At 40.1% G+C, this 144179-nt stretch overlaps 1 protein-coding gene across 10 annotated transcripts; it reads left to right on the forward strand.

Annotated features, from left to right (window-relative positions):
* The first annotated feature begins 696 nt into the window (after positions 1 to 696).
* Positions 697 to 87315, forward strand: PCNX1 (pecanex 1). 10 transcript variants are annotated; one of them, XM_048305801.1, is made up of 36 exons: positions 703 to 965; positions 8725 to 8933; positions 14919 to 15024; positions 17637 to 17682; positions 18547 to 18636; positions 20266 to 21966; positions 32473 to 32605; positions 37150 to 37334; positions 44526 to 44616; positions 46752 to 46809; positions 48965 to 49167; positions 50230 to 50383; positions 51126 to 51158; positions 52206 to 52377; positions 55746 to 55856; positions 56337 to 56428; positions 57716 to 57825; positions 59498 to 59603; positions 61406 to 61498; positions 63042 to 63192; positions 65020 to 65161; positions 66511 to 66688; positions 67094 to 67202; positions 67803 to 67932; positions 68975 to 69033; positions 69825 to 70040; positions 70426 to 70679; positions 71644 to 71874; positions 73240 to 73340; positions 74544 to 74694; positions 76369 to 76599; positions 76980 to 77254; positions 78924 to 79147; positions 80208 to 80644; positions 82022 to 82162; positions 85728 to 87315. In XM_048305801.1, exons 1-36 carry the CDS (start codon positions 813 to 815, stop codon positions 85866 to 85868), a joined length of 7017 nt encoding a protein of 2338 aa, XP_048161758.1. In that variant the 5' UTR covers positions 703 to 812; the 3' UTR covers positions 85869 to 87315. The 10 variants fall into 10 exon arrangements, with proteins under 10 accessions (XP_048161765.1, XP_048161758.1, XP_048161759.1 ...); XM_048305799.1 differs by having other exon boundaries at positions 704 to 965; positions 48950 to 49167; XM_048305800.1 differs by having other exon boundaries at positions 704 to 965; positions 32476 to 32605; positions 48950 to 49167.
* Positions 87316 to 144179: the final 56864 nt, after the last annotated feature.

A 144179-nucleotide genomic window follows, 5' to 3' on the forward strand; every position in this document is an offset into this window, starting at 1 on the left:
CTGCTGCAAGGAGAGGATGCAGCACTTTGCCAGGAGTCAGGCCCTGCGAGAAGGAAAGAAAGGAGGTTTGAAGGGGAAAGGGGGTTAGCCCAGGCTCCTTAGACGTGAGCCTGAAGATGGCGTGTCTGAGTTAGGGGCAATGCCGATAGCCCAGCTGAAGTGCCGTCTACACCAATGCCTGCAATATTTAGATTTAGGTTGGACATCAGGAAGAATTTCTTCACAGAAGGGGCGATTAGACATTGGAATGAGGTGGAGTCACCCTGCCTGGGGGCCTTCAAGGAAAGACTGGATGTGATAATGCCATGGTATGGTTAATACGGTGGTGTTCGGCCATACCTTGGCCTCGGTTAGCTCAGAACTGTTTTCTAACCGAACTGATTTCGTAACTCTTTGATTGAAAAACCCCTTTCCCAGGGCTGTGTCTCTTCCCACGTTCCACAGTACCCGCAGAAGGCGGGAGCCCCGCGGGCCGCTGGGGGGGGGGGGCGGCACGCGGTACCCACGCTCGGGGCGGGCCCGGGCCACCAGGGGGCGCTGTGCCGGGCGGGGGCGGGGCTGCGGGCAGGCCACGCGCAGGCGCAGCGCTGCCCCTCCGGCGGCGGCGGCGCGCGTCCCCTGCCGCAAGGGCCGCCGGTCCGTCGGCGGCGCGGGGGCGGGCGGGCGGCCCGGGCCCGGACATAAGATGGCGGCGGCGTTGCTGGGGCGGCGGCGGCGGCGGTTGCGGCTGTCGCGGAGCGCGGGCGGTGCGCGGCTCTGCCCGGGCTCGCAGGGCGGATAGAGCGGGGCCGGCGCGGCGGAGCGGGGCCGCCATGGGCTCCCAGGTGCTGCAGATCCTGCGCCAGGGCGTGTGGGCGGCGCTGAGCGGCGGCTGGTACCAGGACCCGCACCAGGGCGCGGGGGTCAACGCGCTGCACCTCTACCTGTGGCTCTTCCTGCTCGGCTTCCCCTTCACCCTGTACATGGTGAGTGCAGACCCGGCCTGTGCCGGGGGTCGGCCGGGCCTTGCGGGGCCCGGGGTGGGGGGGGACGGTCGGGAGGGGCCGCGGGGCCGCCGCGCGCGCGCCCCCTGCCCGCGGCGCGGCCCCGGGAACGGCCCCGGGCCCCCCCCGCCGCTGGGAGCGGGCCCGACAGCCGCGATCGGGGCTGCGGCGTTTCGGGAACACCGACCCCTTACTGGCAATCTGTGGGTGGGCGCTATCGGGGCGCGGCAGGGCTATAGGCGCTGGCACTTTGCCTTCGTTTTTCTGTTTTCTTTCTTTTGAAATTGAAAATATTTCTGTCAGTTTCCGCTGCCGATATACTGACGGTTTAGTAAAAAGCAGTTTCTATAGAATCTGTCAGATTTATCCAGTGTTTTTGACTGGCAGCATTATCACTTTCTGAGTTTTGAGTGTGGTGGAGGGATGTGGTTCCATAACCTGGAAGTTTTATTTGGATGTGGTGTGCTCGCTGACAGTGTATCTGGATTGTATTATCGACAAGAAGTTAGTCTGGCTTTTTTGTTAATGTCCAGATTTCAGTGTACTCGGTTTGTGAGATTTCCTGTCTTATATATCTTTGTAACTGACACTTCAATCAAAGCTGTTAAAATACTAACCTTTAAACCTAGAAACTTTCTTGACGTTTGGACTTGGGAACAAATAGAGAAGGGATATGATCGGTTAGAAGAAAAGGGGGCGGTTTCCTGTTGGCCAGTAGTTTTTTTCCCTGTGTAAGCTGTGTTTAACTTATGAAATGCTAATAGTTTACTTTGGGTTTTTCAATAGAAAAGTGTGATGATAATAGTGTGCTTTGACCAGTTTTGTGTATATGAGGTAGAACATCATTTGCAAGACTGCTAGATGCTGTGACAACCTTAAGTAGAAGCTGCCTTATGAAAATTTAGTTAGTGAATGAAATGTTGGAGATAAAATGGTATGCAAGTGCAGTTGCAGAAATTGAGAGCTCTGAGGTCAGGCATTTGCTCTGTTTAAAAGCAATTTGTAAGTTTGCAGTATGAGACACTTCATACTAAGAAATAGCTAATGTGGAAAAGGAGGTTACAGCTCTGTATGGTTTTTAATTCATATTACAGTGTCTTGGAAAAGGCAACTCTAAGGCTTTTTGTTTGAAAACTTCTAGGCTACTGGCAGGGAAACTAAAGGCTGAGACAAATTACTTTTAAAACTGAAGTTAAGTGAGAACAGCTAGATAAAACTTTTAACTAAGCAGATACTTTGTATGAGAACTGTGAATCTGTATGTATTTAAAGTTCTGCAGAATATGGGCAGAAGAGGTACCTTTTGGTTTTGAATATAGCTTTACAATTTTTTTTTATAATAGTACTGCTCTTCTGTTTCGACAGAACAGTCTATTTAATTAATACTGCCTTGCTGAGAAGGCTCACCATGAACATCTACATCCTGCATGCACAGGAGACTTTTGAAGGGGGCTGATCTATATCGCACATAGGTCTTTTGACAAATGGTAAATCTGGGCCAGCATTTGAGTCTCCTGCTGCTCCTAAAGCAGTAGGTAAGCTTCAGTTACCCGTACAATGGGGTAAACTTCAGTGTTGCTTAAACGCTTTTTCCTGTGCAAAGGGAAAAGACAGACAACAGCAAACTGCTTTGGGTTTTGTTGAGGTCAGAGAAATTCTCTTGCTTCCTAGCTCTGGATAAGTTAAAGATGCAACAAGTGCCAACTTCCCTGAGAATAAGTAGGGAGATTAGTCACAAGTTAAAGGAGATTGAATCATATTTGGCTGTTCTCCCTCTTTCCACCCTCTGCAGTTTAAGTGTTGTCTAGACATAAACTAAACAGGCAGAACTGTGTTGGTCATCTTAGCTCTTTAGCATCTCTTAAGTTCTTTTTTAGAATAAAAAGCAGTAAGTGTTGCATTGCTGTAGGACATGCATAAATAAGCAGAACTTGCTTAAAAAGTCTTAGGTAATTGTAATCTGAATTCTGAGCATGGCTCACTGATGTGTAGGAGGGAGTTTCTAAGCTAGCTTCAAGTGACTTGTTGCTGGCAGACAACCCTGTGTGTTTAAAAAATCAAGGTATATAGAAAGACTTAGACTGCTGACAGGTGTTATATTACTTATAAAACTTCCCCATTTAAAGATTTATGAGATCATAGCATTGCTTTTATGCATTGGATCATCAATAACTGTGGTTATTTCTAAGTTCTTTTGTAGCAAGAAATACAAAAGAATCCCCTAAGAACTTTGCTTGTAGCTGGCTCTCAAGGCTGAATGCATTTAATAGAAAGCTAATCACTTTTTTTTCCAAATGTTATTTAACCCCCAACAAGAATAGAACACTTTAGGATATGGGAATTTAGATGCACTTACTGCTTAAAGACTTGGTTTAGTGCAACCAGCGTTGCTAATCTTTTTTCTGTGCATTTGTTTTGTTGATCTGGTATTTTCAGAATGGAATCTGGTAATGGTTGTGGTCAGCAAGTAATGCCATAAATCTGTGTGTTCCATTGTGTGTGTATGCCAGTGCTGTTAGAGTTGATGGATTTAATGTGTGGTACAAACTTACTGAAAAAATTAGCAGTAGTCAGTAAGCAACCTTTCTTCCTTGGTACTGCATCTGCTTTCTGAGCTTAAGCACGTGCAAGTGAGGGTTTTACCCTGTGTGAAGATGACGGATGTATACATAAATGTATCTATTTTACCAGTCTGGATACTTTTACTTTTTCTCGTGTATTTATATACTTAAACTGAGCTTGTTGGAAGCGTGGCAAAAATAAAAGTGTAGATAATGAAGGAACTGGGGTCTAGAGTAAGAAATGCTGGTATAGGGAAGCTGCTTGAGTCTGTTCTTGGATTTGTGGCTTGGCAGTATGCATATAAAAATTTTGCTTTCTAGGCTAGTTAAATCTATCCTGTTTGTATTCAGTAACAGACTCAACTGTGCTTGTTGATGTGCCTGTCTGTTGTAAGAGCTGATCCCTGCTTTTACTCTAAAGCAAAATTGGAACTGGGAGAAGAAAATGTGCTTTCTATATGGTGAAGCTGTCCAGTCACTTTGTAAAATCTAGTGGTAGAGTTGAAAAAAATACCCTGAATGCAGAGGCTAATGTTATGCATCAGTGTTGCAGGGGGGAGGGGAAAGAGGAGGCTGCCAAAGCACTTCCCCTAGTCGGAATGCTGTTTCAGCCCCACCACGTGCGCATGAGGGGGTGAAGTCTTGGCTCTGGCACTTGTGGAATTTTGCCAGTGACTGAAGAGGAGCCAGGGCTGTACCTTGCTTGGGGTGATGGGCTCATATGTACCTACAGAACTTGTCTGTCAAAGTCAAGCTCGTTTAGACAACAGTTCACTTAATTTCCTGACTTGTGTACATAGTTATAGAAGTAGGTCATATAAATGTAGCTTCACGTGGAGGTTTATCCAGCTGAAGTCCCTGAAATATGTCCTGTTTCTTAATAAGATTTTAAATAATTGAAATTCAGTTTGTGATCGTAATGCCTGGTATGCCATATTGTTCTAAGACACTTCTAGTTTCTTGGCTACTCAAGTTTCGGTTGTATGGCTTGAGGTTTCAGTCAAAACCTACATGACTTGTAACTGAACTCTCTTCCAGATAACAGCAGTTCTTAAGGGCTCTGATTGTCCATAAACAAGAATTGGGGACAAAATTGTATCTGTTGTTTCCTGATCTTTCCTCTTTTCCAGTAAAACTGTTTCTATAAAATACTGGGCTCAAAATGCTTGTACTCTTTAGTCTTTTTACAAGATGGCTGTTACTTCTTAATGTTTAGTTGATATCACCTTTATGTATGGATTTGCAATCTGATTTGATTTTGAAAACTTTGCTATGACTGTTTTCAACAGTTAACAGCTATGCATATTTTTTTTTTCTGAAAATAATCTGGAATTTTCATTGCATCTGTAGGGCCTAGCTAAAGATAGGTAATTTATTAGATTAGGTAGGGTCCATATAGTGTTAGTTTCTTCATAAGGATGTTGTACAGCCTCTGATCAATGAAGTTTCCTCTGGTTCCAGGCACATATGTGCTGGAAACATTCAGTTTAGATGCAGTGACCTTTTGAGGTTAGGAATTATTTTAATGCTGTAACTAGTGGTGGGAGCTTTCTTTTTCTATTTTGACCATTAGAATCTAGAAGTGCTTAAACCTTTTTCTACCTACTTTTTTAGAAGAGGTGTGTTGTGATAGAAGGTGAGCTGACTTAACCACCAGGAGGTTTCAGAAGAGGTAGTCTTCCTTAACTGTGCATTCCTGCATCTTACCTTTGTCCATATGTATATCTTGGATTTGGTAAGTTGACTTGAATGCTTTAAATTTGGAACGTAACTCTTGTGGCAAAGGTGGTAGAAAATCAGTGTCCTTCTCTCTGCCCCCCATATTTGAGTGTACTACTCTAGCTTCCCTTTAAAGAAATAGTTTCAGGTAGGAGTTTATCTAATAGTTGGGTTTGTTCAGTCATTAGATAACTGAAGTTTTCAACAGAACATAATTAAAAACAGTTTTTATATGGTTCTGGGTAGCTCTTTATATTGTACAAGAGCTTCAGTTGTGATGACTGCTGTGGAGTATGTTTTCTTTCGGTGCTAATGCAAGTGATTAGAAATGTGCAGTAAAAAGGGCTGTTCTCTGAAATGTTGTTGCAGCTGTAGACTTGTGGCCAGCTGGTATCTACTAACAAGTGCTAACCTGAGGGTTTTAGTATGCTGTGCTCAATAAAAACGCTTTAGTATTTGAAATTATTTTGATTGTATTGAGATGTAATATAGTGGGAAATTTGCATGACTTAGATTTGTATTCCAGTTTTGAAGGTGGTATCACACAGGATGCTGGTGAGAAATCTGTCTCTCCTCAAATGTGGTAAAATGCTAAGCATGGTTTAAAATGGTAATCTTGCTTTTAGCTTGCTTTGTTTTGTGCGGGAGAAGACCCCAAATGGATGTTGAGTGCTTCTAAGTTTGGCTAAGAAAAACAGAGAAGGTGCAAGTGATTTAGCTTAGGCTGCAGTAAGTTTCCTCTTCAGGCTGTACCGCAGACAAATTGCTGGTACCATGGGTGGCAGTGCTGTGCCCACAGCATGATACTTGATGTCAAGTATGTTCATATGGCAGACTAAGCTAGGTAAAATGCCATCTCCTTCCCAGAGTATGTGCCCTATTCTGAGATGAGCAGCTACTACAAATATGAAGAAGGAAAAGTAGTCAGTTAGCTTAGCTTATTTTTTTATTTTTCTGCAATTCTGTGAAAACAGAATGTGAGGAAAAATCTTGAATTCCTTGTTAGGTTTGCTGCAAGTTACATGAGGTGTTTTGCCTTTTTTCTTGTACTTTTTCTTAAAGCTTTCCTTTGAAAAGCTGGATGTGTAGATTTTGGAAGATAAACTGGATATACTGTGACCTTCCTGCTGACAGAGGAGAGGGGAGAAAGAGCTCTCTAGACAGGAAAGTACAGGCATGTCTTTTATGGAGCAATTCTAGCTTTTGTTACCTAGTGTTAGTCTGACTCTTCTGGTAATGGCTTCTGAATGCTAGGTGTTGTAAAGGAGAGGAAAGTTGAAGCTGTGTGAGATGGGGTAGCAGACTGCCTAGCAGGTACAAGCAACTCATGTGTTTTGTCAAAGTTAACGGGCTGGCCCTTGTCTGCAGGGAACCAACTCTGAAGTTTTTGGAAGTAGAAACACCTCATTTATTGAGGAAACCGTTCTAGCATGGCTTCATGAGTTGTAGGGATGCTATGTGATTGTGGATCCTGTTTGCTTATTGATGCTGGTTTTAAGTAGCTTGGTTTCTTCTTTCTCCTCCTTAGCTGGTGCTTGGTGAGTGAATATCTGTTCATCATGATGTTGTCCAGCTCAGCATGTGAAATGAAACTTAGAAAACTTCAGCTTAGTTTGCCTGGCCTACTTCAAATGTTATATTCAGTGTTGACTTAACTTTTTTTGGAGGGAAAGGTACGTGTTGATGATGGTTGTCAGACTTGACTTGTTTTGGATGATACCATGCTGGGTTACAAAGAGTTGTCGTGGTGATCAAAGTTCCAGGGACATCTTGAAGAGTCAGAAGGGGAAAATGAGTAGAGAAAAAGAAAAGGAGGCTTCTCTATTCAGCACATATGATCAGGCTGAGTAATTTAAAATTGATTGGCTGGCAGCTATGGTTAGGTTATGCTACTTAAAATCCTTCTAAGATTCAGGGAAATAATTTCAGGTAGGAGGTTGCGTTACATTGCGTAATGTTGCGCTATGTTGTCAGCAAGTCAATTTTAAATGACTCAAAATGTTTCTATGTGCTGATTAAAGGCATTACTGTCTTATACTTTGATCGTTTTGTGGTTTTGACTCTGCAAGATGTTCCTGGGACTTTATCAATGATGACTTTTCTCTTCCCATGGCCTCTCTAGGGAGGTATGGAAATGAGCCGGAATTGTCTTTCAGCCATGAGGTCTAAAAAGACAGTTCATTTGTTCTACTCATTTACTATTAATGTTCAAGCTGGATATCAGCTGTTTAATTCTGATTGTCATATGTCTGTATGTGTTTTTATATTTTGGAAGTATATCCCAAACTACACTGTGAGCAGGGTAACGGATAGTGGTGCAGTGAAATACTTCAGAACCTAAACTTTTGTTGCTTTTGTAAGGGAAATGGTCTATTTGTGGATGAATACTGAGACTTAATAGCTCATTTTGTTTAGTCACTGCCTAGGGAAATGGCAAAATTTAAAAACATGAATAAAACATGTTTTAGAAGGATGAAAGTGTTGAAGTGAAATCTGGAGTTTAACCAGTACTTTGAACACTTCTCCTAAATAGCTGTTAGGCTGGACTTCATCGATACCTATTGCTGAAGTGATTGATCTGTAAAAGCCTTACTTACCTCTGCAAAAGTTGCATGACAACTCTTAACTCTGACTGGAATTTCAAATGTTGAATTCAGGACTGAGGGGTTTTTTTTATGTGGCTTCTGGTTGCCTTTCATACAGATGAAAATTTTTCTTCAAAACATGTGTTGGCTACCTTTCCATGGGCATACAATGATCTAGCACAAATCTTTGCTGCCTCTGGTCTTGCAGGTTATTGTGTTCTGGTATGCAGTGTGTGTGTCACACGTGTAAGCAACCTCTTTATGTATGCAAGTAAGAAAGTTTGGCCTTTGTGTGACTGATCAGTATCTTGTCATGCAGCAGTAGCTGTTGGAAGCTGACAAGCAGAGTCAAAACACCAGTGTTTGGTATCTAAGCAGGTTTTTTCCCATCCAACCATGCTGTCAAACTTGCATCAAGTTTTTCCAAAACGGAGTTGGTGCTGTGCACTAGACCTGAAATAAGATCTCATCCCATGCTTGCTTGGTTTAATCTTGCCCTTTTTTTTTTTTTTTTCTCATAACAGTTAATCAAAAATATTGGGTGTCACACATGGCTAGCTCTAAGTTTCCTGGTCTAGGTCTTGCATTGCAAAAGCATGGAAGAAGAGAATAAGAGTTGAGCTTGGTTCTCAGGCTTCAGTGAGACAAATCTATTGAGCATGGTGCTGTGGTGATTTGGTATGTTTGGTAGTCCAGCTGTTTCTTTTTTCTGTGTTGCTAGACTTTTAATGTTTTTCACACAAAGACCGACTGTAGGTGGTGTAACTTTCAGAATGATCGTATTTTCTCCATGAAACAAACTGTTAAAATCTAGATAGTGTTCTTACAGATATTTGACCTTGTATTCATTAACTTTTTCTTACTCTTTTTTTGGAAGGCTCTTCCTTCTTCCATGATGATAGTAGCTGTCTACTGCCCCGTGATTGCAGCTCTCTTTATCGTTTTGAAGATGGTGAATTACCGTTTGCACAGGGCACTGGATGAGGGAGAAATTGTGGAGAGGAATGCCAGTGAGCATATGGACAGAGGTGCAAAAACAGAACAAAGCAATGTTTCAGCCAAGAGGAAAGACAGCAATGGGCCCAGGTAAGTTGTCTGCTGATGTTTGCATACTGCTTCAAATGACTAACAGTCCTGTCTTCATCTGTGTAGCTGGAGTGGTGATTGAGATTAAACACTGAGGAATACAGATACAGACCTGTAGTTCTGAAAGATGGTTTTAAGTCTGGTCTTGAAAAGCAGACTTATTCATGTATTAGGTTTGAAATGATGGTTTCACAATAATTTCCTAGTTCCTCTCCCAAAGGAGCTCAAGAACAATATTAAACATGCTGGAAGCACTGAAACAATAGCATGAAAAATGTGAGCTGATTAGGTCACTAAATACTTAATGAACATAATTAGTACAAGTAATCTTATTTCAGTAGTAGATGTAGTATTAAAAATCTAGCTTCAAAGTCCTCATACTATATGCTAATCCTTTTATCACTAGGAGGAGTGTCTGATGTGGTTTCAATTTTAGTGTTGCAAAAACAGGAGTCAGATACAATGCTTGACTCCAGTCAGTCTTTCTCTAGGAGAACATTTTCCTGTGAATTTGGAAATTCTGGAATTGCTCTGCTCAGTAATGAAGTTAATGATTCTGAAGTACTGTCAATAGGAGGTGATTCCTTTCCAGAGAACTCTGCTGTAGCCAACATAAAAAAACACCAGAGGTTTTCCTCCTCTGACCAGACTGTTTGGAGAAAGTAGAGCAAAAGATGACTCATCAGCAAGGCCAGCTTAACCAGTTTGATCAGACTGTGGATGTTTTACAAGCTCTATTATCAAAGCCTCTGCTTGCCTTTAGATAATTAGGGCCATCTTAAAAGTTAAACTGTATGAAGTAAATCAACCTTGAATTGTTAGCTTTTAAAGATGACCTTTCTTTTGTCTCTGAGTTTCCGGTACTAGTAGTCCTGAGTAGTTTTCAAAATGAGGTGATTTGTATGCTATCCTGACTCTTAAAAGGCTGTGTGTCTTACTAAGGAAATGTAGTTGAAAGAAGCCTCTTGAGTCTGTTTATTGGGATGCTTTTAAAGAAAGGAAGTGTTAAACTGCTGCTCGTTAAAATGCTAAGCCTAGAAGTGAAAGGACTTTCCTGTGTATATATGGGGTAGCTTCTCATGAGATGGGTCCTAGGTTCTTCTCTGTCTTCTCTCAGCTCAGGTATTGTTGGCAAAAACGGTGTCTTAGATTCCTCTAAAGCTGATATACAGTAACTTCTTGTATCAATCTTTTATAAACCTGCCCCTTTTTCCATGATGTGTTTGGCAACTGAAGCTGCTTATTTTAATTGTGACTCCGTTTAGCTTACCCTATACCTTACTAAAACTGTACTGAGGTATTTTGGCATTCTGTTTCCCTAATTGTATCTTAATGCTTACTCTGCTTAATAAAATTCATGGAAATAAACTAGTGGTCTGTTCTTTCTCATGCAACCTTGGTAATGCATGTTTTAGGTGTGACCTTTAGATGTTTTGTCTCTGAGTGGTTTTTGGTGGGTTTTTTTTTGTTTGTTTGTTTTTTTGGTTTTTTGCCATGTAGCTTTTGCTTCCAAAACAGTGGCCCAAACTTGGCAAGGGAATTTCTACTAGTGTTGTGAATTACTTCTGGATGTTTCAGTTCTGTTTTGTCTAGGGAGCAGTTGACATGGGACAAGATACTACATTATAAGCATTGTGAGCTCAGAAGTAGAGGTTAGTTTGATGCTGTGTGTCCTGCTTGCCAACTAAAGTTTCATTAACTTTTATATGATCCTTGTTCCCACTTTCAGGTCTCTTAACTAGAACTGGGAACAAGGTCAATGCAGAAATTACGGAGTTACTTTTTGGTAAGTGGGATGTACAGTATATACTAATCTTTGCCTGGAAGCTTACAAGAACTCTGGGATAACATTCAAACCAGTAGATGGGATGTAGAATGAGTGTTTAATTTTGAGCTGTAACTTTATTAGTAAGTTAAATTGGAACACTAATAAAAACCCAAACCTGTGTGGGAAGAGAATGTGTAGGTAGGGTTTTCTTCTTTTTGAATTCTGCTCCTCTAATATAAGGTGGATATAGGGGAGATTTGAGCAGAGATGCTATCTGAAATATTTGCATAATCATAATATTAGTTTTGATAGCTTAGGCTACAGCATGTGATACTGAATACAGATGTATGTAGTATAGTTTGCAAAGCCATCCTAGAGTTTTTACCCTGCCCATTATATACTCATGGAGATCACTTTAGATACAAATCTTAGTATATTTGTAGGGTTAAGTAGAAGTAATGTTGAGGGTTCTGTTTAGCTTTTAAGAATTGCTTTTCCTTTTTTCTGAAGATGTTTATCCTTAAAGTGGTGCTTTCAGGCATCTTAAATTATGTGCTGTCACTTGTAGGCTTGCTTGAGCTGCTCATTTATCTTCAGTCAACACTGGTTTGTGGATGGGGGTTTTTAATGTTTCCGTGAAACTTCAGTATGTTTAAGCAAAGAACAACTTACTGTTCCTTTAGGGATGCCTTGTTTATTTTTTTGCTGTCCTCTTTCTAAAGCTGAAATTCTCTAGTTAATTTTTTCGCTTTTGAAAGAAGCTAGTCTTAATTTAGAGATAGGAGTGTGAGTTGCTGTTTTCATACTTCATGTAGTTGGTATAGTAATGTTTCTGTGAGGTTTCATGAGAGCAAGTAGAGCAGATATAGGCTGCTGGTCTCGTAGAAATATAGAAGCAGCAATGCAAGCACGATCTTTGTTGGGTATCAGTGGACCCACATAAATAATTTAAAACCCTTAAGTCAATCCTTCTTTTGGATGTATGAGTATGGCTTCTTGTCAGTGACTGCTATGGTTCAAAGTATCATAAAGCGTTCATCTGGTGATGTTGCTGTTTCTGATCTCCATCAGCATGGGGGAACTGTAATAATGATGCTACATAAATTTCAAATGTATTTCTATCAAGTAAAGCTAGTAGCTGGAGAATGTTGCATCTTTGAAATATTTACAGTCTACTTAAATATGAGCAAGAGAAATAAAATTTTAAAAAGGTGATCTCTAAAACTCTTGCCCTGCTTTTGCTTTTTATTCTCCTTCAGTTTTCTGTGGCTGGCAGACCTGTTCTTGAGTTTGGAGTTGGTTTGTATTTTTGACTATAATTAGTGACTCAAGCTGGAAAGAAAATTTGTCTTAATACTTGAAGCTGTTGTGATCTAGCATTTGCTAGATGCAGTGGCTCTTCTGTATTATGAGAGCAGCCTCCTGACTTGTTACCCTGCTATTTTGATTGGAAATTAAGGACAAATGATGATTTTCAAAGGAAAATAATAAAACCTTTCCTCTGCTTTGTCCAGAAATCAAAATAACTTATTCCAGTTACCTCTTGAAGTTCTGGTCTGAATGTCAGATTTGAGTAGTCAATCAGCCTAAGTCAGATTTTAAACTTCTGAATTCATGTAGACTTATGGCCTCTTCAGACTTTTGGTTAGTCTCTGACATGCTAATGTAATATACCTGCTGGTAGTAATTTTAGTTAAAAGAGTTACTAATAATTAGAAAGAATAGTTTTAGTTTGCTTTATGTCATCTTTGAACGCCTCTTTCACAGCAATCTCCACTGCTGGATATAATGTTTTCAGTCTTCTTGATTTGTGTAGTAACTTCACTGCAGTTATTTTGTTTGCAAATTGAAAAGTGTTAACACTTGCTTTAGGGAATGAAGACAGCCAGCTGTAAGAAACAAATTGTGGATTTTCATATCAGAAAGGCCTGGCCACAGCACTAGCATCAAGTAGCTTCTAAAGAACTCTGAATGTTGCTAAAGTCCAGATACTTAAGCATACAGTGGTCAGTCCTAGAAATCTGTATTTCCTGTTTGTTCCTGGAGACTTTGTTGGTGCTTGTTACTAGCTTTTGTTCATCTATTGGTTTGTGTGTGCTATCACAGAATACAGAAGCTGTGAGTATAGTGGCAGTGATGGATTGTGTTGTTATTCATGCTGATATCTGATGATTCAGTTTTAGACAAAATTGCCTCCTTCTTCTACCCTGGCTAACTACCTAGTTCTATGCATGAAAGCATATTTGCAATGACTGATTTTTCTACTTCATAGGATGTACTTTAATCACATGCAGTGTTTCTCAATGAATTATTCAAACAGGAAAGGAAACCCATCTTTTTGTGAAAGGCATTCTTTGTTATATCTTCAGTTTTCATTGTAATGTATGCTGAACTTAAACATTGTGAGATTTTTTCACTTTAGTCTTTAATTTCATGCTATGTCCTTCTGTATTCTTAAAATGCTTACAGAAGCAATATTTTGGCTGAAGCTGGGACTGTATCTTTTAAAATTCATTTTCCTTACCTGCTGTAGCATAATTGATAATACCAGGTCAGAGAGGGCTCTCCATTGCCAAGAGGGTGCCTGTCTGTTTGCTGAGCTGTAACAAAATGGTGGCTTTTCACTACTTTTTTTTTTTTTAATTTGCTGGAGTTGGATCATAGTTGTTCTGTGATCTAATGGCTGGTTGTCTTTTAAGTTAACTTATTTTTACTGAAGCAATATAGAATATATTCCTAACTTCAAAGTGTCCTTTTTTTGGTCACGTCTTTGATGTAGGAAGAATCATGTGCTGCTTATATTACCTAGAGTGATTCCCAAGGTTGTGCCCTTACACCTCTCCAAGATGAGAACATCTTGAAGTGTCATACTGCAGAATGAATCATGTGTCAGGTTCTTTAGTGTACAGACAGTTTGTTTACAATGCCCTCAATTGATGTCCATATATTACAAAAATTATTAGAATAACAGAAGATGCGGAGGTGGAAGAGACCCATCAGGATCATTGATTCCAACTCCTGGCCCTGTGCAGGCCACCCTATTCAGTGTTGGTCTTATTGCATGAGACTTTCCTATAAGACTAGTTGTCAATTAAGTAATCCCTGCAGTGCTTCTGTCCATTTCTGTCCCTTTCTTCAGGGGGATTTTGTCTTTAGTGTCTTTGGTCCAGCTGGAGGAGCGTTGTGCATGCGTACTTTGTTCAGGAAAACGCTGGACTTTGCTTGTTGGGAGGCAGTTGTTTATGCTTGGCAAGAAGCAGAGAGGGTCAGTGTCAAATTACTCTGCAGTTACTTCTGTTTAGAAGTCTTCTGGATCAAGGTGCTTGAAGACAGCTGTAATGGGATAAGAAGAAGAGTGCCTCAACTGCTTCCTCTTTGCAATTAACAATCAGTGCTAGGTTGGATCCTTGTGTTCTAGTCCTCAGCTTATTTCAGATCCTGTTCTCCTAATGGATGGATCCAACTTGCCCTTGTTTCATAAAATATCTGCCTTTGACAAGCTGAATTCTGTTGAATTTGATGGTGTTGCTCTAGGAAATAATTTCAAACCAATAGTTATTAATCCAGAAAGGGTGAAATCACTAGGATGTAATGGTATATATGTTGTACCTCAAAGTATTTCTTGGTAGGAACTGTAAAGTACCTGAAGGAAAGTTATTTTTGGGTAGGAAAATGTGGTTTGCATCCCTGGGAGAGATACCATGGCCCTATATGTCTCTGCCTGTCCAAAAACTTTTACATGTGGCTTTCTTCATTAACCATCCTTGCTTTTGCTCCTAGATTCTGTCTAAGGAAAAAAACAGGAGTCCTTTCCATGCTCTGAGTTCTGTGTAGTACATTTTTCTATTGGTGAATTTCTGGGTGTTATAGTTGCACAGATGATCCAAAAGTTACATGTGTACATGTACAGACAGGGAAAATTTAATATGTCAGCATTTTGGAATGTCTTATAGCACCTAGGTCTTCACAGTTTGTGTTGGCTGGTGACAATGGACTTAAGGTGGCAGCTTCTGTGACAGTGTATAGCGTGCTCCAGCTCAGACTGAGCTTCATGTGTCAAACAGGCAGTGTTCATCCAAGATACTGGAATATATTTGAGCCCCTGATTTTTGAGAAGGGAAAACTTGTTTTGAATCTGCAGTCAACATAGACAGACTTTTGTTTAACTGGTGGGATAATGTGTTTTGTTTTTTTTTTTTTTTTAATGTTTCTCTCAGTGACCCTGGTGGAGGGATTGAGATGTCAGAGTTCATACGAGAAGCAACTCCCCCTGTTGGCTGTAGTTCACGCAATTCTTATGCTGGGATAGATCCAAACAACCAGGTGAGAATTAAAGCTACTGCAGTTGTTGCTTTAGTATTGCTGGCTTTGCAATCTGTAGATAACCTCTTCCTATTATTTTACAGGGTTTTTTTTTGTAATTTGTATTAGATTAAACAATTTATCTTTCTGTATGTAACTGCTTTATTAGTAAGGCATTGCATTCTCCCAGCAGCATAGCTCTCTCATCCCATCGTGTACTTAAATTAGTAATGGCTGGATTTTGTAAGGGAGCCTACTGTCCCATCAGAAAGTGTTCACTTTTGTTCAACTAGCTTTCTTCTGATTTAATAAATCAAAATGGCTCAGAGCATGGTGAGCTAAATACTAAGAACCCACTGTGGTGGGATTCCCTTGTCCCTCTGGGTATTGGTGAGCCATTAGATAGCTCAAGCTGTATCTTCATCCTTATGTTCTAACTTTTTCTTCCTCCCTTACTTTTGTTTGTTCTGCCATTTAAAGCTTAATTGGTAAATTTAAGTGCTGTATTTGAGGAGGCTTCTGTTGTCTTAGAAAGTATCCACTGCTGATTATCTCCTGCAATTGTAAATAGCTTTTTGAAAGTTATTATTCCTGGTAGTTCAAATTTTGCAGTCGAAACAGTTAGTTTGCTTAAGTATAAAGAAAGATAAACTGCTAGAAATGGAAAGACTAAATCTGCTTATTTTTTGGATGTCCTCTGCAAAATATTCACTTTCTTGATTGATCAGCAGGGTTGGGAAGAAAGCAATAAATAGGGACTCCTACGAGATAGAAGTGCTGAAGAACATGGCTTTCTTACATTTTAATGTAACTGCATTATGCTCTAGTTGCCTTGAATTTCACTGTTTCCATATTATGTCTACCAGGTTTGTGTTCAAATTCCATAGCATTGGATGTGCTGTTCCTTCTGTCTGGGTTGTGATGTTTAGCTAGTTGTGGCTACTTTTTTATCAACCCTTCATGAGGACAAGTAGATGGTCTGGCCAGGCTGTACAGTTATGTTGACAATGAGCAATGCAGCATCATAGTAAAGACACAGAACCTGTCTTTGAATGACATGGAAGTCCTTGGTGTGGTATTACAATATCATGTTCTTCTAATTAGCTCTCTGAGCAAGCAGTAGATAACAAAGTGCAGTGGTATGCTAATGTTGGTGTTTTATCTGAATCATGCTCAGTTATGCAGCATAGATACTCTTAAGAGATTTTCCTTCCTTTAAGAGAGAACACCAGCAAATGCCAAAGGAATAGGAAGCGATGGTCTATGTGGGAAGATGGAAACATGATGCCCAGACTAGTTCTTTCACTTGTCTTTGGGAAAAACCTGTTCCAAACATACTTACAACAGTTTTAATATTAAAGCATGTGAAGAAGTTCAAGCTACTGGGACAGAAAGTATCGTGTTTAGAATGTATTTGTCCTAATAAAATTAGTATCCACTGGTCCCCTGTGATTGAATGTGTAGCATCAAAAGGGAATGTGAACAGTAAGCATCTGATTTCTGTTCAGTTTTTTGTGTTAAATAGCTTTCCTATGATGATGCATTTGTATTCAGTGACAGAATTCAGCAAAGCATATTACTGAAGGGAAAAAATGTTGAAACATGACAAAATGAGTAACTAAAAGTATGTGTGACAATGTAGTGAAGAAAATGTATTAAACAAGCTCTTAGCTGCTTTTTCACATTACCCGTAACAGAGCCATTGTTCTTCTGTGGTATGGCTGAATAGAATCTGCACACATCTTCAGGTTACCACAATTGCTGTGCTTACAGAAAAGAATTAGTAGAATTATGCTCTTTTCCTCAAAGTAACTTGAACTAGGAATTTTTTGAAAACAGCATCCCAAATTTTTATGTATTTATGGGTTCAGATTTTGCCTTTGAGTGCTCTTTATCTTATTTCTGAGTAATTTAATTTTCTGACACATGCATTTTTGTATGCTATCTATAGTTAAGAGAGGTTGTATTGAAAATATTATTGAAGGAAAGACTAAGTTCTCTTTACCGTCTCTGTAAAGTAATTTCCTGTGGATTATAAGATATATGTAGAAAGGTAGACTGCAAACCTAAATGGTGACATTTTTTTGTATGAAGAGGTACCGTGCCTGCTGGTTTGCCATTGAATGTGAAATTAACTGGAAAAATATGGGTTTTTTCACATGGGAGCAGTTTTTGGATTTAGCTTGGTGTTCACTGTGTTGAACAGATAAGTTTTATAGTAAGATTGTGTTTTCTTTAAGCATTTTAGACAACCAGGATCACTGCATTAAACGTTCAGCTTTACAATAGCAGTTATTAGTATAACACTGCACTTGTACTTTGTTGCCACATTAAGTAAGGAGAATTCCTAGGTTAGAAACTGTTTTTAAAATCAGCATAGTAAAGTTTCCAGAAACATTGGGTTTTGAATGGAATAGTGGTGTGATATAGTTGGATGCTTAATTACATGACTTGTCATCTCTGCTTGCAGTGGACACATAGTCAGAATTTTACAGCACTGTGCTGCTGGATGCTCTTGTGCCTTCAAAAACTTCTTCTAGGTGTATTGGCAATACATGTGTTGCAGTAATAGGGAATAAGAGTTGTTTATTTCCTGAAAGTGTACAGCTTTTTACATAAATCTCCGTTTTTAGGTTGGATCTGGGTTATCTCGTCTGGGAACAGCAGCAACCATCAAAGGTGAGATTTTTAGCTATTTAAATTATCTTGCAGAAGCACTTCAAATCGCTGTTGTTTATTATGTTGTTTCCAAATACTGTCTACCATACTCATCTTGATTTTTTTTTTTCTTTTTTGAGCAAAATACAGCATTTACTAGTTGGAGGAGGTCTTCTTTGGACATGGAAATTATATGACCAAAACATGAGGAGAGGATATTCTGGGGCTCTTGTTCCTTTTCCCATGTAATGACAGGTTTTCCCTTTGCCTATAAAATGCAGAGCCAAAGGGTTGGTTGGGGTAGACTTTTCTCTACTATTTTGAGTTCAGTGCAACCAGTTACCATTCTGGTATTGTATATCAATGACTTGATTATTCCTGGTTGCTTGGCATCTAGCTAAAGTGTTTTCCAGCCCTTGTGAACTCCTCTAAAATGAAAAGATAACAATTTTGCATATTATGAATAATTTCTTGTGAATTTATCCAGCCACTAATAAGGCAAAAAAAAAATTTGAATATGAATTTTTGTCACCTTGATTTTTTTTTTCCCCTTGCTTTTCTGACCATTACAAGCATTTTCTTAGTCTACCCCTCTTTTTTTTTTTTTTTAATGGGCAACCATGCAAAAGTAAATGTTCCAATAGATACACTTCTGAGGGGGAAAAAAAAAAAATCGTTATTTCCATTGAGGTCTGTGGAAGATAAAAGAAATAGAGTAGACAGTACTTGTATCTAAAAGAAATCTTGTGTTATTGTAATTATGTAATTATTGTTACTTACCTATAAATGAAGAAATACAAGCAGCAGTCTTTCATGACAAGTGAGAATGTAGATGAATGTGTTAATACTTTGAGCACTAGTACTCTCATTTATTAAAATTCACAGGTGATACTGACACTGCCAAGACCTCTGATGATATCAGTTTGAGTCTTGGCCAGAGTTCTAGCCTATGTAAAGAAGGGAGTGAAGAACAAGGTAAGATTTCTTCTTCTCCATATTTAAACATGGTATTTTGTTACCAAAGACCTTTTGCTTAATATGCTAAATAAATTAATGCAGTTTGTTGATACCCTTTCTTAGAGTCTATCTTGAAGTTCCCTGTTTCCTTTCTTAATTACTCAAGCTTCTGAGAAGCATAATTTGAATGCTTTTAACTTTATTCTTTGACTGTGTGTTTCTTGTTCTGGCATCTTCCAGCAGGTAATAAATATTTACTGTAACCTTACTGCTGAAAGATAGCTAACTTAATTTCTTTAGACAGTATCTCAGACTACAGGTGGCCTGGGGTTGTAATTTGCTTTGCTTACAAGTACAGACAAATGGAAATGGCTTTTCTATAAAGTAAATAACCCCATACAGAGCTGTATGTTCTTAGAGCTATAGACTGCTTCCAAGGTGCAAGTTATTAGAGCTTGGTGATTTCTTTTTTTTCCCTAATATTTAAGGAAACTGTTTGCTTGTGTTCTGAAACAAAACTTGACAATTTTTCATTTCACTTCATTACGAGAAAAAGACCTGCTCTGACTAAAACAGCATAAAACCAAAGGGAAATCTTTTGTTTTCTGATTTTTCAAGTACCTGGTGATAAGGAGGAAGTTAACTCTGAGAATATCACCTTTCATTTTTCCAGTCTTATCACTAGTGGGTGATTAGGGCCATTAGATGGATGATTGTCATTAATGTGTGTTTCAGTGCAGAAAGTGTGTTTGAAATAGACCATCACAGGTGGCCATGCTATTGTAATAGGCCAGCAGGGTTCTGCTACTTTCAGCTGAGTAATGTAACTGTGAAGTCTCTTAAGTTGCATGTGTTCACATACACTCTACAGAAATTTAGCAACTGTAGAAACTGAACTTGGCCTCCAGATCTTCTATTTTTAGTGATTAGTACCAAAAGGGAAAGTAGTCTGACTTTTAGTACTGCCTGCAGGTGGACACTTCTACAGGAGACTGCTTGTGATGGGTAAGAGGAACGATTGTTCTAATCAAGAGCTAGCAGTGAATCATCATGGTTTGCTTTAATAGCAGAAACTACTGTGGTTTTTTGGTTTTTTAGGGGTAGTGAAACTCAGTGACTTCATAGGGAGTTTCAATATGGTACAAAAAGACCTGTGACACTGACTGCATCCTTGCTAACTGTGAGCTTACTTGGTATCTGGTCGGAAAAGTGACTTTTGTTGTGGTTTTGGTGACTTCAGAGTTAGTGGGGTTTACTCTGTTTTTATTAATAATCTTAGTTTGTTTACTCCGTGTAGGAACCAAAACAATAGGCAAGGTAGTCTTTTATAAGAAACTTTGGGCTACGTGAAAATATTAAGTCTGAGACACATAAGCAATAGAGGAGGTTGAGGACTTGTCAGAATTGCATTGTCTTATTAGCTGCTGGGGTAAGCTGGTATTGATGGTTTCTTTCATTATTAAAAAAAGCCTGTCATGTTTGCCCAGATGTTATAAAATATTTTTAAATGGTAATGTGATGCATTCACAGTACTTGCAATTGGATTTTTCAGTTAATTTACTTTGTCTGATATAAACAGTTCCAAAGCAAGTTGTATAACTTACATGAGTGTTTTTCATTAATATTTTTAAATATGTACTTCAACAGATTTGGCGACTGATCGGAAGCTTTTTCGTCTGGTGTCGAACGACTCGTTTGTCTCCATCCAACCTTCATTGTCCTCTGGACAGGATTTGCCAAGGGACAACAGTGACAAAGTGTGCCTCTCGAACAACCAGCTTGTGGACCAGTCTAAAAACAGTGCATGTGACACAGAAGTAGCTTCGCTTGTAACTCTGCATTCTCACTCCTATAGGAAGGATCATAGACCACGAGGTGTACCAAGGACTTCTAGCTCTGCTGTTGCTTTTCCAGATGCTTCACTAAATGACTTCCCCCTCTATCAGCAAAAACGAGGACTAGATCCTGTCAGTGAGTTAGAAGCTTCCAAGCCCCCTTCTGGATCCCGAGAGTCTTTGGGTGAGAACTCTTGCATTTCAGGAGTTTTTCAATTAGATGACATTCTGAAAAGTAGCAGCCCTCAACCATTGACTAAGAGTGGGAAGAGCAAATCCTTGAAAGCCGACAAAAGTATGGACAGTCTGAGAAGCCTGAGTACTAGAAGCAGTGGTTCAACAGAAAGCTACTGCAGTGGGACTGATCGTGACACCAACAGTACCATCAGTAGCTATAAAAGTGAACATACTAGCTCAACGCATATAGAAAGTGTATTATCAGAGCACGAGGAGGAGTCTCCTAGAGAAGAGAAAAAGGATGGTAAGAAAAAAGACTGTGGTGTCGACTCAGAGGATGACAGTAGTTCTACTACTGACAAAAGGACTAGTAGCGAAAGGACTGCTGTGGAAGTGAGCCCTCTGGGTGGTGTTCAAGAGGTAAAGGGTTCTAATGCATCTGATGAGATGCTCAGCCAGAAAGGTCTTGGTGCCTCTGCTTCAGAAGAGGCCAATAAGAACCCACATGCCAATGAATTAACTACACAAGCTGACAGGCCGCTTGGGAAGGCTGCTGAACAGAGAGAGGAGCAGAGTGAGAAACTAGCTGTGTTAGTAGATTCAAGAGCTTCTAAAGAAACTAGTGGAAAACAAAAAGAAGGAGATGTTCGACCAAAATCTTCTAGTTTAATACATCGAACAGCCTCTACCCACAAGTCCAGCCGGAGAAGGACAGGAAAAAAGCGGGCTAGTAGTTTTGATTCAAGTCGGCACAGGGAATATGTTTCCTTCCGAGGTGTATCTGGTACTAAACCTCACAGTGCTGTGTTTTGTCATGATGAGGACTCCAGTGATCAAAGTGACTTGAGCAGGACATCAAGCATGCAGTCAGCTCACCAGTTCAGCAGTGATAGCTCTTCCAGCACCACCTCCCATTCATGCCAGTCTCCTGAGGGAAAATACAGTGCTTTAAAGACCAAATACGTTTCTAAAGAACGTGGGGGCACAGACTCTGAAAATGCTCACAAAACCCACGTAAGCTCTGAAGGAATTAGCAAAAAAAGATCTACACGACGGACTTCTAGCACAAACAGTGCCAAGAATCGTGCCAGAGTGTTAAGCCTGGACAGTGGTACTGTAGCTTGTTTAAATGACCCAAATAGTTTAATGGCACCAGGTAACATAAAACAGTTAACCACTTCAAAATCTGATTTGGAAGCCAAAGAAGGAGAGGTGCTAGATGAGCTATCTCTGTTGGGAAGGGCTTCACACTTAGAGTCAGTCACTCGTTCTAGGAATAGCTTACCAAGCCAGGCTACATTTCCTGAAGGGGAAGAGCAAGAGTCAGCAAGTGGAGGTAAGTAAATGACCTACCAGAAGAACCTTGTCGTATTTTGTTAATGAGTCTGGTATCTATGACTTAAGTTAAAACTATACTTTAAGCATCCTCCTGTTTCTTCACTCTTGCCCAGTAAAACTGAAAAAGCATTTCCTTCATAATCTCTTGGAAGATCTACAGAAATGGATGTTGAATTCAAACAGCTTTTTCAAAATCTCTAAGTAGAGGTATTAGGGGTTTGTTACCAGCAGTCTTCGTTAATTAGAGCTGTATCTTAAAATTGTTATTTGTGGTCAAATCAAACCTGCTCCATTGTATTGGGTATTAGAAACTATTGCAGCCTCTCTGGCATGGCTTGAGGTGCTATCAAGAAATAAAGCCAATCCCAAACCCTTACCATGTTGCCTTTAATTGTGAATTCTTACAATGGTCTGGTTACTAAGCTGAATTCTCCTAGGGATTTTATTTTTGCTTAGCCTTGCCATTGCTGGCTAGACAGTGTTGTTTACTTCAGTTTTTTTTGTCTTCATTATGTGAACACAATAACCTTACAGTGCTGGAGAGGAATGTAGTTTCCTCTTACTTTCCTTAACTATTGTTTTGCTTGGTGTAATGTGAATAATGAGTTTACCTGTAGTAGCTGTTACTAATAGATTAGTAGTGGCATTTAAAACAAAGTTTGGAGCTCTTAATAGTTTTTTTGTTTATTGCTTGTTACAATGTTTGTTTCTTTTCTTGGTTATATTGACTGCCTTAATTGGAAGACTTTTTGTGTCAAGGTAGATAAATGTCCTTAAAATACATTTTCAGAACAGTATGAGGTTGTTAATTACCTCAGTCTGACTTCTGGACTTTTCAGAGGCCAGTACCTGCCAGATAATCTGGATCTTTACATCTAGGTGGACAAACTCTTCGTAAAATTGTATTTTAGATCAAGACAGGTATTTTTAACAAGCTATAGCGAATTTGACTGTTCCTATTATATAGACTGCCTAAACAAAATAATGATTTGTTTTAAAAAGAAAGGCTTCCAGCCCACAGTGAGGTAAGATGTATGACCAATAGTGGGGTTTTCTTTTGGTTTTTTTTGGGCATTTTTTATGGAGGTTTTTTTGTGGTGTGTCCCCCAGTATTAACATAAGCACTATAAAAATCAGTACAGTTAATTTCTGGGGAGGGAAAAAAGTGTGCCACACTGAAGTTCAGCTGTGTATTGATTATTGATCAAATTTGACTGGTTTACAATTTAGTTCAGACCTATTTTTATGCCTTCACTGTACCAATGTATGCAGATTTTTTTTTGCTTTCTCGATTATTCCTAGTAACAGATTCTGCAGTAGCTCTAATAAAAGAGTCAAGATTGCTCTTCTAGTACTAACTCTACAAGCTAAATACTTAATGCACATTCTTCCTAAGGCCTTGTTAAAGTGACAGCTGTTCATGTCTACTGAGAGTAATTTGACCAATGAAAGGTCTCCTTTATGTATTTGCCATTTTGACTCTATGCTTTCCTTAGCGCAAAATTTGATTTCTTTTTGTTTTGTGTTATTACTGCTTAAAGCTGTTAAGATTCTCTCTTTATGTGCAAAGGAGGATTAACATACCTTACCTTTCAGAACATGTCAGACTGTATATGTACTTACTACTTGTCAGTAATCTGGAAGAATTAATGTAAGACAGATGCTGTATATTGTGAAATATTTTGATTGCACTTTTGAAGAGTGAAATAGTGAGGCAGACGAACCTTAACACATTTCAAAGCAATCTTAAAGATGCAAATCTATAGCAGCTTAAGCAGAAAAGGCTTGCTGTCATTTTTGCTGGCCTCATCAATTTCCAGTTTAAAATTTTACATGGTCATTTTGAAGTTGTTAGTATTTTTAATAAGTGGCAAGTACCCAAGTAGTACTTCTCTATGGGTTGTAGAATGTCTCTAAGAAACAATGTGGAATCAAGTTCTCCAGATCTGATGACATGATATAGTTAATAACACTTGCTGTATATTGTTTATTCCTACCAAGAGAAAAGGAAGTATTTCCTTTATGACTGTAAGAAATGAATGTTTTGAAAGCAGAACAAAACTATGACTTACTTTTCTTTAGCACTACTTAAATTTATGTAGTCTTGTCTAGCACCAAGGCAGTGATTTCTTTGCATTTATCTGTTCATGATCAATCAAATTCCTTCATACTGTCCTTCTTTACTGGTTTTTCTTGTGTGTGTTTTGTTGGGTTTTTTTCCCCTAAATTTATAGCTTATGTTACAAGTTTTGTAACGTGTATCTTTAGTGGTGGCTTTCTTCTTTAGACTTACCCATGACTAATAGTAATGGGAGAAAATGTTTTAACTCTTTAGCATCTAATTGCTTTATAGCCAATATTTCTTACTACTTTTCTTCACCTTTTGGGAGGTTTTTTAAAGACATACATGTGTAATATAAATACATGTTATATGTATGTAGGTATAGAATTTTTTGGAGAGAATTAAGAAATTATTGTTGCAGGTGAATTACAGAATAAACAGTTTGGATTTTCATAAGATCAAGGGATATTGGTTGGATGTGATTTTTAGAAGTAGTCTGGTCCAACCTCCTGCTGAAAGGATTGTTTTATAATTTTATATAAATATTTTTAAATGTCTGTGATTGGTTATGATAACTTTCTGAAACAAATAATTAACAGGTGCACACTGGATAACTAAAAGACTGATATTAATACCACCTCCTCTTTTCTAGTCAGCAACTTTCAGTTCCTGTTTTTCAAATATGACTTAAATCAGTAATTATAACTTCATTTTATCCTTCAGTCTTTAGGGACTAAACTAAGAAGTACATTCTTGTTTGTGTAACTGCTAAAATGTGTTTCGTAATGGATATGGCCTTTACTAATCTTCCACTAAGCAGGATGCTATACAAACTTGTACATATTTCACTTCTGCAGATACAACTTAGTAGTTTCATTTCTTTATTATTATGCCAGGAAGTGGTGAATGACTCACTTGCTGTAAGATAGTATGTGCATTCGAATAGGATTTGCAATTCATCAAAATACAGAGAAACAGCATCTGAACATTCTGAAGTTAAGTGTATGTGGTGGATGTGTAACAAAAAATGGAAGATGTCTTACAGTAGTTATCCTTGTTTAACTATTCAGACTCCAAAAGTAGCTAGTGAATTGATGAGTCATGGGTTGGTTGAAGTTGTTCAGATGTCTAGTGATATTTTGGAAATACCCCCTTTGCACTGTCCTGTGCCTCATTTGTGTCAGATGTGTGCTGTTTCTGGATTGCTGTTTGTAACTGTTTAAAGAGCCGCCGTAATGCTGTACATAACACAGTGATGTTTTGTGCAACTTGAGCTGGCCTGAAAAGTCAAATCTTCTCTCCAGTTCTATATTAACTGTAAAAGATGTGCCCTTTAAGTTGCTACTCTGTTTTACAGCTTGCTGTAATTTAAGGTTTATTTACTTTGAGTTCTTGAGATACAAATAAAACTGCATGTAGTGTGATGCATTTTTCCTTCTGTACATTGCATAGCAATATTGAAGTAACAGCTGATACCGTTTTCTGTGTTTTGAGGTTTGCAGTACATCTCTACAGGCAGGCAAAATAGGGCTTTGTGAGTTTGGATTAGTCTTGTGTTTCATGTGACACATGGAAACCTGTTCATCTCTTCAGTCTGTGTGTATTTGTACATACAGGCTTAGCATGTCTGCCTGCAATTACTAAAATTCAGTTCTCTGTTATTCAGCCAATGGTCATGTCAGCTGCTAGCAATATATTACTTTTTCCTACTATGCTGATGCTGCATATGGTCTATGTCATGACTCAATTGCCTGTGTTGTAGAGCTGTTCCACGCTTCTGATGGCTTTAGTTTTTGCTATGTTTTCCTGCAGATAGAATTAATATAATTACAGAAGATGGGGCTTCTGATCTTGTTTTCTGTGCATCTACCAGTTCATGCTCAAATGACTAAACCAAACAGTTTTGCATGAGAAATTGGAGTTTAGAAATGGTAGAAACTGAAAAATGTGTGAAGTTCCTGTGATCAGGTTGCATGTGTGTTGGCTATCTCTATTAATGTATCCAGCAGTAACTGGACCCAGGTAAGCAGATCAGCTGTAGAAAGGGCTCTCTTCTGGATGAGATTCTTTATTGGAAGCAAAAGATTGTATTCCATTACTTGAATTTTTTAGATATTAACTAGCAGAGTTGTAATGCACATGACATTTGGTTCAAGCATGACAGAATTTTTATTATTAGCCCTTTCCAATATCTGACTTGGAAAGCATTATACTGTACTGCCACAGCTTTTTTGTGTGAAGGTTGAGTTTTGCAGAGTTCCTTCTGATGTTGGATGGATATCTTGTCATCTCAGTAGAGGTCGGATAGCTACCTTTAGACACTTAAAGATGTAGACAGTGTTGGGAATGATACGAGGCTACTGTGGAATTTCTGCAGCTTTGAAACTTACCAATGAAATAACACTTGGAATGAGTCATGCATCTATTAATTGTTAACCACTTCTAGTAAAGCAAAATTTTAGTTAATTTTGTGGGGACTTGATCCTGTTCTGTCCCTTTTTTGGTATTTATGGGTAATACAGAGGCTTTCATTAGATGACTTTTGCTTGATTTGGGAATAGTGGTTCCATTTTGTTGACATGTGTTGCTCATGTATTTGCTAAGTATTCATCTCAAACAGGAGTTGAATAGGAATTTTTGATACTAGATAAAAATGAAGCTGCATCTTCATGCTACTTTGTAGATGTACCTGGGTTTATTGGTATGCATATAAGCAAGAAAATTCTGAAAGCTCTGAGCTGTGATGGAATTGCTCACATTGCTGCAAAATGTAGCTGTGAGATGAAACTTTGGAATGTATTGAAGTTGGCCACTAATTAACATTTGGTTTTTTAGTTAAGGCCATGTAATGCAGTCATGATGTTGTGTGTATGCTACACTAACATAATATGCCACGTATGCTGGAAATGCTGTGTTCTGAAGATTTACAGCAACTTTTCCTTAAGGTGAATAAACCTAAATACTAAGTCAGAACTAACTTTAATAAAGATTAATGTCAATTACAAACATCTGTCTACTACATGAACATAATACTAGGTATCGATACCCAAATCCCAGGGTATAGGGTCTGTATTGGGCAGGGGATCAGATGAGGTTTAGCTTTAGTTCTTCTGACCTGAAGTCCATCAGCATTATATTCAAGAGGTCTATGTGAGTAGCCTAATGTTTTTAAAAGTGGAATAATTCAAGTGGAAAGTACAATGAAGTAGAATAACTAAGACTCCTAGTTTTATCTTTGGCCTTAGTATAAAAATTTTACTGTCAAGCTGGTCTGTAAAAATACTTGGTTCAGAATTCAAACCAGATGGTTTTATTGTCCTGCTTGTTCCCTCCTTGATGGTGTTTTGCTTTTCAGATTGTTGTAGTGACTGTTTTGTCGTAATTGTAAATATTTCTCCAGGCTAGTTTCAGACTTTTTTTTTTAATAAATGCAACCACAACAGTGAAGTCTTGGGCTTTACTTTCTTTCCTAAATTGTGTGTTGTTTTCTTCTGCACTATTTTCTAGCAAAAGTTTGTAACTTGGAGATCTGTTCTTCATTGTTTTTCCTTTGCTGCCCACATCTCTGTTCTTCAGAAGTAGTCATTAGTGATATTTTTCATTAAATATCCACAGTAAGTTATAATACTCTGAGCCAATATTTTGATTTTTTTTTTAATCAGAGAAGTATAAGTAATCACTGCAACTGTAGGTTTTATTAAGGTGTGTAATAACATGGTGATAAACAGCTGCATACTGAAGATATGGACTGAACAGACTGCTTTTTTCTGCTTGGGTATCTTTCAAGTATGGTTTTTTAATACAGTGTCAGGGCATGTGAAAATAAACTATAAATGCCTCAACAGTGAGGAGAATGATAGTGCTAGTCCGTAAGTGCATGTGAAGTACTTCTTCTCTCAGGTTTTGAACACAAGTGAGATACAGATGCTCAATACAGAAGAACAATATTTCAGCTGTTTAGTTTGGCAAAGTATGTTCTGTGTTAGAAGACAGATTTCATTGCTTATGTGAGTGCATGAGCTAAAAACTATTCATTCCAGCTCTTGCTGAGAATTTGTAGGCTTAGTAATTAGTGACTGAAAATAGTTAGGTCACAATTTCCCATTTGGTAGGCTGAGAAATGGCATGTCCAAGCATCACTCAGGTTGTGTGTGCACCTTTAACCATGCTTAACCTGACTAATGTTCAAAACCATCTAGGCTTTAAGTGATGGGGAGAGGGGTGTAGTGTTTTTTGGTTGGTTGTTTCTTTTTTTTTTTCCTTCTTTCCTGAGAAGAGTAGGAGACTTTCTGCTGTGGTAGGTTTTTTCTTGCTTTCTAGTTAAACTGATGTTTGCAATTTTTATCCTAAGAACTTTATGGTTTTCCACATGGATACTTCACCTTTGTATTACTTTCATACCATATCTTTCCAGGAATCTTCTTATGGAGAATTTGTCTGTATTTCAGAAATTGTGTAAGGCACTGGATTTAGCATTTTTTGGTAGCAAAATGAAATGGTCTTGTCAATGCAATAAAATTTTGGCAGTTGTGCTTTTGCATGTTGTGCTTCTTAAGCTTCTGTGTTCTAAGTTTTGGTTAAAAGCAGTGGTAACTAGCTGCAGGGAGATGTTGCAAAGGTTTTGGTTTGATTTTGTATAAATGTTCCTGTTCAAAAGAAAATATTTGTACTTTGTTTCTTAAAGCTAGGTGTCTTACACAACAGTTGTGTAGTTGTAGTGTAAAACTGAGAGTCTTCAGTTCTGTTTAAAACCTAGAGAAGCTACACAGGTGAATGTAAAAAGGTTTCATGTAGGGGTATCAGTTCAAGTGTCTGATGACAAAATGATATCCGTGTGACTTTTTAAGTGTGTAACTGCTAATTGGCTCTTTTCCAATCAGAAGTGTTAAAAAGATTAATTTTAATGCAACCATCCGTGCAAACATATTCATTAACAGATCCAAGTGTCATTATTTCTTCTTTGAAATTAAATGTATTATATTTGGGAATAGGTGTGTGAGGGGTTAAGTTTGCCACAAGGTTGTCACTAGGTCTCCACCTCTTACATTATTGATCTCTGGGGTGTAGGTTTGTATTTGTAATTTGTGCACCTTGAACTTCAAACATGACTTTTCAGTTCTTCAGAATAGATAATGTTGGGGACTCATATTCATATGACAACATGCAGAGGAAGTGCTTAAATTTCTTGACATTAAGTGTAGTGATTCAACACAAGTGTAGAATAAAAAAACCCCGTAGAGCGCCTTTCAACAAACATTCTGTAAGCTAAAAAGCTTGTCTTCCTCTACTGATTTAACTAAAGTAAGCAGGAACTTTAAGAGCATTACCTGTGTTACCTCTTCCTGTTATATCTAGATTTTGTACATGATTGTAGATGTTGGATCTTACATTTCTGGAGACTAGGATAAGTTATTTTAAGTAGCAGTATTGGAGAAGTGTGTGTGACACATCGTAAATATTAAAGAAAGCTTATTTATATTAAAAGATGAAAAAACTGCTCTCAGATCATCGTAGAGGGTAAGTTAGGAACTTTGTCTTAGCTTCCTGCTGGTGAACTCACAAGCAGTTGCACTGCTCCTCCTCATTAAGGGCAAGTAGAAACACAAATAATACGAATTAACATAAATAGCTCTCGATACTGGTATAAATGTATTTTAAATTGTGTGTCTTTTATGAAATATTAAAAAAAACCCCACCAAAAAGCCTCCCCAAAACTGAGCAAATGAAAAAGACCAATACAACAAAGAAAACAAAACCACAACCCCTTTGGTTTTCCTGTACAACCAAAAGCAAACTTTGCTCAGTTTGGCTTTCCACACTTCGTGCTAATCCTCTTTGCTCAGCTAGCTTTTTTTTTTTTTTAACTTCCTTAGTCATGTTTTCAACATGCAGTTTCTTGCAATGTTGGGTAATGTTAGCAGACTTGAAGCTTGTTGGTCTGAAAAGCCGTGCAGTCTTTTCAAAAACTTGTTGAGTCGTGTAGTGACCCTGGATGTCACCACCTACATTCAGGAAGAGTGTGTATAAAAGATGTGCATTGAACAAAAGTTTGAAGATGATAAATCAAAAATGCCATGGTAAAACAGGTAGAAAGCTACACCAAAATCTACTTTGATTTTAAAAGTTAAAATGAGATAATAAAAGGTTAGAAAATCCCAAAGCTGTTTGCCTGTACAGCTTTGAATTTAATCCCCAAGTACATAGGAGTTTTTTTCATTTTTTTTTATCGTCAAGCACATTTGTATCTCTAGTTTCCTCACAGGACATTGCCTCTGTTAGTTCTGAGATAGACTTGCTTTAGTGATAAATTGGAGCTATATAGGAAGGACCTATCGTGTTTCCATAGTCTCTGCTTCAGTTATTGCAGAAGATGATGTTTATTAAAGAAAAACAGATGTCAGTGTTAAGTATGCTACCTTAAAGAATTGCACTTGAACACTGCTTTTGCTAAGTAGTTGCAAATGGTAATTAAGATGCAATGCTGATGTTTACCATGTTTTAATGGTAATGGTAATTCAGATACTTACACTGCAGTTATGACTAGTCACTGTTCTTTATTTCATGTTGCTTAACTATGGTCTGATTATCAGAATTGCTTTTACATCTGAACTCAGTGGTAGCTGTGTTGTAAATACGAATTTTTATATGCTGATGTGTATCCTGGAAAAAATGAGCTTTACAAATTGTCACCCAAAATTAATGGGCAGTTTTGACCTCGTGTCAGGATTCAGTCTGTCTTGTTTAGTGTGGCTCACTTGCTTTGTACTTCAAGTATGAGAGCTACGAAGAAATGCTTTAAGAAATTAGGCAGTGTATTAAAATAAAACTGTATATTAAACCACAGGAGAAATCTATTGAATTCTTGCTGAAATACCCTGAAAAGGTAGTATAATCTATTCATGATTAGAATTGTGAAAACACTTGTGGAGAGGAATGAGGAGAGAATGAGCAATCCCTCATTTTCCTGAAAGTACAGGAAAGGACTGAATTAAGGATGCCCTTAACTTCTCTAGTTTTGGTAATGAAATGCTTGTAACTTGAATGTTGGTGTTGAAGTGTATCTCTTCATGTAGCTTCTTTTGTTTTAAAGCAAACTATAGATTATAGCCTCAGAGAATTCATTTGGTAACCTGTGGTTCATGGGAATTAAACTCTTGCTTCAGTCTTTATTGCTTGAGCTATGGCAGTACTACACAACAGTAGTAGGTTGTTATAGGTTGTTGTTTCCTGTAGACCAGCATTAGAATCTTTGCTGGTAAGTGTTGAAAGCTTAATGACAGCAGTGTTGTAACTTGAAATGTGCTGAGGTGCGTATGGGTTACTCTGCCTGTAGTATTTCTGCCGTTGCTCTCTGTGTTTTGGGGGTTTTTTTGGGGTGGGGGAGAGGGGGTGTTTGTTTTTTTTGTTTGACAGAATTCTTGGTTTTCTCACTCTAGTACAGCCTTCTTGGCTACCAGGTTGTGACTTCCCTGTCAAGGTAGTGATTCTCCTCTTGCACTGACTTCATGTCAATTTTTTTTTCTCTTCCTTCACTTGCCTGCCAAACCCTATTTGCTCTGTGGCCCATTCGTTTTTGAGCTCTTTAGTGCTCTGCATTCAAAATGGCTAGGAGCTTCCTTGGCTTAGGAGGAAGAATTCTCAGATTGTAGACACACCATGAAGCAGTCCAAATCTGAAGCTGTTCAGACTGTAGAGCTTAAGGAACACAGCTGGATTTTGGGGGATAATATGTAGATAAATATTTTAATCCCTTGAGTACATACAAACTGGTTTTTATGATGTTGCTTTATAACCAAACCTTTTGTTTGGGGAGTTGAAATAACAAAACCATCAGTCCTTACAAAAAAAGTACTCTCTCACTTACTCTCAACCTCCTGCCTCTGTAAATTATATTGTAACTAGTCTAGAAGGAGCAACATGTATCCCTTGATGCTTATGAGAAAAAAAAAAAGAAGCCCCTCTTGTTTTGTCTCCTGAAAGAGTTGTGATGAGGTTAACCTCAACCCTACCTATTTGTTAGAAGTTATAAAATTGAGAAGATAATGGTGAGAAGTGGTAGACAACTTCGGTTGTCCTTTAGGCTTCTTCTTAATTATCTGTTCAGTGAGATAAAGGGTGAGGTCAGTTGTCTCTTCCTGCCATGTGTAAACAGAAAAGATTTGGGCTATCTTTTGCAACCTGGCTGTTTGGATCTGGGGGTAAAAAAAAAAGTAAGCTGTATATTCAAGAACACTCCCCCAACCCCTGAGATGTTTGCTAATAACTGTGTGTTGTGATCCTGTCTTGAGGCAGCTTATTTGAACAGTTAGGGCATAAGCTACTTTTGTTGTTGCAAGTCAAGTTGTTAACTTGGGGAGGGTCAGAGGGAAGAGAGGAGTCTTAAGTTACTGTGTACGTAACTAGGATGGGTTCTTATTTGACCTAAAGTCTGTCTTGATGCAGCAGCACAAGCCAGCGAGGAGACAGTGACATTTCGCCGTGAACGCAGCACATTTAGGCGTCAGGCAGTACGACGCCGGCACAATGCAGGGAGTAACCCTACCCCTCCTACATTGCTCATCGGATCACCCCTCAGGTAGGGTATCTAAATGTTCCACCATATTTAGCATGCATGCAGCAGACCACTTCCCCACACCCACCAGTGTTGCCAGAAAAGCACTTTTTACTTCCTTCCCCACCATAACCTTGAGCTGTCACTGCATGTCACTGTGGGCTTGTTGAATTGTGCATGTATCTGTGGCACTATTTTAAAAATGATCAGGATAGTCAGTCTCTAACATGTTACAGCTGTTTTCAGATTGATATAAAAATTAACTAATGTTAACAAACTTAGCCTCAGTGGTTTTTATCAAAAATTTTAGAAACTTTTACTTTCAATCAACGAGAAAAACCCAAGATAACAGTATCAGCGCTCCCCATTTTGGTTTTCTTGAAGAAAGTAAGCATTAGGGACTAGTTCTGTGATCACGCTTCACATCTGTAGATTGTGAGAGATAAGCAAAGTGACAGAACGTTATAAAGAGCTAAGTACATATGGAGGCTCCAAATCTGAAATACAGGTAAACCTTTATGAAGATCTGCAGCTTTTTACAGCAGAAGAGAAATAATGAAGTGAATAGAATGCCCAGTATTGCTTAGTATTAAATCTAATTGTGTGGCACTTTGCATGCCTCAGCAATGTTTGAAATGTACTGTGTACATGTATCTCAGGAGTCCCCCAGCCTTTACTGCCCCTTTGTTTACAATGCTCAGCCTAGTGATTTGTTACATACAGTGGCTCTGTTTGATCTATCAGCCTGAACAGTAGAAACAGCAGCCACAATAAGTTTTTAAACTTGTGTTTTAAGTCTTTCAATTTTTTGGTTGCTTATGATATTGGAGAATCTGGTGAGGAGAACATGACCTGTAAGAACATCCCCTATAAGTATCAAAGTAATGCTTCCTTCAGTTATGTGATAAATATGTAGGAGTAATTGAATATGTTATATATTCTTCTTTTGTATGCTAAACTGTTTTTGTGTTTTGGGAATATTTACGTAATTTTTTTGAACTAGCGAAAGCTGTAGAAACTGAACAAGTAAAAAGAAGATACTTACAATAGAGGATGGCAGAAGAATTGTGCTATCTTTGTCATATCACTGAAATACTTGAGGGACTACATTTGCAAATATTCCTCAGGCACAGGGGGATTGCAAGAATGGTACCTAGAAATCTAACAAGTGAAGGATTGACTTCTGTCATATCAAGAACTGAAACTAGTTAGGTGTGTTTTTAGTGGCTAGTGCAGTATGAAGCACTAATCATGTAATTTCAGAATTTTTTTGTTAAGCTTTTGGTCTTGCTGAGTGTAGGGTGTTCAACTTCAAGCTAGTGATTTACTTCATAGTGGAGGATGATAGAACTTTGTATTCTTTCAGATCGCTTTTGCTTTAACTGGTTGCTTTCACTTGCCTCTGATTTTTTTTTTTGTTTTCCTTTTTCTTTTTATAAAGGAGGGTAGTGCAGTTTTGTGTATTGCTGCATAAGAGGCTGTGCAGACTGATGCAAGCTCCTCAACTGTGTATTAGTTAGAAAAGTGTTTCCTTTCTTGTAGGTATAAAGTAAGGAAAATAAAGGACTGTTTTAAACTGTGGTTGACAGCTGCCTCATTTCACATGCTAGTGCAGTCATTAAGGTTCCCATGGCTTTAGCTTGACTTCAGTGAGAGACTGTGAAGTAACTTTGTGAACCATGAATTTCACTTTGTGAAGTGGGAGTAACTTTTCAATCAGACGAGATGTTCAAGGGTGAAATAGCAGGTTAAATATTCTAGCCTTGTATTTCCTCTAAGCATCTTTGTTATGTAAGTTTGTTCCATTCTAAATTAAAAAAACCCAAACTGCTTACTGTACTTTCACTAACATAATGACATACATTACCAAAAATACTTCATGATATAAACATAATCAGAATTGAGTACTTAGTGAGGTTAATTTACTCAAAGTGCTGTTCGTGATGCTAAATGACTGCTCCTTGGAGTGGAGTTAAATTGCCCAACCAGACACCAAAGTGCTTTCATATTTGTTTGACACAAATTCCATTTGAGCTATCAACTGTTGAATGTATCTGGAAAAAAAAAATTTATTAGTGTTCTAATTTCTAGATGAACAGTCTAAAAAAAAACCTTTCCTCTGTATGGGTGGCTTAATTTTAGTGTAAATTCTGTGTTACTGGAAGGAGGAGACCCTTAAGAAAGATTTAAAAGAAAAGAAATTATGCCTAAAGAACAAATGTGAAGAAATAAAGAGACATTTTTAGCCGGTTACCACTAAGAAGTTTTCAAAATATTGCTGTGATTGTACTGACATCACTCCATCATGCTGTTGGTGAGCTGCCCCAGTCTAGTTTCTGATATTGCTAATCCATTACTTCAGATATTTAACTTCTAAGAGTATTAGATTTACTAATCTTTAGTTGCCCTGATGATATGTGTTTCTTATTCTTGCCAGCAAAACTTTAATCTCTAATCTTCTAACTCTGTCATAAAATTGGATGTTGGGGGAATGGTCCCTAGGATGCGTTGCGTTAAACCTGATTTCTTTTTAAATTTCCTATCCATGATTGCAATTACTTTTCATTCCTTCTGTGAAATCTTTAGGAAAAGACAATGACATTATATATGTGTGAGTTTGGCAATGGTGAACAAGTAAAACCTGGTCTAGTAATATCTGATAGTTTGATGCTAAATTAGACACAAGATTATTTTGCCTGGTAACCTTAAAAACAAAACAAACCCCAAATCCCCCATAAAATACCATCTACCCCTGCTTTTGTCCTGTCTAAATGTCAGCAGTGTTTTGGGCACTTAAAAAATAAGTATGCATTGGCATCCCATGTAGTCAGTGGTGTATGCATGTGTGTAAGTGACTGTATGAAGCAGAATTTTATTTTTACAATTATCAGTTAGGCAGAGAATAAGCACCTTTTTTGTATATCTGTGCAATTAGTTGACATCAGTACTTTGGTGGGATTTTTTAATTGTGACAGATTTGGATAACTATTCAAAAGGCAGCTGTGTATATACCTCTTGATATGTACCTGCTATTTATGGGAAAGCAGCATTGTTTAGCATTGTTTTGGTGTTGCTGATAACACTTAAAGAACACAGTGAAGGTTGGCGCATCTGTGAACTTCCCTAGGGCTTTTGTTGCTGCATTGCTCACTGAAAGCCTTGTGTACAGTGACAAAACACTGAATTTGAATTTCAGATTAAAATACGTTAGAATACAATAAATGAGTTGCAGTTCTTATCCTCCTGAGCTGTGTGCATGTCTGCATTATTTTGCATGAGCTTTTCTTAACACCTATTCTTATCCATATTTTGTTTTCCAGTGATGCTCTAACAAAAGAACTGAAAAGTAGGTGATGTAGAAAATACTGTTAAAAGCAAGTACATCAGATATAACCCTTCAACTTAGTAAGATTTTTTTTTTTTAGTTGCTTCATTTGCCAACTGTAGCATCACACTGTAAATAGTGAAGTGTTAAAAGCAACAGGTGGTACATATTGTTCTTCAAAAGAGTGCTTAAGCTATTTTCCAGTCTTTAAAATACAAAACCTTTTATCTAAGATAATGCCACAGCTAATGACTGTATAATATAAATTCTTTAAATCCACAAAATGAAGGATAATAAAACCACTGCTCTTGCAAAGATGGTCTGATATATAGTGACACTTTGTCATATCTAATATTAAAAGTTTAATATTAAAAAAGCTATTTAAAAATCTAGCTTTAGTAAATAGCTTTATAAAGTAGTTTTGTAATGGAAGTCTGTGAAGAGAATTAACATTTTCAAACATTGTCTGCTCATAACTATAAATGTACGAATTTCTCTGAAGCCCAGGTTGACTTTTTAAAACCTGTGTTTTGGTGAGTAATAAAGCTTTTGCTATTACTTCAAAATAACTTCAGAATCAACTTAAAATTTTTGCCAATTAATAACTTTCTATAGAGAGTCTTAATATGTTCAAAGTAGTTCTGAATCCAAACATATTCCTTTGGTTATCGACAAGGTCTGTGATATCATATGGCCATTAACAAAGCTTAAAAATGTTTTCTGGTTAGAGTATGGATTAATAATAAGAAAGGTGTTGTCCTGTGACTAATAAAAAAAAAACCCTAAACAGCCAGCTAAACAGCTGATCAAGTCATGCCTGAATAAGCAAAAAGGACCCCAACTTATGTGAGAAGACTGGAGTAGTCAGTAGTAAATATAGGTGATACCTCAGGTTAGTCTATAGTTAAACTAACCACCAGTAATTTGCTTTTGCACCCTTAGGAAATTAAGACTTGCAAGAGTATACCTGTTGGGTGACCTGGGGAGATAACTAGAAAGCACTACTACTTCTAAGAAGTTGACAGGAACAGTATCTCTAGATTACTTGATGTAACTAGTGCCTAAATACTCTGTTACACAGAACTTAGGGGTTACTTTAACCCTACCTATTGGCTGCTTAATGCTACTATACTCTTTCAAAAAGAAGTTTTCCTCTTTTAACTGAAAAATCTTGTTTTGCTTCACTTCTGGCTCTTTTTCACTTCTTTCTGGTAATGTGTCCCCAATGCGTGTTTTCTCGTAGCCTTCAAGATGGTCAGCAAGGCCAGCAGTGCTCCTCCCAGGTCAGAGTGCAGTCCCGCCCCCCTTCCCAGGCAGCTGTGCCCGGTGCTAGCGCCTCCTTGCTGGTGAGAAATGGGAGTGTCCACTTAGAAGCATCACATGCCACTGCATCTGCTGTAGGCGGTAGCAGTTTGCACGATGAACTTGGTATGCAGGCCTTATGTAACCTTGGTGACATGGAAGTTTTAATACGGCAGATTTATTGGTAATAATGCAGTGAAAATCAGCTAACCTGAGCTTTGTTTCTGAATCATGTAGGTGTGTTTTAGGAAGGCCATATTGTTCATCAGTTTGTTGCCTTTGTCAATCGCCTTTTCCGGATACTTTATGTAACAAATGCATGATGAGAAAGAAGGAGACATAGATACAAGTAATGATGGTGTGAGAGCTTTCTTGATTTGAACAATGTAACACAAGTAATAAATTTTTCTTGTGGTCTTGCAGGAAGTTGAGCAGAGATGGAGACTTTGGGGATCTTCTGGTTCCTGAAAAAAAAAAACTTATGGCTCCTAAGAATTCTTGATCTTACCTTTTTTAGATGAGTTGCTTAGCTGCTGTTCAAAAAAGAAATACTTATGTAAATGAATGCTTTGCTTTTAATGTACACCTTAATTTAGGAGCTTGGTATTGGAAGTAAATCTGGACTCTTTCTTATATCAAATGTCATTATTTTATGGAGCTTTATAGTGCCCCTTAGTTCTTCATGGTCCATTTTATGTAGTATTCTTGATTATTAACATCTTAATTAACTTCTACACAGCTAATAAAATTGCTAGGGAGAAGTTAAGATGGTCTTAATAAATGACTGATCTGCCATATAGTAGTACAGGGGCAGGTTTGGAAAAATTCCTGGCAGGGGTCTTTGCAGCTATCTGTACATGGCGTGAATTACTTATGACTTCATCATTAATATGTAACTCTTCCTTGAATTACTGAAATGGGCATCTTGAACACTGACAATTATTAGTGATGGAATTTTGAGCAGCTGTCAGCTGTAGTAACCTAAAAGTACAGGTTTGATCAGAACACTGACAAAGCATTTGTTTCAGACCTTTCTGTAACCCAGTTCTAAAAGATAAGTGAGTTGTCATGTTACCCCACTAATGGGGAAGACTCCAGGAGTTGCCAGTCTCTGGTAACCATTTAAATGTGAGTTTGACTGAGTTCTTCGTTCTTCTGCATCATCTAGCTGCAACATAAGGAAAAATTGAATATTAGCAAAACTGAAAACCACCTTGACCTACTGAGATATTTTATAGAATTTAACTACAGATGTAATAAATACACATGATCTAGTTATCTAATCATTTTCATTGTAGATTCTGTTGCTTTACTGTTTTCTAGATAGAAGTGTTATTGTTTCAATCTCAGTACTTGTATGTGTCTCTCAACTATGAAAACTTGTCATGTGAAACTCATTTTCTTTATTTAATTTGGACTCTTATTTCTTATTTGAGAAAAATATATTTGAAATATAATTCTGAAATTGTTATACTGGTTATATCTGTCCAAGGTTAATGTTGAGATACATTCTTGAGGCTGCCATTATTTATTTGAAGGATTTGGTTCATCTTACCCAAAATAAGACAGTTGAGTTCTGTAGAATTTGCCATTTAATACACAACCTAGGTCTACATTATTTAAGAGCTTATATTACTATGCTCTAGCAGAAATCAAAGTAGATCATATATGAAATTCAGCATGGCATTCAGGCTCTCTAAAAAGGCGTATTCATTGTATTTATTGTGTATTGGAGTCTTCAAAAATTTGTATGACTCAATTCTTCTGAAACTTTGTCCATATTGTGCTTACAATTATATGGGACATCACATTGTCTTTGGGAGGCATAAAACTTCCAGGGTCTGCTAGACACAAATCTGATGTATAACAGGGATTTGTTTCCTGTTTTGAAACTCTGAGAGTCTTGTTTAGAATCCTTTGAGAGAAAGCAGCTGCTATAGGCAGGGTCTTCTTGTGTTATTTTAGCAAAATCAAATTTTCCAGTTTGTGTGGCAGGTTTTGTGTAACAGGTGCTATCTTTTGTTAAGAGTAAAATAGTTGGCAAAATGGTGCAAGCTTTCGTGTGAATGATTCCTTTATCTAGCCTGACAAGAAAGTATCTTTCCTTATAAAGGAAATGTGGTTAGTTTCTTTGGGGGGTTTTTTGTTGTTTTGGGGTTTTTTTTTAAACACTCAGGGATGAAGTAACACTATTTTTCTGTTTCCATTGAGTCTAAGGCTCTTGGTTTTGCTCTGTTATCCCAAGATATCTTACTGTGAAAGATGACCCTATTACTTTAGATTGTCTGTGGTTTGGGTTGGGAGAAGGTTGTAGTTTGTTTTTTTTTCCCTTGATCAGCATCAGAATAAAAATTAAAGCAATGAAGGAGATATGACCAATTCTGTGTTACTGTGGAAATCATTGTGACTGCCCAGGGCAAAAAAAAATCCTGAAAATAGTGGGGAAATATATGGAAACAAAATCTGGTTTACACCAACTGGACATATCAATGACAAACATAGCAGATGGGGTTATATATCTCTGTCCACTGCATAAGAGTTTATTTTCTTAATTCAAATCCTCTTGGAAAGGCAAGCAAGGCATGTATTAATTTATTTTAAAAGCCTTCACATATAGGGCTCATGTTTTCCTTTACCAATGCAGTGTCTGCTTCTACATTTTTTCTACTTGTGTTGATGTCAAGCTGCAGCACTTAACAAGACACACAATTTTTGGTTTTGTTTGCTTTAAAGTTTCTTGTCTGTTAATTTGATTCTGGTGGCTTTTTTTACCTAGGATGAGCCTCACTGTATTATACCTGTCCCACACGTGGCCTGGTGATGATGCAGTTGTCTTTAACTGGGCATTGCTCTGGGAGTAAGGCAAGAGATGCTTTGAGGCATTATCTTCAGTCTTCCAGGTTCAAAGTAGGAAGATTTTTGTCAATTATGTTGTTGGAGGGCTGAGGGGGGAAGAACTTGAAGTGATGGAAAAGCAGCTTGATGTGGAGCAGAAAATATGAAATAAATCATAGAAGGAATGCAGGACAGAAAGGAAAGGTGGCAAACCAAATGCCATGATTATAGGCAGGGTTGATATACAAATCACAAAAGCAACAAAACGTGCTATGACTTAAGTGAATGATGGTTTTCAGAGCACAGTGTGGCAGTAGTGATGCTTTTTGTTCTCACTAATATATGATTCTCTAAACAGGTGGGATTTTTCAGTCCTTGCAGTGAAGACTGATTAAATTCAAATTAGAATTTGTGAAGTAGTTAGGAATCCAAGTACTGAGTTATTAGAACAGATGCCCAGTGTCTGAATCAGGGGTGAAATAACAGACTCTTGTCCTTGGCTAGATTATTTTTTTAAATTGCTTTTGTGCTTAAAGAGAACTGCTCATCTAGAGTTTTACAAGACAATTATGCTGCTATGTTGGACTTCTGGTTGTACTGTTTATATAACAAGCAATAATCTTTCAGATTTAAGTATTTTAATTCATGAAGGCAGTTAAATGGTTTTGAATATCAAAACTTTTCTCTAAAGACAAATGTATTCACTGGTTACTTACTTGATTAAAACCAATTTAGAAGCAGTTACTCAGTGCCTTTTTTTAATTAAATGGGTGTAATTTATTTGGGATGGATGTGGGAGCATGTTCAAAGGTACATGTAGAAAATAAATATTCACTTCCCATTATTCTTATGGAAAATATCCATGTTATAGTGTGGAATTTGGTATAATAGGTTAAGTTCTTCTTTTGACAAACTTCATATAGGAACAAAAAATGAGCTGCTTTGAAGTGTTCTAACTGAAAATATGTAAGTCTTCATACCATAGCTGATGGTAAAATTTTGACCTTTGGAAGTAAAGCTCCTAGCAGTCTTCCAAGTAGTCAAATTCTGATGACTTTGGTTTTGCTGACTAGGATTTTAAAAATACTGACTGAAGCAGTAGACAAATATATGTGGATCTAATGATGATACAGATTTCAACATGTCAGTAAGCCTTTGCATGTGAATTAGTCTGAGAGGCTTGAGTAAAAGTAATGTTTATTAGATGTAAAACTGGGAAGCAAACTGAAGATAACTTACCTGAGTAAACCATCAGAGCCCCATTTTAGTTAAATCCTGAGCTACTTAAGTCTTCCAGGTCTTGTCTGTGTAAGCTCATCAGCCTATTGCTTTTGTTGATGCCCTTAACTGTGGGAACATGAGTTCATACAGTGTGAACTATTACATGGTTGTCTCTGCATGTGGTGATGACATATTTTGGTCTTTTGGAACAAGGAAACTTGCTTCAAAGGAAATACCTTTGTCTTTTCTTCTCCATGTCAGAACGAAGATCTATTTTGAACTTGTGCCCTTGAGTATCAGTGTCTTGGTTTATTATTGTAACCTGGTCCAAATGGAATATTTTTTGGCTGACCTTAATTTGCTAAGAACTTACAGCTCTCCTTTTCTTTTTTTTTTTTTTTTTTTTTTTTTTGTCTGTGTGTGGAGAAGTTATAGACACTTATGTTGAGTGGGCAAACGTGCTATTGATCATATTTCCTGGTTTGCAAAATAATCTTTGGAGTCTCTCATTTGTTCACAACTTGATAAAACTACAGGCTTTAGAGAGAAAATATTTTCTTAAACTTATTCAATATGATGCTATTCAAAGTATTTCAGAGAATGTTGTGGGAGACACAGGAATGGGAGAGAGTCACTAGAGTAAAGAAAAATGCTAGGTATAGCCATATGTATTGAATCTTGAGTACTGAAATTCTTTGTTAGAATTTGTGTACTGTGAGGAAGCTGTTCCTATCTCACGGAGTTTAAAAAGTATTTATTTATGTGACTTTGGGGCTCAGACATATTATCTCCAGTCACCCTTTGGAGTTTGTGTCACCAACAGCAGTGAACAGTCCTGTCAAGTTTTCTACTGAGATGAGTTGAGGCTTTTCTGAAAAATCTTTTTATTTAAACTAACCAAACAAAAAACCCCAACAGAACAACAGCAGCAAAACCAAACCAAATCAAAAACAGCAAAAGAAAAACAAAAAAAGGAGGCAGAAAAAGATTTTGTTTTAATGAGAAATTGTCCTTTGCTTGCCAGGGAGCTTTCAGTAGGAAGCCTATATTAATAGGTGGGTGAATTGCAAGCATGACATATCCTGAATCCATTTTTTAGTTCATGTATAAACAATTGGAATTAAGTGTTCTGTTTGCTACCTCTCTGTTCACCAGGTTTATGTCTAACTGCAGCAATGCAGTACTTACAGCAGCAATATAAATGCAGTGAATTTTAACAGATTTAGAGATAAGTTGGGTGACAGGGAACTGTAGATATGAGTGAGTGTAGTAGTTCAGTAAACTTCTTCTGAAATAGTTCTCTCAGCCCAAGAAAAGGGGACGTTATATGTCCAAGTAGTATATTCTAACTTCTGTGACTAGAATTTCATTAATTTAAAAACTTAAAAGCTTAATTTCCAGGATCTCTATTCAGTAATGCAAAACCATGAAGAATTTAACCCAAACTTCCTTGGTTTTTATCACAGCTGGTTGCCCAGGAGACTTTTCCCTAATAATTTGTGAACATTTTTGTCCTGAGAGGAACCCGAAGCATATTATCCAGTATCTCCATGTTTGCTGTTGTATTTTTTTTTATTGATACAGTTAAGAAATAAACCTTTGTAACCAAGGATTTTTTTTTTTAGTTGTGGGACGATTCCCCATGTCTTCCACTAGTTTAAATTTTAAGCTTCACTATCAACTGTTTGCTATATTCTGCATTGAAAAACCAAAAGATAATTAGCTAAAACACTTCATTAAAATCTTAGCCATTGAGGAAGAAGCCCTAACAAGTGAGCTTTGTGCTTATGCCTATGACAGATGTAATTGAATATTGAGAGGGAGCTGCTGTGTTACTGAGCTCTGGCGCACGCTGTCTGTGCCTCCTGAGCTATGTAGTGGACTGTCTTGTCGGAATGGTGGCTCTGAGCACTGCTGTGGGATATGCCTGGTTTGTCTGAAGTGCTCCCTCTGAGGGTAGAAAGCTTTATGAAGATACTTTCAATATACCAGTATTTTTTTTCGTTGCACTGCATTTAAGCATCTAGTTGGAGGGATTTAACCTGCTAAGATTCAAATGCTTCCAAGTCAAACTTAACTGTCTGTGGGTCTGAAGAGAAGCTGGAACAGGATTATATTGTGTTAAAAAATATTCAAAACCCAGTGTCAGAAGGAGGCTGTGTTCTCACAGAAATGTGAAAGACTGGAAGCTCTGATCTTGTTAGGTATTTCTCTGGGGACTGCTTGTTATCTTGTATCAGCAGAAGGAAAAGCTGCAAGACATACAGCTGAGGGATGTATACAGTTTTTCTTCACATGCTCCAAAGTGGGATTTTTCCTTTTGTTTATATAAGCTGATCTTGGAATATTGTGTGTTTTGCATCGTGGCTTAAGCAGGGTTTTAAGACAGAAGAGACAGAGAAGTTGGCAGATCATTTAATACGAGATCAGTTTCAAAATCAGGTTCCCTGCATTCAGAGCTGAAATAGATTGAACCTGGCCTTCAGGGGAAAGAAATTACAGTGCTTATCTCTCTGATCAGGCCAGTGCTGGGAGGAGGGTACTGTAAAAACATCATATTGAGTAAGGTAATTTATCATTTGAGTCACAATCTTTGGCTCCTTGTTAAAATTATGTATTTTGGAAGTACAAATGGTTTATCTAAGAAGTTAGTTTGCAGTCCTTTGTTCTTACACTGAAGCATTTGTTTCTAGCTTGGAGAATAAATCTCTGCCTCAATTTACTTTTCTGAGTTTCCTAAGTTAACTTATGAAGCATCACAGGTCACTTCTTTCAGTCTTTGTTTCTTTTCAAATAGATGTGGACTTCTCAAGAGAATTTTATTCAGGATACTTGGATTATCTCTGTTGTAGTTAAATGTTCTTAAATGCTGATAGTGAATGATTTACTGATGGTTCTGTTAGTGGTGGGGAAGAACTGAAGAAGCTGGTCACTGAAAATTTTTCATGTGGTTATTCTCTAAGGGGAAAAGAGCTTACATTGTGCCTCTGTTCTGTTAATGGTGGAATCTTGTAAATACAAACTCTTTAAATCAGTACTGGAGTTATGGTATACATGTTATGTAAAATGGTATGAAAGACAACTGTGTAGCTAATGTCTGCACTGGTGACAAATTAATGTGTAATCACATTTTATATTTTGACACTAATGTGAATTCAGATGTCTAAATTGATCTCTGTAGTAAGTTAATGAATAGAAGCTGCTGCCAATGGGATGAAACATGAGGAAATTTTGACCTGCTTTTGACCTTTTCTTTAATAGGTAAGTTCAGTTCTACGCTCTACGAGACAGGGGGCTGCGACATGTCACTTGTGAACTTTGAGCCAGCTGCAAGAAGAGCGTCTAACATCTGGTGTGTGTGAAGGCCAGTCAAGAGTGATGATTCTTGTCTTTCTGCAACCGAATACTTGATTTTAATTTTAAAAAGTTACTTAGTATGGACTACCAAAAAAAAAAATCTATAAAATATATTAGCCATATACATTTACTTTTGTGACATAAGTGATTTTTGCTGGAAGATGGCATACAGTTAAATATTATCTCAGAAAACAAAGACTTCTGTTAGTTTAAGCAATACACTTCCAAACTGAGAACTTGACAAATGCATTTTTTATTGGCATATAGAAGGTCTTCAAGGAATTTAACCCAGGTTTTGAGAAAGTAGGTGGCTGTTGACCATAATGGCTATTGAACTTCCAGTTGTGAAGCCATTGTAAACTGATAAATTTATTCTCGAGTTCGTACATGGCATCAAACAGTATGTGAAAGTGTTAACATGCCTGAGATTAAATTTTGACTTGCAGTTGAAATAGCCAGCTACATACTGGATAGTTCATCTGCTGTTGGAAAGATGCCCTTTCTTTCTCTGAAGCGATAGGAAGCAGAAGAAAGAAAAACAACCCAAAACCTCCTGTGGCTTCCTGCCTGCCCCCAATCCACTTCACTATGCAGAACTGCTCTGAAGCTATTGCATCATGTTGAATACTATAATTCCTACCACATGTAGGTGGAATAGCTCTTGGAATTATGGAGTATTGAGTATAAAACCTCCCATCTTCAAATCTTTCTTGTGCGAGTGCCTTTTGTAGAATTGAACTTTGACGAAAAGTTCTGTATTCCTTCCACAAAGCTGCCAATCCCTGCCTCTGCTGCTTGCATGTTCCAGATGCAATGGCTTTGCTGTTGGCTGCTGTTATGAAGTTGTATGTGCTAATGGAAGGAGCAAACTGGCCACTTCAGATAATCAGATCTCGGCTGTAGAGAATACTTGAGTTTCAGTAAAGTAAAATTGGTAACAAAGAATGTTTTTATCTTAAGGCAAGGAACTGAAGGAAAGTTGCATAAATTTGATAGAAGTCTTAACAACCATGTGATTTACATAGAAAACAAACACCCAAAAGCTATGCAAAATTGGGGGAAAAAGCAATGGTTGGATATGGACTCTCATACAGTAAGAGGAATTTCTCTTCATCTCTAATGAATGGAAATTGCAAAGTAATTTTGCTCTTATTACCATAGGTTTAACTTCATTTAAAGTTAAGTTTTTCAAAAGCAGTTTAAGTAGCTCAGTATACTTGTGATGCCTTAGGATTTTAGCTTTTATATTTTTCATATATTTATAATTCTGCAATTCTGTAATGTATAACTCTAAACTCCACATAGACTGTTAGCTACTGTTCTCCCATTTTGGTCAGATAAAACAGTTCCTCTGTAGGGCTGAAAATCACGGACACCTTACTGTCTCAGGCCCCGAGAAAAGTAAACAAAAGTGAGTTGGGGGGGAGCAAACTTGGAGTAAATGACTTCATTACCTGAAGCTGTAATTGGAGGATTAACCCCCAATATGCAAATGGACCAAACTTACAAAAGTGTGAAAACCCGTGACCTGTTGTCCATTTTTGGGTGTAGCCCCGGGGCGGGCTTTGTCCACCCTAAATGTACCTGAAGGCCCTTCAATGAGTATAACTGCTTTTTATTCTCTTAATTTTGTCTGGCCTCTGTTTTTAGGTTGTCCTACAAGGCATCACTTGTGCTAAGTATGTACTATTTTTGGCAGTTTTGGGATCTTGATTAAAAACAGTATAGAATTAAGAGAAACTGCATGTGGACACCTAGCAGCCTCTGCACTTTAGAGATATGATGTGTGTTTACAAATCAGTAGCTAACAGCTTATAAAATATTTTTGGTTTTTTGAGTGGAATAATTACTATCATTGTAGTTCTTTTTAGACAATTTAGGGACTGGGTGTTGAGAAAATGTTATTAAGGGTAAGATTAAAGGATGTCTTGGCTTACTATAGCTATGGAATGTACCACAATACGTGAGATGAAGTGGCTACTTGCATTTATAATAAGTGACTGAAGGAAAAACTTCCAGATATTTAGATAAAATTCACAAGGAATCAAAATTTGGGACACTAGGAAATTAGAGTGACCTGTTAAAATAAAATGTAATTTATAATCTGAAGTATTTTCCCTGTTCTTATAGTGACACGGACTCTCACGTATCGAGTTCTACCTCAGTTCGCTTTTATCCACATGATCTAGTAAGTTTTTCTTACTTATTTTTAAAGCATGCAAAGAATCAGAAAACTATCCAATTTTATAGCACCGATTAATCATTCTTTGTCGTAGTTCTTTGTTCTTATGTAGCAATTTTGTCTGGATTAATGAAGAGAAAGTATTTAGTATTGTAGTGTCTTCGTATATAGATACAAATTAATCTTTTTGCATAGCACTTTAAAACTTAGTTGATTTCCTCTGATCTAAAACCTAGCGATTTAAAAACACTCATAGAAATTGGATCTTCTAAGATACCTTGTGAAGGTTTCCAGAAATAATGTGTACAATTTGGACAGAGTTTTCCTCCTGTGTGTTACTAAGGTTAGCAGGCAGCAGAAAGACTAAATATTTTGTTCTGACCAAAACAAACTTCACTTGAGTAATTTCCCTGAAAAGAATTTAGAAATTTTTCATTGGAATCTGCTGTACAAAATCTACGTTTATATGCAAGGAATGACTGGGAAAACAAGGCAGAAGCTTATGCTGTTTCATACTGAAAATAGCTTTAATATTCCTTAGTTTTGTGATCTCAAAACTTTTATCTTATTGTTGAGTCTAGACAAACCTGTACCCTTAATTCTGAAGTCATATATTACGGTATGAAAACAGTGCAAAGGGTCATGATTCTTAAGCTGGCAAACCAAAGAAAAGTATGTTGAAGTACCTAATGACCTAATCAAGAGGGAAAGTGAAATACAGCTTTAGGATTCGGCAGAGGAGCAAGAGACCTCCATTTGCCTGACCATGCTTGATCAAGAATGTGCTTTTTAAACTTGGTGTCTGCTAGAGGAGCTTTCTTTGCTTTCCACAGTCCCCCTTGAAAATGTAGCCTTTAAAAAAGAGGCTGCATTACCTCCTCTTAGTTTGCCAGTGTAGTCCCATTGGAGGGAATGATTCTGTTTTAAGGCAAATTTGTGACTGAAAAGCTCAGCCTATGCTCCTAAATGGAAATTTCCACTGAAATTTATTATTAGTGCCATGAATGTTATGCTGATTCTACCTTTTAAGAAATTTTTTAAAAAATTGTCAAAAAAGGACCTGTTTTCTGACACAGCTTACCTAAAATAGTACGGTTTGTATTTTTGAAATGCTTTTAGAAAGGGAGTGTTCCTGCTTGTTGTTTTCACTAGTATTTTTCTAGGAAGAAAGAGCTGGCTAAGCATAGTTAAGTACACTGATGATTTAAGAAGTGATGAAAAAAAAATTATAAATCAAGAAATTGAATGTTAACCTTAGATGATTGTAGGAAAAAAGCACCTCCAAACACTAAACCTGTACTTTTAACACTTTGAAGGTGGCATGAGTATTGAAATTTTACTCGTTGCTTTAAACACCTGTGAAGCTTTTTCATTAAATGACATTTTAACAGTTATATTGTCTAAGAATAAAGGGCAATATTGTTAAGTGCTTAAGATGCTTCTTGGCCTGGTTAATGAAATTTATGAAGTGGATTAGATGATGCATACATACTATAGTATCTTATTAGCATTGAGTACTCTCCTTAAATACCTTCTATGGTTGTTAGTATTACTGTGATTTTCAGGACAACTCTAGACAAGCTACGAAATAAGTAATAGTCAGTTGTAAATACTACTTGACTGGTTAGGGTGGAGCTTTTTCTTTGGTTAATTTCTGAGTGTATTCTGGATTCAATGAGGTTTGAATTTGACCGCTGGTGCATGTGTATGTTGCATTGTCATGCAAAAAGAACCATTCAGCATTGGTTTGCATGCAGATTAGCTGTCTGTAAGAAATGCGTTGTAATTTACTTAAATTAATAATTGGATTATTCTTGTAGTGTATGTTGTCTATCAGTTTACTCGTCTTCAAATTTGAAGTTTTCAGAGTAAATGGGATAATGTGCTTGGAAGATACATTCATTTGAAATAAGGCATATGCTGAAATGCCAAAGAGTTGTGTTGTATGCAAACTGTTATTGCTGCTAGTCCTATTCATGTGCCATGATAAGCACAGAAAAAGTAAGTAGAAGCCTGTGACAATGCTTAACATGTAATTTCTCAAAAGTGAAACTAAAGAGTTCTAGCAGTTTTCTTCAAAGGAATTTTCAGTATAATACAGTGATTCAATATAAATGAGCTTTTGTTAATACTAACTTTCTTTTAGCTTTCTCTTCCTCAGATCAGGTTGAACAGGCTGCTAACAATGGATACAGATCTGCTGGAGCAGCAAGATATTGACCTGAGCCCTGACCTTCAGGACCACATGCAACCTCAAGAGGAAGCAGCTCAAAAAGTCAAGCAGTACTATCGCTTTTGGATCCTACCTAAGATTTGGATTAGCATCAATTTTGATAGATTAACTCTTCTGGCTTTATTTGATAGGTGAGATCCTTGTATGTCGCCAGACCTCAGAAAGCAAAGATGAAAACAGTTACTAAACTGTTGTATAGATAAAACTATCTGTAGAGAATTGTACTTACTTACTGTACTCTGAAAAGTGAAAGAATAATACTGAATGCAGTTTTTCTAAAATAATGGAGGATACTCTCCTTTTTTTCTCCAGAAATTGAAAAAGGAAACCAACCCTCACTTTGCCTGTGTGGGGCAGTAACACATTTGTATGATCAAAAAGAAAGATTTGTTGCCAATCTTATAGCTAGAGTATAGCCTTCTCCAAAAATTAATCGAAAGGGTCTACAACCTGGCATGTACTTACTGTTTCAGCAAATAGAGAGGATTTGCCTGCTGCTTCATAGCATTTTTTCCAAGAGTCATTTAGTAGTGTGACTTCTTGTCCCTGCTGCATTTACCTAGAAAAATAAAATTAAGGTGATCCTCCAGTTACCAGCTTTTGGAATATGTAGAGTATTTATATTTTGGTAATGAACCTCCTTGAAATAAAAAAGATAGTAGTGATTCTGTCCAGGGAGGAATATTCATAATTCTGTTCTGAAGCACTATCAATATCATGTGGAATTATCTGTATTCCACTTGGAATATCTTACCCAAGCGAGAGTATTTTTAGGTTCTTCATTAGAAAATCATGAATGGCAGGTTGTATACACAGGTAAGTTATCATGCTTGTGTTTTTCATAGGCTTATAATCATCCTAGATGGGCTTTGAATATAGATTTGTTAGACCATGCTTCTGGTTGAACGTTTGAATTATTTCTAAAATTATCTGCTGAAGTTATCTTCTGTTGTTTAAAGTAAAATTCTGTAAGATACTGTTTTCTGCTGTCATTGAAATCCTGGTAGCTCCTAGCTTTGCTAAAGGGCAGTGTGCTAGTGTAGACTGTGGAAGTTCAAATCTATTAACTATTTTGCTACCAGTAGCATAACCCTTGTTAATTTTTGACCCTAACTGTTCTTTTGCAGCTTTTTCTAGACATAGTTCGCTTTAAATTATTTTTTTGTCTTTTTTTATCTCTCCGTTTAATACAGGAATCGTGAGATCCTTGAAAATGTATTAGCTGTCATCCTAGCTATTCTAGTTGCATTTCTGGGCTCTGTACTTCTTATAGAGGGCTTTTTCAAGGATATTTGGGTCTTCCAGTTCTGCCTGGTAATAGCCAGTTGCCAGTACTCGCTGTTGAAGGTATTTTAATTTCTCTTTACTTTCTATAAACAATAGATTTAACTCCAGTTGGGTGTTGCAGGTTAGTTAGAGCTTTAAGGAAAAATGTGCATGCGTATCATTTATAAAGAAATGAGTAAACTTGGCCTCATGGAAAGTTCGATAGATGGTAATACAAGGTCACTTCACTAGAATGGTTCTGCATATGTTTGTTAAACAATCCTTTATTTATTGTTCTCATATTTTTTTTTTGTTTGTTTTCACAAAGAGGAACACATTCTTACTAGCTGAAAACCAGCTACAAACTGAACTTGAAGTTTTATTGGTTTGGGTTTTAATTTTTTTTAGTGTCTATGCCTCAGTGCATTCATGATATCTAAGCGTATATTTAATCAGATTATTAATTTTTGTTAGGCTGTTAATGGCATATTGGTAATCTAAGTGATTATTTTTTTATGATTTGACTATTAGGATGGAAATTGGATTTAAAATTGAAGTTCATAATGCTATTGAAAAAAACAGTAAAAGTCCTAAAAATGAGGGGGTTGGAGATTTTTTTAGAATTTGGGTTATGGACATATACTCTTTAAATAGATTTTATTGTTTATGACATCATGCTATTTAAAGGCTGTAATGTAGCTTGACAACTGTAAAATTAACTGTAGATATTGTTAAAAGAACTTCAACCAAGAAGTTGTGTGGGGGGAGGTAAACATGCCTATCTGTAGATCGGGTGACTTTCCTCTTTTCATTTTGGTTTCAGAGCGTTCAGCCAGATTCTTCTTCCCCTCGACATGTAAGTTGTTGGCATGTGCCACTGTACTAACCCTGCAGATGCAGAACTCCCTCAGAGAATTGATCATTTTGGTTTGATCTTTTTGGCATTTCTTTTATGTTCCTTCTTATAAGGCACAAAAGGCTTGTAGTTGTCTTAGTGTGTGAGAGGGGAACAGATATTGTTTTCCCCCCCCCATCATACTCCTTGTATTTAACAAGTCATGTCCTCCTGTTTTGAGCTTAGCTTTTGCTAGGGAGGCATGTCATGATAAGCTTTTTGATGAATCTTTATTATTCAAGCAATTACACTGAGAAGTATTCCTAATGTTGTAATTCTCTTTGCTGGCGTGAACTGACACAACTTGGATGTTCTGTTCTAGTCTTGTAGATCATTCAGTTGTCCTAGTGGGCACACTGCTTTATTTTTTCCCTCTAACAAGCTGAGTTTGCAATTCTCTAGTGAGCATTAATGTTTGAGCATGGATATGTTAATGTGCTAGTATTGCACAATATGTTTATACTCTGTTGTGCATCTACTAGATTGCCAAGACAAAATATTACCTTTGTCCTAGATGTGTAGAAGCATTATTCCTCTGCAACAGGTCATTAACTTTATTTTGCGTAAGTTGTGTGTTTTGATATAAGACCAATAGAGATTGTCCCCCCCGCAGCAGAAGCAGTATCTGAGTAATAAACTTTAATCCTTTTTTCCTTAAAATTGGTTTATTCTCAGTTGCTTACAAAGCCTAGCCAGAGCTCTAGCATTTAGTACTGCAAGCAACATAGCATAAAATATAGCTGAGACTAAGGGTATGTATATCTTAGTCTAACTTAATCTAACCATTGTGTCCTTGTTATATCAAAGCCACAAAAAGGACAGACTGGTATCACTGCAAGGCAATGCATTAAGGATTTTATGAAGGATATGGTGAGGTGATAGTACACTGGTTGATGACCAATGATTAATTTTGGTTCTGAAGCTATCTGTAGCAGAAGAGTAAAAATTGCCTTTTCCACTAAAAATGAACAAATGTTGGTGTTTTTGTGGTTTTTTTTTTTTAAACAGGGTCACAATCGTATCATAGCCTATAGTAGGCCTGTATATTTCTGTTTATGTTGTGGTCTTATTTGGCTGTTGGATTATGGCAGCAGAAACATATCTACAACAAGATTCAGGTTGTATGGAATGGCTTTCACCAACCCATTGCTGCTGCTGTCAGCCAGGGACTTAGTTATAGGTGAGTAGATTTGAATTGTTTGCTCTACAGCAGTAGAACTTTATTGGAACACTTTCCCCTTCTATAGCGTTGTTGTAACAAATGGCAGTGATGCCCTCTACTATGGTGTCACAAAATTTTTCATTATCCAATATCTTAGCCCTTACTTTGTTACTTAACTTGGATCTGGATAGACTACCATTTGCTTGGACCTAGCTGCTCAGTAGTTAAAGGAACATTTTGATTTGGACCCTTTCACACTCTCTGAAGGGGCTTATGGCAAATGAGTAGGAGTTCTCTTAAGTCAGGTTATTTAGCAATTTGGCAGAACAGTACAGACACAATTTTAAAAAACATTATACACAGGTTAAATCTTATTTAATATGCCTCTTCTCAGAACAGGCCTATCAGCAATACCAAAAATACAATTTTTGAGCTGTACTTCCATTTTGAGGTAATTCCATTGTTTTCTGAGCAGCACAGTGCATTCAGAATACCGATGACATTTAATATCACCCTCCTAAACCTAATGCAAAAAACAAGCTTAAACCCCTAAACAGCAATCCTTTCCCCTGTGTACTTAATTATGAAAATAATAACAGCCCTGTAATCTCAGACAGAGCTCATAGAAAGAGGGAGACATAAACATTTGAAGACCATCTTATCATGGGAACTTTGTGCATTGCTTTAATGGAGCAAAGTTATTTGAGTGATCTTCTGTGGATCACTGCTTTGGGTGGCATAAGAAAATCTGTAAGAGTTCATCTAAACTGAATGCACTTGCTTTTCAGTGGTGTCAAAATACCCGTGAGTGAAGGACGACAGCAGTTAAATGTTACGTCTGCATGCCCCCAGACCATTTTCTGTCCAAGAAAAATGAAAACTTGGTCTCAGTGTGGGTTTTTTAAAATTTTGATTAATAAGAATTACTGACCCAGGCATTTTGGGTATTAGTTCTTATTACTTGATTTTAAGAACATCCTGAATTTTATGCCTCATACTGCTTCCCTCTTCAACTTTCTGCTAATAAATCTGTATTTAAATTTAAATGCCCAGAGGGAAAGTGTCTAAGTTGCATATTTATGAACAGAAATTGTCCAGACCTTTTCAAAGGTGCTTTTTGAACAAATTCCTTGGTTCTATTCATATACTGGCATACTTTGTTCTGTATAAAAAAAGAAATTAAGATAGAAGATACTTTTGACTCATTCATGATACAAAACTAGCATAATTTCTCTTGATAATGCTCTGCCAGTTTTGGAAGTACTTTCTTCCCTTTTCTACCATGTGGAGTCATTGCCATAATGTATACCCATATCACCATAAGATAATACATAAATGTACATGGAGATGGTGTGCCCTACTGTGGAAGTGAGCTACTTCTTAAAAGTACTGAACAGTGAGTCTTTACCAGTTTTAAAAGATGTGGTGGCATTTTCACCAGGCCATGTCCATCTTGGGATTAGCTTTTAAAACTACTTAGTTGAAGAGTTCAAAGTGGGTTTTGATCCTTATGTTTTACTGTTCTTCTGGGTTATCTTGCAGCAGCATATGGCGTTTATATTTCTTACCAGTTCTTCCAATAAAAAATCAAATTGCCAGAACAGCTCACTGTACTTTAAAAAAAACCCAAATGAAAATCCTCCAAACAATAAAAAACCACAAGTGGAATTCAAAATAAAAGAACCAAACTGAAAAAACACCAAGCAAAACAAAAAAACCTGCCCCACCAACCTGCACTGCACGTCCCACCGTGCTCCCCCACGCAATACACTTGCCCTTGGAGCAACTCTTACTGTTGCCGAAGCACTGTTTCAGAAAGCTTTGCAGTTGATCAATTGTTCTAAATCTACTCCACATTTATAATAATTATTTTATCTTTTCACCTAAATGAAATTTAATAATTTCATTTAGGTGAATTTAAGTTCACCTAAATAAATTAATAAAAATTATTTTATCTTTTCACCTTGTTTGCTATTAGAAAACAATGATGTAAAAGACTGTAAAAGCATCATAAATATTGGCTTTTTGCTGGACTACTCTTTAAAAATTGTGTATTCTCAGATCTGTCTAATAATTTTGTTTCCAATGGGCCCAAGATAGTTTGACTTACAGACTTTGAGGAAACAACTTTTTAATCTGTCAGTGACAGGAGGCTGTATTTGCCTCCTATGTAGGCTTCCTTGACTAATGATTTGAGATAGGGGGTTGACCTGAGAATTTTGAAGAAGTATTTTCTTCAGGTAGTGAAGAGCTGGTCTGAAATCCTATATTTCCTAATTCGTGTCAGTAAAAAAAGTCAGAATTCAGTGTCTTTCCCAGGCTTGCAACCTGCATGTTTTTAAATTATATTATTGTTTAACATTACCATGGAGTGGGGAAAATCAAATTCGCAGTATCTGACTGTAGATATTTCTAATGAGAAATCCTTCAGTGTCCAACTATTCTGTGCATATGGAATTAGAAAATTAAATTTGAGACTTGTGGTTCTTTACAAGATACTTTAAAATCTGTTTCTTCTTCTGGTCACTGAAGGTACAAGTCAGTAAGATGATAGAAAATCTTTCCTAAACTGCCAAATTTTATCTGCTAGGATTATTCTCATTATTTGATCCTTCTATCTCTCAGAACTTAGAACTTACAATATGCTGTTGCATGTGAATTAAATCTGAGCTACTAGATCTGAACTTGTGTAGAAGATTATTTCTGCATCTTTTATTCTTTAAGATAGAAAGTAAATAATATGTACAGGTTGAGACATAGCATTTTCTGTATTAAAATTAGGTGGCATTCATTTATCTTTGCGTTCTGAAATCCTGTAATTTGCAGGTGTTTTCATGGTTCATACAGTTGTCTTTGTTAAAAAAGCACAAAACCCCCAGTCATTTAGGATTAGAACTTTCAGAAGTGGTGTGGAAAAATTAGTGAAATTGTCAGATGTTATTAGTAGCAGAAAACCCAGAGGTGGGGTGCTTGGCCTCCCTGACGTCAGAGTGGCTGGTGTTGTGTTGCTCCTGTAACTCCAGACAGGCAGTTAGGCTTGGATAAGCCTCCCTTACAATGAGTGAAAACTCGTAAGTCTAATCTGTAAACACTCCTGGCTGATCTTTGCTAAATAAAAATGGAAAGCCTGAACTGGCCTGTGTCCATGTCTACAGCAATTAAAAGGAAAGTACTATTGATTTGTATGACCTCTGTATGCAGTCAGTTCTGAGTCATTGAAGTAGAACTTTACATAATGTGTATTTTCCTTAGAAATTATAGTAGAAATGCTTCAGTGATGTGGAGTTAAAATATGGGGTGTGTGATACCCTAGAACTTAAACTGAAAAATATCTTACCATGCTGGTTTTTTCACATTCACCACTTTTTCATCTCTTTTTTTTGTAGTGTTTACACTATGTTTCCCTATAGTATTCTTCATTGGTCTCCTGCCTCAGGTGAATACATTTGTGATGTATCTCTGTGAACAGCTGGACATTCATGTCTTTGGTGGCAATGGTGAGTGTTGTGTTTTGTGTCAGTGGCAAAAGTGTGAGATGTGGAGCAGCCAAAACTAGTATGTTAGTTAAAAAATTTAGTGGTTACAGTATTTTTATTCCTACCCTCTAAACATGGAATACTTAATGGTGTTTTTAAAAAGCCTAAAGGTATTCTGATTGATTATTGGGAAACAGAATTGCTGTCCTAGTAAGTCTGTCAAAAAGTGTACTTTCTTCCTCAGCTGGTTTCTATTGCTATTTTCATGGTAAAGCTGTTGAATAAATAAGGAGGTTGAAAAAGCCACATAAAATGCTCTTTATAAAAATCGCTTCTAGGGAAAAATACAAGTAGCTGCTCTGGTTTCAATTGCCTTTTTTTTCCATCAGAGGGTTGTGGCAACTAGGGGGCTGATATCATCTTAAACTGAAGTATTTTGTATTCTAACTTAAGAAGATAACAATGTTTTGTTTTTTTTCTTTTCATTTCTATGATATTCAGCTACCACAAGCCTGCTTGCAGCACTTTACAGTTTTATCTGTAGTATTGTGGCAGTAGCATTGTTGTATGGACTGTGCTATGGTGCCCTGAAGGTGAGAAAAATTTTATGCACAGTAAACATCAATGTTTTGGGTTTGTTCTCTGCTTCCTTCTGTATTAAGTAATGAAAGTATGCAGCTACTGAATTAGAAATACTAGTTTGATTTATTAGGGTTTCATACTTGCTCAGCTGTGATGTCAATAGAGGAGATGCAATGCAGGAGCAAAGCAGATTTTTTTGCTTTCAAAAGGTGTGTGATTTGTGCCTGCTCTAACAGGCTCTTTTTTTTAGTTGAAAACACATGACATTTACTGTCAGTCCCATTCTACATCAATTCTTGAAAAAAATCATGCAAGTGGCTTGATTCTAGCAGAGTCTGCATGTGCTAGTACATTAACCTCTCAAAATGGCTCATGTAAGTATTTTTTTCTGGTGCTGCAAAACTGAAATAGTATTTTCAAATTAATATTTATTTGAAAAGAAACCAAGAAATAGTTTGTAGTGTCAAAGCGAAGATGTGTGTCTATCTGAAAGGTAGAATTCAAGAGTTAGCTGGCAAAGGGGCAAGCCCCCCCCTTTGTTTTTTGCTTGAAATGTTTTGTTTGAAAACAGTATGGAGTGTGATGTTGGTTCTGTTTGTTCATTTCAGGCGTGTCAATAATCAAACGTGCTCAGTTTACAATGAATTGTAGCATGTGTGGGTCCAACTCAGAGTTGACTGGCTTTTCCACTTTGTCACAGAGAGTAGAAAGTTCCTAGAGGAGATACTCCCATGATGCTATCACCTGCAGAACATCATTAGCCTTCTGTGAATTCGTACACTTGTCTCATTAGCCTTTTGTAAACACATCCATTTAAGACAAACAAGCTTTAGAAAAGAATAACTCTTACATCTTTGCAGATCTAATACAGATCAGGAAAATAAATATATACACAAATAAAGCCACTTTTTAATCTGCATTCAGCACAATAGAAAAAAAAAATCTTGAGTCAAAATACATGTAACTTTCAAAATTGAGAAGTGACTAAATACAGCTCTTAAGAGCCTGTGGTCTCCAGGAATGTAGGAAATGCCTCATAAGGGTTATGAAAAACGATGACTGTTTAATGATTAAGATGGTGTAGACTTGAAGGGGGTGTACACTGTGTTAGTGTTTCTGATCTATAGTTGGACATAGGTAAAGATGGAACAACTTTTTGTACAAAAAGCCCTGGTTTGTTTTTGTGGAATTGTAGTTAATTTTTCCATTCTCTTACCATGATATACAAAATTCTTGTATGTCAGATAAGTGGTGTGTACTTTGTATCCTTTTTATTAACATTTCATTTCTGTCTCCAGGATTCCTGGGATGGGCAGCATATTCCAGTTCTTTTCTCCATATTTTGTGGTTTGTTAGTGGCAGTATCGTATCATCTCAGCAGACAAAGCAGTGACCCTTCTGTACTTTTGTAAGTGGCTCAGTTTGTATGTCTTCTCCAAGGAAGAAGCAAGTTGCGAGGAAGTACTAAGTGAACTAATGTTACACTTAGTACTGTTTGAACTTTTACTCACCTTCATTAATCAGAAATAATGTTCTTGGTTCAATAGTTAGAAATTCTCACATTTTGCATCTAGTTCCTTCTCTAACAATGACCTTTTTTTATGGCTTTTGATAAATCACTTACATGCCAAAATCTGATCTAAATGCCTGCTGATGTTCTCCAAAATGTCAGTCAGGTACCATCTTTCTGCTGCTGGGTTTGTTGGGAACAACATGTACCCTTTCTGTGTTTAAAGAGGTGCTCAAGGCACTGGTTTAAGCTGAAGTCCACAGGGGGACTTTCTGAACAGTTTCACTTTGTTGATGTATTCTCATATTGAATGTGTGCTCAAAGCACTTGTTCAAATAATTGTGCAAAATTATAAGGATCTGTTTTGGTTATGAGGATTCCCATCTAGCGGGGGGAAACAGGTATTCATGTTGTTATACTGAATTGGAGTAGTGATCTGACGCTGAGGGCGTTTGATTCCTTTAATAATGATACATGTAAAACGTAATAGTTCCAGTAGGAGAAACACCTCCCCCAGAACAGCCAATAAAAGCTCAGCCATGTTACCTAGGTTAGGCAGAGCTTGAACTTGGATTTAAATGTAGCCGCAATGTTGGATGGATTTGATAAATAGTGGCCTGGGATAGAAAGTGAGGGACTGATCTCGGTTAACAAGAAAATTAATGATTGATAAGTGTTTACACTGGAGGAAATTTCTTATCTTTGGGTTGACCACTAAACCTTGTCCAATTACTCTTAGTTCAGTTGATATGAGGTCCTTTTCCCTAGATATTTGTTCTTCTGTTCTTTCCAAAAACTAAAACCTCTATGTTCATGTTTGACCGGCAGTTTCACCTGTTTAGCCAGATGTGGCACAGTTAAGCATTGTAATACATTGCAATATGTAATTTCCTTGGAAGATCTAGGGCTTGTTCTGCAGTGATCTTCCTGTCCATAAAGTGAAATAGTATTTCTGCCCTGTGTAGGGTACTGTAAGAAAAATCCCACTGAGGAGTTGTAGGACAACTGATTATGGCTAGTAACACTGCACATGGGCTTCTAAAAGCTTCAGTGTAAGGTTTTGGGGCTTTAGTATCAGCAAGGCCTGCTAAGAATTTAGAAGTTTGGTCAGCATGGCTAATTCATTAATTAATCAGGGTAGAATAGGTTTCTTTTGTTGTTGCTGAAGTTTGAATTAAATCAAAGAATTCATGGGTCTTTAACTGGTGTTGACAAGTAGACTACTTCTAAATTTTGCATATTTCTGTTCAGTTACTTGTGAGTTCAAGTTTTGTTTCATGATTGCTAAATTTCACCTAAAATTCAGTTTTTTTCAATTACTTCTGTTGCTACTAGAGAAACTGCAGTTCTGAACATTTGGCTGCTGTTCTTTAATAGTGGCCATTCTGTACAACAGAGAACTAATTCTTTTATAAAGTTGAGATAGCTGTAAACTTGCTCAGCTATGTGAAATCATTGATGTGGCAAAATTAATTTTTTGTGATTAATATGTAATAGAGCTTCTGACTGTTATAAAACCATGTAGAACAATACATGCTTTTCAGTGGGGTTTTTTTGTCTTTCTCTTAAGCTCTTTAGTGCAATCAAAATTTTTTCCTAATTCTGAAGACAAAAACCCTGAGGATCCTCTGTCTGAAGTAAAAGATCCTTTACCTGAGAAGCTTAGAAATTCTGTGGTAAGTAGGCTTTTTAATTATTATAATTTTTAAATTCAATTTAAGAATTTGCTTTGTGTTGGTTTGTATAGCATCTGTCTAGATCTTGCTTAGCTCACTCTTGTCACTTAGCATGGTTCTAGTCAGAATGGATATCACAGCATTTCCTTTAAATCTGCAGGTGAACTCATGTGCTACACTAGGAGTATAATGCTCATATTGCAATTTTAAGTTATTTAAAAGCAAAGAGAATTGGAATTCCCTAGTGTGGATTCAGTGAAGTATCACTGAGGATCATCTTTTAGCTTATGAATATAATGATACTTGCTTTTGTGCAGAAGTTCGTGGGAAAGACTTAATGGTGGCAAAACTATATAAACTCAGTATTTCTAATAATTGTGATGAAGAGCTTTGTGCTTGCTGTTCCAGAAGTGGAAAATAAGTGGTGGAAAGTGTTTTGGGGCTTTTTGTGGCTTGTTTGGGGTGGTTTGAGTTGTTTTGTTGCTTGCGTTCTTTGGAGGCAGATGTAACCTGTTCCATTTACTTAAACACTACTTTGAAGTTTTAGTACAAATATTTATGGAAGTAGTAATATTTAAACATTATTCTTTTTCGCACAGTGTAGCAAAAAATGAGTTAAGAAGCTTAGTATGTTTAAGTTGTACAAAAGGTTGCATATTTATTTAGCTTTGTGTAGGGCTCGGCTATAGGCTGAACTGTGTAGCTGGGTTTTTCATAACACAGCAATTACAAGCATGATGAGGTGCTTGATGTGGAAATAAATATTTTTTATTATTATTATTATAATATAAATATTTAGAGTAGAGAAACTGCAATTCTTTTAACATTGAACAGGAGAGAGTTGACCGTAGGAGCTGCAAGCTACTCTTTAGCTGTCATACGGTGGTGTTAGTCTCCAAGGGGGCAGAGGAGCTGAGGATTTTAATAGCCTTTCTTACAGTGGTTTTTAAAATCAGGACAACTGATTTTTAAAAAGTAAGTTATAGCCCAAGAAGTGAAGGCTTTGCAGCAATAATTGCTGTGTGTAATTATTTGACTGATGGAGTAGATAATCCTTAAATGATTTTCTAGGCTGTAAATATTGATGGTATTTTTACAGAGTTGGGAACTAGTCTACTAAACTTGAGGCTTTGAGTTGCAATGGCCTAAGTACGCATTGCCCCCTTGTGGCTGACTCTGGCATGACTAGTTTGGGGGGGTTTTTTGCCTGTTATCAACGGCTTGTTACCATTTTTTAGGAGTAATGGAAAATTCAGACTCATTCCTCGGGGTCATTCCAAAGCTATCCTTTACCCTTCTACAGAGGAGGCAGAAAAGGGTTAAAGAGCCTGGTTGTTTCACCTGGTTGATAGCTCTGCTTAGGCAGCACTCTTCCAGAGCTTTTATTTGCCCTGTAGTTTAAGCAATTATTAGATCATAAAGGGAAATTTGGTTGTCCCTTTCAGTGCTTTCATCAGCGCTTTAAGGGGATCCTTACAACCCCTCACAGTCCAGGATTAGATACTATATTGTGTATTGATTTGTCCTGCCCCATTATAGATGTGCATCTTTCCCTTTCACTTAGTTGGACTGATGCTCTTAGCTGTAAGATTTGTCTTGTGAAATTTCTAATGACTTCAGTGGAAGTAGCTAACATTGGCATAATTTGAAAATCTTTAATCAGTTTCAGTGTTACTGCATTTGTGTATTGGAGTCCAGTCTTTCAGTACTTTTTTAGCTTGGAGATATTTGCCAACTTTAATGATTCTAAGAGGTCAACCAAAGCTGATATTTTCTAAAATAATTTTATTTTGACTTTGCAGAGTGAACGATTGCAGTCTGACCTGATTGTGTGTATAGTCATTGGTGTCCTCTATTTTGCAATTCATGTCAGTACAGTATTTACAGTTTTACAGGTAAGATGTTACTTCAGTTGGCCTTCTGTATGCGATTACTCTCATGTGATATAAAGCTTATTCTGGTAGTTCACCAAGTCTTCTGCTTAGTTTTAGTGTTTAAACATATATGGTGACAAGTACATGACTGAAGGTCTTCACTTTTATGTACTCAAAAAGTCATCTTCCTTAGTTCTTTTCTAGTTTCTTCTTGTATTCTAGACTTTTATTTTAGCCTCTGACATAAAACACACTTTTGTTTATCTATCTCAAATAGTGTCAAGCTCATTTTGGAATAAGGAAAAATGAAACTTTAAAAAAATGTTTAAAAGGATTAGCGCATAAAGTTTGAGGGGCTGAACCTTGACTTAGCAGTTCCATGCTGGCATGGCTGTTTGTAGACTATACAATCAGGGAGTACCCCTTTACTGGAATGATTATTTACAGGACTTCAAAGATCATCTGAGTTTCAAGTTTTTTACTTGTCAGTCTAGCTAGTGTTACTGCTTTGGATACTTTGAATGTCTGTGTATGGCTCTTGATGATGATGGCATGGGACTAGATCCTGTGCTTGAGTTTAAGTAAAGCATTTCCCTCGGGAGCTGCAGTTACTGAGTTTCTTATTTTGGTATTCTTGTTATGGAACCATTGACTACCTTATGAACAGCCTTATGTAAGGCAAATGAAAATTTCTTGCATGTATTTTAGAAGGATTTTACCTTCCTGCTGCTAACTAAAGTTAAAGTAAGAAACTAATTTTAAAAAGCATATGCATTTAGGTAACTTCGTATTTTCAGGTGAAGTGTGTTACTTAAGCATGTGTACTTGTGTTTGCTGAGGAAAATATCCCTTCTGTTGTATGGTTGGATTTCAGCTCTCCACCTGAATGTTGCTTTCCCCCATTTTTGAGAGACTTGGCTGTATGCTCTTCACCAGTTATGTAGTTCAATAGCCTTGGGCTTCATGGAGTTCACAAAGAGCTTATGACAAGATAATGCAATCCCAGTTTTGCAATGACTTATCTAGAAATTTAGAGAAAATTTTAAAGAGTAGAAAGCATTATTGTGAAATCCAGCCATAATCCTGTGTTAATTTTGCAGTATTTTGTGATTTCTGTGGAAGGGATTGGTCTTGTGGGAGGCTTCTTACCTTCTCAAGAGAATGTGAAGTTAATGATTTGTTTTTGCTTGTTCTTATACCTCCTTTTATCCAGCCGATGGAAATGTAAATTGGGTTCAGCCTTTAGAGAATAATACCTTTATAAAATGAAGTGCATATGGGTCAGAAGCAATGAACTGTGCAAGAAGATTGGTGTACTATTTTTACTTGAAAGTACATTTCAGCTTAGTGAAAATTTGTTAGATATGAAGGGGTTTTTTTTCTCACAGGGTTTCTTGTTTTATCTTAAAATTGGTGGTACAGTTTCTCATGAAGAAATACATTCCCATTATAATTATTAATATTACAGGAGCACCTGCCTGGATGCTGAAAAATACACTAGTGAAGTAATATTTTATTTTGTTTATAAAACACAAACCTTAATTTCTTCAATTCTTCTTTTTAGCCTATTTTAAGTTATGTTCTCTATGCATTGGTGGGTACGGTAGGCTTTGTGACCCATTATGTTCTGCCTCAACTCCGAAAGCAGCTTCCTTGGCACTGCTTTTCTCACCCGCTGCTGAAAACCAAGGAATACCATCAGTTTGAAGTCCGGAGTAAGTATTGTTTGTAACACTTTCTTGAACTTGCTGTAGTTGCTGACCAACTTGTTGCCTATTCATATAATTAATATCTTTATTATTCTCACCACTGGAGAGTTTAATTATATCTAATCTATAAATGAATTCGTTTCTCAGTTCCTCATGCTTTGATTCCATGATGTTTTATGTATCGTTTAACTGATGATGATAATACAAGTGTTAACATTGTCTCAGAGCAGCTCCATTAAAACATAATCTTCAAAACCATAAGTGGCAAAATTTGTGCTAATGATTGCTTCAAGAATTTTTCATAACAATCGAGTGTGTTTCACTATGTATTTCCTCAGCATAGCAAGTTTTCAAATGTTTTAGAGGATTAGGTATGGAAATGCTGGTGGAGACTTCATCCTGGCACAGATATGGTTTTTAATAGTTTTGTTGACATGTTTAACAACAGCAATAGTGCAAGTGGCCAACTAATGGATAAAGACACCAAGGGACCAGTCTTACAAGTTGATCTGCATAGACATGTGCTTGCAGCTTGTGCTAAAGCCTATGAAATCTTTCCCCAGAGATGCAGAAAAGATGAAGTTATACTGCTCATCAGTTTTCCAGAATGGATAAATGTTGTGGTAGATTGTGGGGACTTCATTGTTGGAATGTTTTTGGTTTTAACAGCAGATTTATGAAATTTGTGTCTGAAAGGCCTTGGAAACAACTGAAATTGGTTTTTCTTTTCAAGTAGTTGTCAAGACAAGAAAGCATTCTGCTGCTTTCAGGAACAGAGAATTGTCAGAATTGATTCACAAACTTCATACCTTTGTAGCAACCGTTCAGTGTGGTCTTTTCATTGATGTCTAACTTGTGGGATTTTTTCCCCAGCGAGTGCGTGTAAAGATGGATAAACATGAACAGCAATTGTAGGATGATGTCAGACTTTATCTGGAAGAAGTGAAAAGTGCAACTGTATGCCTTAAGTTTTTAATCTCTAAAACTAGAGAAGCTGTAGTTGGTGTCCTTTTGCTGATACCTGGCTTCAGTATTTTTGTATGTATTAGTATTTTCGGGAAAGATGGAAGCCATAACCAGTAATGTTAAATAACAGTTTGTAACATCTTCTGATTTGGTCCCTGTAACTTAGAGAATTCATGCCATGTCAATGACTAATAGTCTTTATGGCTTCTCTTGAAAAGGAATGAGAGTTCTTGCTGGGGTTCATGTAGACATGTGTAGTCACTCACAGCACCTTTTCTAGCCTCTTTCAAGTGTGCCTTAACCCTTTATGAAGGCATCAATGTTTACCGTAACTTTTGATATAAGCTCTTCTAGCCTATATTGTAGAATAAATTTTCTTATCTTAATTTGCATTAATTTGAAACATATCTTAAAATTCTTGTAGAAGTTTAAAAGAAGTTGCTCAAGTGATAGACACTTGTATTGGCAGGTTACATAGGCTCTTCTGTATCGAAGAGTTGGAAAACAGGAGTCTTTCAGACTGACTATGGTTGGAAAACATCCTTTTACATGAGATGAAGCTGTTTAAATGATGCATTTTGTCTATGGCAATGTTGAAATTATTGAAGAGGTGGAACCCAGTTTGTTTCCTTCTGTGTAGAGTAAGCATGTAGCTTGCAAACTGTTCTGTTGTTGTGTGAACAGTGTAAAAACTCTACTGGGGCTGCTGACAGGAGCTTCTCTTTATTTTGGTTAAATAAAACTACGAAAGTCCATTGTGAGAAGACAGTTAATCCAAGTTACTCGGATCAAGAATCTTTATTTTGTAAGCAGAAATTTTTTGATTTGACAGTGCCATCTGATTTCTTTTTTAATGTATCTTGACAGATGCTGCGCATGTTATGTGGTTTGAGAAACTTCACATTTGGCTCCTTTTTGTAGAGAAGAATGTTATCTATCCACTGATAGTCCTCAATGAGCTTAGTAGCAGCGCTAAGAATATTGCTAGTCCAAAGAAACTGGATACTGAGTAAGTATAAAAGGCTATCAAGTAATCTTGAGTATGTCTGCTGTGGTGGAAAATTAAATAGGGACTTCTATGGGAAGACAGAATACCTTAATGGTGCTGTCTTAAGAGTAAGGCAAGGAATAAATAAAGCTTTTCTTTTTTTAAAAGCCCTGATAAAGCTGACTTAAACTGATTGGAGTATTACACTGTTAAACTAGAAACTCCCATGAAGATAAATCATTCAACTCCTAGCATATACTGTCTTGATTGCATGTTGTGGAATTACCTAGTAGTGGGATAAGTTTGCTTGTTAAGCTTCAGTCAGTCTATAATATGATTATCCAGATGGCAAGTTCAAGATAGTGTTGATATGTTCTGGTTCAGGTGTAAATTTCAGACTTGTTCCCTGAGTTGGTGTGCCAGCTTGCAGCCCCTCTGTAGCTTTCTTCTCTCATCAAGGAATTCCTCAGACTTCCTAGCCCCTAAGTATAATCCATATCCAGATGGAATTGCACACTGCTTCTTGAATTGAGTCTTAGTTATAATCCCTTGAGCAGTGTATCTGACTGTCTCAGCAAATGATAGCTCAATAATAGGCCCTACATTTTTTATCTCCAAGAAACAGTAGCAAGGTGTCTCTTTTGGATTTAAAGTTCTATTCATTTAGAACAAGAGAGTATAAATATTGAAACAAAATGGAAAATATATTGGAAGGGCAGGTTGTTAGATTAATTTTTGGGGGGTGTGGGGGTAGCTTTTTTGGCTTTCTTAATTTTAATCCCTGCATGTGGTAAATCCTTGCTTTGGGTTTGTTGTCACTGTCACTATGAGACCTTTGGGAGGAATATTGCCATTGTGTTACTTTAATTTCTCAATAACTATTTGATTTGTCAGTTGCTATGTCTGAAAAAATTGCAGTTCCCTCAATAGAAATTAGAGCAATATAGTCATGTAGGAAGTGATAATCCAGTGTTCATTCTCATCCTCTTGATGATTAATCTTGCCTTTTTGCATTTCAGTATTCATAACCTAAATTAAAGACCAAGTTTCTCTTCAGAGTTCAAGGATATTTCATCTCTTAATTTTTTTTTTTAGTGGCACACTTAGAAATAATGCTAATTCTTGAACATTGATTAGCTTGAGGATACTGATGAAAAGACTTAGTAACCTTTTAAAGAAAAAATCTGAAGTTGTCTTTAAAAAAACCAACAAACAAGTAACACCCCTCCACCTTCCCCGCCCCCCAATTTCAAAAGCAAACCCAAATCAAAGTTTGAAGAGATTCGTCTCGCATGACAGCAACAACTTGTGTTCTTTAAACCCCGTTCAGATAACAGTTAATAACTGTTTTGTGTGACTTCCTTACACAGGTTGGGTGCTTTAATGATCACAATAGCTGGCTTGAAGTTACTGCGTTCATCATTCAGTAGCCCAACGTGCCAGTATGTCACTGTTATTTTCACAGTGCTCTTCTTTACTTTTGATTACAAAAGTTTTACTGAGACCATGCTGCTAGATCTCTTCTTCATGTCCATACTCTTCAGCAAGGTAACTTTTAACTCTATTTTTAGGTGTTTCAGTTCATCCAAAGGGGAAAACAAATGGATAGTCCTATTATCTGATAGGTAATCTTGCAGATTCTCAGTCTTTTGTACTGTAACAGATATGCTGTAAGGCAACTAAGGTTTCTCTTTCCCAAAGCATTTATGTTGGCTTGATAAACCTTATGTAACTTTCTAAACATCTCCTGAGTTTGTACGTAGAACAATTAAGTGCATGTTATGTTACTTGCTTTTATAATTACATCCCTTTTCTAAGTCTCAAAGCTTCTGGTAGACCAGTAAGAACTCTAGGATGACCAGTAAATTCCTCAGGATGCAAAACATGTTGGTTCTTACCTAAAACACTGAATTGTTTTTCTTTTTTTTTTTTTTTTTTTTTTTTCCTCTTTAGCTTTGGGAACTCTTTTATAAATTGAGATTTGTATATACCTACATTGCTCCCTGGCAGATCACATGGGGGTCTGCCTTCCATGCTTTTGCCCAGCCCTTTGCTGTGCCACGTATCCTTTGAAAATGCAAACTTTCTCCTGAAGTTGTGTATTTATAACTTCTGAGTATTGTGTTATAATGGATTCTGCATTATGGGGTAAGACTGAAGGAACAGGTTTGTCTAGTGAGTATTTACAAAGAAACTGTTCACGCTTTCTGCCTTGTTACAATGCTATGAATTATACAGTAACAGTAGGAATAGACTCATGACATAAAAGAAACATGGACCAGAATTATTTCTGAAAGTCACACAGCTTTTCTTTGGATAGCCATTCCCTTTTACAGGAGTCACTAATTATGGTTTTAGTACTTGAGTTTTGCATTTTGGACTTCTGTAGGCTGGTCTGAATGGAGTGTGCTGAGTTAGTATTCTCAGTAGAATTTTTGGGAATGACTGTCACGTCTAGTGCTGGATTTTCATCTATTTCTGTTTTTAAAAACAAAAATAATCCCCTTATTGCTGGAAATACTACAAACATACTTCACTGCATAGAAATTCATAGGGAACTCGTTTTGCTCTTCATTGGTGTTGCTGTCTGTATTGAACACTATCACAGAAGCTAAAAAAAAGTAGTTGTTGCTTTGCTTTCCTTAATTCTCTTATCCTACAGATTCTGCCATGTTGTTTGTCCAAGCAGCTGTGTCAGCTTTCTTCTCTACTCCACTGAATCCTTTTCTGGGAAGTGCAATATTCATCACTTCATATGCCAGGCCTGTCAAATTCTGGGAAAGAGACTACAAGTAGGTGAAATAAAGTTTAAAAAACTTTGTTTTTAATAGTGTAAATATATCTAAAGTGTTGGTGTAGGGGTTTTGTTTGTTTTTTTTTTAAACTTGCTAATTTCTGCTATTTTTTTCCCCCTCAAAGAAAACCAGTGTATAGCATTGAAAGTTTTCTCTAAACCTGTTTCTGAAATACTGTAGCAGCTGTTTTTTACACTAGGAACATTTCCTTCAGCTGCTTAAGTAATTTCTACTTAGAGATATGCCGTCCTGGTGGTTTTAAACATAGAATTTATGGTGCTGTGAAGTGCAATTTTAATCAAAAAGTGAGTTTACGTATAAAAAGGTTTAGGGGAACAGCTCATAGGTGTATTTTACCTCTGTTCATTATTTCTCTGCTCACAGCAAAACTGGTTAAACTTAATATAAAGATCTTTTAAAGTAAGTAATTTTTTTGTTCGAGGTGGGATCAGTAGTAAAAGAATCTTCAGGTCAGATTGTGCTTCCTTTTGTTTTCTCTTAAGTTCCCTATTGCTGATAGAGTATTAGACCAATCAAGTATTGTATAAACAGCATAGAGGAAGTTGAATGGATATTTCTGGTATTTATTATTTCCCTTCTAACATTATTACAGTTTAAATGCGATGTTTCAAATCTTAGATTAAAGTGTTGTGGTTGTAATTTCAGACAATGAAAGAACTGTCTAAAAATTAGTATTTCACTAAAGTCTTCTGAAATGTTAGCTGTGCTAATTTAATTGTTAAGTTTTTCTCATATCTAAACCTTTATGATATCTAAGAAAATATATGCACTTTTACCTAACGTGCAAGATTATGGCCATTTACTGTGGACAAACTTTATAAGGCATTATAATGCTATCGCAGGCAGAAAATACTTCTACATATGAGAAGAGCAGCAAATATGCATCTGAAGTTATTTTAAAATAACTTTTTGAAACTATTTCAGTGGGAATATTTAACATTGTATTAGAAGTTTCTTTCCATAGACATTCTTACAGTAATATATTTTGTGTTAAGCATGCTTTATTTTATTCTTTCAGCACAAAACGTGTGGATCATTCAAATACTAGACTGGCTTCACAGCTTGATCGGAATCCAGGTAACTCTCCTAGCTGGATTTTGGTAGTTGGTTTGGAGGTTTTTTTGGGGGTTGGTTTTTTTGCAGGGGAGATGGGGTTGTTTGAGAAGTGGGTTGGTGGGGTTTTTTGGTTTTTTTTTTTTTGAGGGGTGAGTTTTCTTGTAGTGGCTTTTTTTCCAAATGTAAATGGCTTTTATTGGATTTTTGTAGGACTCATGACCAGTTTGCCCTCTGATCTTGTCCAACTGTGCCCAACCTCTCTGTTGCTCTGTCTGTTATTTTTTCTCCCATCATCTCACTTGCTTTATTCTTTAGGCTCTCCCATAAATTTTGATTTCACTCTTAGGGCTTGTGTTCCTTTTTTTACCTTTTTATTTATAATTGTAGCATGCATTAAACTTTTTTGCTTTTTATTCTTGAGTAATTGAAAAAGTGCCAAGTATTATTTGAGGATCTCTCAATACCATGGTGATGAGACCAGTACAATAGACATTACTGAGATATGTCTGTGCTCCTTTGATTTTACACTTCGTTATCTTGAATAGGTTGATGGGAGATGCATGAGTGGAACTGAAGGAATAATTTGGAAAATGGAGGGGTGGCTAAGAGAAAATTTGGTTTGAAATACAAATGTGACTCGGCATTCATTTGGAGTAGTTATTCCTTAAAAAAAGGGGAAGTGGGGGTAGAGTATGACCTTGGAACAGCATTGCCGTTAACAAAAACATAGGATTCAATGTCAAGTAATAATTGACATTCAAGCTTGATGTTTTTCTGCAGTTTCACATAACCTAAATCCCCTCTTCCTGCAGGTTCAGATGATAACAACCTGAATTCTATCTTCTATGAACATTTAACTCGTTCCCTTCAGCACAGCTTATGTGGAGATTTGTTGTTGGGTCGCTGGGGAAACTACAGTACTGGGGACTGCTTCATTCTAGCCTCTGACTACCTCAATGCACTAGTACACCTTATAGAGATAGGAAACGGCTTGGTCACCTTCCAGCTGAGGGGGCTTGAATTCAGAGGTGAGTGTCCTAGACTTCCTTAACTGTGTGCACTAAAAAGTAGGCTTCTGCTTTGGAAACTGATGTTTTTTCAGTTCTTTCCTGTTAATAAATTGCTTTGAAAATGGCCTGTAGGGCCTCTTGATGCTCCTGTCACTTGATGCTAAGTCCCTCTTTCCATTTTAGTGCAACATGATTACTTGTTAGAGAAACCTAACTAAAATCAGATCCTAGAGTGATAAATTAAGCTATCTAAATCTTTTGTTTGTTGGCAGATAGTTCACTTAGTGTTAAAAGAATTTAATTGGAAATAAGTTGAATTTTAAAGTCTTCTAAACACAAGTTCACATTAAAACAATCTCATAAAGCATTCAACTCTTTCTTCTTTCCTCTGTTTTCTCCTAAGGAACTTACTGTCAGCAACGAGAAGTAGAGGCCATCACTGAAGGTGTAGAGGAAGACGAAGGTTTTTGTTGCTGTGAACCAGGCCACCTTCCTCACATGCTTTCCTTTAATGCTGCCTTTGGGCAGCGTTGGCTGGCTTGGGAAGTGCTTGTAACAAAGTATGTTCTGGAGGGTTACAGCATCACTGACAACAGTGCAGCTTCCATGCTTCAAGTCTTTGATCTCCGGAAAATTCTCACCACTTACTATGTGAAGGTATGGTTCGGATCAGTGCAGCCCGTGGAGGGAGGCAGGCTGGGTTACACCTGGGAAATGCTTAATGTCTTGAGCTCATAATGTCTGTCATGTGAGGATCATAAGGTGTGTTGATAATTACAGATGTATGAACACCTTCTTCAAAGGAGGACAGAGTTTGTTGTACTGATGGTGACTCGGTATCCTGGTGCATGAGCAGGACAATGACCCTGTAGTCTAGATCCGAGAGAGGACACCTCCCAGCTGAAGCTGGAATAGAACCTTTAAAACTGTTACCCAGATACAATAGCTCTGTTGTAAATGAGAAGTTGCTTAGTTTGTTTCTGTAGAGAAAGCTGAGCTGCTTTGGTCTTCATAAGCTGTCCAAACCCATCTTTGGTTCTTAAAAAAGAAACAAGCCCTCTTCTCCAGTTTTAAGAAGTCTAGGCCTCAGATCCTTTCAGATGATCAGTGTACTAATTGAGATCTTTCATAAACTACTCTCTTTCTGAGAGCTGAAAATTTTCAGGTTAAAATGTTTCCAAGATACTTATTCACACGTGCACACAAGTTGTCTTCCCTAGCACAGGGGTCTTAAACTGTTTGGTATTTTAGCTTTTTTTAATTTAGAATTCTTTAGAAATTCAGTGTCTAAGTGTCCATGTTAACTAGATAAAAATTTCTATGTATTTGTTTTGTGCAAAAATTACAGTGAGGATCCTATCCCCATCCTTTTTTCCTTTCCTTACTCCTTCAGTGTAGGCTTCAGAAATCCTGACAGTCTTTGAAAAATACTCCTATGCACCACCTGTATTGTGTTTTCTGTGCAAATCTGTTGCACCTGTGAGCTATAGAAATGCTACTGTGTATCACTTTGGTTCATTGTCAGGAAAAGAATGCAAATAAGTTGAAAACAATTGAGATTGCTGACTGGGTTTTTTTTAATTGCGATACTGACTCATATTTTTAACTGCTGCTGTTTCAGGGAATCATCTACTATGTCACAACATCTCCCAAGCTAGAGGAATGGTTAGCTAACGAGACAATGCAGGAAGGACTGCGGCTGTGCACAGACCGCAATTATGTGGATGTAGACCCAACATTTAACCCCAATATTGATGAGGATTATGACCACCGGCTGGCAGGGATCTCAAGAGAGAGCTTCTGTATGATATATTTGAACTGGATAGAATATTGCTGCTCTCGAAGAGAAAAGGTAAGTATGTGAGGAAAGCCATTCACTACTCTCGGATGGTGTTACTTTTTTCCTGTTGGTTTGACTTACAGATGGGTTTAATGCTGATTTTTAAAATAGGTATGTATAATTAAAGTATTTTGATTGAAGTGGTTTTGATCTTCCACTTTTGAGATCTGAATTTAATAAATTCTGTAAGTAGTGTATGGTTTAACCAGTTCGTTAATGAATTTTATTTGCCAGCTCAAATCAACCAGTTGAATCTTAGGTATTCATCTACATGCAAAAGGGTATGTCTGCAGAATTGATGTTTTGTGCTTAGCGTTCACAAATCAACCCTAACTTAAACAAAAAAGCACCAAAACCAAAGTCCCTAAAACCCAAGATACATGTTGCGAGCTTGTAAGACTTACTCCTTTCTCAGTGAACACACTATACCATTCCTTTGGACCACTGGAATTGTTGGCTCATGGAAACAATCGTCCCATATTCAGCCTTTTCTTCTTTCTGCAATCCTTCCACCTTTTAAATAGGAGTGTTAGTATGTTTGTAGAGGAATGCCCTGACTTCTTACTGTTTACAAAATAACTCTGTGGTGTAGTCAGATTAGTGTTGCCTTTGAGAATAAGCAGAATTTGACTGAGATTAAAGGGACAGGAATATAATTGGAATTTGCGTGTTTAATGAAGGATCCAAGACTTTAAGAGTTCAGTTTTGCTTTGGAGGTAAAGGATCAGTTAGAAGCCAGTTTTAACAGGGGTGAGACTTAAAGTCCTGTGGTCAAACAACAGCCAAAGAAAATGATTTCCCTCCAAAAAATGAACATGAAATATTTTGTATGTGTACTGAAAATCAGATTTAATCATTTAATTGAGTGATGCCATTCGCTAGGGTATTATATACCCTGGCTATACTACTGGCTTTGAACTAAGGGCAGGTCTCCCCTAACTAACCCCTTGACTAAAGCTGTAGTCCAGGGAAGTTCTCAGGTAAATCAGGCTTAAATACTTCTAACCAGTGGTAATCCACTATATTCACTGAAAATATTTTTGTCTAAACCCCATGGTTTTGCTAATCAGCAGTTTGCCTACAAGATACACATACCCATGGGGAACGTAGCATACATCTATTTAGCTAACAGTTTGTCTTGTTTCAGTTAATCTGTGTGTTTGCCTTTACAAATATTCTTAGGTACTTGTAAAACTCTTGCTCAGACTTTGAAACAGAATTGATTTTTTAAGAGTAACTGCTGTGGTAGGTACATACACACGCTTGAGAACTGCTACATTTGGGTCTTTTTACTCCTGCTGTCAGAATCATCTTTTTCAGTGGCCATTTCTTTATTCCATTCACCTAATTTATTATTTTTTCTTTTGTTATTACAAGCCACTGGATTCAAGTAAAGACTCACCCCTAGTGACATTGTGTTATGGACTGTGTGTTCTGGGGCGGAGAGCATTGGGAACAGCTTCACATCATATGTCTAGGTAATAAAACGTTGCTGTAAGCTTCCTGTCCTCAAAATCTGAGTTCTTAGATTAAGTTTTAGATGACTACCTTTTCATAGAAGAAATAGATAATTAATGTCATCTTTCCTTAAACTGGGCAGGTTTGCTGTGTAACTGTGTAACTAAAGAAAAACAAATGAGGGAGAACTTGAATTTCAGCATATTGTTTTATTGAACTAATTCAAGATGGGAATTCTGGTATGGGTAAAGACCCGTTATAACCAATGGGAAAAAAAAACAGGAACTGATAGAGTTCTAAAAGTAAGCTCCATTTCCTGCATCAAGTAGATGTCCTATAGGAAGTAAGGGGAAGAAGAGAAAAGTTTCTTAAAATGAAAAACTAATATGCCTTGGTGGATGTTAGATGAGATTGTTGTGATAAATGTCACAGTTTAGCTGGCTCTGTGGCAAGCAGTTGTGGTTCGTACAAATCTTCAGCTCAATTCTCTTGTCATATGGCAACTTTCTTGAAGACTGACAGCCTCAACTCTAGAAAGCAAATGTAAAATACAGCTATAAGGTTCAGGAAATCACAAGGTGGTGGCTTAAAAAGAAGCATAATTGGATGTGGAAGCTATTGGTCAGCTGGGTGCTGACTATAAAAACTGTTCTACTTCATGTTCAGCACAACTGTTAATTAATTCTTCTAAGTACCAGCCAGTTGCCTCTTGAAGGTTGTGCAGATATGGAGTTGCAAGATTTATTAGAGCATATTTGATTTTTCACTCTTAAGTTAGCTTAGTAATTGAAAACAATGCCTTTTAAGCATGAAAAGTTGACAAGATTTTTATTTTGTTCTAAAGCATGGGCAATTGAAGTTGCATACCCTCTTTAACTGGTCTGTTGTGTTACATACCCTGAAAAGTTTTCCCTTTAAAAATCTTCAGAATGAAATCAGGCACTCCTCATGGTGTTTCTGTTTACTTTAGTCCATGTAAATAGTCTGTTGCATGTATAGTTTGTTCATTACCTGTTTAGTGCAGGTAGACATCTAATGTACCAGATTTTTTTACACACACATCTTTTCCCTGTCTTATCCTGTAGCTTACCTTGGTAGAGAAGAATTGTGTGCCTTTCTGTGCAGCTCAGCATTTTCTGTCCTTTTCAGTGATAATAACTATGGATCTGTTTGTACTTCTGTTAATACTTGAGCTGTTTTCATGGTTTTTTCCCCTTCAACAGTAACCTGGAATCCTTCTTGTATGGCCTTCATGCCCTGTTTAAGGGTGACTTCCGTATATCTTCAATTAGAGATGAATGGATCTTTGCTGACATGGAATTGCTGAGGAAAGTAGTGGTTCCTGGAATACGGATGTCACTGAAGCTACATCAGGTGAGAGATTACACAGAAAGATATGTCCAGTCTTTTATTTCTGTGCATTTTTTTCTTTTAAAACTAAGTGTCTGGGAGAGAGGAAAAAGAGGATGAGAATAAAAGGACTGTGATAGAAATTGACAACTGAAAACAAGGGAGCGTTATGGTCTTGTCCTTTGATTTATTGTAGCTTTTGTGGAAGGTGATACCGAGGAAAAGGGAATGTTTATGCTCAGAGCTTGAAAATTACATTAACTGTAAATCAGAGAACATGTCAAGCATTGTTTCATACCTATCTGGAGACTTCCCTTATGAGCAGCTTCTCTCATATTTTCCCTCTCTTCCCTCCCCACACATATGTAATAGGCTTTAAGGTTATGCATTCAAAGCTGCACAGTCCTCTCCTCCAGTGGGAGTTGTTTTTCTTGTTCTTTTTACTCTGAAGTGTTGTAATCACAGGTTTCAGGTGAGAATGAGAATAAGCTGAAATTAGAGTTTCTTTGTAGTGAAGTGCAGGTGAAGATGAACAATCTCAAATTCTGTCCAGCCCATGTATTAATTCAGCAAGTACAAGAAAACATGTACTTATCATTTTAACAGTGATAAGCACTGTGTAAGGGGGGGAGAAGTGTTGGTATGCAAGAAGAATAGATTGCTTGAAAATCATAATAAATAAACAAATCTTAGTTGCAGTTTAAAAATTATTAGTTTATTTTTTTGCCTTCATTGCAGAGTCTGGAGTCCCCCAAAACTAGCAGTGATTGAATTAACTCATTCACGTAACACAAACTCTGAATTTAGCAGTGTGTGTGTTGGGAGTACATACAGCAAAGCAGAATAATTACAAAATCATTGTTGAAACCAGCGGAAGTACCACTTCAACAACTCTCTAAGTGTTCTCAGAGAGTTACTGTGCAGAATGGGTTTGATTGAAGTCAGAGAATGAAAAGTGAGAAAAATACAGATCACTCTAGCAATGAAAAGATAGAAGTTCTGAACATTATTATATTAATCTATGAAAGATTATTTTATTCACTTGTAGAGCATGAACGTACCCAGGCTTCAGTCAGTGTGGAAATTTAGCTATTAACCACAATTCTTTTTTAACCAGGAAGTAATGTTATCCAATACTGAATTGAACTTGCAGGTTTTGTGTTTATTTGACTGGCAGTAATGTAAGTTGTCTTGATAGTATCTGATGCTGAAAAAGTTTGTCATCAGGTATTAATGTGAACTTTTTAATAGTAAATATTGTTTTTCTTCTTACTGCTGTTTTCATATATAGTACAGTCTCAGTGAATAATCAGAGCTTTACTTAAGTGTGTTTTACAGTTGGAGGCTCGTGAATAAGAAGAGAAGCTAAAACTAAAAGGCTTCTGCCAACAGTATAAACAGATATAAATCTAGTGTAAAATTCACCTAGAAATTTACTTGAATCAGTGATAGGCAGGTCCTTCCAATTTTTTTGGTTTTAAGTTAAAAAAGAAGCAAACACAAGCAAACAGAACCAATCTATTGTAAAATAAGTTATCTTTAACAGTGTTCTTCAAGTAGGTATTTGATACTTTTGATGGCTAACTTTGTATAATGCACTGGTCATTTCAAAAGTTTGAGGTGTGAAATGTTCTATTTTTGTGTGGTTACATCTGAAATGTTAATCATACCTTATTGAACATGTATTATTGGAAACAGGATCACTTCACTTCTCCAGATGAATATGATGATCCTTCTGTCCTTTATGAAGCTATAACAACCCATGAAGAAAATCTAGTTATAGCACATGAAGGGGACCCCGCTTGGCGGAGTGCAGTTCTTTCCAATTCTCCGTCTCTTCTTGCTCTGCGTCACGTGATGGATGATGGCACCAATGAATATAAAATCATTATGCTCAATAAGCGCTATCTCAGTTTCAGGGTCATTAAGGTAAGCTTTGAGTATGTTTCACAATGTGACAGCAAGTTGTGGTGTATCTTAATCACTATACCGAACTGCTGCTTCAACTCAAATCTTGACTGTTTTGTTATTAGTAGGGCTGGTTCTTCTCATACAGTGCAAGTATTGTATCAGAAAACCAGTTCCGTCTCACTTAAAATGTTATTTCTCATCCTATTCTTAGATTTGTTTATCCTCACTGTTGCAGCCTGTGTGCCTAAGTTCAGCCTGTTAAAGAACTGCGTACGAATGCGTGCAGTTGTGCAGTGCAATACTGCATATGCTCACAAAGGCTTTGGTATAACACAGCAGTCACCACATGCTTTCATTGCTTCACTTTCTGACACAGCCTCTCTACTTGGCTTTTGCAGGTGAATAAGGAGTGTGTGCGTGGCCTGTGGGCAGGACAGCAGCAGGAGCTTGTCTTCTTGCGTAATCGTAATCCAGAAAGAGGAAGCATCCAAAACGCTAAACAAGCTCTGAGGAACATGATCAACTCCTCTTGTGACCAGCCAATTGGATACCCCATCTATGTCTCACCTTTGACTACTTCCTATTCAGATAGTCATGAACAGCTAAAGGACATTCTTGGTGGAGCCATCAGCTTAGGAAACATCAGGAACTTCATAGTGTCTACATGGCACAGGTGAGCCGAGGAAAGGGATTCTCATTAGTATGTGTTCATGCTCTCATATTCCATTAACTAGTCTTCTACAGGCCCAACACAGCATAATTTATAATACTCAGTCACATAAAAATAAATCAGTCTTGACTTTTATTTTAGGCACATCAGTAACATATGGCAACTGCTTTGGTGCAGGATTAATCTCCAAGGTTGAGTAATACAACACAAACTATGTAAATGAGAGCTCAGAGGAAACAGGACGAAGTCTAGATGTAGGAACTGCAACTTCAGGTCTAATGTTAGGTCTGATAATGAGAGACAATGCAACTTCTGTACTGTTTTTTTTCAGTACCATTGCTTTTGCAGTCTATAATACCATCTTTACAGAATGGTACAGTTTGGTAGGGTTCCTGTTTGGCAAATATTTTGCATGAAAATACCTGTATTAATGTTGTTAGGGCATGCTCATACATAGTTAATGCAGGCTTTAGCTGTTGTTCAAAATCACACAAGTGCTTATATGTTATATAGTGCTTAAGGTTAGCACCAGAACAAGTAACTGGAATGATAATATAATAATTTCTCCATGTGACCCCTGGGTAATCCAGTACAAACTCATGCTGTGTTTTATAGGCCATGAGAACTTTTACTGCACTTCTGGTCCTCTATGACAGTGGCTCCAAAAGCAACAGTGGCAGCAGTGTGGCATTCAGAAATGTGTGTCCCAGTTCTTACTAGTTCCAGGAGCTGGTGCCCTAGTCTGAGCAGTCCTGTAGCTGTTCTGATGGTCGTATTTATCTTAAGACATCTGCAGCACATCAGAATAGAACTTGCTGCTTCACCCAGAGTGCCAAAAATGCCACATTTACCGCAGTCTGTGGTGTTTGTCTCCTGCTGCCACCAGCTTGTCCAACTTGATAGAATAACAGGTGAAAGTATGACACACAACAGTATTTGAATCCAAGGTGTTTATGCTTCAGGAAAAGAGAAATGTAGAGTAGGAATTGAAGGCAGAAGGAAATGTGCTGTGGTTGTTGTGTCCTTTTGAATTAGTGTAAACAATGTGGTGAAAAAACTGTGTGGTTATGTATATATGTACTGGAAAATGGTGGCTAACCTTCTGTCTGAATGTTCAGTATGTGCTTGAATGATGTGTGTCAATAGGGGATACACATCATCAAGTCACCCCAAGACAGCTTCAAACAGTTGTGAGTGCATTACTGAATGTAACAGAAGCCAAATATATTAAAAATCCAGCATTCCTTCCTTGCTAGTCTGCGTAGACAAAGGTCTTGCATTGTAACAGTTATACATGACTAGTGTGTTAAGTGGCTTAAGTTTACTAAACTGTCCTAAAATAACCAGGATGTTCTATGAGCATTTTAGAGTTAAAATTGTATCACCTCGTTGTAATTCAGAGGTGGCATAATTTTTAAAAAGCTGTTTTATATGAGCATTTGACTTGTCATAAATAACTGTTATTGAATAGCTGTCATGAAGAAAAGTGCAATCTCTTAGAAGCATTTATATTTGCAAAGCATATTCTGAGAAAATAAAGTCAAGTTTTAACTGATTTTGGGAAGTGCTGTGGATTGTGCTGAGTGAAGCCTTTTGCTTGTCCTGAAGCATTTCTTAGAATCCTAATGATTAGAAGGCCTACCTTAATGTATCGATTGCATTGTGTTTCCAGACTAAGGAAAGGCTGTGGAGCTGGCTGCAATAGTGGTGGAAATATTGAAGATTCAGATGCTGGAGGTGGAGCTTCTTGCACAAGTAACAATGCAACGATCAATGAGTCACAGAGCAGCATGTCACAAGGAGGAGGGAATGCACCTACAGTACAGCACCCTCCTGTTGCAGCTCATCCCACAACTTTTCCTGCAGCTCATCCACCAACTCATCCCTCCACTCTGGGTAAAGTTAAAGAAACAACTTCATACAAGTTCAATCCTATAGCCAGAACAGGCCTTTTAGCTCTTTGGCCTAAGTTAAAAGAAAAAGCAAACAAAAGTGATGTGATTTTGTGTTGTGTTAAGAGCTGCTGGATTCATCTCAAACTACAGTACTGTTTTATGCAATGCAAAGTTCCCAAACAGATCTGATAAATAGAGGTATAGTTGTGCTGACAAAATAGATTAAATAACTTTTTGTAACAGGTTTCTACAGACTGGATCTTTTCACTTCTGTTGTATTGTCTGCAAATGTTGATCTCATAATTTTTTGGAATATTTATAATATCTAGACAGTGAAACAAATTTTCTTTATTTGCACAGTATTCTAGCTGAATCTATCCAAGGGTCCACAGTGATCTGTAGTTAAGGAGGTGACAAACATTAAAGCTTTCAAAGCTTTGAAAAGTCTTTCAAACGCTGCCTTTACTCAGAAAGAAAACATACATGTATGTAGTTGAATGAACATAATTACATCTATCAGCTGAGGAGAGGTATTTGCAAATATTTACGAAAAGCAATTACACCCATGCTCGTGAACTGCAATTTCTGGTTTTAAGTGTATTAAATTCTGAACTTGTTTTAAAACAGCTTTTGTTCTAACAAATTTTCTGACCCAAACTTTGAATGTGTAATCAAGCATATTAAGAAAGAATAGTCAGTATTTTGAAACATGGGCATCTGTACCTGCCTTATTGCCTTAAGTATGGTAAACTGAAGTGTTAATATTAAGTAACAAATTGTTAATGCAGCAAGTGCAAGACTGAAGCGTTTTTCAAGGTACTTCTCTGATAGGGATTGTGAATTGAACAGATGAAATTCTGAGATAAGATGAGTGGAATATATTGAAATGTTCTGCTATGTGAGATGCAGCAGAGATCTTCTGCAATACGTCTATTTCAGATGATGTTGGTTAGAGCCAATCAGTTTTGTATATCTGTGCACTAAAACATTTGTGTGTCGGCAATCTGTTGTGTGTGGGAGGCTTTATCAAACTTTCCTGATTCTGTATCTTTTACTTTTAGGCACCAGTCACAGCTCTCACTCTGTGCAGTCCAGCCTTGTCAGACATTCCCCTGCCCGTGCCTCAGTAGCTAGCCATTCATCCTATTGCTACGGCAGCCGTCATTCATCTCTTCGCACATCCACAACAGGCTTTGTGCCTTGCCGGCGCTCTTCCACCAGTCAGATATCCCTTCGTAACCTCCCATCATCCATCCAGTCCCGCCTATCTATGGTGAACCAAATGGAACCTACTGGCCACACTGGGGTCAGCCTGCAGCATGGACTGCCCTCTTCTAGCAGCTCCAGCCAAAGCATCCCAGCCTGTAAACAGCATGCCCTTGTGGGCTTTCTAGGGACAGAAGGAGGGAGTAATGCAGCTGAAACTCAGTCAGGTGGCAATGCAAGCCCTGCAAATCAAATGCAAGCCAAAAAGGATGACGTTATTTACAGAATCCAGGTGAATAGTCTAGAAGAACAAGTTAACCAATGTTTCCATGTGCTTTTATTAGTTGTTCCTTTGTATGTTATTGAAATAGCTACTTTAAAATACACATTCTAGAATATCTGGTATAAAGTTTCTGTGCAGTTATGTTTGGAGAATTAATGTAGAGAAAAGATTTTCTGGACAAGCAGCCTTTCCTGCATGCTCCTTGTTTACATTATTTTTGTTTTGCTGTAGTGGAGCTCTGAGAATGTCAGTGGAACTCAGTTCCAGTTCATACTTAGTTTACCTTTTACACGTTACAGTAGGTAAAGCTACACAGCTTCATTTGCAGGGTAGAAAGCTTTTTTCTTTGAAGCCAAGTAGATGTTCCACAAAAGTAAGTGTAAAAATACTTGCTTTCATTTTCATTTGTATTTATTCTTTGATTATATCCACTTCAGGGTTTACTGAGCAGCAAACAGTACACTATTGACTAAGTTAATCATGGCAGCCTTACTTGTTTTGTGAAAATCCAGAAATTTGTATTCTTGCTTTCTTAGCTGTTTATTAGCCCCACATACGTGTCTTTGGCATTATACTAGTGGGAAACCTCAAGAAGTGTATTTAAGAGATTAGGTCATAATAACCAGGATTTCATTGCTGATATCACCTCAGTTTAGAGTAATCCTTAGTAAATTGCATCATAGTGGGCAAAGTTAAATTAATTTTTCAGGTCTGTGCTTAGTAGCTTTTGTTTGCAGGCAAGGGCCCTTTTATGAAGCTGCTTACTAATCCTCTGTGTGAGGAGGATAAAGTGGACGTGTGCCCTTGGATAGTGGACATTATGAAGTTCTCTCTGTCCTTAAATAGGAAGAATTTTTCAGGAGTTTTCTCCTGCTTGCCCTGTGGAGAGGCCAGTTTACTTCAAAACACAGGGTGGGTCTCAACTAACCATGCTAGTAGATAAATACTTCTTCTGCCTAACAAAGAATTCCCCAAGACCATGTTTCTTAAGATACTCTGTAAGAAGTAATGAGCCAATTTTAACAGCTCATCATCACTTAACTTTTTCCTGCTACTAGACTGTGTGCTGCCAGTGCTCATGTTGTGCCAACTCCCCAATCCTGCCATGAGCTAGTATAACTGAAAGAAGTGGGGAAGGGAACCAGAGCTGTTGCTTCAGTCAACTGGCATATTGTCAGCTGTGTCTGAAACCACAGCATCATTTCCAAATTCAGTGCTGTTTGGGCTTGGAGAGCCTGGAGCTTGAGTTTCCAACCTTGAAATTGGTCAGAAATCAATTTCAGTGGGTTAAAGTCAGTTATCTGGAATTATGTAAAAGGTTACAGTTTATCTGTTTCTTTTAAATTTTGGCTGAACTAATAGTCAAAACTCAATTCCTACTTATAGTTAATGGATCCCAGTCAAGTACTGGAAGGTATCAACGTGTCAAAAAGGAAAGAGCTGCAGTGGCCAGATGAGGTGATACGGCTAAAAGCTGGAAGAAACAGCTGGAAAGACTGGAGTCCTCAGGAAGGCATGGAAGGCCATGTAAGTTTTGCTTAGAAGTTGACAAGCTAACCTTAAAAAAAAAAAAAAAAAAGCAGTGTCTTGATTCTGTGGCAGTCTGCCAATATGCCAATGCCAAAGATCAGTGCAGTGGTTAAGTTAGATCAGCAGCTGTCCTCAAAATCACTGTTGCTGGAAGAGCAGGTTTAGAATCCTAATTTGAAGCAGAGGGATATTTCTGCGACTCTGTGCAAAAGATGCAAGATGATGTTTCGAATGTTGTCAGCCACCTCTCCTTCCTTGCCTTCTTTCAGCTCTTGTCATGATCACTCAGGCATTGCTCTCATTCATCCAACCTTCATTTTCCTGTCTTTAAACTGCCAATCCTTGAACAAATAAGGAAGATCAATTTACTAACAAGTCCGTAACTGAAAGATTAACAGTATTTGGTTTTAAATTATTCTGATCAAAATAGAGCCAAATAAGATTGTCTTTGGATGTCTCTTTGTTATATAACAGATACATGATAGGTGTTTGCTTTCCTTTAAGAAGAAAATCTCTTCTAACTAAAACTTGTCAAAGCCCATGACATGAAATTCCATCTCTCTTTTCCCTAGCAATGTTACATCTGCATTTTATGAAAATTGACTGCATTGGCTAGAAAACTTATCTCCCAATTTAAGCTCCTTTTATGGGCAAAAACCCCAGTGTGGTCTTTGAAGCTTTTTGATTTTTACTGAGGTGCACTTTTTTTTTTTAAGATCTTGATGTCTGTAAAGATGCTCCAGTATTCTTTGAGTGATAGAGGGAGGAGTCATTGACACCGTGTCTGCATTGGTTCATCAATAAAACTGTATTTTCATCTGGAATATATCTGTTTTGAAGAAATTTCTGACTGCTTACATCAGTTGGAGGCATTGTTTGTAAATTGCATTTAGGGATAGATTTTGCCATTTGAAAGTCCACACCACTGTGGATATATGTGCAAACTTGAGGTAAGAAATGGAGATACACCAGTAACACAGTATATGCTGTATCTACCTTGCTGTTTTATCTACATGAAGAAAGGGCCCCAGAAACACAATTACTCATGGAAGAAATCTATCAGAGTTGACAGTCCACTTTTAGGACAGTAGGGTTATGTTCTAGGTAACACCTGTGAGTAGAATGCTGTTGTAAATGTTCAGTTATGTTGGGTTTAGACGTACTGTTGCAGATCAAGAATATCATAAAGATGGTGAATGTAAAGAGTTTTACTGAAACCTGTCCTCTTGCCTGGTGTCACTGGACAATTTTTTCAGGAGTTTGAGAGTGTGTTTTGTGAATTGCAGCATGCTGACATGTACAGTGACTGATGCTGAAGAAAGATTAAGAGGATTTAAAAGTCAGAAGAAGCTGCTGTTCTGAATGCTTCTCATCTATTTTTGGTACAGCATAAGCGCAGATTTTTTTGGAAGAGTGTCTTTTAACCCAACAAGAAAGGGAAGAAAGCACAGATTATCCTGTTTGTGATAGGAGGAAAGGATTTAACTTGATGACATAGTTTCCACTGCCTGCTTCAGCTGCCTGTGGTTAAACATACTAGTATCAGTTAAAGCTCTTAGGACAATATTCCCTTTCTGATCCTGTGGCTGCGGTCCTTTCTGCAAATAGGCAGAAATGATTCTTACCTGCTGAGTTGCTGCTCATCATGCTTGATAAACTGCTGTTTACCTTACATCTGCTCTCAGTATGAAGTTCAGCACTCAGTAGTTTAAGACTTTGCTGCTACACAGAAAAAAAGCATTTTTCCTAACTTAGCTTTTTATCTTGCTAAGTGTGCTATACAGTGTGTATATAAGGCAGAAAGATATTATAAGGTTTCTTCAAGGAAATTACATTTAGGAGTCCTCTTTGTAATGTAGCTACTTTTTCCAGATTTTGAGAGGGTATGCCCAGCATTATGTTTTCTATGATACATGATGCTGGGGTGTAGAAGAACCCTTTTCCTCCTGGAGATTCTTACCACCTCTTGGCTACCTAGTGACATAATTTTTCATGTTGTCAGTCACTTATAGGGACCAAATAAATACCAGTCATGATAGAAGAGATGGTAAAACTGAGTGTGGGAATATGGCAGTGGTGAGTTTTAATCTGTGTACAACTTTTTGCATATACACAGGTTTTTAAGGAGCCATGATACTGATGCCCTTAGCTATCTCAAAGGCAGCAATTTTAAGTTGGACAATAAGGATATAGTACTTGAGACTTCACTGGAAGACTTTTTATTGTGTCTGGGGATAGGATATTCCTGGCCTCATTTCACAGAGCAGTGTAAAAAGTTTATATGGACACACTTTGAAGTCAGACTTGAACAGACCACTTAAGTATCACAGTGTTTCATCAAAGAGGAACTAAAGATTCCATGCTTCCCTGGTTAAAATTCTCTCCCTGTATCTATGCAGCATAAATCTCATGCAATGGACAAAGCTAAATGTCCCTCACCCAGTGTTAGAGAAATTGTCAGCTGTGTATAATGAAGATAAAGTGAGTCTCTTGGATTTGATCTTGGAAAACTTGTGGGGTTGTTTTTCTTTTTTTTCCCCTTTATATCTTTAGGACTCTTGAAAACTTCACTGTCGTGGAATTTGTAAAAATTAGTTTTACTTGCTTTTTGACTGACTTTGTCTTGAATTAAGGGTTCTTCTCCAACAGTTGGAAAATTTTAGATAATCCTATTTCTATGAAGCTGACAATACTTAGACCTGTGTTAATGGAGCATCCTTATGGTTCCTTTGAGGCACCCAGAAGTTAAGGGTGTGTTTTTATGGAAGCAGCTGAGCAGAGACACGCAAGGTCATACAAGGGCCTGTATGAAAAGGGACTTTCTGGCAGTCAGTATCAGGCAGGATCCTTGGAAGCAGCAGATTAAAATACCTAAATTCTGTAGATCCAAGGGAGTATGGTACAGTAATTTGTAGCACTGTTTCTGAACCCCTTCTTTGTAATATTTATAATTTAAAATTATCTTTGAATAACTTAATTTAGAAGATCAACCTTGAATTTACAGTGCATAGGAAACAAAATTAGGGCAAGGGCTTTAATTTGGAAGAAACAGTAGTGTACACCTGACTCCTGGTAAACTGCAGTTCTGTGCTGCACGACACTGAGGTATTTTAAGGTTATAATAATTAGAACATCAAAATATCCCAAATCTGTATGTGTGCACTTTTTTCAATTGCTGCTCACTTTGGATGAACTGTTGGTTCTGATCTGGGTCAAGTTGTTTGTTCCTACTCAAATCTAAATCAGACTGGCTGTTCTCAGGTAAGGAGGCTATTCTCACAGTTGGACTCAATGATCGTACAGGTCTTTTACAAGCATTTAGGTTGTAAAAGACCTAAATGTGATTTTAAGCTGCAGATCTTCAGAAATACTTCAATGTGCAGCTTTGGGGGTATGCTGTCACTGAAAAATGAACAACTGTGTCAGTATAGCATCTATGTTTTTGCTCCTTCGTCCCTGTAAGGGTCTTGATCCTTGATCTGATATCAGCCACAACTTCGATATGACAGCTCTCTCTTTGGAGCTTACATTTCATTATACTTTGGGTTTTTTTTCCCCCTAGGTGATTCACCGCTGGGTGCCTTGCAGCAGAGATCCAAGTAGTCGGTCACATATAGATAAAACCATCCTGCTGGTTCAAATTGAAGATAAATACGTTGCTGTTGTTGAAACTGGAGTCCTTGAACTTGGGGCTGAAGTGTAAATCTCTTTGAGACTGAAACTTCCCCTTCTCCAATGGTTCGGAAGAGAGAAGGGTCCAGAAGAAGCAGCTCCCAGGACATGAAACTTTGGTCCGGTTGTAGGAAAGGACTTGAAACACAGATTTGTCTAAGTCCCTTTCCTCAAATAAACAAGTGTAAGAAATTTTTTAAGTTGTTAGCTGCTGAAGAAACACTTGCATGAAGGATAGATTTGTTGAGACATATCTTTTGTTTATAAATTTTGTTATGCATTGCGTAATGCTTTAAATCAACAAACTTTTCAGTTCTAAGATCAGAGCACCTCATATTTTTCTAATTGTTTTGCCAAAAATTGCCATGTCTTGTCACAGAGTGCGTGGAATTCATCCACCTTATTTTAATGAAATTGACTACAAACCTTCAGTTTGGTGAAACAGTGTAAGGGTTTCAGGTGTGGCAAGAAGAGACTGAACAGATGTATAGATTCTTATTCCTTATGAGCTAAACATTAATGAGAACTGCACTAATTTTTTTACAGCAATGCACTAAAAACAACCCTGAGATTGCTGAGAACATTTATTTATATATATAAATATAAGTATATAAAATACCATTATTTAAATTGCCTTTGGGATTAATCCCCTCCCTCTCCATATACATGTTGATGGTAAGGGCTGTGCCATGGGTTTGGTTCTATGTTCTGTATTTCGTACAAGTGCATTTGCTGCATCCTCTTCACAATAAATGGTAAAATAACAAATGTGTAGAAAAGCACCTGAGTATCCCTGTACTACATCAGACTTTATTGTGGTGGCAGTGGTACCTCAAGCCTGTACAACACGTCTAGCTTTAAAGTGGGCCCCAGTATGACTTTCCATCTGTCTTCCCTTCATGAGCCATGGATGCTTTGCTTCTTTACACCCAGAGCTGGCTGTGTTGTTTCACTGGCTCTTCTCTGGCAAACACGGTGGTTTTAGTTTTGTAGCGGGAGGTGCAGGTCCATGATTACTTCACGGATGCTTGAAGGATTTTTTGATTCTATCCAATTTTAAAAGAAAAAGTAGCAACAACAAAACTCCCCAAACAAAACAAAAAAAGTACCAAACGAAACTTGACTTCTGCTTTTAAAGATCTTTTATAGAAGGCACAGCCCTAAACTTGTATCAGTTTTACCACCTTGCCTTTTCTTTCCCTTTAGTCTTCATTCTTTTCTATGACTTGAATTTTATTTTCTGTGATTATATATTCTATGTAAGTGTAATTTGAGTATTTATAACTGTGAAGTTGAATTATTCATGTGTTACATATCCTAGGTTTTATTGTATTTTTTTAAAAGTGTGTATTCAGGGAAACAAGTAACTCAGAACTATCATGGGAGTGTGAGAGGGAAACTGGTTTGTTCTTGACTTGCAGTTCCTATGACTCACTTTTCTTAATCCGTAAGAAAAAAATGTACCTGTTGTGATTGTTTCCTGTTTCTGACCTGTAATTATATAGGACTCTGGGGAAATTGCATACAGTACTAGCTTTTGGGAGCAGCCATCTTCTTCCCAGTCACTTCCACTTCTTTATGTGTATTGTAACTAGAAGAGACTTCTGATATACCACAGGGGTTATTGTAATTAATTCTCTGACATCAGAGAAACATTGTCCATTATGTACCTAATGTAAGAGTGAAATTATATGGGATAAGAAAAAAGGAAGAAACAGCTACTTAAGAAACTCTGGTATTCCAACTCGAGTCACTGTATGCCATCTAGGCATGAAAGGGTAAGTCTGTGTGCCTGGTAGCTACTCAATTCCAGTTACTGTTCCCAGTAAGTGATACTGGGACCTTGCTTGCATCATTGATTATGCAAACTTGTCCTCGAAGTGCTGTGCATCTTAGAGTTGCATATTGCTATTCAGTTTATTCATACACAGTCCCATTTAATCACGGTATAAATGCACAGATCTGCCACCCTTAAAACTATGTGGAACAGCAAAATTATTTATCATATGTACACATTATAGAGTAGTTGAATTCATCTCCTGCATACGTGAAAATGTAGTACAGTAGATGAAACTTCTGTAGCGGTCTGGTAATGCTGCTATCAGGAATGAAGAAAATGTATAAGTTTTGAATTGAAGGCCTCTTAGTTAAGGTTTTATTCTTTGTCCATCCTTTCAGGTAAATACCCATTTGATTAATTAACCCTCCAGGTTTTCTGTATCATTGGAAACATTGCTTCATTTTAAAGGGAGAAGTTTGTTTGAAAATAAGCCCCTATTTGACATTAGTTGCACAGGGTTGGTTTTTTTTGCCTTGGACTGAAGCCTTGAGGTAAACAAATGACTGAAAACCAAAAAACATAGTTTAGGTTTTTTTGCTTTGTTTTTTTTTTAAACCTGACTGAAACAGCTTTCAGTATGTTAACCCTGACAGAACAATTTCTCTCTCTTTGGGGCAAGGTAAGGACAATGTGCATTGCTGGTAATAGACATGATTGGAATTAATGGCTTGTTAGTGTGGAAATTTTAGCACATATGTGTATCTGCCTGGAATTCGATTGGCAAACAGCAGACAGGGAAAGAGAGAGACTCTTTTTTTAAGGGCAAAGAGAATTGAAGAATATTTATATTTTTTATAAATCATAAGGTTTTTGGTGTGCTGCCTTCAGGAGATGGATTTTAATGTGGACAGCTAAAAGGTGAACACTTCCTTTCAGGTACGCAGCTAACATCTGTTGTGAAGCCATTCACATAGTGCTCATGCCTGTTCCAGATCTGCTCAACAGAAACCACCTAGTTGAAATTTCACTCTTCCATAAGGCTTTGGAAAATTAACTCCTTAAAGTTTTTCCTGAACTCATTAAGATTCATATATGATTGTATCTTGGTTTGTACAGAGTTTGTGTTTGGTTTCCAGTGTGCAAGTGACAAAAATGTTTGTTTTTTTCTAACTCAGAATCACACAGAATTAACTAGGTTGAAAAAGACCTTTGAGATCATAGAGTCAAAGGACTGAATACCACCTTGTCAACTAGACCATGGTACAAAGTGCCACATCCATTCTTTTCTTAAACACCTCTAGGGATGGTGACTCCACCACCTCCCTGGGCAGCCCATTCCAGTGCCCAATCACTGCTTCTGTGAAGAATTTCTTCCTAATGTCCAGCTTAAACTTCCGCTGGTACAGCTTAAGAGTGTGTCCTCTTGTCCTGTCACTGGTTCCCTGGGAGAAGAGGCTGAGCCCCACCTGGCTACAGCCTGTTTTCAGGGAGTTGTGGAGAGTGATAAGGTTTCCCCTGAACCTCCTCCAGGCTGAACAACCTCCTGCCCGGCTTCCTCAGCTTCCTTATAGGATTTGTGCTCCAGAGCCTTCACCAGCCTTGTTGCCCTTTATCTGGATGCATTTGAGCATCTCAATGTCCTTCTTAAATTGGGGGGCTCAGAACAGGACACAGCACTCAAGGTGCAGCCTCACCAGTGCCAAGTACAGGGAGACAATCACTGCCCTGGTCCTGCTGGCCACACTGCTCCTGATAAAGGCCAGGAGGCCTTTGGCCTTCTTGGCCATGTGGGCACACCTCCCCACAGGATAGATCTGTCTGTGGAAACTTCTGTTCTAGATGGAGATGATTTCATCTTTTGTTTTATTTTCTTGGCCTTTGTCTTGATGTGTAATACTCTTCTCCTGTTGTAAGGGTGGAAAAGATGGGCATTTTCTAATGAGTCCTGTCAGTCCGAATTGAACCTTATGACAGAGCAGAATTTTTTACATCTTTCTAGATTTTCATGAAAACCCATATAGATGATTGCTTTTACTCTGTCCACTTGCTTTGTGATATTCTCTTGCCATAAGAACATTCTAGTTAAGTCCTCCTGTTGTAGCTTCCAGGAAGATCCCAGTCTATTTTCTTTCTCTTAGATTTCTTTGGAGGTGGTGTCTGTGTACATATGTAAGGACTTCCCTAAAACACTCAGTTGGAGAAAAGGGCTTGAAAACCCCATGGATCAGATTATGTTCGTTAGTAAAAATGGCTATTATGTGATTTCTTAAACCCTCTTCCTATTTCACTTCTCTGTGAAATCTTTTAAAATGTTCTGTTTAAAACAAAAACCTAGAACTGTGTATGTGACACCACTGATGACACCTAGACTTCTGGGCTACTTGGCAGTGTATGATACTAGTGCTGGATTCTGGGGATCTCTCTCATGGTTCAGCATATGTGAAATGGTTTCAGAGTTTGGGGAAGATGATGGTGGTTGATCGTTTTTTGAGGTAATTCCTTGGCTGAATGGCCCTACAGCCACTTTGCCTGGGACATCTGGCATGTTTCTGAGCGGTGATGTCAGTTTTCCGGTCAAGAGTGTAGTTACCACCAGTCATTCCTCATCCCATGTTCACAATGCCTTTGGGAACTGAAGAACTCTTTGAGAAGCCTGGATGACTGGTGAGGTGACAGATGAAGACTTGTGGCACAGGTCCTTGCCTTTGGCAGGAGGCCATAAAGTTTTATCTGGATGTGGGCAAGCGGTGGAAGAGATGCCTTATGATTGATTCAGCTTTCTCTGATAATGCACATGCCACCATGCAACCTAGGGGTGTAGATAACAAAGACACTGCTTTAAAGATCTATCTCAATTACAGAAGTCTCCATTCACAAAATGGAGCTGGATAAATTGCATTTCTTACCATTAACAATATTATTCAACTTATATTGGATTTGGGGTTGACTGACCACAGGTTTTATGTACTTAATTTTATTAAGGAATTTTATACCTATTATATAGGCATCTATTCTTTTCTTGTCTGGCTTGCTATTTGATAATCTAATGCAGTACATTCAGTGGCGCTGGACTCTTTCAGAAATTGTACTGGTAATTCCTGGTGCCTTAGTAAAAAAGTGGGTACATAACACCTTGGTGGAAGGTAAAGCATGTGATTTGTTTCACCCCAGCATGATATGCATATTTCTAAAAAGGTGATTAAGATGGCTGCCCCAAAAGATTTTGGGAGTATACCTACATCACTTGGTCATGAACATTTGAATATGAGCAATTTTTATGAATTCTGGTATGTACAGTTTGAATAGATAATCCCAGTACATTTAGGCCACAACTTTGAAAGATGGCAATCAAATAGCTGGATATGTAACTTCTTACACAGATGCCCCTGAAAGCTTGACAATAGCTGCTGGTTAGGAAATGGAGAGGGGAGTAGAGCATAAATGAGAGGATGGCTTTGGTTTTTAATGGACAATGAAAATATATATTGCCTCTACCAGCAAACGGTTACTTTGCCAGGGATAGGGATATATGTACCTGCGTGTCTGTGAGTGTGTATGTGTCTGCGTGTGTTATTGGAAACAGCCTGTAAATATTGTAGCTGTTTAAAATGGAAAAGGCAGAGAGTTTTTTTGCAACATGTTGCAGCAAAAGGACAGTATTGACAGTGGAGAAACACTGAGAAATAAAAGAACCTTTTTTTCACTTGTTGTCATTTATTGCACGATTACATTTTCGTAAGATGTCATTCTCACAAATTCCCTATAAGGACAATTTAAAGTTTACTCAAACCATCCTTTAATGAAGGATTCTCGTGTTTAAAAAATGTCTTTTGTAGCTATGCAAAGAGTAACCTCAGCTCTTCCTATTTTACTGCCAGCATCATCCCTGTTTTCATGCTTTTACATAAATGAGTGCCACATGCCCTCTCTTTTCCAGTTAAAATGTTTTGTCTTTGTTGAAGCATTTTCTCTATCAGTGATTTCCCTTCTCTTGAATGTTTTTCAAAGCCCAGAACAGTCTTTTACTGTCTTTGTGCTCAATAATTTTTGTTCATCATACTTCACAGGGAAATACCTTACCTAGTGTGGTTTAATCAGTCATTTCTAATTTTCTGCCATCCTTGATCTGATAGCCAAGTGCAGCATTGGGTGAAGTCCTGATGACCACGGTGCTTACATGAAGCACTTTTTGATACAGTGATACTAGTTTAAAAATACTCAGCTGCTGTCTCTCCAGGACATTTTCTCAGTATTTCACACTTGTCCAGGGAAAACATTATCTTATCCCTTACAGTTTGAAAAAATAATTTGTAACATAAACAATGGTGATTGGATAGCCCTGGGTCTTTAAAGATTGGATGTTTCCTTTGTATAAAACCTAAACACAGCATCTGCAACTTTTCTTCTCCTTGTCTGTGAGGCTTGACCCACAGCTGTTTCAGGCCTCAATTTAAGAATGAGAGAAGAGCACAAATAGAGCAAGTGTTCTTAAGGAGAAACAACTCTTTTTTTCTTAATGTGAGTAAGTGAGTCTCAGTGAAAAAGATTAAAAGTTCTGTAACTGTTGTGTTCATAAGCAGCAGCTGAGCTTTCAGTTGCCAATGTCAAAAAAGGATGAGCAGCACTTCCACACTGATTTAGGGGATGGCAAAGGCTAAGATTTTTACTGTAGTCCACTGTTACTTGCTGTTGGTGTCAGCTGAAGGCCTGCAAATGGTAAAAATGGGGGGACCAGAGCCCTGGTTAGTGGTTGGAGGCTACTTCTCATGGTAGTTTGGCCTGAGAGAAATCCAGTTTGTGTACTCTTGAGACACTCAGTTGCTGTGAGCCTGTCTAGGACCTGGGAGCAGGGTCTTTGCTTCTACAACACCCGCCTGGTCTATGTGAGTGTAATGCCTATTGCATGGCTTCTTTGTATTGCCAAAGATGGTCCTCTATCCTATTTTTAACCGGCCTTCCTCTGACCCATAATTCTTGTGTAGAAAGATGATACTTGGCTTCTGGCACTTTTTAGATTTCTTTGGTTGGATCAGTTTATGTGGATCTTCCTCTGTTCATCAGAAAGTGGTTTGGGTTTCTTTCGGAGCTCCCGCGGCAGAACACCGTGTCCTGGTACGGCGCCGCCGCTGCCGGGGCTGGCCGAGCGGCCGGTGCGAGCCCGCGGGGCCCGAGCGCTGCTCGCGGCCTGCGGCGGCTCCTGCGGGGCCTGGGCCGCGGAACCCGGACGGGGCACGGCGGGGCGGCCGCGGCCGGCAGGGGGCGCCGGAGCCCGCGGGGGCTCGGTGTGTGGGGGCGGCGGCGGGGCCGGCGGGCGCCGGGCTTGGGCGTGCAGCGGGCGCCCTGGGACCCGCGCCTGCCTCTCCGCCCGCTCCTCTGCTCCGGCCTTGCCTTGGGATTGTGCTCCCAATGACGCCGCTTTTATCCCCACCCTCACCGCAGCATCCAGCTGTTCCCGCTAAACCGAGCGGTGAGGCTGCGCTGCTGGGCCGCCCCGGGATTCGGAGCGCCCCCGTGTCCTTCCCTCTGCACAGCAGGACATGGATGAATTAATTTGACTGTTTGACTTTTCCCCCCCCCCCCCCCCCCCCCCCCCACTATTTCGTAATATCTATTAAGATATCACAAAGAAAAGAAGACACCCACCCACCTAATTATTTTCTTTCACTATCGGTGATCCCATGGCCAGGGGAGTGAGAAGAAACGGGAAACAAACAGCAAGAAAAAGGAAGACAAAGATGTTGGGGAAAAGACACAGGGAAAGAGACCACTTTTGTCTTTCCAGAAGCTGGAAGAGATGGAGTGGATAGCTCCACTATAATTTTTCAGCCTCTTTCTAGTAATTCCCCTATGTGAAAGTAAACCAGAGGTGAATTCCTCAAAGTGCAAATTAATTTTGAATGTAATTCTGATTTAGTAGACATCAGTCTTAGCAACTACTAAAAGAGTTATAATAGGCCCCTTTCATTTACTCAGTGTATTGTATATATTATGGTGCATTGTCACACTCAGGCAGAATTGCAAATTAAGCCTTGGTTAAAGGGCAGAGTGTTCTTGCTCCTTTGTGATGCTGGGAATGAAATGGCTGCTGTTTCCATATGTGGTTCTTGGGAATGCATGCGTAACTCCTGTAACCCAAATAGGTATCCGTACTCCAACTGCAGTAGGAATGTCAGCTGATGAGGATCTGACTAGCCTGTCCTGCTTGTTTGGACCCCACATCCATTCTGCTGGTGTGACAGGCATTACAGGGTGTCTCAGAGCAGTGTACCATGACCCTACACAGAGTTCAGTAACTCTTTTTTGCTTCAGCTCTGGAAAGAAATGCTTGGGACCTGTGCACTTGTGAAGCTCTCCTGTGAGCCTACCTGCACCATCTGATGCAGGTGCCAGAAAACACAAGCAGGACATTGTTGTCAGGAAGTCAACACTGTCTTTGTAGAAAACAACTTTTACCTTGCTGATAAGAGCACATTTTACATGTCCCAGCGGTGGCTAACAGGGACAGGGTGACCTTCGCAATGTTCCCCAGCAACAGGAACTGTTCCAGCCTTCCTCTTTTTTCACCGTGGGAATATCAGAGGTTTGGAACAGACCAGCTCCCCCTCCCCTGCACTGTCACTGCTGTGGTACATTAACTTTTTCTCTCTTGCACTCTTTGTATTTAGCAGCACTCGGAGCAGTCAGCCCTCTGTGCTCCCTGACATCCTCTGAGGGAGAAAGCCGATGCCCTTTGCATCATCTGTCCTTGCTGGCACATTTGCAAGTTCTGTCTGTCACTCAGAGGTATGGAAAGCAAAACCAGTAGCAGCTCGTCCTTCTACAGGCAACAAGACAGCAGCTGTCTCTGGAAGAAGCAGTGCTTGGATATATTCAGGGCAATTATATACCACAGCTCCACGCTTCTTGTCATTCTTGTTGTTTGCTACTAATGGAGAGTTCTGGTGCATCAGTGTTGTGTACATCTGCAGCAAGACTGGGCTTTTTTCCTCCCGTAGAGCTGCAAAGGCATCCCTCCCAAGCTCTCTTCTGTAGCCATGGCAGAACCTAGAGCTTCTGTTTCTTGCCTTCTCCGGATCTTTCCTATGAATAACAAGGTAACCACCTTGCTGCACCCTGGTTTTAGTACTCTTCACTTACTTTTGCCTAAGGCTTGGAAACCCCTGGGTTGTAGCTTCCTGCAGCACTCTTGTCTTATGTCACTGAATCTATGAAAATGATCCCTGAAAATGATTCTTGGCTGTGGCCTGCGTGGTCTGCTTTCCTGGTACCTTACTTAATTAAAAAAAAAAAAAAAAAAAAGTTGTATTTGGAAAATGCCTCGTACTTCAAGGTAGGTTGGTTGCTGTTAGGGAAGTACCTGGGTAAGGTATGGCTCACTGCCCTCCAGGGAGCCTGCTGCTGTCCCACACCCCACAGTTGCACATGCTGTATCCACCTCCCCCCTGACCCCTCTGCTTGTACTGCCCACCAGCAGACTTGACCACAGTGCCTGCCAGCCCAATTTGCCTGCTGCCAGCTCACAGGGAGCCACGTCTGAGATCTGAGACACGTTTTTTTTTTCAGTTTGGCATGATGTAGAGTGCATTAGGACCAAGGAAGGCAGCACCTGTGAGAAGAGACAGCCCTAACATCATATAAAAGTGCATCTACTGGTGATATTTGAGTAAAGTGGGCACCCTGTGCATGGACAGGTCTTCCATCTGTTGTATGAACCCTCCAGCCCAGGTAAGGATTAGGTGCCACCTGGGAGCTTGTGCCTGGATAACCTGTGCTGGTTGGCTCCCCGTGTGGGGTAGCATCATAGGCTGGCTTGTGTTGGAAGGGACCTTCAAAGATTATCTAATCCAACACCCCTTCCACAAGACCAGGTTGCTCAGAGCTCCATCCAGCCTGGTGCTGAACACTGCCAGGGATGGGGCATCTGCAACTTCTCTAGGCAATCTATTCCAGTGCCTCACCACCCTCATAGTAAAGAATTTCTTTCTAATACCTACTCTAAATTATCTTCCTTTAGCTGAAAATTGCTGCTTTTCCTCCTTTCATTAGGGGCCTTGGTAACTTGTCTCTGTCATAAGCCCTCTTAATACAATGAAAAGTGAGGTACCTGCTGGATGTGAGAAACTGGGGGCTCTAGACGTCAGAAACAGCATTACCCACTGCAGAGCTGATCAACAACTAAGACTGATGGCCAACAACCAAGCGGGACCCACCTGAGGGGTGATTCGGTGAAAGCCCTGTACATCTCTGCCTGAGCCTCGCCACCACTTCAGCCTTGCTGTTGTAGCACCTTGGAGCCCTCTGTGTGTGCCGGGCGATCCCTGTGAGCACGCAGCCGCTCCACAGCCTCGCCCCATTCTGTGCAGCCTCTCGTGCGTAGTGAGAGCTGCAAGGGACCGTGTAACGAGTAATTGGCTCGGAGCGCAGCGCTGGCCGTGACTATAAGTTCATCTGTACGCGATGTTGCACTGCACCGCTCCCTAACTATTTTCAACACAATTGATTTTCATTACGGAAAATGCTTTCCCTGAAGGAGACGGCAGCGGTGATGCGCAGTGGCACAGCAGAGCTGAACTTCGTCTTGGGCACGAAACGCACCATGTAAGTATGTATCAGTGTCAAGTCTGGGGGAAATGGTGCTTTTTCCATTGCTGTTCCAAGCCCCAAAACCCATACTCACCCTTCTCTGGGGCTGAGGAACTGCCAGCACCAGAGGAAAAAGGAGGAGGGGAACAGCCCCTTGCCTCTCTCACCCCTGGCTACTGCAGCTCCTCAGGGGAGGGAGCAGATGGGCCCCTCTGAGCTCATTGTCACCCTCTTCCACCACTGGTACCCCCATTGCAGGAAGGGGGTGAATGCTGTTGTGCTGCCCCTGGGATCCCTTGACATAGGCATGTCTGGAAAACTGTATGGGGATCATCCTCCAGCTGCCTGCTCAGGTTTTGGAGGCACATAACTTACTGCTAAGGTATTCTCTTTTTTACTAAGTATTTAGCAGTGGCTGTTCTAGAGATTAGTAGAGAATGACAGGGGAAAAAACCTAAACCCCACAGATGACTTTTACAGTCAGGTTTGGTATACCAGTACTCCCACGCCTGCGTTTCTCTCCCAACAGGAGCCAAATTGCACAGCCTTATGTAACCAGCTATATAAAGAGTGCCTTGAAGGAAAGTGAAAACGCTGCCTACCCCCCACCCCCAGCACCGTCACCCCCAGCACCTCCTGCTCTCCTCCAGGTGTGTGGGCTGCCCATGGCTCAGCTGCCCCCCCCAAAGGCACCTGAAGCCTGAGTGCTGCTGCTTAAAGATGCCCAAGTGCCATCTCCATGCCTGATGTGCACCCAAATGCCCAAGGTGCATCTGTCCCTGTCTGTGCCTCGGGAAACTGCCTCTAGCTCTAGTGTGTCACTGGCTGAGGTGTTCCCATGGTCAGGGGTGGGGGGATAGAGGACAAGGAGAGGGAGTTTACACACACCATGCAATGCAAAGCATAAACCGGGCAGCGTGCTCAAGCCTTTGCTTGCCCAGCTGCAGAGGGCATTTGAGGCAGGGTGAGCAATCATTCAGCCTTGTGGTTTGTCTCTGGACCTTTCAGAGTAGTGTGGGGGCAGTCCTGGGTTTGCTAAAGTGCTCCCGGGACCTACTATTCTGTATAAGTGTGTGCATATGTATCTATACGGACACTCACTTCTGAAACAAAGACTGCCTAACGGAGCTGTGACCTGGGATGTCTGCAGCAAACCAGGCATCACACAGAGATGTAGGCACAAAGCACGTGGGTTGCATGAGCAGGAAGCTGGAAGAAAACTGGAGCTGTAGCTCAGTGTTCCTGCCTGAGCCCAGCTTGGAGATTTCCTACAGGGCGCTCACACCTGCGCTGTAACTGCGTTTTTATTTTCATCCTGAAAATGTTTTACAAACAGTGCCTGGGGACAAGCATGGCTTTGCCGGGTCTCTCTCTCTCTCTCTCTCTCTCTCTCTCTCTCTCTCTCTTTCATAAACATGCAGATGGCTCACCTTTCCTAAACTGTTCTCTAAATGTTTTCCTCCCAGCTCTAAATGACACTTGGGAGGATGCGAAGGGCAGCAGTGAAGGGAGCTGTGCCTTTGTTGTGCACATAATTCCAAAACAGTCATGTAAAATACATAATTGCTGGGGCAAGAACTGCTTAAAACATTAATTCTAACTCAGCTGGCAGCTGCTGTAGCAGGGACCAAGGATGCTGTGGGAGAGGGTGTCTGTGCAGAGGTTGAAGCTGAGCAGCAAAGCACAGGGTGCAGGATTACTGTCAAAACTCTGCTGCTATGGTGACTTTTGGTTAATTTTAATTGTTTCCACCTCCCTTTTCATGCCTTCTCATAGATGAAAGCAGTTTTATCCACCTCATGAGAGAGAAGTGTTGTGGGAGGCAATTCACATATCTATATAAAAATATGTCATGCTATAAAGGTTTTTCTCATACTGATGTAGATGGAAGCTTCAGATTTTTCTCATTTTTGGGGGGAGGCAGGATTTATGAATTAACTCGGTCAACACTGAGCTAGAAGCCAGCCAGGAAAGCAGCCCAGCTCCATAAGCACTGCCATGCCCAAGGAAAATCCAAACTGCAGTTGTAGCGCCTTTCCGTACAGAGCCACAGCTCTGAGGTGGAGGCCTCTTTGCAGCCCATGCACTTCACAGGGGTCAGGAGAAAAGCCTTTGGAGTGATATAAACATGCCATGTGCCAGCATAAGTCATGTTGCCTGTAACAGGGCTGGGGATGGGAGAAGGGTTTTCTGTGAGAAATACCTGCCCAGGGGAGGGGGAGGTGCTGCGGTTTTCACCACAGGAGCACTGTGTCTCATGAACTCTTTGCTCTGGACCTCCTTCCCTGTATAACTGCTTCTCATTTTTTCCTTCACCTCCCTTATTGTACTTTGCCGTAGGCAACATTCAGCACGCAAATCTGTTTTTTTATGTTTGTACAGCTCCTTAGACAATATGTATGGCCTTTGAACACTTATGGTAACATGATTATTTTAGGGCATTGACAGCTGTTCAGATTTCCTTTATAGTATTGTTTGGATCCTTTTTCTTCAAATGTGAAAGTATTGCTAATGCAGGCTGTGCTGATAATGTAGACTCAAGCTAGCTTATTTCAATATGTATGAGATTTCTTCCTATGCAATACGGGAACCTTCCTGAAGTTGAAATGAGTCATTACTCCCTCATAAACCTGCTGCAGACAGTCCCCTCCGCTGGCAGCAGCTCAGAGCCTTCTCTGTGTTATGCCACTTGCAAAGAACTGTCTGTATGTGTGTGTGTGTCTCTGTTTTTCTTCTTCTCCCCCCCTCTGCCCCTGGCTTTCCACAGTAATTGCCATTCTCCTCCATTCCCACAAGTACAGGGAGAGCTACGGGAAATTATATTGCTAATTAAGGTATAGAAGAGAATACAAAGCCATAAACTATAAATACTCCATCTGTGTTAAAAACCAGTGACATGTATTGTCCTTGCTGGTTGGAAGCCAAGGAAGCAGGCAGAGACTTCAGGAGCAGGCAGTGCAGGCAGCACGCTCTCAGAGAGCCTCTGACTGCTGCCCCCAGACTCAAGTCACAGCATTGCTGCAGCAAGAAATCAGGATCACAAGCAAAGCCACGATTCCATGTTATCCAGGTTTTCTAAATACAAGCTGCACCAAAGTACAGGTGATGCCTGTCAGGATTTTTATATAGCGTCAGGCTTAAAGCAGCAGCTTTCTAGCAGCAGCGTAGTCCATGGTGATGGGATGAAGCTGGAAGGCTGCTCGCAGCCTCTGCAGCAGCACCCCCAGTGAAGGCATGCACTGGTGCATTAGTGCACCCCAAGCCCCCCTGCACGGACCTGCTGCAGCTGCCTGGAGCATCGCCCGGGGTGCAACCTGCTGGTGCCTGTAGCAGCTGTCTGGTGCCCAGCTCATCCACACCAAGTGCCTGCTGGTCCTGCCTGGCTGGTGGGGCTGCGGGGCCTTCCAGAAGGATGATTCCTCAGGGCAGGGGTGTGGAAGAGGTGTCTTGCTGGGAGCCATTAATTCCTTCTGAACACTCACTTTCTGCCTGGCACTGTCAAGCCACGATGTGCCTGGGTTAATCTGTACTTCATGTCATGGGCCAAGTTCCTGCCTGTAAATCCTGGATTTGTGCAGAGGTGTTAAAACCACTTTATGTTATTTTGTGGCTGAAGAGGGAGAATGAGCACTGGGAGTGGTGCCTTCTGCTACTGCACCCACAGACTGCACCCCAGGTATGAGTTTTTCTTTACAACCAAATCAAGTTAGGTTTGGAATAATCCACACTTTCTTGGTTCTGATGGAATTTAAGATGTTCCCATTCTTGACAGGCAAGAGATTTAAGAAAAATACTAAATATTCAGAAAAAAACAATAAACTTTGATACTTGGTGGTGCTGGGTATGCACAAAATTCATGTTTTCTAGGTCATAAAAATAGGAATGGGAACAGAGATCTGATCCACAAAAGTACTTATATGATACTACTGGTCACTACAAGTGCTTCAGTTCAAAGTCTCAGTTTTCAAAACCTGGGCCAAGATGCTGAGTTGACACATGTGAAGAAGTTCATACCCATTAACCAGAGCTACAGGAGGTGCTGGCAGCACTCCTTGGCCCTAAAGTGATGCAGGCAGCACAAGATCAATTAGCTAAAACACCTGACTACCTGACTGTTTATCAGACAGAGGGGGCCACTCCGCATTGGTTTGGTTTGGTAAATCATTCTGTTTGAGGCAGTTTTTCACAATAAAACCAAAATTACACTAGCAACTATATGCAAAAGGACATATTTCCCAATGGAAGCACTCTGAGTTCAAGCGCTTACAGAAATAAAGTTGTGCTTTCCTCCTCAGCTTTGACAGTCGGTGCCTATTTGTTACAATGGTGGTTCATTACTTAATAGGGCCGTTTGGCCCATGTTTCTTGCCTAACATGCTTCATGTTGTGCAGTGAATGAAACAGAGTTTTGAACAGTCCATTCTGCCTAGAGAATGAGGCAGGTGTTGTGCGAGACAATAATGCCATAAACAGCTTTATTGTTATTTGTGTATACCAAGAAGCTAGATCAGTGTTTCAAGCAGGTTTCATCTCACCTCTGTTTAGCACCAAAAGGAAATTTGCCCCTTGGAGCTGATGTGATCCAACAGCTCTCTGCTCCCTTCCCTCTGCCATGGCTCCCAGTCAAGGGACTCCCGGTTTCTGCTACCCTGGGACTTAGGGACGTTGCTTCTGCCAGCTCAGGGAGCAGAGCCCACTCAGAGGGCTGCCAGGGCTGGTGTCAATGTAGAGAGGGAAAAGTTGGACTCCTCTCCTTGGCAGCAAGCTGTTAGATCAATGCAAGCCATAAATAATATCAACCACCCTTTCTAAGGAACAAGCACATTGCCCGAGGAAAAGTGCTCTCAGTTCTTAATTAACTGCCCAAGCTACAATACACAAGCTCTCTTCTGCACAAAATGAAGTGCCTGTAGAATGAACTGCCCTGCTTACCATGGCCTGTTCTGGGTGAGAGAACTGTTTGCCCACAGGGCTTCTGTGTGCAGCTCCGGTGCAGCAGGATAGACACTCACCAGGCACTGATGAAGAGCAGATAAACCTGCTCACCAGGAGGTTGTTTCTCCCTGAATGCCCCCTCCCTCCCCAAGGAAAGGACAGCAAGAGAAGGCTTTCAAAACCCAAACCTTCTGGAGAAAATCCTGTGACTGCACTGAATAGTGCAGGCTGTGCCTCTTCCCCAGTGATATGAGAGGGACCCATCTTCCCCTGCACACCATAGGCACCAACACCTTTTTTCTGGGTAGCAGCCTCTGGTTATCTGGTTACCCAGTGAAGCTCAAAGCTCAGCATGAGCCACTAGATTGCTGCAGTGAGCAGTGATACGTAGTTCTGCAGGGTCCCTCTGCAGTCAGTGGTGGGGGATAAGCAGAGCAAAGTCATAGAATCACAGAATAGTTTGGGTCATCTAGTCCAGCCCCCCCAGAAATAAGCAGGAACACCAACTAGATCAGATTGCTCAGAGACCTGTCCAACCTGAGGGAATATTTCTAGGGATAGGGCATCTACCATGTCTCTGAGCATCCTCTTCCAGTGTCTTACCACCCTCATTGTAAAAAACTTCTTTGTTATATCTAGCCTAAGGACACCCTCCTTTAGTTTAAAACCATTAGTCTTTGTCCTATTGGTACAGGCTTCAGTGTAAATCATGTCCCCATCTTTTTTGTAAGCCCCATTCAAGTACTGAAAAGCAATGAGGTTTCCCTAGAACCTTCTCTTCTCCAGGCTTTCCTCATAAGAGAAGTGCTCCATCCCTTTGATCATTTTTGTGGCCCTCTTCTGAACCTATTCCAACAGATCCGTGTCCTTCCTGTGCTGGGGACCCCGGAGCTGGATGCAGCACTGCAGGTGGGGTCTTCTCCACACCCCAGCACCTCAATGTCTTTCTTGTTGGAAGGGGCCCAGAACTGAACACAGGATTTGAGATGCAGCCTCACCAGTGCCAAGTACAGGAGGATGATCACTGCCCTGGTCCTACTGGACACACTATTGTCCTTTATGTCCAGCTTTTCTTCCACCAGCATCCCCTCTAAAGTCCTCCTCCACAGGGCTGCTCTCAAACCCTTCACACCCCAGCCTGTATCGATACTGGGGGTCACCCCAGTCCAAGGGCACGACCTTGCACTTAACCTTATTATTCAGCCTCATAGAAGCTCATGAGGTTGACATGGTCCCACCTCTTGAGCTTATCCAGGTCCCTCTGGACAGCATCCTGCCCCTCAGGCATCATGCTCTTTACCTTCCCACAGATGCAATTTAGTTGAATATGCATTTGCTGAGCCCTGTGTACTTTGCTGTCACGACCCTTTAGCACTTCTGGAATATAACCAATATTTCCTTAGGGTAGTGCTGTAAAATACTTTCCCTTTTTTATTTGATGGCTTATAAATGAGTTTTAACTAAACTGGATAGAAGGATAGGTGTTCAGTCTCATGGCAGCCTCCATGCTCAGGCTGCCTCCACTTTCAGTACAAACCTTTCTTGTGATTTCTCTCTTTGAGAAGCTCCCAGCTGTGCTGTGGAAGGATGAACAAGCCCTCACTTGTCCCACACAATTCCACTTTGGTAGACTGAGCTTGTTGACTATTTCCTTGCTTTTCTTTGCATATCTTAGAAAAATTATGGTCTCCTAAAAAACCATATGTGCTTCCTGAGGGTAGGAAAGCATCCCCTCTAAAGCAAATGCTGTTCAGGCTGGAGGGAAAACTAGGGGCTTCCTAGAGCAATTGCTAAAGCTTTTTCCTCTCTCTGGAGCAGCAGAGCACCAGTAGCTCAAACCCCAACCCACCATGAGCTCAATGCTGAACAGAAAGCATGTCAACGTGAGTAACTTTATCAGTCAGAGCCTTGCCCGGCAGTTTTCTGCAAGCCAGTTTGAGGGACCCACAGCTGTAAGCAGGGAGGGAGATGAGAATGGTTCCCATGACCATCTTCCAACATCTCATTCTCTTAGAGAAGGGGCTTTTGGCTTCTGGGTAACACAGTTGGTCTTGCAAGGCACATGGTGTTAGTCCAGGCTGAATAGCTGTCAGGACTGGATTCTGCCTGTTGTCTGTGCACCGAGACATCACATTTTTAATGATACAGTTGGAGATGTTTTGGGTTTTTTTTTCCCCATTAGATCTTTGCTTCATTAAAAGTCTCAAGACATACACTAGGAGAAAGAATTATGGCAACACAGAAAGCTATCAGCTCATTCCTGTGCAATTTTCACATGCATGCACCTCTGTTAACTAACCTGTGTCAGCAATGCTGCATCTGTATATACATCTGCATACATACCTATATATGCATACATTTTGCATAAAGTGTTTATATCACAAGGCAAAGGTTGGAAAAAATGTGCTTCTTGTGCATGAGGATGCTTATACTGTTCTGCTAATGGAGAAGTGAATTTGCATGAGCCTGGGCATGTAATTGTATTAGGATTTGTAAATAATTTATATGCATTTTGTCAATTTAAACTAAATACTGTATCTAATACCTTATAGGTGAAGTCATTAGGCTTCATAAGGCAGACTCAAACATGATGTTAGCATAATGCAAGCTGTACATGAACAGAATAAGGACTCTGTTCCCTCAGACTGGGCTGTAAATGAGACTTACACGAGCATGCATTTGTTTCATTTGATGGGAAGATTTAAACCTATTCAAATGTCTTTATTCCAGATATCAGGGTCTTTTAAAAGGTCTTTTATTCTTGTTGTCGTGTTTTGTACTAAAACAAAATGCCAATGAGTAAGAAAAATAGAGGCCATATGCACATGTCAGGTATGAACACCTCTAATGAGTAAGTCTGTATGTCTGTCAGGCTGGCTGTAAGAGGTTCTTCTTTCCCTCGCTCCATGGTGACAGCTTATTTGGAAAGTTGGGCTAATGTCTTCCATGTGGATAAATGCTGAAGGTATCATTTCGCAGCTGTGCTCTCTTGAGGGCTAAGGTTGGAAAGGGATGATTTATTTCCACCTGTAAATTCCTGGGTTTGCTAACTGAGACTGTACTTCTTCTCACTGGTAACTGAAATACTTATGCCACTTGTGGGTGACAATGGTGTAGCCACACATACCTGTGTGATTCATATCTCAAATCATATGAAAATCCTTTCGAAAACCCCCAAGAGTAACTTGTCAGGGTGATACACAGTGCAGGTCTCTTAGAGAGACACTGCTGCCAAGGGCTGGATCAAATGCTAGTGACAGTTTCTGAGAAATTAAAGTTTACAGCATGTTGATGCCAAGAAAAAAGTAAAGCATTTGGCAATAAATCTTTTGGGAAAGGACGTGGCACAACTAGATAGGAAGGGGTGGTATCGTGCTGGCATAATTTATGCCACAAGGTGCAGTGAGAAGTGCAAGATTGGAGCCCATGTATTCATTGCTCCACATAGGCAACCCGCTGGAGCTGCAGAGGTGATCTGGAGCTGCACTGGCACACCCCAGGATGAGGCAACCCAAGGACTGCAGGGCACCAGGTGAAAGCAGCAGTGCAGGGTTTTCATGCTGCAGGGCCAGCTTCACCCCATGCATTCTTTTGTACAGGAAGAGCAGGAAATGCTCTGCTCTCCTTGCAAAAGGCAATGAAGTTTGCATCTAGTGGGTTTTTATCATAAGCTTATCATCAAGCCTCTCACACAATTTAAGGTTCTCCCACAAAATGACAAATTTGTGAATGGGCAGGAATTCTATCCTGAGTTTTTACAAAGCAATTACTAAAATTTGGAAACTGTTTGTTCTCTGGATGACATTATTAAAACGCATTGACCTTCATGACAGTCTTGCTGACAAACTAAAATGGGCAGGAAGCAGGCAGAAATGCAGCATTCCAGTGTTGCTGGCCAGTTTTTGTGTCAGATATATTTCCTTTATTGCTCTAAAGTGGTGCAAGGAAATACTTTTTTTTTTTTTTTTTTTGCTGCTTTAGATATCCATCTATCACCTGAATTTTTCTTGATATCATTACACTGCTCTGGGGGGCATCTGGCATCTGTTTATTCGTGTGCTGAGAGCTTGCTTCAGTGAACTGCTGATGGAAGAGTTCAACATCTCTCTGCTCATCAGAGCTGGTTTATTTGTTTAATCAGCAGCTCTGTGCTCTTGGTTGTCTGTACCCTGTGAAGCTGGGACTGTGCCTCCACATCAGTATTAGAGGAGGATTACATTGCAATTCAGCTTGATCTTTCCATTCAACATGCAGCTATGCTTACTTTTTCATTTGTGTTAGGCCAGACCATCACATTGCAACAGAGCTACATCAGTTTATGCTGGGTGAGGGGCCCTGCAAATGCTGTGTGCTTCAAAGTGCTGCCAAAAGAAGCCCCTGATAGATTAACTGCCCACAGCACCCAATGATCAAAGCAAACACTCTCAGGTGATGCTGTGAAGAGAAATAGGGGAAAGCCATCCTAACGACACCATTTGTTGAAGGAATAACATGTGTGCTTCTTCCTTTTCCTTGTTGCCCTCTTTGGGGTGAGCACTCATCCCTGGAGACTTGTTTTTGTAATGGCAGAAAGTTGGATAGGGAGTGTAGAAAGATTTATTGCCGGCCCTCCATTGCTTGCTTGCTGTATTTCAGAAGTCATAGAAGGAGGTGATGGTGAAGAAGAGTGTTAAGACAGGATGAAGAAAAAGATCTATTACTACCAGTGAGGGTGCATTTTTAATGGATCTTGCAGCAGACATATTAAAATGCATATATTAAAAAAGGCAGTACTGGCTGTTTTGTCTTTGTAAAAGGAACAGGAAGAAAATTACCTTCAAGAAGAACTTGAATGCAGAATTTTTAAAGGTCCAGAGAAGTTATTTCAGACAGGACTGGTAATGCCATGCAACCATAATGGATACACCCTTCTAGATGAAAATAAATAGGTCAGGCCACTTGGAATGAATATACAAAGGTTGCCAGAATAAGTAGAAATAAGACAAAGATGGCTGAGGCCCATCTGGAATTAATTGCGGGCATGGATGTCAAGGACAACAGGAAAGGTACATCAATGACAAAAGGAAAACTAAGGATAACATGGGCCTGTTGGTAAATGAAGGGTGGGCAGTGATAGCACAGGCACTGAATGCCTTCTTCGCATTGGTCTTCACTGACAAGACCAGCCATCAGGAACCCCTGACCCGGGAGCCCAGGGTAAGGGAATGTTGGAAGACTTTCCCTTGGCTGAAGAGGATTGGGCTAGAGGACATCCACAAGTCTGTGGGCCCAGACAGGAGGCATCCACGAGTGCTGAGAGAACTGGCAGATACGATGCTGGGCCACTCACCATCATCTTTGTGGCAATCAGAAGAGGTGCCTGAAGGACTGGAAGAAAGTGAGTGTCACCTCAGCCTTCCAAAAGGGTAAGAAGAACCCAGGGAACTACTGGCCATCCAGCCTCACCTTAGTCCCTGGAAAGGGAAAGAGTACCTCATTCTGGAGGCCATCTCCAGCCACGTGGATGACAAGAAGGTGATCAGTAGTCAGCATGGATTCAACTAAAGGTAAGTGATGCTTGACCAACCTGATTGCCTTCTACAGTGAAACAACTACCTGGATGAATGAAGGGAGAGCAGTGGATATTGTCTACCTCAACTTGAACAAGGCTTTTGACACTGTCTCTCACAGCATCCTCATAGGCAAAGTCAGGAAGCGTGGACTGGATGTGTGGACATTGCGGTGGACTGAGACCTGGCTGAATGGCAGATCCCAGAGGGCTGTAATAGTGGTACAGGGTCTGGTTAGAGGCCTGTCCCTAGTGGTGTCCCCCAGGGTTCTATACTGCACCAAGTGTTGTTTAACTTGTTCATCAGTGACTTGGATGAAGGAACTGATGCCTTCTCAGCAAGTTTGCTGAAGACACAAAGCTGTGAGGAGTGGTCAATACCCCAGAGGGCTGTGTTGCCTTTCAGAAGGACCTTGACAAGTTGGAGAGATGGGCAGCGAGGAACCTTCTGAAATTCCACAAAGGCAAATGCAGGGTCCTGCACCTGGGGAATAATAACTCCAGGCACCAGCACAGGTTGGGGGCTGACCTGCTGGAGAGCAGCTCTGTGGAGAAGGATCTGGGGGTGCTGGTGGACAACAAACTGTCCCTGAACCAGCAGTGCCCGTGTGGTCAAGAAGGCCAATGCTGTCCTGGTGTGCATAAGGAAGAGCATTGACAGTAGGTTGAGGGAGGTTATCCTGCCCCTCCTCTCAGCCCTGTTGAGGCCTGACCTGGAGTGCTATTGTCCCGTTCTGGGCTCCGCAGGACCAGATGGACATGGATCTCCTGGAGTGAGTCCAGCAAAGGGCTATGAAGATGAAGAGGGGACTGGAACATCTCTCTTTCAAGGAAAGACTGAGGGAGCTGGGCCTGTTCAGCCTGGAAAAGAGACAACTGAGAGGGGACTTCATAAATGTATTTAAGTATCTGAAGGGAGGGTGTCAGAGGATGGAGCCAGGCTCTTCTCTGGGGTGCCAAAGCAATAGGACAAAGAGGCAATGGGCAGAAACTGATGCACTGGAAGTACCAGAGGAACAGAAGGAAAAAATTCTTTACTGTGTGGGTGAGTGTGCACTGGACCAGTTGCCAGAGAGGTTGTGGAGTCTCCCTCACTGGAGATACTCAAGAACCACCTGGATGCAATCCTATGCCATGTGCTCTAGGATGACCCTGCTTGAGCAGTAAGGTTGGACAAAATGATCCACTGTGGTCCCTTGCAACCTGACCCATTCTGTGACTCTGAAATTCTTTGTGCTTCATTAATAATTCTCACACAGATTTTTGATGTCTGATCATTTTACTGTCTGATATTTTATTAATTAATTTTGTTCCTAATTGAGGCTTTCTATTGTCCTAGAGGATGGCTAGGGGACATGGCATGAATAACAGGGTCCACTGGGTTTTCTGTATTCATGAGGCTTCACTTCCATGAAGAGGAACTGAAAGTCCTTTTCACCAGGGGTTAATGTATGAGGCTCAGAGTGGATGAAGTTTGTGTGCTCTTTTTAATAAGAGCTGCTTTTCTTTGCATAGACACTAAAACTCCCTGAATTAGAGCGCTGCCTGAAGGGACAGGTATTATGAAAAGAGCTGCCAAAGCCTTTGTGTGTCAGTGGGAAGCCCCTGATTATCACAAGAGGATCTAAATGGAAAGGTGACATTCAAAACACCATTAAGATAAAAGCCAGGATGGATTTCCTTCCAACCTCACTTAATATAAACTTTAGTTTAAAATCCCCTTTCCTGAGAGAATGTGTGATTTCATATACACAGCTTATTCCTTAATTGGGTACAGTCAGCTGCTTCAGAAAGCAATTGCTTAGCCAGGAGAGGTAATGAGATTAATTGCAGAGGTAGTAAGAATGTCAATATATATGACAAATATGTACTTCTAATCTTTCAGCCATGAAAGCCAAGTGGAAAACATAGTACCAGCTACTTCCAGATGGTTTTTCAGGAGAACAAGCACAGATCTGATATGGACAAAGTTGCCTCTACTACATAAACCAGGTTCCCTCATGCATGGTTTTGTGGAACTTTAGGAAATTGAAATGAAGGGTGTTTATGGTGAATTTTTGTTGTTCTGTTTTCTTGTCCTCTGAACTCTCTTCAAGACTGTTGCCTACAGTGTGCTCTCCAAGGCTCTTCGTAACCTAGTTTTGAATGAAGCATGAAACTGGGGTCTGTCCTTTCTGGCTGAAAACTGTCCCATAATTTCACAGTTCTCTCTGCTTGGCCAGGGCTTGCAGCTGAGAAATGTTTCAGTTTTGTCCCATTTTCCCTGTTACAACTGTGCGATTTTTCCCAGGAAAATACACAGGAGTGTGTGTGCGTGTGTGACTGGTTCTCCCTTCTGAGCATTAACTGGATTGCAGTGTGAGCCTGAGACTTGGAAGTGTGGATTGAGGAAAAAGTGATGACAATAACTGCTAATAGTTACCATTTGTCAAGCATAAAATATACTTCCATTTTGCCAGTCGTTGCCCTGTAAATCCAGTGATGCTGTCAGCCTGGCTGGCCCCTGGGAGCTACTGCTGATCAAAGTTATCCTGCAGCTTTGGGGTGACTCTGGCCAAGATCTCAAGACCCAGACTAATATCTAAACAATGCTCCTCCTGTGATAACAGTCATTGTCATCTCAGGCATCAGCAGCAGCACAAATCCAACTTGCTGTCTTTTCACTCCCATCATGTACTACCCATGTGCAAGTCCCAGTATTAGCAGAAATATTCAGTAAATGGATTGCCTAATTTGCACAGCTGGGCCTTGTAGTTCTCAGCTGTTGTTGAAGGAAATGCATGAAATGAGCAGGTCACTTCTGTGCCTGTTCAAAACTGGCGACTGTCTTCAGGAGTTATGGCAGGCTTTTTCAACAACACTTTCCTTTTTTCCTGAGGGTTGTCTCTGTCTTGCAATGCAGGATCAGGGATCCACCAAACCTGCAACAGGTACAGAGCCAGACCCACAGTGTATCACATCCTGCCTTCAGTCAGATGGTGCAGTGAGCTGTTGTAACAAGCTGCCTTTGACCCTGCCTCCCACCCAACTTCTTGGCTCGCCACCGTGTTAATGCTGCCTAAACTCAGCACCTGGCTGAAAAGCTTTGCAAAGGAGCTGTTTTAGCCTTCGAGAGTTTAAATAATTACATTAAATTCTCATTATACTAGGCTTTGATTTTGCTGACCACACTAAAGTGAAGTCCCTGTTTCTGTTCATGACTAATATTTAGCCCAGATGGGAGAAGTTTGTGTTCAGAGGGATTTGAGCAACAGGCATAAGATGAAGCAAACTTGGCAAACAGTTCCATCCACTGTCGTGTTATCAGGGTTACTCTGGGAAAGGTAGAGGAGGTGACTTTGTGTTTTGCAGGAAATCAGTGATAGAACCCTTCACAGCCCAGCCCTGACTCTCCTGACTTGCCACAAGAGTGCAGCTTTTTTCATCATCTCGGGTAATAAATTGCCTAAGTTAGTCTGCCTCCAGAAAATACTGATGACACATCTCTTTTTCAAGGGAAAGTAAAAAAGTACTTTTAAATTTCTCTCTTGCACATTCTTTATTTCAGAATTTTGTTTTGTGTTTGATTTTTCTGGATTTAGCATAGAGTTCAAAAGCAGTCTCTGTCCTCATGTTTTTTTCCTGTTCTTCATACATCTGTCTGGCAAACTGTCCTAGAATTGCCAAAGCTGGTAGTAGATACAGGCATAGCTCTGCTACCTGCTGCTCTGTGAAGACTTTTAGTTTCCTGCTTGGAAACAATCATTCTAACAGCCAGCTCCAAGGAGCTGAAGGTGAAAATAGCCTGAGTTAGCCTTCCTGCTGGACCAGAACTGTTATCTCTCATTCACTCATTATCACTTTGTCCAACTTAACTGTAAATGTACCAAGCAGTAGAGCTTCTGTCACGTTACTTTTGAGAGATAATTTTGTATATCTCACTGCCAAGAAGTCCTTCCTCCAACTCCACATTTTCCCTTCCTATCTTTACCCTTGAATGCTAATTCTACCTTGGTCTATTTTGCTAATTATGTCCTTGCTCTTCATAATATTTAAACCCTCTCAGGTCTCTCCTGTCATCACTTGACTGTGCTACAAGCATTAACCCCTTGAGCCTTAGTCTTCTGTTTGTGAGTGATTCAAGTTTTGCCATCAGCTTAGGAGACAACACCACAAATCTTCAAACCTGCTTCATAGGCAGAGTGGTGGAAGTTATTCTTTGAACCACCAGTAAAAAGAAAAAAGGAGAAAAATGTCAGCACAGAGAAATTTGCTTCCTTTGGAGAAATAATGTGTAATCAATGTTAGTTCTGATGAGAAATTGCAAAATAAACCTGTTTTGTTTTTAGCAGTCCACCTAGACCTTTTTTGCAGTCGTTCATTGCATTCTGTTTAGTTTGTTCATCTACCTCCACTAACTTCCAGCTACATTAGCTAATGAAAGGTTGCTTAGCCAGGCAGATCTTTAAATGCTTGCAGCATCCAAAAGTAAGAAGGTTAATAGTCCAAATGCTCTAGCATTTGAAGATGCTTACAGCATGAAAGCTTCTTTTGCATTTTTATTGATTTAGAAGCCACGGTAGATGATTGTAAGTACTTCAAGGACATGCTTTTGGCATGTGTTGAAAGACACATCCCTGCAGTGGTGCATGTGCCATGTTTTTTGGGGCAGGGGTGAAGAGCACCAGGGTTCTCAGGACCCAGGAGCTCCTATTAACTACTCACTGCAGGAGCTGGTTGAGAGAGTTGGTCTTTACCTACAAATCTGCTTATTCAAACAGAATCCCCTGAATTGCTCTAGGGGAAGAACAGAGGACTTGGGGGTATTTAAAAGGTCATCTTCCATGACTGTGGTACATCACCAGTTGCTGTCTGCATGGAGACAGATTCCTTTTGTCACTAATTGTTCACCCTTACTGTGTTCAGAATCTGAGTATTTTTTGATCTGCTCTTCTCTATCAATAAAACACCTTTCCTTCTGCAACCCTCTCAATCTTTCTATTGCTTCCCAACTGGGATACCCACATTCTTGACAAACCATGACCTTGCATAGTACAGAGATACAGGAAAATCTGCAAATGTGGATACTGGCACATGGAATAGATTGCAAGGGTCAGGGATCAAACAGAATGGTGTTGATTGGGAATCTGCAAGGTGAGGGAACTGCAAGGCAAACAAATACCTCTCACCTTGTGGGGTGTGCAGCTGCCACTTCAGCATGCATGTACTTACGGCCAGCAGCCCCTGGGCTAGGACCTGCCATGTGTTTTGATAATGCGCTGTTTATATAGCCTAAGTCATCCATTATTCCCGTCTGTTCTGGTATTTCTTTACGTCTGGAGAGGTTTTTGAATTGCGCTACTCCCTGAATAACAGATTTTAAAAAAACAGAGAAAAAAGCTCCAAAATAAAATCTTCAGCAAGGCTGAATAATTCATATTTTTCACTTATTTATAGACAGTCCAAACCTTTTTCCTAATATCTTAAGTGCTTAAAGAAAACAATGCACAACTTCTTTGGCATCAGATGAATACGTTAGAAAACCATCCATGTAAATCTGCACTCTAGTCTTTATCCCACAAGGCAGGTCCTCTGGATGCTGCCCATCTGCCTGACTTGAGCTCCACAGCAGTTGCCAGGGCTGGGAAGAAATCAGATATTCCTGTAGGACTCTGGCAAGGGGAGTATTGGGGCTGGGACCTTGCAATCAGGATCGACTGACCACAGAACAGGAGCAGAAGACAGGAGTCTCTAACACGCATGCCTGTGACCCATCAGAAGGCAGCATGAAGTTGGAGACTGAGATGAAATCGCTCCTAATGAAGGAACCGCTGCAGGGGCTGGATGTGAACTAAACAATTTTGGACTTTGGTCTTCAGACTTCCCAGCAACAGAAGCTTGCCTAAAAGGCAGTTTCCTCAGAGTATAGGATAAGCAGTCTAGCAAATGTACATATGCCTCAGCAAAATGAATTTTAAATGAATCTACCATGTAAAATTGCAAGCTTAGTAGATTCAAGGAGCATCTGATATGGTGGAATATATTTGGGTCTCAGTAAAACATTTAAAAAGAGTTCATCAAAGATGATGCAAAGTGCCTTGGTTCTGACATAGACTTAGCCATTTTTAAAAGTGCCCAATGTTCTGCTAATAAAGAATAGTTGGCAGCAAGGTGGAGAGCACAAGGGAATCGGGAAGCAATGATGAGGTATGCAATGTTAAATAGTCTGCAATCTATATTCAGAAAAATCCCCATGCAGGAATGAAATGAGGGACTAGGCATCACCTGGATGCTGTTCCTGGAGAATACTGGACAGGGAGGAGCTGTAGGTTCAGAGAAAGGAGAGATGGTTAGAAACAATATGGTAAAATCAGTGGAAAATGCAAAATGATCCCAAAATATGTCAGCTTACGGGGGCAAGCCTGGGGGCAGAAACCCAAGAGTTTTAATCTTGGCAACAGTAAATGATACATAAAGCTGCAGTGCAGCAGGCTCACTATGATATTATTCTTTACTAATTTCCATGGTATCTGAGCACTGCAGAGATTATATAAATAGACACTTTCTGAAGAAACTCTTCTCTCTACTAGGATACATTAGGAATTTTATTTATCAGCTTCTGTGTTTTGCAGTGATGGGGTGGGGTATATTGAGAAGAAGGGCTTGAATTCAGGCTTGGTTACAGCGAGATTATCCCGTTCCTGCGAGAGAAAAAAGAAGCTGTACTTGTAATATTGCTGGTGACACTCCTCTGTCCTGATCTCCTGCAGGGTTTGCCCTGATGCAGAAATGACCACTACCCCTGATAAATGTTGCTGATGTGAGTGCCCACCTCTGAAGCACACTCACGCTCAGGAGTTGGAGCTTGAATCTAATCTGCTACTGAAGGAACATCCTGAGGACTGCCCAAAGCACTGATATGGTACCTTCATAGCAGCGTGTGTGGGAGAACATGTGGGCTGCTGAATCTTCAGGCAGATGACATGATATTTTATTTCACTCTATTTCTAGAAACCCCAAACCTTCGTTCCTAAGTGGTGTGTGGTGCATTAGTGATGGTGGGAGGTGGCAAATGCATGATTCAGCGCTGCCTGGGTCTTTATCCTTCAGTACAGGCCCATCATAAACAGTGGGAAGAGCTTCTAACTGAGGGCTGGAATAGGCTATTTGGCTGTGAGGGCGGTCCTGAAGGATGCCCCTGGAAGAGGGGCATGTGCTGCTGCACATGCTCTGTCTCCGTCTTGTAAACCTGCCCTACTTTCTAACACATCACACTGCACCTAATTTTAGGTATGTTTTAGACCTGTTTCTTATGGAACTTCCATGGGATCTTCTGGACTACCCTCTTTGTCACCTATATGATTAAACTTGTTAGCCAATTTCAGCCAAAAAAGGGGCTTCAAAAATAGCACTGGTCCTCTAAGTTTCACCAAAAAAATTGTGTGCAGGAGAAAAGAGAAATTGTTCCCAGGATTTCCTCTGAGAGTCCCCAGTGCTGCAGCAAATGCCAGCTTGCATGTTGTCACCAAAGTAGGCTTCTGGGGAGAGCTGTAAGGCAGAAAAGCTGAAGGGCTAGAAGGAGAAAAGAGTGAATCCTACTGTGATTCACTTAGAAAGCCAGTTAACCCCAAGGCACAATCCCAGAGAGAACATGGCTGGTCACTTCTGTTATTCACTGGGCTGCTCCATCCTTGCTCTGGATTTGGCCCAGCCCCAGGCAGCTGGACAGTGCTGGCCATGTAGTGTCGGGAACTGAGGTTAGGGACAGCTGAACAAACCCCATATTTCTGCACAAAGAGATCTAAATGCAAGGAGGAGAAAGCATCAGCTGTGTCCAGGACATCCCCAGACAGTACCCTAATGTCCATGAATCATAAGTTGCTCTGCAATCACAAGGCTGAGTCCTGTCCTTTTCCCCCAGTATAATCCTATTAAAGATCACAGGGTTACAGCTCATCGTGCAAAAAGAATTTGACCTGTGCTTCCCCCCAAGCTGCCAAATGAGGTCTAGTCCATGGCAGGGGTTGTTGCTATGCTGAGGGGAAGGCAAATGAGGCAGTTGTTTGGGGAAGACATTGTGTTTTCTTAGTTTTTAACTGCTAATAAGGCAGCAGAGGAGAACAGCACATTGATTGATTCAGTGCGTCTTGGGACTGGAAACACCCTCATTTGCAGCTGCAGGAGCTATTCAGCTCTGTTAGCTGGAAAAAAACAGGACATCAGCTGTAGAAGTGCAGCTTCTGCATGTTTCCTTTCACATAAAATGACAGTGGTGGGCTTACTCTGTGCTGCCTTAGTCTAGCTACAGTTTAAGTGCCTTAGACCCCCACCCAGGAAGAGGTTGAACTGGAGCTGAAACATGAACACTTAGTGGCACAGCAATAAAATTACACTCCACGGTGTGATGGCCCTTCACAGGCACAGGCTCCTCTCAGAAGCAGCACAGTCTGCAAGCCAAGATCCCAGCAGAGGGAGTGTTTGTCGGAGAGGACTGTGCAAGTTACAGCACATCAGTCCATGAACATTAGAGGTCAGATAATACTGAGGCGCCTTTTACCCCCAAAGGCCCTCAAGTTTCCAGCCTCACAGTCAGATGCCTGCAAGGTTGTCATGCTTCATGGACACTGCCACCTGTGGAGCAGGAAAAAAGGGAGAAATCTGCCAAATGATTTGCAACCACAATAATCTAGAGATGATAAATGATGAGCAACAGCAGTGTCATCAGCTCTATTCAAACCAAGCATTAACTGTTCCTGTGAGTGTCAATAAAGGAGAAAAGATAATATTTTATGCTATCCAGGGACATTCTGCTTGCTCTTTATAAACACTGAATTTCACTTGACTTCCCTGTGTGAGGCAGCTTGTGCTATTGCTAATTCACTGCCCAAGAGCCTGGCAGGCAGCATCATCGTGCTTTGGCTAAGGCTGTGCACCCTCCAAAAGGAGGGTCTTCTGCACAGGGCCCTGTAGCAGCCACTGGTCCCATCCCAGACACTTGGGAAGGCCAGCAGTTCATGCCATTCTCAGGGGATTTTGAACAAGTATGAAGCCCTTTAAAGCACACCTCAGCCTCTTAGAGCAGCACAACTCACAGCCACTGGGGAAAAAATGCTGTGCTCATAGAAAGATGTAGCTGAGTTAGTCCTGGTACATTTGTTTTAGGTGCATTAAAAAACTCATTAAAAATATTTTGCTTTTACCCCTTTCTGTATAGCTCCCACTCCCCTGGAGAAGTGCTAGTGGTTAAGCTGGATTGAGAAGATCCCCCACCAGCCTGGCTAGGCAGGCAGCATCAAGCATGGCAGGGAACATGTATGTGCATGTGCAAAGGGCTGCTTGAAACTTGGGGACTACTGTTTGTCTTAAGCCCTTGTTCTTGGTTTTGTTCTAATGCATAAAGGAAGATACTCTTTCCAGAAATCACAGGAAATGCGATGGCAGACATAGCTACTTTTTTGCATTCCCTTTGGTGAGACACCGCTCACAGACCTGGGGTAGCTGCTGCTTTGAAGTGATGGGACCTCTGCTGTTACAGTGAAGCGGTCTGGGTGCACATATTAAGCTGCAGAGAGTGGTAGAGATGACGAGGACCATGCCAGTTTTAGTAAGCAGTTGTCAAGGGCTTCCTGAGTCCATATCTCCCAGGAAACACTTTATCAGGGAGAGTAAAAGCCCTTCATTCCCAGCTATCACATCTCTTTCAGTGAAGGGCTGGGAAAGTGTGGTAAATTCTGGTGGGTTCCTGAGGAGCCAGGAAACTTGTGGGGAAAATCCATATGTGGTACTGATGCAATGCTGCTTGCCAAGCACCTTTGGAAATCTTCCTTCATGTTTGAAATTCCGTGGAAAATAAGGTCTGAGAGTTATTAGCAACTTAGTATTTTTCCACTGGAAATCATTTTCTTGCAAAATTTACTACTGTTTCCCCTTATGTCTATAGGGCCTTTATTTGGTGGAAAATGCATCTTGCCCAGTGTTATTTTCAAGTGGAGACAAACAGCTTCATGTCTTCTTAACATGACCTAAGGTTGAATCCCTAGGTCACTGTAGGCGCAGAAAATTCCTGTTTAGGACAGACCCTTGCACATGGCAGCTTTTGCAGACAGAGCAATTTCAGGCTCTCAAACCAGTCACCAGCACAGAGGTGAGAGTTGTCCTTCTGCTTTTGTACTCAATTTGCTGTCTTACTGAATAACTTGGCTGCAGCTAAACTTGGGTCTGCTATCCAGACTTCTTTTAATAAACTTAAGTCTGTCAGAGTGCTCAAGAAAGTTTGATACGACATCACTGCTGAATCAACAGAAACCAGTGTTGAGTGGATTTGCTAGCGAATGCATTCAAGACCTCAGCTATAATGCCAAAGTTTGGAGTCATTCAAAACACCACAGATCCCTTGTGATTTATAACCATCTAATTAGTGCTTTAAAGCAGTTATGGACAGAGAAAGCAAGGGTGACATCTCACAAGAAGTACTTGCCCATGAGAATAGAAAGAAAATACAATGAGATCACACCAGTTCTGGAAGCCATTTAAAGCCCTGATGTGCCTCTAGATACCATTCTGAAAAGAGATGCCCCAGAGCCCAGACTTATGGGAATATTTGTATTAATTTTAATGGAATGGGCTCCAAAGCAAACACTCTCCTGTGCAGCCCTTACTGCAGCACTAAACCTTGGCCAGAACTAAGACAAGTCATTTGTAATTAACTGCATCACTCTTTCTCCCCTTCACTGCCACCATGTGACAGCGTCTACTCTTCCTCCAGCTCCAGATGATGTGGGCAACACTAGGCCAGTTGTTGTTTAAATGTTTCTAGGTTGTCCCCAGGGGGAAAAGTTAATTGTCATCTGAAAGAGGAAGCTGTCTTTTGTGGTTGAAGCAGTATTTCCCAACCTTGTGGTTACCAGAGTAGTTCCTGAGGGCCCACAGACCAGAGGAAAAGTGCATGGCAAGTGTAAATGGTAGGGGAAGCTGTGTCTGATGAATATATGCTTCTGTTACTTGAATGGTAAAAGGATCTTTGTTCTTTCTCTGCCTCTAACACACGTAGATACAGGGTTATCACAGCAGGCTGCTGCCAAGCAGCTCCCTGGGACAGCACCGTGGGTGACTGTCTTCCAAGCTGCCTTCAGATGGGGAGTGTAGGAGAACTTACCACTGGAGGAAGTGTCAGCAATGGGGAAAGAAAAAGGAACAAGCTGGGGTGGGGAGGACCAAAAATAAAGGAAAAAATGCTGGAAAGTAAGAAAAAATAGAGGGGGGGTTTACAGGAAACTGAACTGAGGACGGAGATGCCAATGAACACAAGACACAGGCCAAGCAGCCAGTGATGAGGTGCTCCAGTAGGGACTAAAAATGGAATGGCACTATAGGACTGAGGTGGATGCCTGGGAGATGTTGTTCCCAGCTTGCATTTGGTATCTAGGGTCAGGGTGTGTTGGAGCAGTTCACAGAGAGGAGCTCTAACATGATCAGCATCACCTGGCCACATGGTTGCTGTCTGAGAAGCTCCACGAGCAAGCTGTAAAAGCAGCAGAGGCAGGTCAGCAGCCAGATATCCAGTCCTGCTGTGTCCTGAACTGACACAGCTGCCACACATGCCAGGTCTGCTGGCAGCTCTGACAACAGCAGGGACCTTCTTTAGCTCAGGCTCTGACCAGGTGCCCTCATTGTGTTGACTCTCCCAGCACCAGCAGCTGGCTCCAGCCCCAGAGCACCTGAACACTGCACGACTTCTTGCTCCAGTGAAGCAGAAAAGAGTTAACTCCTCCTCAGTTCTCCTCCAGAAGAGAGAAGATGGAAATGTTTCATACTGTGCTATTTTTAAATCGTTCAAGAAACATATTACTAACAGAAGAACAGCATAACTGACATTTCCCAGAATCAGCTGATGAAAGTGCACAGCACAGCTCCTCTTGGGCAGTCCAGGGAAGGTAGAACAACTTAAAATAGCTTCCAGATAGAAGAAAAATATAGGAAACCATTATAGAGCTCTGTAGGAAACACCCCGAAGTCCACTTTAGCTATTAGCCATTGTACTTAAGGCAATAGAGAGAAATTAAGCAATGAGACCACTGGAAGGTTTGTTTCCCTATTGAATCCTAAAGTAGCTTCAACTCATTGCTAGTGAAAGGCATCACAGTAACAGGGCCAAAGACCAGAGGCATCTACCCAGATGTTACATAAACCTCTGTAACAAGGATCTTATTTAAAGGAGGGGTCCCCAGCCCTTTAGACTGTGGGATGAACACTTGGGAGCAACCTGTGACATTGATATCTCTCCACTGTGGGCTGACTTGAGACCCACAACTGGCTTCAGATGATCTGCCAAATGACTCACATTTTCCTTATGGAAGCTCACTTAGGGACAGGTAGGACAACTCATAATAGCTGCATATGCAAGGATCTGAAATGTATTGTGTAATCGAATAATTACTGCTACTCTTAAACAGCACAGTGAACAGTGTCTTTCTGAAGGCTTTTTATTTCTGAGGGCAGTTAAAGATAAAATTTGCAGTGGTTAGTCCAGACTAATTTTCATGTATAACAAATTCAGATATGAAAGAACTTGAGCTCTTATGTGGACTGCAGGAGGCAAGATGTCAGGCAAAGAAATTACTCTGGCCTCATCTGAGTTTATAGTGTCAGAAGGAACGAAGTTCCTTGTCAAAACACACCAGTGAGCAATGTTGGCGGCACTGCTGGGAGGTGTGCTGCAGTGAAAAGGTGTCCTAAAGAGCATGTGAGGAAATGCTCTTCCTGTTGGAGTGAATAGTAAAATGTCTACCCAGGTCATAAACGGGGCTTCCCCACTTCCCCTTTGTTTTCATTACAGGTTAAAAAAAAACAAACCCAAGCCTTTCTTCCTTTGTTTAAAGGAAGCAAAAATGAAATGCCGTTTTTGTGCTGCAGCTGGCTGTGCTCTCATCCTGAGGAGTGAACAGACTCTAAGGTGAGAGCCTCCTTCCAGCTGAGGAACACAATCCTTTGACAGTGCAGGATACCCCAAAGTGCTTTTGGTGCTACCTTCAAACCTGGCATATGCAGCAGCTCCCAGCGCCGTGCTGTGCTTGTAATGTCCTGAGCCCAAGCTGGGCTCGCATCATCTCCCTGCCGTGCTGCTGCAACGGTGGATGCCAGAGACAGCATCTCCCAGCCTTTGAAGAGTTTGCAGAAGAGAGCAAGCTAACAAGCCTGGGAGCAGTACAAGCATGTCTACTGTGTGACTAGTTGTGCCTTCCTCACTTACAAGCCATCTTCTGTAAATATTTGTGGAGGTACCTAGCAGGAGGCAGGCAAAATGCACAGAGATAGGGAATTTTTTTCAGTCATAAGGAAGATATATTAGCAGCTACCAGTGGTAGCACAGACATGCCCTTGGACAAAATACAGGCTCTAGGAACTGCCGGGGGACATCAGGTTATACTCTGAACAGCTACTGTGCACAAAGTCACAGTTACGTTTTGATTCAATCTTTTCACTGCAGGGAACCTTTTAGATACAAGGAGCTTATCTTACTGCAGGGCAAGTGCTGCAAGTTAGTTAGAGATGGTTGTTAAAAGATCACTAACATGCTTTGTTCTCCAGTTGAAAGGTTGCATTCATCTCATGAAAGAGATCCAGGAGCCCAGTGGTGACATTTGCAGTCTGGCTGTGATGGTACTGCATGTGGAGAAAAAAAGTACTCCTGTAAGAGGGTTTAAGATTTGATGCTCTCCTTTCAGGAGGCCTCTCTGTGCAAACCCCAAGTTTTCTTTCATGGTGAGATTCTCTAAAGTGTCAGGTAAATTTGTACAAAAGGACTGGGTCAATTTTCCTGTGGTCTTCTGTTCTTCTATACATACTCTGCCAATGCAGGCCACCAGTGGCTCCCTGGTATGATCCTGCACCTTTGATCAGGTGGTGGGGTCATGCTGTTTGCAGTTCCCCTAAGGCAAGGGTTTCAGAGCTATCTTATCCAGGGAACGGACCAGCAGGGCTCTGGCCTGGACAAAGTCTTAGTCCTTTTCTATCTAACATCTCCTACTAAAGGAGGTCTAAAACTGCTCTATGAACACTTAAGCAGTGAGAAGAGTGACGGGGTGGGAGGACACTGCTTGTCTCCTGGCCATATAGATGAAAAAGCTGTCTCAAAGAGGGGTTAAGATATTTATCTGCGGCTGCAAAACAAGTAGGCAGAAGAGTTAGGAGCTGACTCTCAAACTTCTCTGACCCAGTCACTAGAGTAATCTTCCTTCCTGGCAAAAAACCTCTAGGAAGGACAGTTCAGAAGGAGTGAGTGAGTGAGTGAGCGAGTGAAATTCTGTGTGCAGGGTAAAAATGAGCATATCCATTGTTATTCTATGTTTTGTGTGTGCAAAGGGGAAAGAGGTGGTGCAGTTTGCCTAGAGGGTGGTTTCCACAACTGGAAATATTTAATTAAGTGAATTACTTTCCTAGTAGTACTTTAGAAGGCATTAGACCTAGCCTGAGCCCCATTTTGATATGCTCAGTGGACTGTGAGGAATTTACTGTCAGATTAAGAGAGACAAAAAAGGTAGAAGTCAAATTGGTGGCAAAATGCAGTTTCTGGCTCCTTGTCAAAGCACCCACATGCCTCATTACCTTGGTTTAAATCCAACAGACTAGCTTAACAGGGCTGTTTATTACTCCCTCCCCTTCCATCTATACCAAAAATGGGGTTTCAGCTACAAATCCCCCCTTTACTAAGTTGCACTTTGCTTTTATTTTTTTTGATATATGCCGTTCCTTAGAGCGCCTCACGGAAGCGCGGCGTTTGCATACAGCTGATAAATGCCACCTGCTGAGGATGCCTCTCGGGCCATTTCAAACAATATCCCATCCCCATACCAGCTGTTTCTGCTGGGAACATTATTGTACCCTGCTGCCAGTCTTGGAGCCAAATGATCCTGGGGAGGAGGGGAGAGAGTGTTAATGAGATAATAAAAGTATACACTCACTGTTTTCTACTGCAGCATCAATGTGGCTTTTCCTTGACTTTAAAGCCTGTTTAGCCACTGGAACGTGGCTCTGTCAAAAAGAAATGTTGATTCCTCTTTTTATTGCAGCCCTCACAGCACTGCACTGCATGAATTGTCAGCCTTTTCTTTCCCTCTTTACCAGAAAGCATCTGTCCTGTTTTCCTTCATATCCCATGTAGCACAGACACCCAAGCATGGTGCTCAGTTCCTTTGCACCAACCAACCTGCCATAAAGACAGACCCAGGAGATGAGTATAAATGAGGGACATAAATGCCTCTGCTACAGCAGTATCCCTTTTTGCTGAGGGGATGGGACCTGATGAGTGGCTCCACAGAAAAACACAGCTTCAGGAAAGGAATTAGCTGTAACCAGTCCTAAAATTGTCTACCCATATTAGGTACAGTAAATGTTCAACAGGGAAAACAAAATCCTGAAGCACAAGTGCCACATCTGGTGCTGGAGCTGCTCAACCACAGCCCTGCTCCCATCCCTTTCTTCGCTGAAAGGACAGTTCCACACATGGGAAGGGGTCAGAAAATGGGTAGAGACAAACAAATGGCCTTTTTTTCCTGCTCATCACTCACTGACTGAGAGCTGGACTTGCACCTCCAAACTGCCCACAGAGCCATTGGCTATTGACCCCTGGGTTTTTATTCAGCTAAGTGGTTTCTCCTATAAGGCTGTGCCGGGTCCCCATGGCCAAAGCTTCTCCCTTCTCTTTCAGCAGGCTCTGCTGAGGAAGATGTTACTTAGCCTGTATCTACACCCTACTACACAGTGTTTCACAGTGATTCAGCTCCTGGTGTGCTGAAACCACTGCCTGCTGTACTGACAATACAGTCTCAGCAGTTTGTTGCAGCCTCATTCATATCTGTATCTTTCCCTTCTTCCTATCTTATCCCCAGTGTGTCAGCTGTTTGCAGCAGGAACCTTCCATGTAGGTGTCAGCCACCTCCACCACCATTGGCTCCTTAATCACAAAATACTAAAAGTTAGCAATAACAGGGATAGTCATCTTAGGGCAGCAATATTTAAAACGTCAGAACTAGGGGTGAATAAGCACATTATTTTGTATTCAGTTATCCTAAACTTTAACAAAGCTTTGGTCTGAACAGTACTACTGTTCCTACAGTCTTTCCTATCCTGAATGATCCTTCTTCATACAAATGCAAGCAGAGCTCCCAGAGAACCAGCCTGTGAATTTAGCTAATTAGTCAGCTTGCTTGGGGGAACACAGATTAACACCTGGCTTCATCTCTGCTGATGAGCTGTCTTCAAAAACCTGTTTAGGAGGCAGGGGAGCCCTTCAGCTGAAAGGAGGTTTTAATAAGGTCTCTGCATGCTCACTCAGAGCAGGGAGGTGAGGATTTTGCTCAGCACCTGTACTGCCAACAATGTGTAAGTGGGGATGTGCGGAGTGGGATGGGGTGAAGGGCTCCAGCATCCTGGTCTGTTGTTGTCTGGCAGAGCAAGCAGCACACAGAGGTTGCTTTTCCATCCTCACCTACTTCTCTTTGGTTTTAATAGGGATTTGTTGCAGCTGTAAGTACTACTCCAGTTCTTCTGAAGCATTGTGAAAGAATGTGATGATGTAGCTTTATTATTTTTAGCCTGTGTTCCAAAGTGAATTATGCTTACACAACTATGTCTCTTCAGCCCTTCCCTCCCTGCCCCTCACACGCAAGCACTCGTAGTTTTTACACTCATATGCTAATTTTAAACAAATTTGAGAGGGAGCAGAGGTGTCAGAGCTGTGAAGGATAACTCCCAGGGCTGGCATGTGGGCAGGAGAGAGGCACACACAAACACACACACGGCTCACGAGCTTCCTGCCGGCAGGTAGGCTGGAATAGCTTGGTCCCGGACTGTGTCACAGGCGGCTCCCAGCCCGCCTGACCTCACAGGCGTTAAGGGGAGGGTGTGGAAAAAATCGGGAGGGGTCAGGCGTAGGACACCAGGGAAATTGCGGGGAAGGCTGAAGGATATAGGATGTCAATCTGTGGACCTCAACAGTGCTGGCACTGAGGAGCTTCCTGCTTTGTCCGAGAGCGATTGGCGCCCTCGTCACAGGTCTGAAGACACTTGTCTACAGTATTCCTCAGTAGGACTAAACTCTGCTTAAATGGATTAAGGAAACGGTGGTAGAACCTGCCTCACCATGTTTGCTGATTCTGGTTCTAGCTTAGACGGGACAAAAACTAACCTGAGTTGAGGGGAAAATGACTTGGCGGGTGGGGGGGGGGGGAGCATCATTCACTCTTTCTATGAAGAGTAAGCCTGAAAATGTAAAAGGAAATCCAAAGTACCAGGCTTTATCCTTCCAGGTGAAGATCATTCTCCCTTATAGTGCAAGGGCTACCAAAGCTCTGAGACGTTTGTTAAAACCCATACAAAGCCCCATCCAGGTGAGAAATACTGTGCACAGCAATTGTAAAAGGGGTTGTGTGAGTGTGTGTGGGAGCTACTGTCCTGCTGGGTAAGGGCTCCTAAGCCCTGTATGATACTAGGCCAGCCTGGCAAAGCAGAGATGCTGCTGTATCTGAAGTACCTCCCAGGGATATCAACAACCTGTCTCTGGTTTCTGAGGCTTCACAAGCTGGGGTGAATGGCTGACAGGACTTTCTGGGTAGATGCAGGGTATGTGGGTGCCTGTGTCACATGTCCTAGGCATATGATACTCAACATCCACCTGAAAAGTGATAGTCATTAGACATAAGATTTATTGTGTACAAAGGATGAGGAGATAGTGAAATTCAAAGGGCTTATGATGAGTACGTGAGGCAGTTTGGCCTTTTATTTCTGTCTGAGCATTGTTCTCCCAACATTTCCCCAGCAGAGTAGTCCTGCTGGAGAACTGGGCTCTCTCAGAGGGGTATTTCTTTGATGGTGCTGGGTACAAGCTGATATTTAGAGGCAGAGCCACAGCTAACACTGTCTGTTTTGTGGCACTAAAGTCAGACTATGTATAAGCTTATTTTTTCTATAATTCAGACTCTCTTTAATTTTTTATAGGTACTATGTTCAGTAGCCAATCTTTCAACAATTAGAACATTCTTTCACTCTATCAAGCATAAAGTTTAGAGGAAACTCAATTCCATCTGAAGTACCATAGTGTAAGAGAAAGAACCTCTTACCTTGAAAATGAGTACTACTGACTGTCAGGAGACCTGAGCTGCCTGTGGGGTCAGCCTGCCTATGCCCTGGAGAGTACTGGGATCAAGCTCTTTTCTGAGTAACCTTTCATTTTGAAAGTCTCACTATTTGCATGCCTCTCCTGAAGACTTTAATTTCTGTTGTAGAGCTTGCTGACAGTTTTCAGCTTCCATTATTTGTGGTTGCATCCAGAAATAGAGCATGTGTATAATCCTTTTATTTTTAAAATTTTATTTATTTATGATTTTTGGCTACACCAGCTTTGCATAATTATGCTCCCATGACTATATTACTGTTGTCTTTTATAATCACAAGAAGCTTGCAATGAAAGAGAAATGTAAAATTACTAAAACATCAGCTTAACTCTTATTTTTAAACTAAGGTAGCACTTGTATGAGACACATACTTGAAAACAGTCAACTTACTCTGACATTGTGATTTCACAGTAGGTCAGATCCAAACCTTATTACAAATCTATAGAAGATGATGCCTTGGCCACATAAATCAGAAGTGCCATTTCACAGGAGCTAAGTGGAGTTCAAAGGCAGCCCTTTCTGCATTTGAAATGCCGAAGTCTGATATGATAATGTTTAGACTACTCATCAAAATAAAACAAATCCGCTTTCTCCACCATGACTGCAAGATATAATAAGTCTTTTATATTTAGCCCACTTAGATGGTAAACTGCCTACCACTGGGCAATGCCATTCCAAGGGAGACAAATAAAAGCTACTAAAATCAAACCAGTCAGGTCATCAATGATTCAGGCAGCTAAAATGAAGGAATTAACTGAAAGCACAATAGCTTTTAAAGCCATAAAGCACAAGGATCAGTTTCTACCTGTTGTAGAGTATGGTAAAGGTCAATAGTGTCTTCTGCTATCATTCCTTTGCAAAAGGGGACATTCACAAAGCACCCAGGTAAGTGGGGTGTTCAGGGATCTCTTCAGGTAGTAAGGGGAACAGTGAAAGGTGAGGGGAGCTGCAGAGGAGCAGGTGCTTGGCCAAAGCTTGATCCTGCTGTATCCTACCCATGGTGGTTGGACCATAAGGAGCCAGCTGTGCCAGCTGAGTAGTTTCCAGGCATGAAGAAAAGGCAAGGTATTACTGCTGGAGTTGGAGCATCTGAGCTCTGTATCTAAAGTCTTTGCCTTTTAATGTGCAGGGAAAACATAATAGAAAAACTGTGTTCCTCTTGCCCTGATCTGTCCACTTGTTCCCACGCTTTGTTGAGACAGCATGGCCAGATCCAGAGACACCACTTCATGTCAGCGAAACATCACCTCTGATAGTCCTTGTGGCAAGTCCTTTGAACCAGAGTTTAGCTTCCCTGTAGTGAGGAAAAGAGGCTTATTTCTTACTAATGGGGATAACTTCACTGGAATGATATGTACTCTGTGTTTGAATGAAAAATAAGAAAACTCCCCTATAGACCTTTCCCCTTGCAACCCACATAACAAGTTTGTCTCTCTGTCCCTTTGCAATTATAATCCCACCAGTAAAGGAGCTGTAGGCTCATCACCTAGCTGCTTAATGAAGCACATTAGCAGGACAGATGGATAGTTGGCAGCAGAGGCTGAAACAGGCTAAAATCCGAAGTGCTCTGAAATATGCCCTTGGGCTTTCTCTGAAGCCTATTTGCTTTTATAAGAGGATTTTAACATTCAGGAGTTCATAAGAAGCTTGCTTGCTTCCAGGAGTTGTCATTGTCCATGGCATAGAAGCCCCAACTGGTGCTCAGAGTCTTCATTTGTGAGCTAACCCTGGTAGTTGTTACACTGCCCTAAAGATTTTAAAATTGAGTCACCCAAGAAGCAGCACCATTAGTGCCATGGGTTGCACTTTCTCTGTCAGGAGTGGTCCTGGGGAATTCCATCGCAGAAACCCCACAGAAACCAACCACCCTTTGGACAGAATCTTCTGAAAATTGTCCTGTGGTCCTCAGACCTCAAAGTAGTAATTTTAAAAAAATTCTCTTTTCCCACAACTGTTCTGGTGGCCATACCTTTTTCTGTGTCAGGAGGAGAGGAATGTCTGCACTGATACTCTTGACAAATACTGACATACACTGACAGGCAGCACAGGGCTATGTACTGACTAGTCAGGGGAGCTGAATCTTGTCATCCTACACATCCAACAGTCTCTTTGTTTAATATTTTCCTATAGCACATGCTGATATCCTTGGGTATTTTTAATGCACAGAAATTGTCCATAGCAATTTTTCTGCTTGCTATATAGTGATATTTCACATCACTGGCAAAAAACCATACTGCTGTTGGACTCTGCAGCAGGTGCCTTGTACAGAGATGTATGAGGTATCCTTCCACTGCCTACAGGGGCATGATGTGCTCCCTTGGCAGAGCCAGCTTTCTGCACTGTGCATGGCAGGCTGGTGCCTTGTGCCGGGAAGGGGTCTGGCTTGTTGTGGCAGTGACCGTTTCTGATGTGTATTAACTAGTAATGCCTTAAGTTTTAACTTTAATATTTTTCAGATCCTGTACTGTTTAGTATGTAACTCTGAAACTTCATAGAGCCTGTTAGCTACTGTTTCCTCATTCTGGTTAGACATAACAAACCCTCTCTAGGTTTGCACTCCAAGGACACCTTGTTGTCCCAGGCCCTGAAATATGTAAACTAAAGCCTCTGAACGGGGGGCAAACTTGGGGTAATTACTTCATTGCCTGAAATTGTAATTGGAGAATTAACCCTGATATGCAAATGGACCAAACTTATAAAAGTGTGAAAAACTCATGACCCGGGGTCCATCTTGGGTGTAGCCTCTTGACTGCCCAAGGTGTACCTTTGAGGGCCCTTCAATAAATACCTGCTTTTATTCTCTTAATCTTGTCTAGCCTCTGTTTTCAGGTAGCCACTCCAAGGCATCAGGGACGCAAAACTACTCTGCTGAATCACATGAAGCTCAGAGGCTACAGTTCAGCTCCCCAGGACGTTGTTACAAACTGTCATGAAAATAAAAGAGCAAGTAGCAGAGACAAGCTGGTAGCAAAACAAGTCTTACACAAATTCGTAAGAGAATAAGGTAGGGATAAGCACTACTCTGGCCCCTGAGGTTGTCTTTAAAATGAGAAAGAAAACCTCAGCTTCTCCTTCAGATTTCATGTGCTATTGGAAGAGCGGTGTCCTTTGGTGTGGTTCCATCATGCAGGCGCCTACTGGTTAGGCTATCTACTCCATGGCTGTGCTGGTGTGAGGGACCAGAGCAAAGGCTTGTTCAATCTCCTCTCGGTGTTGGAGCCTGCCTGCTATGCTGGGGTGAGTAGGCTAGGAAGAGGTGAAGCCAGCATCCTGTACTGATGAAGTGGAACTGACATTTGTCATTGAAGAGAAAGCACCATCACTTGAGGCTACCCATGCATGTGATCTGGCAATATTGAGAACAGGAGAGAACTGTTACGTGTGTCAGAGTGCACCTGCCACCCCCAAGGTTTCAAAAAGATTTACAAATCCTGCATTGCTGTATTAGCCTTCCCTAATTACTCTGCAAGACAAGCAAACACGACAGCACCATTCTGCAGAACACTAAAGTAAGCCATGTGGATGTTCTCCTGTAACTCACCAAGCCACGTCCCACTTGGGGCTGATGATGGATAATCCAAATGCTATTACCCAGTTCCTTTGTCATCATTTGACCATATGGCTTCTCAAACTTCCTTTATCTATTACTTCAAAAGTGTTTCTCTTTGCAATGTTAACTTGAGCTAGAGCACAGGTGTTGCCCTACTTTAGCTGCCATCTGTACACAAAACCCTGCTGTAACTTGGATCTCTTGGCTGAGATGGTCAAGTGGGCATCCTACATACACTGGGTAGGGTAGCTGCAGGCTAATGCCTTAGACCACCTGTGATCCTCCATGGCCATCCCAGAATTCCCAGCCAAGCATCCAGAAAGGATTAGGATATTCTCCCACAGTCCTATCAAAAGCTTATTACATATCTGTGATTTGTGCTAGTTCTTGTATTGCATGAAAAGGAGCTCAGGGCGAGTGTGGATCGTACAGCATTTCTGCTGTAATGGGTGCCAGGCTCACTCAAGGTCAGCAATATGACCATAAGTAACTCAAATTGCGGCCGCTGGGAGGGTGTTGCAACAATGCAGAAGGCAGAAGAACAGAAATATCGTCATGAAAGGTTTGTGTTATGTAACTTTCTTGACAAAACAAAAAAGGAGGAAATTAAGGAAAATTGTTAAAAACAAGACCACAGAGTGGATTCCTTGAAACCACAGTTCTGTAAAATACTGTATTTATTTAACCCAAGCTTACAAAAATACTAAATAAACTGAGGAGCTTGGCCTTGGAGTTTTAAGGAGTGTCTAGGGCATTTGTCTCTCTGCCAAGTGTTTGGGTGAAGTACTGAAATAACATATCCAGAAAAAAATGGAGAACTCTGTTTTACTTAGGGAGGAGGAGAGTCAGAGCAATTAATCTGCCAGAGGCGATCGTCTTCCTTACAATGAGTAAGTGTTTACTGCTCCTGAGTGGGGTACAGGTGATGTGTACTTTACAGCGACAAAGATGAATTATCTGGAATAGATAGCAGACATCTGAGCTTATGAAGGGGGTGAGGAGTCTATTCATTTTATCTGCAACTAATTCTCTACTGGGCTGGGAACACACTGGCCAGAAATTCAGTATCGTGCTACCTAATCCAAAAACAGATTAACTACTTTTAGCCCTTATTAAGGCAGTAGTGTGTAACATTGGGTTGAATGTTGTCAGGAAGGCAAGGGTATGACTCATGGTTTGGGTTTCCCCCCCCTCCTCTTTCTTTGTGTGGATTTGTTTCTGAAGGAGGTAGCCATGTTGTAATCTCCTTGTAATAAACATGAGGATAGCAAGCTAAAAACAGTTTTAGGGGAGTATTTTGCAGTCTCTATAACAACAAAACATATAGATATGTCACAGTAAAGCTTTTCTAAAGATGCAGTTGTTCATGATCTAGGAAGGGACAGGTAGCAATGAAGAACTGAATGCAGTCTGTATTTTTGAAAGCAATACGTGTTTGTAAAACAGAGGATGTACTGATTGACCCTTTCTGATTTGGATCCAAAAGTTTACATTTCCCTCTGTTTCCATTAAACCTCCCACAGAATATGAACTGGAAACAATACATTTAATGTCTGGCCTTTTTTTTTTAATTGCTTGTCTCCAAGTTTATTTGAACATGGACATGAGTGAAGGCAAAATGCAATGGCTCAGACAGCAAAGAACACTATGCATCTTGTTCTAAGACTCTGTTAATTAAGCCATTAAAGATTGCTGGGGTTGGCAATACCACGTCTACAGGGAGCTAATTACTTGTGCAACTGGTAAAATACCATGACAACAACAAAGAATGGCATTTTGTAGACAAGTAACAATGACAAACTCCTGCCCTGCAGCATGAAGTTGGTAGGGTCGGCCTGTACCCTCCCAAGTCAGAGGGATGTCTCAAGTGAATAAGAGCAACTTAGAACCCACATTTTTGCTGAGAATGTGATTAGAAAGAATGCAGGAAACTCTACCAAATATACAGGCTAGAGATGTGTCAGTCAGTGCAGGTATGCTGCAGCTATACAGTGCTTATGGTCGTATACTGCTTCAACAGCAGAGTGGCGAGCCCAGGGACCTGCTGATTCACTTTTTCCTGGTTTTCATTTTACACCTTCATGGAGATTGTGGGTTTGGTTTAAAAGTCTCTCCAAGGGCATCTGCTTTGGTGTTCTTTTTTTATCTTTTCTCACCAATACCCCCAAAGGACTTACACTCATTTCCCTTTCTGTGCAGCAACAGCAGCACAGGGACTCTAATTTGTTTGCTGGAAGCATGTTTTTGTGTTGAGAATTACGTGCTTTTCTCTGAGACCTTTCAAAAGAGCCCACCTTGTGTAATTGCAGGATTTCAGCTGAGGTCTGACTGTTGAAGGATCTCTTTTTACTCAGTAACCTATATCATTTACTTCTTTCCCTAACTATAAGAGCCTTGATTTTTAATTAATTTCATTTTCTCATTAAGAACAGAGACTAGTTGAGGCATCTGCTAAAATCTATTCATGTAGTTTTTTATAGGAAAATAATTCAAATCAAATTTTTGTGAGGTGGAAGCTTAAAAGCCTTAAGGGTACTGGCATTAAAACATGAGCAAATACATGGATTGAGAGCAGCCCTGAGGAGAAGGATTTGAGGGTGTTGGTTGACAAGAAGCTCAACATGAGCTGGTAATGTGCTGGCCAAATTAAAGACAACTATATCCTGCATCAAAAGAAGTGTCAGCAGGTCAAGGGAAATTATTTTCCCCATCTACTTCACTCTCATGACACCTCACCTGGAATAATGGATCCAGCTCTGGGGGCCCCAACATGAGAAGGACATGGGCCTGTTGGAGCAGGTCCAGAGGAGGGCCATGGAGCTGGAGCACCTCTCCTGTGAAGACAGGCTGAGGGCTGGGGTTGTTCATCCTGGATAAGAGAAGGCTCTGGGAAGACCTTACAGCACCTTCCAGTACCTAAATTGGGCTAAAAGAGAGTTGGAGATGGACATTTTACAAGGGCCTGTTATATAGGACAAGGGGAAATGGCTTTAAACTGAAAGAGTATAGATTTAGATTAGATATTAGGAAGAAATTCTTTACTATGAGGGTGGTGAGGCAGGAATAGGTCACCAAGAGAAGCTGTCTACACAGTTTTATAGGCCTTGATCACATTCACCCTTGATTTTCTCTCCAAAGAGAGGAACACAAGTCTTTTTGGTCTCTTTAAGGCAGCTTCTCCATCCTCTCAGCTGTTCTAGTTGCCCCTCTCTAACTCTGCTACATCCTTCCTGAGATGTGCAGACCTAAGCTGCACTCAGCTGCTGTGGATCAGGATATTACATAGCAGCAAAACAGTACCTTTTGGCCTTGATCTCAGTCCTCTTTGTGATGAGACAGAAGCATTTCATGGTACATGGTGGGTGTCTGCATTGCTATATATATATATATGTCAGGACTAATGGTACAAAACTGCAAAACTGCCTATCCAAACAGCACAAAATTCCCTGAAAAATCTATCAGGGGATATATGGATATTTCTGAAGACTGAATTAGCCATTTATTCTGGTGACTGCTGTTTTTCAAATGAGGTAAAGGGGAAAAAAATATCCCACAAAATTGAAAACCTGCCTAACACTTCTGTGGTCACCCATTTTTTTCAGCATTGTGGAAAAAGAGCACTGAACAGGGAGGGTCTAAACTCTGAATTGATGCAAAATTGCTAGGCACAATTTGAAATGAGGAATTTTTAAGTCTCTGAGGCCTGGACTTTGGCCACCTTCCTGCAGCTCTCCTTCCTTTTCCTACCCCCACTGGGCAGAATAAGGCATCCAGTGAAAGAAAGAGCTGTGGTGACTGGGGACCTAACTATAGGCTCCTGTTTGTGGACACCAGCTGGGAATCTGCTTCAGATTAATACCACTGTATTTTTCCTCTTAAAATGATTCTCCAAAAAGGCAGGAACCAGAAGAAGAACTCATGGCAATCCCACTCCACTGAAAACCTGGCTTGTGAGCCTCAGGAGGGAGGGAGAATGGTTCAAAATTGTGAGAGAGAAAGCTATTGCAGAAACCACACAGTTTTCCTGGCCTTCTCCAATGGATTTTTCCACCAAAAAGAAAAAAGAATGCTTTGGCCTAGTAGCGGTAACTTGAGGTTCTGTATGCCCAGCAAGGAGTTTTCCACACCCAGCTTCCTGTGAAACTCACAGGAGAAGCTGATCTGTTTCACACAGGCACACAGGGGCAAAGCTTGCAAGGACAGAAACACAGTGAACTACTACAAGAAGCACCCAGGTGGGAGTGCTCACAGTGCCGATTCAGCATTGAATTTCAACCACATTGCTTACTAAACTTCCTGTACCTTCAGCATGAGATGCTGTTGGTGCTCTGGAGGTCGCATGGAGGAGGATGTTTGGCTGTGAGGGTGCCGTGGCTTCCCTGCTGGCCTGTGTCTCTCTCAGTGGTGGTCAGCAGGGCTGGCTCAAGGTGAGAGAATGTTCTTCACTCCTCCACATGACTTATAAGGCCTTGCTGTGGAACTAATCTCAGCACTCCTCACTTTGCAACCTTCTTACATGTTATGCTACTTTTGGCTGGGATAGAGTTAATTTTCTTCACAGTAGCTTGTGTGGGTCCATGTTTTGGATTTGTCCTGGAAACAGTGTTGGTAATACAGGAATGTTTTGGTCACGGCTGAGCAGTGTTCACACAAAGCCAAGGCCTTTTCTGCTCCTTGTATCAGCCTGCCAGCAAATGGCTTCAGGAACACAAGAAGTTGTGAGGGCACACAGCTGGGAGAGCTGAGCCCAACTGACCACAGGCATATCCCACAGGATATGGCACCATGTGCAGCATGTAAAGCTGTAGGAAAAGGAGGCAGGGGGTACACTTGGAGTGATGCATTTGTCTTCCTCAGAAACCATTACACATGATGGAGCCCTGCTTTCCTGGGTGTGGCTGAACACCTGCCTGCCCATGGGAAGTGTTTAAACAATTCCTTCTTTTGCTTTGCTTACACCCACTGCTTTTGCTTTCCCTATTAAACTGTCTTTATTTCAACCCAAAAATTTTCTCGTTTTCGCTCTTCTGATTCTCTCCCCCATCCCATCAGAGGAGAGTGATCAAGTGGCTGTGTGGGGTTTAGTTGCCAGCTGGGGTTAAGCAACACATATATATGGACTGGTTATTACAGTCCAGGCTTTACATTCCTGCGTAAGGTGTGTATAGTGCATGTCTTACTACTGCAGGTATGGAATTTACAAATTTTCAAATGGCCTTTCACTACACAAAGGATGGATGGATGGATGGGGCTCTGCATAGCAATCTGCTAGAGACTGGTGGACATGATATTGCTTACATTAGTCATTTACAGTGAGAATGTGCAATAACATCATGAAACCTCTCTGGCTTTGGAAGGTGACTTTCATGCTACACAAGGAAAAAGGGTTTTTTTGTTTGTTGTTTTAATTCTGCAGAGTTTGTGTCTCAAAGCTTCTCCTAGTTCCCTTTCCTGATAGATCCCCATTTCTAATAAAGGAAAGGATACAGCTATTAGAGCAAAGATATTTTTTGTTGAGCTCTTTCTTTTTCTATTGGTCAGGAAGGATCAGCACTGTCTATTTAACCTTTGTGCTCAAAGACTATACCATATTTCCATACACAGAGCTCTCTCTTGGTGCTTTTTTGCCCCTTGATGATTGGCTGGTCAAAGGGATTCCCTTAGACATTTATAAACATGTGTAAACACATTTTAGACCAATCTGGTCCATCTCATCCTGTCTTCTTTCTATAATTGCCCTAAGTGAATGCTGCAAGCTCCCAGTATCACTTTACGAGAAGCGTATGAGCCTTGCACTGTGCATGGGGATGGGAGAACCAGGTTCAGCAGCTTTGAAGCTTGCAGACAGCTGAAGGAAGACAGCCATATGAAAAAGAAATCATACAAAAGAGCATATAATGCAAGAAAAAGCAACCATTAATGTTTGAGCTAAAGACTGGAAATTACCCTTCCAGAAAAAACAGTGAAGAGAATCAAACAGAAATTGAACTCAAACTTCAGTTTTTCTATTTAAAAACACTTTTTCATTAGTTTGGAGATTTTTAACCCAGCACTTACTAAAGGAAGAGCCTTTTTGCATCCTCTCTTTTACTATTCAAGTTGAGCACTGCATCCTGACCACAAACTACTAACATCACATTGATTTACCTTTCTGCCAGTAGTTACGGCCTTTGCATCCACTTCTAGCTTACTAGGTGGACAGTTTCGCCTTCTGACATTTAGGGGAATAGTCCAGTGAACATAATTTTCAGTAGATGTGAACACAAACATAAAAAAAATTTTAAAAAAGTAAGGAGAAACTTTAAAAAGGGAGGGGAATCATCTGCATTTTATTTCTGTGTATGAGTTTTCAGAATTCACGTTATGTAGTCTGTCCTCATGACTCTGAGGGCAAAGAATGCAGATTTTAAATTCAATCCAACTAAATCCACATGATTTCAGAACTCACCTTAAAATGACAGTGCAAACCAAAACACCACTCTTTGTTCCTCAGCTTCATTTCCAAAGTCTGTAACAGCATTAGTGGTTATTTGTAGATGCCCATAACTGTTTCATCACACAGTAACTGCAAAGAGCAGAGCATAGTGTCTCCTGGGAGCACTAGTGAGGCACTGCAAACAGCACAAAATCCTTTTTTTTTTGTGACAGCCTCTAGCACTGAAATCCTGAGAGTAGATGAACAACGGGTGAGCAACGTTCCCACGGCTAGCAAGTGTGATGAGAAAGTGGTCCAGGCATCTTAATGCCTGATTTTGCAGGGGACTGAGCAAACAGGAGAAGCTAAGTCCTTCCCAAAAGCCCTGGATGGTTGGAGATTTGGGAGAGATGCTGCCCCATCTGCTTGCTGCCAGCTCCCTGTAGTGAGGGCAGTGGTAACAGCTGGGGCTGGGGCTGGGAGCTGGGAGCCGGGATCAGCTCACCCTGGAGCCCCTGGGAGCCTGGGTTGCACAGGCACGCAGCTGGTTGGCCCTGGGGTCAACAAAGCTGTGAAAATGTTGGACTTTGGAGCCTATCCTTAGGGAGCGAGCATATTGATTGCTGTAGCATGCGAATGTGTAATTGCACTCTAGTGGCCTGTGGACAGCAATAGAGCCAGGACTGTGCAGATGTGATTACAAATATTGTCTACATGGGCAGTTACATTTACTCACAAACTCTACCACGCTTTTATATTGAATCCTTATTTTAAGGTCACCAGAGCATACTAAGCTTGAGTTCTGTCCTGCTGGAGTGTGGGGGCAGTGCTCTTGCTTCCTTGTGTTCTTTGTGGGTCCTGTGTACCATAAGGACAGAAAAAAAGAGCCAAGTATTGAGCTGGTGTATTCCTATTAATACTGATCCAAGAATCATAAAACCCCCAACCTATTCTAATGTCCCTTTGCTCAGTCTTATAAATGATCAGAAACTCCTAGTTTGCTTTCAGAGGCTTTTCAGAGTTCTGTTGGACTTTTCTCTAGCTTTTTACTTTTCATTACTGCCTTGTTTTATCCATCCCTAGCTCTACTTTTGTCATCGTGTGTTTACTCTATGTACATTTTGAAAAAGTTAATCTTACCTGCTTTCAAAATCTTCTTCACATGGATAAACAAAAAGAAGCCTCTTACTCGTAGTCATGAAAAGCCACAGAGGGGACTAAGTAAATCAGGGAGTTTGCTTGCTCAGAGTGTTGTGTGCCACAGAATTTGTGCCCTGGTAATGATTTGGAAAGATACAATATATACAATAAGCAAAGAACAAGCAATGGGAAGAAATGATGTTGTTTTTGTAGACATAGTCAGAAATAGTCTGCAGAATTAATTACTTTAAATGGTTAGGCAAGCTGAAACAATTTAACATCTGTGGATTTATTTTTTTTTTGCCTGCGTCTTAGGAGAGATAGCAGTGATTGGCTGGGCGTAGCACGGCCATGTGCATGTCAACTAAAGGCAGAACAGTTGTTAGCTCCAGATATTTGCTGAAGATAGGCTTTCTGAGCCATAGAAAATGATGCTGACACAAATGTAGTATGCATGAGAGAGAGATGTGTGTTCAAAGGATAGGACATCATGCCCACGTAGGACTTGCCATAGACTTTTTTTTAACCTGGCAACTTGAGGCACTGGTCTTTTGTTCCTTTTGGTAAAGAGCTTTGGGATCTCTGCTATCTACCCATGAAGTGTATTGTTACAAAAGAGTTCCCTTGATTGCCCTTTCCACAGGCAGACTTTGGCCTTTTTCCAAAGGCATATTGTATTTGCATTGATCACACTGCTGACTGTATGACCTTGTCATTAGGAAAGCATGAAACATAAAATATGAGTTACTTGGACTCCGTCTTCTAGTATTATTCATTGTTTTAATTTTTGATATCTGAAAGAGATTGCAGAGCCAGCAGGAGGTCTGTTTGAGACCCGCTGAGACCATGGAATTTGTGGTACTTTAATTATCCAAATGATCTAAACAAAAGAAGTTAAACACTGGGTAGTGTATGACGGATTGTTAGCTGTAAACTGCAAAAATTAATTTGGCAGCTGGAATGGTTACATGAAACTCTGGAGGCTGTTCCTCCAACACCCCGACTAGGGCATCAGATTAAATGTGCTGGATGAAAATAAAGCTGGAAGCATTCACAGCAAATTGTTTCTATACTCAAAAGTACTCTTTTTTCTCTGTTATATTTCTCGCAGTCATTATGGTGGGCGTTCTCATTGTTCTTCAGGTCAGTTCACAGTCCCTGCATCCCTCTTCCCCTTATGTTCTTGAGTGTTTACAGTTTTGTATTCATTTAACATGCAGACTGATGCATCAAGCCCAGCAAGGCCACATGTTCAAGAAGTACAGAGAACAGTGCTTTCTGCCATAGCACTTTAGTCTGTGGCTGTGAGGTCTGTATGTCCTGGATGCTAAAAGAATGTCCACATATAAAAAAAAGAAAGATAATATATAAAAAAAACCCCAACCAACCAAAACCAAATTTCTTGACTATATTTGTGGCAGAAAGGTCTGTCAAGGGTGGTTTAGTGGATGTGATTACAGCAAGGTTGAAGGAGTCCTTAAGCTGCAGCTTGCTAAAGAGTATTCTGGGAAGAATAACCCTGTGCTTGCCCTTTGCTGAGCATCCTTGAGTGGCAGTAAGACAGTGGCCTTTTCTGGCACCCTCACCTTCTTCCGGTTTTGTCCTGAAGGTGGAAGGAAGGATTGGGTCACAAGGACTTTTCCCCCTTTCACATCACTGCCAGCCTGCTCTTAGGAGCCACGTCAGGGAGTGTTAGGAAATGCCATAAACCCAAATGTAGCAATGTAGCTTGCAGCTTCTAGTAAAGTGGTCTTCCTTTTTCCCTTGAAACTGTCTTTAAGAAAAGCCACGCAGAGCTCATTACCTGAGTGCTTGCAGCAATTTTCCTCACACTCAGAACATGCAAAGCATCCTACCAAAAAATCACAGAAAACTGCCATAACGGAGCACTTACAACTATATTCTGTAGCAGGAGTTGATCTCAGTATTTGTGTATTTTTAGCATGTAAACATACGTTTGTCAAAATCTGCAGTGCTGCCAGTACCTGTGACTTTTAATTCATCTCACAGTACCAAGTATTTTTATTAGCCAGGATTGCTACAATTGACTTCTTAGGAGAATCTTCATCTTCTGAAAATAGAAACAAATGGGTGATCATGAAAACTGAATCAGAGGAGATGGGGAAGAGGAATCCGAAGCCGACATGGCAAAGAGTAAGTATTAGGAGCAAGGAAGACAGAGCTTACAAGAAATCAAGAGGCAGTGTTCCCATGGTTTAGGAACTAAACTAAGAAACTGGCTGGGATGACTAACAAAATTGTACAAGCTTCCCTAGATGGGAAACTGGGCATTAGCCAGAACATGGGTGAAGCTGACAACAGGAGCACACTTAAATTCAGACAGAAATTTGGGCAAGGAGAGGGAGAGGAGGAAGTGTACAGACAATTTGGAAAGAAGGGACAGAGGGGAAAAAATGGGTAAAGAATCTCATTCTGTAAGCAGTCACCTTCCCTGAGAAGGCAAAAATTTCTGTACCTTCCCATTGCTCCACATCACAAGGGTGAGGATTATCATCACAGTCAGTTATTTCCATAGTCTAAGTAACAGAGGTCTATGTAGGGGGACCTAAGCGTCACAGATGATGTGTGACAGCCTGATGCTACAACATGGAATTTCTGCTTTTATAATCTGAATAACTATGTACTGCACTCTCTCTGTTCTCACCAGCAAGATTTCAAAGTCAGGCCTTCAATGGTTGGAAATAGCAGGGTTAAGAATGCCTGTGTGTGTGTTAAAGGGCCACTGTTAATTCTATGGTCACACAGGACTCCACAGGGCCTTGCTTTACCCAGTGCACAAGATGGATGATGCTCATTTAAGGAGCAGCTGCTCAGTACTTTTTTCCTTCATTGTTCGGAGTGTGTCTCCATGCCTTACTGACTGCATACTATCAGCAAGCAATTACTTTCCTCATGAGTTTTTCTGTGCTGCTTATTGCTATAGTAACTGTGTGCCTCACAAATACTAACTCATCTGTTTTTCTTCTTCCCCTTGGAGATTGCAGGGCACTACCTGTGTTTCATGAATGCAGAGTTCTGTATTTCATGAATGTAGAGCTGAAGAATGGAGAGCAGAAGCTGGAGTCACTCAAGTGTCCAATATTAGAATGCAACTTCATGTTCCTTGGTGACTAACAGCACTTTGCATGCTCTAGCTCCAGCTTGCTTTACCTTTAGTTCTTCACTACCTCCTGTAATCTCAAGGCCTCGATTCAGGCACCTGGAAAATAATGAACTACTGTCCATTATTCTGAAAAGTCTGAGTGACTTAAGCTAACATCATATACAAAATCTGTGTCTCAGATTGGGACAGCATCTATTTGTGCAGCCTGATGTTCTTCCACCTGTAACCAAGACACCAGCCAGTCCCTCATCTCACTCATCATGTACCATATGTTTTAGGTACATTGCCACAGATTACAGAGGCAAGGAAAGCATCAGCTAATAAAGTAGTACAGTGAACCGAAAAGGTATTGCCAAATTAATCTTGCAAACATTACAGAACAAGCCAGTAAGTTATGCATTAGCAGTGTGAGTGCTCTGTGTACTTGCACACTGTCCTTTTTCTCTTCTCTGTTATTTGTTTTAATTCTTTCTGTATCACACTCCCCAGGGTTGAGACTGTTATTTTCTGTATTTGCAAAGCACCCTTCATATGCTCAAAATTATTTGAACAGCCTTTGAGATAGGTAAATACCACCATTTTAGATGGGAGAAACTTAAAGTAAGAGGCATAAAGTAAAAGAAATAAAAGGAAGTGTTATAATGATTGCTATTTCATATTTGTTCAAGAAAAGAGGCCATTTATGAGCTTACAACTCTACTCCTGTGGCAGTTTGAACAAACAGATGAGCACAAGAATGAGGTTTTTGGGCAATTACGTGCAGAAGGTGTAAATAATTTATTGCATACCTATTTAGGAGGGTATAGACATATGTGAGTCACTCAAAGTAACATAGGAAGTCAATCAATCTTGTTATCTAATCAATACAACAAAGGAAAAATATGTTTTCCTAAAATAGCAAGCAAATAAGTCATGTGAGAGATAATACTTTAAATTTTGCTGAGAGTCTGTAAATTCCAATAAGCACCAATCTTTCTCACTTAATTAGCCTCCTTGGGGAGATACATCACAGCTGTTTTTCATTATTTTCAGCAGAAGTTTGGCAATTTCTCTTCACTTGTCTTTTCTCAGGACTAACCTTTGCTTTCCTGATGGGGATAGTTTTGTTTCTAAATTGTTTCTCTCTTTATCCCTCACACACCATTGGAGAAAAAAGCACTTTCTCCTTCCTGATCATCCTCATGTACTTTCCTGAAGAAGAAGCAGCAAATGTAGGCTGGGGAAACAGTGCTGCTTCCTGAAATCTCATCTGTTTGGATGCTAAGCACAAGTACAAATCAATGAAGGAAGTGGATCCTTTTTTCATTATTAGTAATAGCACACTCCTGGCCAGATGCAAGGGAAAATAAGAGTTTCTCATTAGAAGGCTCGACCAATCCCCTGAAAGATTATATTAAGCTGTTTTCAAGGGCTTATGTCTTATTTTATCAAGTCGCATACTCATATGCTCAGCTGCCCCCCACTCACACAGCTCTGGGTTGGTCAGTTTATCTAAATGTCAAAATGGGAGTGACCTCTTGGCTACAGAAAATACTTGGAAATGTAGTTATGTGGAACAGTCAGTCACAGGCTTTCTATGGGGTGGTTCTTCAGTTCAGGGAGCATTCAAACTCCGAGACTGGCTCTGGTTTTTGTGATTACATCCTCTAGGGTGATTACATGGCCTTGAGGGTGGATCTCAGACCCATATTGTGTGCATCCATTCCTTTCCTCTCAAGATGCTTGGGAGTCGAAAACTTACAGCAACATTTTCTGTAAGAAAGAGTTGAAGAAATTAATGCTTTCCTTTGATGTAGGCTGGAAATTGGGTGCCTCTGAAATGCTACTCTATGCCCTGTGTTTCTAGGCATGCTGAATAAGTGATTTCTAGACACTATGGGACTTGAAACTACAAAAATATTAATGGTAAATTCGAAATACAAACATAATCCCAGCTCTGTAGCTCGGGAGTCTCTCTGAGACCCTTTGCAAGGCAAGTGAATCTCCAGTGGCGGGCATGAAGGACTATGAAGGTGGGTAAGTGTGTAACAGAAGACATGACTGTAGTCTTACAGTTAACAGAAATAGTTTTCCTTTCTGGCAAGGCCAGTGGCAGAAGGTCTGTTCAGTGAACTCCCCTGGGATCTGTAGCAGGAGGTAGTTTGGAGTGGGGTTTATCAGCTTTATCTGCAGGCACTCTTCAGTATTTTAACCCACTGACACTCTGTAAGGGAAGATTTGTTATGTTACCAGATGCCTAACTCAGGCCTTGGAGCAGGGCTTTGCATTTACAGTCCTTTCCTAGCAGGAAAACTCTCACAGCTTGTTGATTAATTAGGTTGTTTGGATTTACAGAAACACTAAGCCCTGATTTTTAAATCTGCTGTTGAAATGCTGCCACTGAAACGTCCTTGCCTCCACCTCCAAGTTTGCTTCTGCCAGTGTTAGGCGTGACATAAATCAGTGGATCTCTGACTAGCTGTCTCTTAGCCGTTGCTTTAATATCTGCATACAGTTTGGCGTGTGGGAGTGGGCGAGAGAAGACGTGTGCCTGGGATGTGTGAGCAGAAACCTGGCGTGCCCTGTTTGTTCCCTGAGGTGGGCAGGTGCACAGCTTGCTCCTCTCGGCTGCGGGTGGCTGCCACCGCCCCACACAGCCAAAGAGGCCCCAACCCTGCCGGGCACCTATGTCCCCATCCCAAGAAGGCCACGTGGGCAGATAGCACCCTGCCACCATGCTCGGGTGTTTCCAGGGCACTCCAGGTCTGGGAATCTGGATGGAGCCCAGCTGAGCTAGCCTGTAAAAGAGCCTCCTTGTTTAACATGTAATGCTGCATGCTGGTGCTCTCCTGTGGTGCTGTGCTGGTTGAGACCTGTCAGGGCCAGAAGGAAACACTGCAAATTGATCACATCCACTTTTTTGAAATGGTGACATGCTTTCCTATCACAATGGAAAGAAATGGTGACTGCAGCTTATTATGTACCCTTCGTTGCCTGCCCATGGAGACAATTTGCAGCCTCTACCCTAAAGGTAAAGATACATCCCTACCCTAAGAAGAGAGATGCACATGTAAAGATACAAGTTCAGCCCATAACTACTTGATAACTACTTTGTAGTAAGGAAGTGGAAATGCCCTGAGGCAAGGTACGAGCTTTTTGTTTGGTACAGCCATTCACAGGAGCTCATCCCAGCTCTGACCTGACCCAACAGTCTCTCCTCTCTTCCTTGAGAAGTCAGAGAATCCTTGATGAAATTGGAATAAAACGCTAATCTTCATTCCTTAGCTTTTCTGGTCTTAGACTGAGCCTTTGTCACTTACATTTTTGTTCAGATTGTTACAATACATCTGATGCTAAAATCCCTTCTGGATATAACAAGACTCTTAAAAAGCAGGTAGGAAATGTTCAGGAAATTTCTGTATGGCGTTTTCTAGGTCATTTTATGGTGTTGGTAAGTACAGTGGGGAAATTAGCACTGGATCCCTCTTCGGCATAAACTGTTCATTATACAAGTAATTGAAAGAATGTATACAATATAGGGAACATATGTATGTTCACATGTATATAAATTAAGATGTACACATGTTAAATATGAAGTTAATTAGTAACAAAGCAGCAACGTTTACTTCAGTTTTCAAAATCTGTTTTATGGGATTTATTTAGGACTGTAGCAGCAGCCAGTCTACAGCAGTTAGCTTCCAGTCATTTCTAAATGAGTCATTTCCACCTACACTAACACATGTCAAAATGGTTCCTACTGTGTGTCTACCTATTGGAAATAAACAGAAAATAACTATGTTAGTCTGAACTTCTACAGCTTCTTTTATCTTAGGGTCTTAAAGAGATGTAGAAATGGAGACCTCCCAGCCCTGCTGTTGTGTTAAGGTGTTACAATTATACACATTGAGACATTTTTTAAATGGGGAAACTGAGGCAAAAAAATAGTTCATTTGCCTAATGTCACATAGCAACTCTGCAAATAGTGTAAAGCTAGACACAGCTTGCTCCCATAGCTTTGCTGCCTACCCACTGAAAGGTACTGTGATTAAATCCCAGAAATATATTTTTTTTGCTTTATTTCCAGCTGGAAGTGATGAAGGTTTTTTCCTTTCTGTTGCTTAGCTACCCCCTGACCTTTGGATAGTCTTTCTCATTGGCTGGGTGAATGCATTTCCCTCCAGCTGCCTGGACACACACGTGTCTCAGACCTCCCCCTCTGGCAGGATTTCGTCAGCTGCCCTGTCTCAACCATGTGTTTCTCTTCCCATCTTGCTGGAAGAAATTTTGTTATTTTGCCTCTAGCACTTATCAAACGGTGCTAGAAAGAATGCAGGAAAAGCCTTTGTGACTGATGTCTATTTTATCCATTCATTGTATTGCTTAACAACATGCTGTTAATTAATGCTACCCCACTAAATTCTGCTTCTCTGGACTTTTCCACGACCGACAGACCAGTGGATGTAGTAGTGGGTTGACCCTCACTGGACACCAAGTGCCCACCTAACAGCTTATGTACATTCTTGTCTGGAAATATTTTGCCAATTATCACACTTGCTGGAAGTGGAGAAGCAGCGGTTGGAACAGAAGACACAAAAGAAAGAGAAGAAACATGCCTTGTCAGGCCATTCTGTAACTTTTGTTGAATTATTTAATCATGGAGGATGACATCAAATAGACTGCATAAAATGTAGAGCCCTGTGTTAGGCATGAGCATCCTACACACAGCACAAGGCCAGAATTAAATTTTCCTTCTAATGTGACTTGAACAAATCATAGAATGGAGCATCCTATGTTCAGCCTTTGATGAACCAGCCAAGAGCCAGCCAGGAAATGCTGAGGATACATAATCCTTAAATCCATTTCTTTGGGAGTCTTCCAGGAGGCATATTCATCTGTTTGGGATCCATTATGTATGGCTTTCCCTTTAAGAGTTGAGAGGAGGTCACCCTTTTCTTTTCCAAACTGCCAGAAGGCAAGCTGGGACCTCATTCTGCTGCAGAGCCAACCTTTGCAAAACACTGGGCTCCTGGGATCAGTTTTCACCCCAGTCAGAAGTGCTCAAAACTGTCTCTGACCTCTTACTCTTGGGAAAGTGTCCTTGCTACCAGGGTATTTGGTATTTATCAGAAATAGCCCACA

The sequence above is a fragment of the Corvus hawaiiensis genome, chromosome 6 (assembly GCF_020740725.1).
Source record: "Corvus hawaiiensis isolate bCorHaw1 chromosome 6, bCorHaw1.pri.cur, whole genome shotgun sequence".
In the NCBI taxonomy this organism is placed as follows: Eukaryota; Metazoa; Chordata; class Aves; order Passeriformes; family Corvidae; genus Corvus; species Corvus hawaiiensis.

Excerpts from the sequence above, each read along its gene's own strand:
- PCNX1 (XM_048305799.1), top strand. The coding sequence starts at position 813 with ATGGGCTCCCAGGTGCTGCAGATCCTGCGCCAGGGCGTGTGGGCGGCG. Across the intron at positions 32,606-37,149 it reads CTCATCGGATCACCCCTCAG|CCTTCAAGATGGTCAGCAAG; the intron begins GTAGGGTATCTA and ends GTTTTCTCGTAG. Across the intron at positions 71,875-73,239 it reads GCTGCTCTCGAAGAGAAAAG|CCACTGGATTCAAGTAAAGA; the intron begins GTAAGTATGTGA and ends TGTTATTACAAG.